At 40.2% G+C, this 144,179-nt stretch overlaps 2 protein-coding genes across 4 annotated transcripts in view; one reads left to right on the forward strand and one right to left on the reverse strand.

Annotated features, from left to right (window-relative positions):
* Positions 1–56,996: 56,996 nt before the first annotated feature.
* Positions 56,997–109,537, reverse strand: EPSTI1 (epithelial stromal interaction 1). Of its 2 annotated transcripts, XR_010612371.1 has the most exons (12): positions 109,255–109,537; positions 98,343–98,401; positions 96,310–96,393; positions 91,121–91,194; positions 90,404–90,487; positions 84,898–84,971; positions 75,029–75,122; positions 71,704–71,787; positions 67,882–67,955; positions 66,249–66,354; positions 61,343–61,376; positions 56,997–59,861 (listed from the first exon to the last, which is right to left on the reverse strand). XR_010612371.1 is itself a non-coding variant. In XM_065678190.1 (11 exons), the coding sequence occupies exons 1-10, from the start codon at positions 109,449–109,451 to the stop codon at positions 66,267–66,269; spliced, it is 912 nt and encodes a 303-aa protein (XP_065534262.1). In that variant the 5' UTR covers positions 109,452–109,537; the 3' UTR covers positions 56,997–59,861; positions 66,249–66,266. The 2 variants fall into 2 exon arrangements, 1 of the variants encoding a protein (XP_065534262.1); XM_065678190.1 differs by lacking the exon at positions 61,343–61,376.
* Positions 109,538–119,302: 9,765 nt separating this feature from the next.
* DNAJC15 (DnaJ heat shock protein family (Hsp40) member C15) overlaps positions 119,303–144,179 on the forward strand; it is a 26,064-nt gene continuing 1,187 nt past the window's right edge. The window contains exons 1-6 of one of the 2 annotated variants that reach the window (XM_065678191.1): positions 119,303–119,507; positions 126,590–126,641; positions 128,556–128,629; positions 135,507–135,583; positions 139,204–139,274; positions 142,381–144,179. The exon at positions 142,381–144,179 is cut by the window's right edge and continues 1,187 nt beyond it. In XM_065678191.1, the coding sequence (XP_065534263.1) occupies positions 119,406–119,507; positions 126,590–126,641; positions 128,556–128,629; positions 135,507–135,583; positions 139,204–139,274; positions 142,381–142,451 (447 nt within the window). In that variant the 5' untranslated portion in view covers positions 119,303–119,405 and the 3' untranslated portion in view covers positions 142,452–144,179. The remainder of the gene's footprint in view (positions 119,508–126,589; positions 126,642–128,555; positions 128,630–135,506; positions 135,584–139,203; positions 139,275–142,380) is intronic. The other variant, XM_065678192.1, reaches the window with a different exon arrangement.

Consider the following 144,179-nt stretch of genomic DNA (forward strand, 5'->3'; position numbering starts at 1 on the left):
TTCTAGATATAACGTGCACTTATGTGTGTGTACGCTCACATGCACCTATGCATAATAGCTATGAAGAAGTATTAAAAATAGGCAAAGTATACTAAAATCCACCACTTTAAAACTGAGAGGAATATAAGAAAAGGTATGGTAAAAAAGAAATAGGTACCAGTTTTATGGACATGTGCTCTTCTTCCCTTTTATTCTTTGTTCTGGAAAATTAAACCACTTCCACCTGAAAGCTTTTGTTGTACAAGTGCTTTGCCTCAAACAGAGGTGGGTGAGATTTGGTCTTCCCGATACCTTTATGTGCATTGCTTTAAGTGTCTATGTATCAGGCCCTTAATCTGAACAATTCATTGAGAAACCATGTGGGTCTGGAGGGCAAATTCCTGTCTCAGAATGGGAAGCAGTATGGGACACAACAGTCACTCCAATATTTCCCCCAGCACTGTGAAGTTTTTTCTAAGGCTGGAGGGGTGTGAATATGGAGATTTCATGGATGGAATCTTGTGTGTGTGCTGTGGTGTGGACAGGTGACCGCTCACCCCTGTGTTAGCTGGAGGGCAGCACCTAACACTCTGCATAAACTGTCTCTTTGGGAGAGGATTTTCACATAATGCCAGTACTGAGTAACTAATACTAGTTACCAGTTAAACAATGTACTACTAAAACAACGTTATGTTTTACTGGTAAATATGTTTTACTAGCAAAACTAGTAAAACGGTATTATGGGACAGAGCTGGGAAGCTTTTCAAGCTCTATTAAATGTACATAGGCTCACACCTGTTTTAAAAATAGTGTCCAAACTTCCTCGTGTACAACAAATAACTTCATTTGTCCCTTAAAAAAGCACTGACACAGTGCACACTTGCAGAGATGCACTTATTTAAAATCCAAATATTTAGTAAAGGGGCTGAAGTTACTTCTATTCTCCCTCTATACAAATAGAGGCTACAAACACACCACTAGGCCTAGAGGAATCTTTTCCTTAAAATTCCTCTTGGCTCTTAATTGGGGATGGGATGTATTTCATTGAGGACACACTTTTTACGGACATCACAGACTGGAATCCAGGTTTTCCCTTAGGTGGGCAGTGTGGGTGGTTTTCAAAAGCTTGCTCAACTGTCGCTGAGATCTAAGTGTCCAGAAGCCTTTTTGGATCACTCTCTTGGAAGTCTCCTCTGGGCACGTCCCAGACGTGGCAGATAACTCTCATAGCCAGCACAGGAGGCTGATATCTAAATTCACACCAGGAAACTCCTTTTTGATGAGCTTCTTGATGTACTGCCTGCAAAACTGCACTTGACCAGAAAGCTGCTTTATCTTCCGATTAATACAATAAAAGACGCATTCTGTCTTTTGCGCTGAGCAGCAGTGGATGAGAATTATTGTGCTAATTCTGCAGAACAAGGGAAAATAAGTGACGGGAGTTTGCTACCCGCTATTTAGTCTCACCACAAGATTTTTGTAAAAGACATCATTTCCTAGTGCTTGCCACTTGCAAAACAGCAGTTGCGCCACTGCATCTAGATGCACAATTCCTACGGGTGCTGATGCATTTCATCACCTCTTTCTGTTCTGTTCTTGAATAATCTGTGAATTAATTGTGCTAATCCTAAAGGCTTCCATTACTTGGCACTGTTTGCTGCACACTTTTGACAAATAATCCTCGGCTTGTTAGCTCTTTGTGATCAGCTGTATTCCAAATATTCATGCACATGCATAAGCCATGTTTGTATCCATCTTTCTCCTGACTCGATGGAATAAATTCTTCTCAGTAGGGTTTCAAATTGTGAATTAAGAATTTGATTTCTATGTATATTTTGCAACACTTATTGTAAAGTTACAGTCTCACTCATTTGCTAATATGTTTGGGGCAAATTGGTACAGAAAGTTACAGGGGTTTTGGGATCATATCTAAAAATGGGATTTTTAGGTTTTCCAGATTTTCAACCAACTTCACAGCCCACAACCCCCTGATGAAAGTCAGTGGGACACTGTAACTCCATTTCATTAGGATTTAAATGAACTGTTCCACCTCTGCCTCATTATCACAGCTGAAGCTGACTTGTTTGAATCACAAAACATTTTCAGCATGTTTTGCTGGGTCTGTTCTTTCTGCCTTCATGAAGATGTCTGTTTGCTGTCTGGTCCTCGTATCATGGCCATGTCCTGCTTCCCAAAACCTCTGCATGGTGTTAGTACGCATGATGCTACTCATCTGCACTCCAGCTTTCAGCAGCCCTATGCATCCGTGTTTTCTAGGCAGTGGATTCACAGGGAGATTCAGAGCAGTCAGATGAATAGTGAAATAGCAAAGACGTGGTCATCTGAAAGAAACAGCAGTGGAATGGCTGAGATTGTGCAGAACATTTAAAGCAGCTCCCAGAGCTCTCTGTCACACTTTCTGTCTCTTCTTCTACCACTGAGTTGTTAGGGTATTTGTCAACAGTGGAAATGATACTGTTCCCAGGGAGAAATAGAATTTAATATTAATACTACCTCCTGTGGAAAAGCGAGAGTGAGTCAGAGCTGAATAGAGTCTGTTTTATATATGAAGTCTTTCATTCTGCAAGGTAACTCGAAGCATGGTGCTGTGAATTTAATGCTACCAAGTCAGGTGGCTGTGTAGGCAAACACAGCAGGCTTTCTGCATTAAGCAGCAACGTGCACTGCTGTAGCCATTAGGAGCAGTTTCACTAACCAAGAAATAGGGGAGAAATGCTCATCAGAGTCTTTCTCAGTGGGCAGTATTTGATAAGTGCCACAAGAAACTTTGAATACACACTGAGCTGAAATCAGGTAGGATCACCTTGCTTTAAATGGACCCTGCTTTTTCTCTGTGCTTCCAGCCTTCTTCAGCTTCCCCTTTATTTATATTCCTCCCCAAAATGAAGCTGTTCTGATCTCCTCAGCAGAGGCTACTATGATCATGCTGCCCTTATTTCCAAACAAAATAATATAATGCAATTTAAAATGTCAGAATTTGATGATACAAAGCTCAAGATGAGAAACTTTGTCCAGTTTGGATTTTTTTTAAGAACTCCTTTCAGTGACCTTTCTGTCAAGTCTCATCATATTGGTCCTATTTCCTCTCATGTCCTGACAATACTTCCCAGCAGATGCTATTATAGGTAGCTGATACTACTACACTTTCATTCTCTGTGCGGAAGGATGTTGCCTCTGAAGTAACCCTGCACAGTTCTGTGTGCTGGTGAATGGATATCACTGCCTGGGCAAATAACCCCAGCAAGCGAGAGGCCACAGTTACTTCTGTTCTGCTCTGAGATGATGTTTTTCCTGTTTGTGGCTAAGCACGGAGAGATATGAGAAGAAGGAGGAGAGAAAGAATAGCAGAGCAGGGGAAAAATATGGTGTTTTGTTGATGTTTGCAGGATCCAAGGCAGATGGGCAGTCACAGATGGATGCTTTGGGCTAGCAGGTCAGCCACAACAGCTATCACTTTGGTTGCTGGCTCCCTTCTGCAGTTAACTGTGTGGCCTGGTCAGCTCTGTCTTTTTTTTACAGACCTTTCCCAGTCTGGGCAGCTCTGAAAGGCTCATAACAGCCCACTGGATGCAGTACAGTCAGTCTCAAGATGGCTGAAAATCTGAGCAAGATGGAGAGAAGTACAGATGATGGAAGAGGAGCTTTGAGGGAAGAGGAGGCAAGATGACTGCACATCTCTCTGTCATTGCCCATGCAGTGGATGTGATTGGGAAGGGCTCCAGTCAGTGGGGATCTCATGGAGCTACTGTGATACTTCAGGTCCAGACAGGCTTTGTTACTGGAGTGTAGCAGATGTTGGTTGGCCCCTGCCTTTTCTACAAGTCCTCTTTCCCTTCCCCATCTAGTTTTTTTCTAAGGAGACAAACTCAACCCTTCGCTATCTTATCTCATTACTTCTGGTGCATCTTTTAATGAGCTCATTTCTGACTCCAAACAATCTTTACACATTCCTTGGGCTTTTCCAGCTGGAGGGTTTTATTGGTGTAATTCAATATCCTTCTCTTGCATCTTTCCTATTTATGCTCAGTGTTCAAGACTAACAGAATATCTATAAATCTGGTGTACACTTCCCAAGATTCTAATTGCAGCTAGTGTGAGCCAGCAAACACTCAGTCATTACTGTGCTTGCCCGTAGGAGTCAACAACTGAATTTAAGGAACCCTCAGCTTTACTAACATTAATGAAAATTAGAAAGAAATGTTTTACTGCATCTTTCTTCCTGGCTTCATCCTTGGGCTTTTAGTCCCCAGCAGGTGAAGAGCGGCACTGGCATGACTCTACATGTTGCAGCTTTGAGCTCCCATTTTTCAAGCTGCTGTCATCTGCCTCCCAAAAGTACCAGTTCTTTCGCAGGTAACAATGGGGAACTTTAACAAGTGTTGCATCATGGAGATATGTTCTTTATGGTTTTAAATGGTTGAAATGTTCCAATATAACCCTCACCCTCTAGTCTTCTTCTTGTTTTTATTCCCTGCTTTGTTTAATAAAATCCTTCTGCAAGAGAACAGTGGAAGAACAAGCCCTTTCAAAGCCATGTGAAATTACTTTTGAACCAGATGTTAATCCAGTCCTATTGTTCACAAGTTGCTATATGCAGCCTTTCTCTGACTGGATAAAACACAAGTTCTATCTCTATAGCACCATGAAGGTTTATGACAGCGAATCTATGAGGGAAGCACTGTACCACCAATACGAGCTTAAATTCCTCTGGCAGAGTTCACTGGATAAGTGCCTGCTGGCATTGTTATGCATATCAGTAACCTAAAGCAACTAAACCCTGGAGGATAAAGCTGCGGTTGGAGGTGGTTATGAGGAGAGGCTTACATGCTGTGCAGTCTCCATGCACATACACATATACAGAAGTGAGAAGGACCTCAGGAAGCTTATGACTACTGAACTGTGTCCTTCTCAGCAGCTTTTATGACCTCATCAACAGGTAGAATCGCAGAATGGTTTGGGTTGGAAGGGACCTTAAAGCTCATCTGGTTCCAACCCCCTGCCATGGGCAAGGACACCTTCCACTAGACCAGGTTGCTCAAAGCCCCATCCAGCCTTCCTTGGACACTTTCAGGGATGAAGCAGGCAATATGCTTCCTGCTTTTTACATGGATTTCCTCACTGAGGAAACACCTGTCCCTTTCTGCAGGCAGACAGAGAGTAAGTGTACCAATAGGCAATTGGTCCCATCCATCAACTTCCTTGGTAGCCATGGCCTTTAGTGAGCTATTATGTCTTTTGCCTCTAAACTCTACAGCTCCTTGAAATCTGGAATTCTTGGCTTTGCAGTACATTAAGAGACAGTGTCAGCCGCTCCCTGAAAGAGCACAACCAGCAGCACCTCCTAGAGATATGCAATGACATTCCCAAGCATAGCATGAGTTTAGTGAATACCAAAGGCTTTAGTATCAGCCAGGGCTGAAGGTTATTTTAGGACAAAACTAACATCAGTCACACCATTTAGATTTCTAGCATGAGACTTTTGTCTACAAAGCACTGAAAGAAAGCGAGAGATGCTGAACATAGTCAATTTCCTTCTCCTGGCTGAGCCTGTAACCTTGATATATCAGACAGGGCTGCTGCTGTTCTCACTGATCTCACCAGGAGAAGCTGACTGCCAACAGAAGGCTCAACAGCTCCGGAGTTTAATTGTGAACGGTACCTTCAGACTTCAGCATTCAGACTTGGCAAAGGCCAGCCAGCTTTACAGCCTTCTGCTGCTTTGACCAGTGCCCCTGCGTCTATGGTTAAGCTAGCTTTTATGTGCTGCAGGAGGCTTCTCCTGCACCAGCTCTTCAGTGTTTTTTTGGGGTATGTGGCCTCGCGACCCACTGAGGCAGCAGCAACGGACTGCACGTTTATTGAACTCACAACAGATTTGTTTCCATCTCCCTCACCATTCATCCAGGTCATATTACCCAAGAAGTCAGGTTTTTACCTCTCTCCTTCCTGTACCATGCTTGTGAGAGATCCCCCAGGACAGTCTCAGCTAGAAAATGCACCTCTGCTGAAAAGGTTCAGCTGAATGTGAATCAAATGGATTGTACAGATATAAAGATCCCAGGAGAGGAAAACTGCTGGCTTATCTCTGACCATCTCTTTATTGGAGTCTTACTAGGACTCTGGTGGATACAATACTAAACTGGTATTAATCTTCTTTCCCTTTGTCTTATCCACATCCAGGAATTCATGTAGATTACGTCCTACCAAATGCACAAGTGTGCATGGTGTATTCTTATCCTCTACACCCATGTTAAAGCATTAAAAAAGGAAAAACATAAAAGAATCCAGGTTGCTTTTTCTGAACTGTGTGATGATGTGAGTGATAGGGGAAAAACTGGATCTGTGATAGGAACAGTCCAGAAATGGCTTACAAAAGACAGCATAAAACTGTTCCCATCTGTCCATGGCAGTGATTCAGGCTGGGATTTTTAAAGGCACCTGTTGTAGTGATGTGTCCAAAGCCAGAATCCTTTGCCAGATTCTCAGACTTTAATGTGGGATGAAGAGCATTACTGCATAGCCCACATCTGAAATACTCCACCCTGAGAACTTCCTGGGGTTTTTTGCCGATTGGATTTACTTTTATTTTGAAGAAAAATGACTTGAATGAGACCACTGTTTTTGCTCTGCTCTCCCAATCAGCTGTAGCTGCAGAAGTAGTACTTCAGTGTACTTCCTCTCATTTCAGAGTCTTCAGTGTGTGTCAATATGTCTAGTTAGGATTGACAGATAGATAGATGTGCTAACTGACGGTTTGCTCCTCCATTTCCTGGGGAAACTTTATCACTTCAACAACTTCAAAAATGAGTTTGTACCTGAACCAAGCAAGGAACAATTAAGACTCTTCATTCCATTTCTCCAGACTTAGACAGGGCACCAGTGATTTTACCCTGTGCTTGAACCCTTTAAACAACATCAAACTACCCAATGCTCTCAAAAAGTGACAAGGATTGGGATGAAGTAAAAGAACCCTACCCTTTGGTGAGGTTTCAAACCTATTTTCAGGCTTAGTAGGTGCCCTCAATGGGCTATCTCACAGAGGAAAAGATAAAACAGAGGATGGGGTACAGGTGTTACTCGCAGAAGCGTGTTGGGCTCAAGCAGCACAAAGCTAGCGCTGCTGGTGCTTTTTGCTGCTGTTGAACTATGACAGTGACATACTTAAGGGTTTCACTAGCTGGCACTTTTCCTGCAAACTGAACTGGCCCAACTACAATTAGTCATAAAGTTTCTATCTAGGTTGTTTTTCAGAGGAAAAATGGGGTTTTGATTGAGAAAAAGCTCAATTTTCCCAAGGAAAACTTTTGACTTTGGAAGTATAACCTTAGTTTAGAAGGCAGAATAGGATGTCATGGTACAGTCCCCATTTTTCTCAAAAAATGTATACACTTGAATAAAAAAAAAAAAAGGCCCATCTATTTTAAATTGAAAAATACATTCCAAAAAGAAATTCTTACATTTATTATTTTTTTAGTAGCTAAAAACACTTCCCTCCCCCGGATTAAGATAGCAATGAACATGTCCAGGAGCACATTCAGACAGTGTGCTGGCAATGTAATAAAAATATTTACCTGCATTGTCTTTGACTTGATTAGAAATTTATTCTAATTATCCAGTAGAAATTAAATACCTTTCCCTATTAGATGCTAGATAAACTGAATTCAGTTATATTCTACCAACTTGATTAACTCACAGGGAGAAATTGTGTGGGGAGCTGAATATCCTGTTCCGCCTGGTGAGGGGTGCAGCCTTCTCAGCACCTTGCAGGATAAAGCATTCTGAATGCTCCCCTCTCTGCAGGCTTGCTCTGCAACTCCCCAACCCTTTGGAAGGATCACAGATACATGAAGGGATAATGAAATCTGTCTATACAATTATAATGGATTACTTAAAGTATCAGAGTTGCTGTAAATAAATCATTATATCAGGCTCATTTAGCCTGATTCCTTTTCTCAGATGGCTTGTAATACAGTCCCAGCTCTGAAAGTCAGCCATTCCTTTGCAATTAGATTTATCACTAATCAAAAATGGAAGTTATCCTGCCAGCTCTGAATCGCATTTGGAAATACCGTGCTGGGCTTAAGCTTCAAAGCTGTGTTTATTCATGTATTCAAATCTAAAAAAACCCACCCATCTGCAAATATTTAGATGCCTTAACTATTAATTAAAATTTAGAATGACCATCCAGTGAGGTGCAGCACCCACATTAACCCAGCCATCTAATAAATCACAGCAGCAGAAGAGCTCCTTTCACCCTCCCGTCTCCCAGCAACACACCTTCTACCTTCCTCAAAAACTCCATCCTGTAAACGGTTTAAAGTAATCACATCTCTGCAAGCCACAATTTTCGCTTTTCGCAAAACCTGACAGGATGCCCGATCTTGCAGGCACCATGCAGTCAGACCTGCACTGACTGTCACAGAGGTGTCACTAGGCTGCAGTTGGTTTTGAGATCTGGTTTGGTGCTGTCTGTCTGTCCTCCCATATGAGGGGAATTTGCACTCCAAAGCTGCACTCCACTTGCTGCTGGCCCAAAACTGTCTTAAAAGCCATCTCCCTTATCTCCCTCTCCCTACTGTGTGCAGCACCAGACCAGATTTATGGTCACATCTGATGCCCAGCTCCCCGCCAAGCTGTGCTTGCCACTGACTCATTCTATTTCTTCCAACTTTGGGTCCCAAATCACCACATGGAGAGAAAAAGGATTTTGTATCTTGAAGGGTCTGAGGTTATTTCTAATTCAGGACCAAATGCTTATGCAGAGGTGAGTATGATCTCTTTCCCCCACTGCCAAATACACCCACAAAATCACAGCTCAGAAAATTCATCTTCTGCAAATATGTATTGGGCCAGGACACCAAACAACACGCTGTGTGGGTGGATGTAAATAAAATCCATTTGCCATTGCAATCTAGCCATCCCTTGGCAGCCATGGCAACTGAATAACAGTACTCAGATCCTGTCACCAGTGATACAGCAAAGAAGTTTATCTGATATAGTTCAGGGTAGGTTTACATCAGGTTTCACACAAGGAAGTCAAAAGGTAATATGTTGCTTGCCTAGAGCTACAGTAGGAACCAGGTGTGTGTGGGAGGAGACATCTGGATATGACCAGATTATATTTTGTATTTTAATCCCTTTACTATCTTGTAAATGGAATTGGGTATAAAGATCTCTCTTTGAAACTGCTTCTCAGTGAGATTCAGTTCAATGGGCAGGATTCTGTGAGTCCATACACAGTCCCCAAGGCTGCTTTGAAGACATGAAAATATTTTTCAACCACCATGTGACCTCATGAAATACTAATATCAGATATACTTCACATGCATTTCTTGGTCCCTGAGGGAATGATTACAGAGAGGAAGAAACATTTGTCTAGGGACGGGAAATTCTTGGGAATAAGCAGCATGTGGTAGAGAAGTCTGTTCTGCACAAGGCAGTAACACAATCCCAGCCTCCACCCAGATATCCTCTGAGGCCAGCTTTTTAGAAGAGTACCGTCTTAGCTATTAGGTAAAGACTGGTAAGAGGATAATATTAGAGGAAAATAAAAATCTTTCTTTCTTTTTCCCTAGATTTTATTCTGTTGCGCAAAATATAATGTGTTGCACAGAATAGACAAATTTCAACGAACATTCTCTCTTGCTGACTAAAATAGGCATATATAAAAGTGAATATAAACCAGAAACATTAATAGAATCTCAAGTTGAAATTTTTTCAAGCATGGCATAACGTTTTTGCAATTTAGTTTTATTACTTCATTACAAAGTGGTTTCTGGTAGAGTCCAGTTAACCATAACTGTAACTATTAGATATAGAGGACTCATTAATGTAGCAATTGAGTGGCATTGTGCTATAGATTTCAGTAAAGTGGTCAGAGTATGCTAATGTGTACGCTTACCTGTAGTAGTGTGGCCCAAGAAAGCTTCTCTCAGCAAAACCGTGTAGGACTTCATGCCGCAGGGTGGTGTTGTGGTTTAACCCCAGCCGACAGCTAAATGTAATGCGGGCATTTGCTCACCTCTACCTCCTGGTGAGATGGGGACAAGAATCAGTAAAACCTGTGGGTTGAGAGAAGAACAGTTTAATAATTGAAATAAAACAATAATAATCATTAATAATCTTAAACCCCAACTATTGTAACAAAAAGGCAGAAAACAAAAAGGGAAACAAACCCCAGGAATCACAGGTGGTGCACAATACAACTGCTCACCAATGCCAGGCCTGTCCCCGAGCAGTGACAGATGGCTTCTGGCCAACTCCCCCCATTTTATCTGCTGAGCGTGATGTTTTATGATATGGAATACCCCTTTGGCTAGGTGGGGGCAGGTGTCCTGTCTCTGCTGCCGCCTCCCAACTTCTTGTGCCCCTCCTCACTGGCAGAGCATGAGAGACAGAAAAGCCCTTGATCAGAGTAAGCATTACTGAGCAACAACAAAAACACTGGTGTGTTATCAGCATTATTCTCAGTCTAAAGCCCCAAAACCACAGCACTGCACCAGCTGATAGGAAGAAAATTAACTCTATCCCAGCTGAAGCCAGGATAGGTGAAAACATGGCTTAGCCCCTTCTGATACGTCAGCCACAAAACAGAAAACACCATGTATCTGATGAGATTCAATAGTACAGGGCTTCCCAGCTGTGTAAAAGAGAAGTTCCCTAGACACTCAGGAGCATCCTTTTAATTTTCTTCATAGTCCCTTGGTCTCAAGTTTAAAGTCTCGAGTGTAGCCCTCAGGTCATAAAGATGAGATGCAAAGTGATCATTAGGGAAGATGCTGTTTGAAGAAGCTCAGATATAGCACCTGAGCCCACATACAAAACTGGAACAAGTTTTCAGCTCTCCATAGCATGGAGGAGCACTTCACAAACACCTCTCATGAATCCATGCTGCTAGTTTCCAGAACAATTCAGTAAATATCTCATGGTTAAAATGTCTTCTCAGAGCTGATGGCAAAGGTAAGTCTATTGGTTTGTTTCATAAGACCTTACTCCCTCCTCTGTCACAGTAATTTACACCACTCTGGCACCAGTATTATAGTAATAAACCAGATCCACTGTATTCATAAGAAAACCGATAATGTACATTGGAACTAAGCAATTAAATAGAACCGAATGTTTCAACAAAACAACTGTTTCCATCCAGCAGAAGCAGGAGGAAATAATTTTATTTTAGAAATTTTTTTTTAAGAACATTTTAAAAACTCATAAAAAATTGAGTAACTGTGAAGGGAACTCTTTAGTCAGCACTCAGAAAATGAGAAAATGGATGATTTAAGATACATAACCTATAAACTTGGCCTCCTGTAAGTTATCAAAGCTAGCAGAGGATCTGATTATAAAAGGGATAATTTAAAAGAATAAGAAAATGCAATAGAATAAAAAGCAGGGACAAAAGCTACATATATTCAATAAATTATTATTCTACTTGCTGCTGGGTAGCACATTAATACAGCACAAAAGCTATGTGTAGTTTCATGAATTTAGCAAAAATGAGAGGAGGCAATTTTGAAATCTTCAGAACAAATGGATACATCAGGGATTCGGATGTTTGATCTGGGCATCACTTTAAAAGCAGAGCTAGTGCTGTGGTTCCCAGGATAACCTGTAGTTTCAACATCAGGTTTCACAAGAAAGGCTCAATGCAGACCTCATGTCACATGCCCAGCCTGTTCTACAGCAGGTGTTAACATCAGTGATCTACCTCCTGTCTGGCAGATCACGTCTGTACATCATCTTTGTTGATCACAGGTTTGAGACTGCACAGGGTCAAGGCCAGGTGCTGGCCATGCTGTAATGACAGACATGCAGGATATGGGTGTTAAAAGCCATTCAGGCCTTAAAGTTAAGAGTGACTGAGTCTTATTTAGTAACCAGTAACTGTCTATCTGTGTAGTCAAGTGTAGAGCCCACATTCAGACTGTCTACGACAGATACTACCTTGGGGCGTTATGTCTAGATTGCAGCACCCTTACTCGCATCCACGGAGTTCTTACCTCTGCTGGTTGCAAAGGGTCTGGCAATCTTGTCCACTACCCTATGAGTTGTTCATTGCTGTTCTGACAATGAAGGATATCTTAAGGATACCTTAACAGGCATCATCTCAGTCTAGCTTAGGTACCATGGTAGATGGTTTGAATGTGGTCTATCTTGCTAAAACAGAAAAGGGGCACAGACCCATATTCTGAACCTCAGGCTAGGTAGGATGACCGAAGTTTACAGTGTACACAAGACCCTCTAAAGCAGCCTTGTCTTACAGAGAGCTGGGCAAGACAAGCCAGCAAATAAGCCATTCAAATGATCAAAGATACACTGCTTGATCTTGTTCCCTGAAAACACAGAGCTATACAATCTAATCAGGTGTGCAACAAAGCCCACAGGCTGATGTAACATTCCCAGTATAAAAATGGGGAAGAAAAACAAGTCTCCCATTCTAGAACAGTATCTTTGAATATAGCTTACAGTATTTATTAGCACCTCTATAAATATTGAGATAGCAATCCTAATACTATGAAGATATTTCCAGTAGCACTTATATTGTGCCAGACATCTCTCAAGCATTACAGAAAATCATGTCCTTCCCTTGTAGACCTTTTTGCACTAAAAGAGCAATACCTTTTTTATCCCAGCTGCTTCCTTTTACAGGAGGATAAGCTTGCTGTACTGTGAAAGAGCTAATGAATGGATTCTTGAAACTAATTCTGTGCTAAAGGGGATGAACCACATGACTCACAGGTTTTAGTTGCCTCAATTTTGTTAAGCCCATTGGTGGCAACATCTGTTCCTTGAGTGAGTGAAGCTGCAAATGCTTTTTTCCTTTTTTTAGTTATCAGAGTTATTAAAAAAGGAGGGGTAAGGTAGAGAGATCCATGGTGTCACAGCTAAGCTATTACTGGCACTTGGATTACTTCACCTGAAGCTTGTTCTGGCCTTTACAACAGCTTCAGTGCAGATAAGCCTTTACCAGGTCACTGTGGGTATATCTGTGTGTAGGGAAATGTGACAGATCCATCAACACTTTTCACCTGATGAATGCTCATCCAGCATGTGAGTGGTCTATTTCCTAGCTTTGGAGAACAGGAAAATCCTCCTGTAGTTTCAACTATAATTGACACAAAAGGTGCGTCACCTTCTCAAACCATTTCCACTTCTACCTGATTTGGAAGACAGGGGAGAATTCATGTGAGGATGTAGGCCTTGATGATGTCAGACTTGAAAGTAGCACTGCACAGGCTGTCCTTTGGAGACAGCCAGATAGACCTCGTCCCAGTCCTGCCCTGGGTGTCTAACACAGGCAGATACACCAGTCCTCAAATAAGAAGCTGTGATGAGTTGACACTGGTTGGACACCAGGTTTTATCACTCACCTTCCTCGACTGGCCAGGGGAGAGAAAAATACCACAAAAGGCTCGTGGGTTGAGATAAAGGCAGTTTAACAAAGCAGAAGCAAAGGTCATGTGTAGAAGAAAAGATTTTATTCTCTACTTCCCATCAGCAGGTGATGTCCAGCCATTTTCAGGGAAGCAGAGCTTCAGTACGTGTAGTGGTTGCTCCAGAAGACAAACATCATAAATAATAAATGTTCCCCCTTCCTCACCTTTTCTCTTAGCTTTTTCTTGCTGAGGGATATCATATGGTACGGAATATCCCTTTGGTAAGTTTGGCGTCAGCTGCACTGGCTATATGCCCTCTCAAGAGCTTGTCACCCCTGGCCTGCTGGTGAGGGGGGAGTGGTGGAGAGATAGCCTTGATACTGTGTGAGCCATGCTCAGAAGTAGCTGAAACACTGATTACCAACAACTTTCCAGCTACCAATGGAAAGCACAGCACTATGAGGTCTGCTATGAGGAAAATCAACTCAGTCTCTATCACACCCAATACAGTGGCAGATGGTGAACTTCTTTCTTATAACAGAATAAAAATTTTGATACAAACAATTCCAGTGGGACTGCTCAAAGGATAGTTCACCTTTGTGAGAAGGAAATTCCTAATTCAGCCACATACTGAAATCAAACAGGTAATCAGAAGACCTTCACCAAGACATTTCTGCCCTCTCTACCCATGAACTTTTGGATTCATCCAGGCCTCAATAGAGCAGGCAGGATGTTAGTCTACACATAATCCCACTGGAATAAATGGAGTGTAAGGTGTTGTTCCTGGGAACTGTAATTTAAGCCCATGTCCATTAAGTGGTGCTGCACAACACAGCTCACTGTATGGATATCAGTGATATGTTAAGCACCAAGAGAAGGTCCATCAGACTGCTCTTATCTCTTTACAGTAACTGCAGGAACCATAGTGAAAGAAAAGGGGCACTAGAAGCAGGAAGGCTTCTCTGACAGAGGTGAGGAAGAAGAGGCACATAGAAATAATAATAAGAAAAAAATCATCCACTTTGCTGAAGTCTAATCACTGTGTCTGGTGTTGTGTCAACACCAGGGGGAGAATAGATGAGCTGGTATTGGAGGCAAGACTGTAAGAGGCAGGGCTGCAGCAGATATGTAAAATTATTCTGTGCCTAGTCAGGCAGCCCCAGGGTGGATTTTGTCACACATACAGTGGCTGGCTCCCAGATCAGGAGGCACATGTTGGGTTTCTTTATGTTTGCCATCTCCCGCCACCTCTCTATCTATCACCCATACTCCTGAGGCTCAATTTCTATTCCTTGTCCCTTTGAAATCCATCCAGGATCAATCCACACTCTCTCTCCAGTGCCATGAAGGTGTCAGAATCTGCTCCAGGTGGAGGATATTCAGAGTAAAGCTGACAGAATGGACTCTAAACCTTGTTTATCCTTTCCACACCCGTGCTGAAGCAGTACCACACAGTAGGGAGATTAGACACATTCCACCTGATACTGGCTGTAATGAGAAACGAGAAGTAATGAGATGATTTATTATCCCCTGTCCTTCCTGAATACCTCAATACATGCTGGCTCAGTCCTATACTCCTCAGCAATTGATTTCAGAGGGACAGAACTCTATTCACTCTTTTGTTGTGGCAAAATATACTGACTGTTCCCCAACACAAACAAATGAGGAGACCAGGCAAGTCACCAGGTTCTCAGAACTTTCCCTCATAAAAGCAATATATGTCCTTATTGTTCTTCTAGATTACAAAAATTGGAAAGGAGAAGAGAGAACAGTAAATTGTACAATTTATTTTATGGAATGGAAAATGCAGCACAGACCACGACTGCAGTGGAGTCTGTTTAGCCATGAACATGTCAGGGCTTGATGGAGAGCACCACAGTCACGCAGATGAGTCAAGATTCCCCAAGAGGAGTTCAGCACGGTTTACTAAATTCGATGGAGAATGAAGAACTGTGGAATTGCTCCAGCGGCTGAGTATCCCCCAGCTTCAAATAGCCCACCCATTAACTGCTATCAGTCTTCTGCACTCCTTGATGCCCCAAAGTCTCAGAGTCAGACTCCTACTGTGCCAAAAATTGTACAGGTAGAAATGAACAAACAGTCCTTGTCCTGGAGACATTATAAGGCTATCTTTAGAGTTTTCCTATTCTTTAAACATGTCTGAGTGGAATCTAAGGAGGGGATGAGATACTTAATGTAGAATAGTGAGCTTCTAGGTCAGGATAGATTAGATTCTTAAGCTTTCATGCTAGAATGCTTTTGTTCACCCTTGATCCTCTCGGTTTCTTTGAGGTTCCTGGTGAAATAAAGGTGAAATGGAGCCAAGTCATGCTGCTGAAAGGCAGGCACCAATACACCCGGTGATATTACTAGTACCCCTGAGCCAGGCAACAGCAGGGCATCCAGGCTGCTCTGGCTGAACAGGCAGCTCTCCAACAGAGTGGTGTTGATACAGTCATGGTATACTGGAAAATTTAATTAATGTTTATTCAGTCTCATGCTGTGTGAGACAACAGAAGTAGGGTGAGCAGCTCGGATTAATTCCAGTCCACAGCTGTCAGGGTCCTACTTCATAGAATCATAGAATAGTTTGGGTTGGAAGGGACTTCTTATATCACTGATGGAAAAAAGTCACAACCACCCAGTTAGGCAACTCTGTCATTTAACAGCCTGGTCCAGTGGATGCTTGAAGTCACCAAAAAATGCCTTCTGTTTTCACTGTCTTTGTAAGCACTGCTGGGTCTGACAACACTGAAAGTGATCCACAGTACCTCACTTAAATGAGGTAACACTAGTGTTATATCAGATTATAATGACTGCACTGACAGGCCCAGTGGCCTTCTTCATCAGAAATAAAAGCTTTATACTGTGAATCTGGGAATCCAGACAGTAACTGATAAAGTTACAGTGACACGAAGCAGAAGCAAGAGGCTTGAATTGCAAAATAACTCAAGGAAGAAAAAGTCCTTGTCTTAATACAGAGAATTATTCTTCTGAGAGAAAAACGCCTTAAAAATGGAGCTGGCATCCTCTTTGCAGCACTTACAGCGTTTGTCTCATGCTGTTTTGCATCATGCAAGAGCAATATTTACATAAAATCTAGCTCAGGATACAACCGTTAATACTGCAGGCAATTCTTTTGTAGTCTCTCAGGGCTTTGCTCGTTCCTTGGAAACTATCTCAGGACTGTCTGTGGCCAACAGGTCACAGTTGCTTTTTACTCTGCAACAAGATGGTCAAATGGAAACTGCACACCCCCATGTAGTTTCTTCCAGAATCCTGCCACCCAGTTCATCTGGGTTTGTGGTCTACTTTGGCAGATTGGCTATAAGACACACTTGCAATGAACCACAAAGCATTGGGAGGACAATTTTTGCAGCTGTCACTGAGCAGGCTTTGGTCTGACTAGCCAGTCCAGCACAGCGTCAGCACGCACCCCAGCTCGGTCCCAGAAGAGCTGTGGCTGCATTAGGCTGGTGCTGTGCCCAGAGTGATTAGATCCCCCCTCAAGAAGGCTAAGGAGCTTGGGCAGAATGACAGGGCAATGCAATTATACTGCTTCTGGAGCTAATTCAGGGACTACAGCATTAAACTGAATTGTGTAGCCTAGGTATTTCAAAAGTTACTCCAGTTTGGATTATCTTCGATAAGAACTCACAAAGGAGAGATTTAATACTGCAGCTCTAGGTACCCATACATCTCTCCTTCCTACTTCTGTTAGCAGTGCCTCCTGTGGTGTTTTCTCTTCCAGTCCCAAAACCATGGAATATGTGGTGTAGCCATATGAGCATTAGCCCCTGTCCATGCTCCAGCCTCTATCAGGGTCACAGGCCAACATGGCTCTCTGTCAGAAAGGCATCTGACACAGCTTTCCATTCAACCTTGGAAAAGAGCTTACTCCAGCAGTTTTCAGGTTTGCAGAATGGGGAAGCACAATGCAAAGGAATGAAAACTAATGGTGCCAAGCACAAAAGAATCAGGTTAGGTTAATAATATTGGAAGCCCATTATTATTTTTTTCTGGCTTTTCAGAGGTTTGTGTTTTATTTTGTTTTGCTTGGGTTTTTTTAAAGCAGCTAGCGTATTCTACTGTGATAAGCACAGCATAAATGCTCAGCCAGCCAGACACTGTACCTTCACCTTATGACATGTGACTGAAACCACAAACAGCTCAGATCAATCTCAGAGATATTAAATTAGAGCAGAATCTATCTCCCATACAAAGTGAGCCGAGCTAAATCTGAGATAGTGCCCATATCAAGAGACATTACAAACAATATTCTACTTGGTGAAGGTTTATTTTTAGTTTTTCCACAGGATATTTCTGGTTATATGAACAATGGGAAAGAAGAGAAATTTTCAGCATTAGAAATGCATTGAATCTGTACATGCATTAGGTAGCAGCTAGAGGTTCTGTCTTTAAGGTGGGATCGAGTAATGTTTCTTGCATAATGTAACAATATGATAACTAAAAAGAAGGTCTGGGATGAAATGGGTAGCAGAGACTATTACAAAATCACAATAACAGGGATATTTGAAAATGAGGTCAAGTAAGTAACCCAAGGAAATAAAAGTAGATATGATGAACAGAAAGGAAATATTCATTATGGAGTGGGTGACCAAGGAATAAATTACATTCCTAAACTAAATTGGAACATACAGGCAGTTTTCTATCTCTGCATCTGAGAAAAAGCTTCTTCTCCCACTGCCCATACTGTTACTGCAGTTCTTAAGGGGATAAAACGAATCTTGCATCCTAAGCACTGGGCTGAGCATCACTGTGTCATCAGGATGACCAGCATCCTGACAGCAAACTGTCCTGGGTGAGGGACAGTTTGAATGTGCACACTCCTTTCTGATGAGTGAGGGAAAAGCTTGCTGTGTGGAGATGAATTGTGATGTGCCACTTGGCTTCAGGGCCAGAGTGTGATCCTCAGTCTCTTTTATTTGGTAGTACAAAATGAAGCCTTTGAGAATCATGGAGGTCAAATAAGGTACCAGAAGACAGGAAAAATGGCAAGCATAGTCAATATTCTTAAATACAGAAATGATCAGTTGACATCAGTTCCTAGAAAAAATCTAAAACAAATAATTGACTAAATTCTATGTAAGTATCTGAAGGATAACAAGAAGATAAATAACAGCCCTCTGGAATTTATCAAACCCAGATTGCATTAAATGAGTCTAACTTCTGTCTATGAAAAGATTTTACAGATAAAGCAGTTAAATTCACATATTTTGATCTCAACACTGTCTTGTATGACATTCTTATTAAAAATCTACATGTTTATAGCCTTGGTGGAACTTCTACAGTGTGGGATAAAATTGACCAGATAATCATATGCTAGGAGTATATTCTCTAGTTCACTGTTAAGGTAGAAGGAGTTAGTGAGTGGTGTGCCTGAGTGATCTTACTTAGATGTCACTCTATTTGATATTTTTATTCATGACTTGGATGATGGAAGAGAAAATATTAAATATTAAATTTACAGATGGCCTAAAGACAGCAAATGTATTGGAGGACAGATCTAGAATGTAAGGAGTGCCTGAGAAATGAAATGTTGAATAAAATTCAAAGTAGATAAATACAAGATACGACACTAAGGCGAACGTGAGCTATGATACATATGTAGTATACAGTACAACCAGTAAGACACTCTTCTTTAAGACAGATTATGAAGGTTGTGGGCTACTTCTGTGTGCTGCAGAGGTATGCAAGCAGGGCTGTGAAATGGAAGTGAAAGGGAAAGATCTGAAGACCCTGCTCTCTTGGATTCACTTTTAGAGGGTTTACTTCAGTCTAGTTCTAGTCTGGTCTTGTGGACTGACTGTTCATTAGCAGAAAATCATCAGTAAGTGCACTCTTGAGGAGCATCTTTTGGTTTGGTTTCATCCCAAAGGAAAGCAGGTCATGCACTTCAAGTTTGCTCTGCAATGCAAAATAAGACGTTATATGGGAATAGAGTCAACCACTTAAAAGTACTCCTGTAACAACTGAAATGTTAATGTGCATGCATACCATCAGGTATCATAAGCTGAAATTAGTATAAGTTTTCCATTGCAAAAATGGCACACATCAGGTCAGATTTTACATGCAGAAGAACAGCTTGTGAGACATACTGCTTTGTTCCACTTTTCTTAAGAGCTCAGCTGCAGTGCTCTGTTTGGTTTTGAATATCAGAAAGTCAAGCCAGAGTCAGTCTATAAGAAAGTGATTTTGAAAGTATGATCTATTGGGAAAGATTAAAGGACTTGGGATTGTTTAACTTAAAGATTGATTAGGGAGATGATAACAGACCACAAACACTTTTAGAGAGAAAAGAATAATCTGTTTCCTTTTCCCATAGTGGATAGCACAAACAAGAATAATAGGAAAAGTCTCCTAGATCTATGCACAGAGAAGCACTGGCATAGATTTCCTAGGAATGTATAGCAGTCTTTATCCAGGAGGATCAGTACCAATTAGACAAGCGGATGGTATTAATGATCCTTCATTAAGCTAGATGGATGGACTAGACAGACAGATTCTGAAGGTCCCTTCTAATCCAGTTTCTGCATGACTCTGCTCACTCCTCCCAACTCAATGGGACTATGTAATTTTTTTTCAAAGGTCCTTGTTTCTAGCAGTGGAGAGCAAAATGGTTTTTGTCACAGAACAGCCTAGGATGTTTTCCTGGGATACGGTCTGAAGCTGCTAAGGTAGGAAGGTTCTAGGAACCCATCTTCCATATCTGACTCCTATGGAGGTCCCACTCCTCTTGCCACTGAACTACTGAAGGGAAAAGGTGTCTACCTCCTCTTCAGACCACAGTTTCAAATAAATGTGGTTGTGTATAGTTGGGAGAGATCATGGCAGTGCAGATCACATGCAGAAATAGAGTTTTAGGTGACTTATAAAATTTATTGCCTGTTTATTTGAGGAAGTGTTGAGAAGATTATGGTGAAGACCAGAACACAGCCTGTATATTTCACGCTTACTGTCAGGTGGCTTCACCAGAAGAGCATAAGGTCACCAGAGAGTAAAAAGAGGAGAGATAACTGAAATTATCAGTTACAGTGGTATATCAACAGAGCAAATAAAGCAAGCACCTGACCTCTGACTGCAATCTATATGCAGAACAGGATACTACCTAGACTCAGTTAGTAGTAAGTTGCTGTTAAATCACGTAATCGTATGTACAAACCTAGTGTATATGCAAACTCCAAGGGGGAAAAGTGGCTCACTGTTAGTCTGCATGGTTTTACCTTCCTCTCTTGTATGGTAGAAATGGCACTAAAAGGATGCTTTTTCTGAAGGAGCACAAAGTCCACTGTAACAGGATGTGGGGCTGACCAGGTGCTCAGAAGCTCAGAGTACTTTGCCTCTTACCAGGATGAAGGCCAGACTTCTCACACATCAGAGGTAGTTGCTCTTCAGAAACAACATGACATTTAGCACCAAGTCAAGGGAAACACAATGACCTTGCACTGCTGAATTATTCTGTTGATGACCAAATGTGCAGTGACATTTTAAAAATGAACACTAGTTTCTTAGTGCTCTACAAACCACAAACCTGATCCTTTAAAGCCTCCATGCATGGAATTCACTCTGACTTGTGTATATGGAAGACTAGCCAGGTCGAGCCTTGAATATTAAATAATCACTTGTCATTCCTGATGTCACTGCTTAGAACTGGCATCATATTTTGTTTAAGCGGAAAGTGTTCAAAACATTTTCATACTCCTGGCTTAACTGAACTGAGAAGACTAATATTTATAGAGCAATTATCCTAGGAGGGAAGCCTACATTCTTTTTCATCCCTCACAAAAAGCCACCGAATCTGAAATGAGTGTGACATACAGGCAATATCTACCAACAAAGCAATCGCTGAAACAAAGAGTCAATGTTAAAAAGAGTATGAGGCCATCCCAGAACAGTCTCCACCTTATTAGGCAGTCTAGACAGTCTGGCTGCAATAACATGAAGAATTTGGCTTTCTCAAGCTATAACATATTATTTTTAACAGCTAAATGCTCCATAGGCAAGGAAAGCATGCAGCCAAGTTTTATTTTGTCAGTGATATTAATTTTTTATATATGGCAGAACAAATTGTAAATGTGTAATCATTAGAGGAGATGGCTTTAAGGTAAAAGATGGTAGATCTAGAGTAGATATTAGGAAAAAATACACTGTGAGGGTGGTGAAGCACTGGCACAGGTTGCCCAGAAGAGCTGTGGCTGTCCCATCACTGAAAGTGTCCAAGGCCAGGCTGGATGGGGCTTGGAGCAACCTGGTCTAGTGGAAAGTATACCTGCCCATGGCAGGGGTTGGAACTATGCAATCTTTAAGGTCCCATCCAGCCCAAACCATTCTGTGATTAGCCAGTGAGGCCTGAATACAATGAACTACACAGGTGGGGAGACTATGTCTTCTGGTCTCCAGGACTTTGGAGGATGACTATGTCATCCATGCATTGAAACCTGACTGAGATCAGCTCCTGCTGAAGTCAAGATCAGAGTTGTCCCCACAGGAGGTTATCTCTAGAAACTGTAATGGTCTGCAGTTCATTTACTCCCCAGGGAAAATATATTAAGGGCCTGTACCTGTAGCATGATTCTTCTACATACAATGTATGAGGAGCTGCAAATTCCTCCATTTTATGAGAACAGAGCATATCCCTTGAGCATCTGGAAGGCAGCCACGGTGGTTTTCCACTGGGAAAAGTTTTGTTTCTCTAAACCAGCATGAATAAAAGTGGAAATGCAGGGAACATAATAAATGCTGATTTCTAGAAAACTGGGGAACTGCAAATGTAATTGACTGAGAGGTAATACATAGAAGCAGTACGTTTTTATGTAATGGGTGATACAGCTATTAAATTGATCATATTTTTTTTAATTAAGGAAGCTTAACACATGTGTAAACGGAGTCCATAGGGTAAATTCTTCTTAATTGCAAACTTGATAGCTAAAAGATCAACAGTCCCTGAATAGAAGCACTAAAGGACTAACCATAATTACACGAATGGCAGATAGCCTGAGCAGCCTTGCAAACTTTCTTTATGAAAGCTGTTTTCCGTTTAAATGAAAATGAAGAGGAAATGTAATGAAATAAGGTTGCTATTTCACCATCCATGGGTTGGATCCAGCTCTTGCTGAAGTCAGTGATGGGTTTTTTTTTCTGTTTATAGTGGCTACCTGCTGTAGATAGTTAGCTAGATTCCACTTTCAGGTATCTTTTAAGAAAGATTCTGGGGAGAATGTAACTCAAAGCTTGCATTAGAGCAAGACATTCAGGCTCATTTCCCAGCTCCCCACAAAAACCCGTTAATTAATATTTCTAGGGTTTTATTTCCTTCAGGATGATAATATGTCCAGTACTACGTGCTTGTACAACACATTATTACCTTAGCTTGGCTGGTGTGCCTGGGCAGTGAGCTCTGATAGATGGCATTAGTAATGTTAATGAGAAAGAAAGATCACTAATGGAATTTGTCCCCTCTTCTGTGGAGAGTCCAAAGGTCTGCAAAGGTCTGGAAGGTACTGGTTGTCTCTTTCCTCTAGGTCAGGATTAAGACCACTGAGGAGGACAAACCTGTAATACCGCTACGCTTGGAGCACAAGCCCAGGTCATGCCCATCACAAGCACCACATTTATTTGTAGGGTAGTATTAACAGCAGTAGTAGTTGTAGTTGAAGCAGTAGTAGTAGTAATAGTAACAGTTATAATAATACATGTGGAGGCATTAGCTGACTGGCCTTTCTCAAGGGAGTTGCTATCGTTTAGCGTTAGAAGGAAGTCTGTAGGGAGTGCAGGATCTACTACCCTCACCACACTGATTTTCCCTATTACTGTGCTTATTAATCTGTTTGGTTATTTCATTAATCTCTTTAGCTAAATCTACAGTTAATGTGAAGGCAGTTTTCTTGTGGCGTGCTTCCCCTGGCTGGGATTCCTCCAATTTCTGGGACATTACATCAGCTTTTGCAGCCAGCTTTGAGAATACCTCCACCACGATATGCATAATACGTTAATTACTGAGAAATTCCTAAAGAAGGAACTGCCCTTTAAAATAATCTTTTTTAGACCTAAGCAAATAGATTTAGAAACATTAGAGTCAGAGCATTTTCATCTACATGAAAGGATTCTTCTATTTTACCAACTAACAGCTGTGCTTCATGGATAAGCCCCAACAGAGGAAAACGTGTCCATAGCTATTTTAAAGGACTATTGCCAATATCTAGCTTTGCCGCTTTCTTTCAAGTGTTTTGCAACTTTAAAATAAAGTAATTTAGTTTCTAAATATCCTCTGTACTGGAAAACATACCCTTCAAAATTTCCTCTGTGATTTTCTGTATGCAGGCAAGGTGAACAAACATAGGGGTACTCTAAACAGAAGCTTTTTAGTTTGTATGAATGTGGGTCTGACAATCAATGTAGAGCGTGCTTTTATCCAAAACACAAAGACTTTGGTTGTCTGGGTTCTTTCAGTAAACACATTTTCTTTCCTGAAAGGCAGTAAGTAGTTTCACATAGGTTCTGCTCAGGGAAAAGAACAATTGCACTGTAGACACTTAAGCTTTGTATATAGTTTGGAAGATGGTAGCCAGCATATTTATACGTGCTAATTATCACTTAATTCCCTGAGGTCAGCTCCCAAGAAGAGTCTTAAAAGCGTGCCACCAAGGACTAGTCACAGTTTCATTCTCAAAGTCAGGTGAATAAGTTGCAAATACTGGCACCACAATCAGCATTGATTACACTGGTTGGTAGCACTGACGTGAGACAAGTTCAGAACGCATCTGATCAGGGACAAAATACCTTTCAGCCTGGTAATAGAAAAAGCCATTTCAAGTCCTCTTTTGCAGGGCTATTTACAGCTGGATTGTCTTACAGTTGTATATCATGTCATGGGAATGGTACTGCAAACTATCCAGAACATCAGGGAAGAACATATGTGGTCTATGCAACTCTCTTTGCTCCAGCCTCTGTGGTCTCCCATTTAAGCATGCAATCACTCTCTTTCCTTAGAAAGATTTTACCTATCCTGTTTCATTTTGATGCATACATAGCTGACTTTTTGACCAAACTTCACGATAAAAACCTTAAGTATAACTTGAAGTTCTTGTAGTAACATTCTACAAACAGGGCATGTCCAAGGGACATGAAAATATAAATGCTGGTTGTGCTTTAGTTACACACTATGCTGGAAACTGTGCTGATTGAATTATCAATGGTATATTGTGCTTATTTGCGTTTGACTGCCTCATCAATTTTCATTTGGGAACTGAACTGGAATTTGGAGGTGGATATAGTATTAATTAGGAAGGAAACTGGCTGCAATATGGTTGGAGATAAAAATCTTTTCTGGTGGGAATTTGGACTTGTATCATGGCCAAATTGTTAAAGAAACGTTTTACTGGAAAAGACGTTTTTATGCAACACTGTTACCTCTCACAAGAGAAAAAGTGAATTAAACATGAAGATGATTCGATTAATGGGGAAAAAAATACCCCAACAAACCCACAAAGTAAAAAATCTAGGAAAAGATACTTTCTGGCTACAATAGACTCTCAATAATAAACCTCTTATTGGTAATGCCCACTACACAGCTCCCATGTCTGTGTAAGTAGTTAGGCAGTTCTCATCATCATTGGCACTTTACATTATTCAGTTGGCCACTCTGTCAGGAACATAAGATCATTATAAAACATTCACAAAGCCATGCATAGCTACATCATCTGCCCTATAGCTCATAAGTATTATTGAAACACATGCTACATACAAGCAGTACATAATGGTCTGCATTTTTTAAAAGCTAGGTAAGAGTCTGGCAGGGATTTCTGATTTCTGGCATTGATCAACCTCAGTCGCCAAAATAGAGCTTCTTCAAGCTTTGAAGGAGTTCAGACTCCTTCCCAATTGCAGGGCACAGCTTCCTGCAACTGGACTGTCCCTGTGTGGGGTTTCTTTCTCTGTGGGTCCTAAGTGTAAATCAAGGCAATAAGATGACAGCAGCAAGGCAGAAAAGAGAAAAGAAAAAAATAAAATTTGAAGGGCATCCTTTGGTTGCAGTCATATGTAAAGCAATGTGAAACATCACAGGAAAAGAAGCAGGAGAATCAGTGTGGAATGCTATTTGGGAGAGGAAAAGGCAGGCTAAAGAGGAGAATGAAATTCATTAGAGGGCTCATAAGACACAGGAAGAAATGAATATAAGGAAGAAAAGCAAAAAGTGACTGAAGGGAGTGGAAAGACTGAGTGAAAACTGGAGAGAAGAACTCCTGCAATCAATAGAAGAGTTGAAAGCTGACAGCAATCCAAGAATTTAAATTCACGGAGCAGAAGACTAGAGCCAGGCTGACTGTCAACATGAAAACTGAAGTCTGGTCTCCTAAAGAAGAGAGGACTTGAAATAGAGAGAGAAAAAAAAAAAAATCAGGAAAAAGGAAGGAAGCTGAACTCGTTGGCAGATACAAAAAAGTAGCTGGATTTCTGAAGAGAAGAAAGGTAGAAGGAGAATAAGGATTGACCTGACAGGAGAAGGCAGTAAGAATGTGAGTCTGACACCTCTGCAGGGGCTGTGGGAGTCAGACAACAGGTGCCTTGATCTAGGTGGCAGCAAGACCTAGAAATGCAAGAAGCAAGCAAGGAAGAAGGTGTAAAAAAAACCTTAATGGGAAAACTGACAAAAGGCAGAGAAGGGTTAGTGTCAGCCCTACCATCCCTGTGGTACCAGAAAACTGTGAGAAAGAGACCGGCGCTCAGCAAAGGAGCCAATTTGGGATATGCCATTGTGGTTTGATGCCAGGAGTCCAATTGCTTTGTGGGGAGTGCTGTGGAAAGGGCAGTTCTGCATTTCTTAAAGCAAACTGTATACTCCTAAGACTACCATGGGCCTGAAAAACTGTGGCTGCAGCTTGTGCCTGGCGATTTGAGGAGAAAGGGCTGTCTTAAGTGAGAGTTTTAACCTATTATATTAAAGTGTATTCTATTTCTTTGCATGAAACAGACAGTAAATTTAAGAGAGAGGACAAGCAATCAGAAGGAGCAACAATTTCACTGTCATAGTGGAAGACATTGGGCTTTCCTGAAAGTTCAGAGTTGCAACTCTCCTTTAAGACATTCATAAAAAGGAGCTGTCTCTTACCTGGATGTGCTTGGTTGGAGAGATTGCTCTTAGTCACAACATTAAAATTAGATGTCAGAAAACTCAAGGTCAAGCTTTAGTTTTTATCAGAGCTTTAAATTTTCAAAAACTTTAAGGATTTATTTAGTAATGGTCCATGGCTGGAAAGCTCATGGGAACGTTTAGCAGATCTGCAAAGCAGCTCTACTTACTTACACAGAAGACCTCTTCTGCACCAGAGCGATTTCAGCCCATGAAATGCTCAAAGATGCAGTGCCACCTTTTGGACAAACGGATGTCATGTTAGGTCAGGCATGAAGTTAAAAGAGGGAGAAAGAAATAACAGGTGACATTCAGGCCCTGACTGGAATTGGTTTTCCGAGAAATGATCAGTAGCAAATGGGGAAGATAATTGGGAGCAGTACTCATGATGTCTGTCTGCTTTTTCCTTACAAATTTATGGCTTTATTTCCTAATTTATTTGAAAAGCTTTTTAAGGTCAGTGAGGTCTACAAGTGTAAAAAAAAAAAAAAAAAAAAAAAAGAAACCGAAAGCAAAAAATAAAGAAGAGAAAAAATGTGCCATGGTTATATAGAACTGAAGTATGGGTGTTAACGCACAGTGCTGAGCCTCGCCTGCTGGAATTTTAGATAAGCAGTACTGATTTCTCCAGTGACTACAAATCTACAGTGCATGATCTTCGTGATTTAGAGAGGAACATTCAAACAAATATGTATGCCATCATCTAGATCTAAGGGGACCACCTCTGTGGTCTTGAAGATTTAAAGGCTGACAGCACAGAAACTGCATGTAGTTCTTGTCTAGCAGAGGGATACTTTAAATGATATATAACTCATCTTCAGTTAACTGTAAAGTCTATGTATTACTTTGGCTGGCCAAGGCATCAGCAAGCAAGAAGGAAGCTTACCAGAGAGGTGAACTGATTAGTTTAGAAATCACACACCCACTCAGTAGTACCCTCCTGCTGTGCTGTCCACACTGTAGGTAATCTCCACAGATTAACTATTTCCTTGAAAACACTAAAAGAATATCGCACAAATAGAGTGCCCAACACTGTAAGTATCATGAAAAGACTAGGGTCTACATCTTCCTGCAGCATAAAATCTTTGGTTTGGAGCAAGGCCAAATCTGACAACTAGATCACAGACAATTTCCTCCGTTTCTTCTCCCTGTATTGTAACAGCAGCAGCAGCAGTAGCAGACCTTGCTCGGATAGCCTGTTAGTCTGCCAAGAAATAATATCTATCTGCAGATCTATCATTAGGGTACTCCAGCGCTTTTCTACAAATGCTATAATAAGGACTTGCAGTCTGGATCAGGACAATATTCTGCTGTGGGCCTCTGCTACTGCTTAGAGTTGTTACCCCATCAAGGGGACAAAATTTCAGCAGCATCTCTTGAGACTTCTCTATTTTGTCACTGCTGCCACTTCTTGCAGCCTCCATCTTGTCTCCTAGGGACCAGAGTTATTGTTCAGGGATCTGGAGATCCTTCTTATTTCATATGAAACTACTGGCATGTATCTTGGTGGTCCTGGGACCCATGAGGTGTTTAATCTCTCTGCCCTGCGTGCCAGCACAGGGACTTTTATTAGCACAGTGCCTGCTCCCTTTTCTTCTCCCTAACTCGTCTGCTTGCAGCCACAGCTCGGTTTCTTCAGAAGGGGGAATTAAAAAGCATGCACATATTGCTTCCTAGTAGAGAAGAGGTGCTTTCAACAGTGACACAAAGTTCTTGTTCCAAGCAGCATACCTGTCCTAAAGCAGCTGTCCTCTCCCCAGTGTTTCACTTGTCTTTGACATAGGGTATTATAAAGCACCGTTTCTCTACCTCCTAGCCCATTCCAATAATGCTGTGGATTTAATGTCATTTAATCTATAGCCTAGCTATTAACACTACCTCATTTGTTATTTTAGCTTGGCTGTTAAAACAAAAATATAATAGAGAGAATTGCATTTCAACTGACAGAAATCCTTTCCATTCAATCCCAAATGAGATATTTTTATTTTTAGTTTTGTGCATTTTTCTCATACTTTAAAAAATAAAAGTTAGCTGAATAGTCTTGAAATACCACTAGATTAATACTACCTGTGATAAATATAACAACCAATATATATTCCAAAATTTGAAAGTATTTTGATTGTTCCAGTATTAAAAAAGAAATTATTAGACTTGCATCCCTCCACCCCCCAAAAAAGACCATTTTGATTTAATCTGTAAATATTTGTGCATTTTGAAATGAATTAAAATATTGGCAGTCTAAAGCATGCATTTTTTTAGTGAATAAATGATACATATATAAAAATGTCTGACCCTAACCATAACTCTCAGTTCAGGAATGCACTAAAGGAAAAAAAAGTGTTTGCTTTCAATTAGCCATGGATCTGAAAACACAAAGAAACAAAGGCAGACCTCTCACAGAAAATGTTATTAGAAGTTTTTATTATACTTAAACTTAGTACAGATACCTCTGCTTCACCTGTGTGCAGCGGGGGCACGTGCTAGTAATTGGCAATTAACTGTTCATGTTTTTGATGTTCTCTACTTGCCTGTTATTGTGCCACTGCTATACTCAGCTTTATTGCAGTTCTGTCGGTTGGTTTTCTTTAGATGCGTGACATGTTGTGGGGATGCTATACAATATGACATGACATTTAAACCAGAAGAAATGCAATAGTGTGTAATTTGGCACACACAGAGCAGCTGCCGTATCTGTGATTCTGCAAGGAGAAAAAGGGTGAGTGGGGAATGTTGAGTGAAGGGCCTGACTCCAGCTCTTCTCTTACACCAGCTTTATAAAGGCATCATAAAACTCAGATGCAGTAGAAGGGAGAGTTAGGCCATTGTCTCTGTCTTGTCATAGGCAACTAAACCTGTTAACAGGAGCAAGGCTTCCTTTCACTTTCCCCAGATAATTGAGTTTGGTAGAATCTAAAATGCTGTAAAAGGAGGGCATGCACATTAAAAAGGTGGACCAGCAATCTACTGGGTTTAGGAAAAAAATGCCCAAATCTCATTCACATAGCAGTTTCCAATAAATGAGATGAAGGAAATAAGGTGTTAGCCCTATTAAAAATACAGTGTAAAGTAGCTGCCATGCATAAGAATAAGGTGATGGTTTAAACCTGAGGTCAAGCTGCAATAATTTTTCCTGAGGTGCTAAGCATCTCTAAATCATCATCCAATATTCATGCCAATATGCTGCAATTAGAGAGATGACTAAGGAGCAATACACAGTATGTGAGGGAGGAAAAGCTACAGACAGCTAAAAAGGCTTTTCTGCACAACTGCAACAAGATAGTCTTCGAGTGAGTGCATCAATTTCACTTAGGACACTGATTTCAATTTTCAAGTCCACATGCAGAAGCTGCTGTCCCTTAACAGGACTGATATTGTTAAAGCAACACAAACCCTGTCCAGGATGAACACAGCTGCAGTGAGCAGCTTTTGAGGTAATAGGTTTTCCTCTGTACTAGAAGCTGAATCAGTATAATTGTATTTAAAATATCACTCTGTAGTTACTCTGTAAATACAACCTCTTCAGTCACACACGGAAGTGTGTTTGGATCTTCCTCAGATGTTGGCGATACTGTACTCTTCTCTCATTGCTGCTGAGCCACAAATCAACATGCGTCTTCCTGTAATCTCACATGAATGCCATAAAAAAACAACTGATGCCCTCACAGCCGGCATGAAATGAAATGACAGTGTGCGCAAAGCCCATAGACTGCCGCTGCCCCACCTCCTTTTCCCATGAAGATTTTCAGTATTTCAGTATGAACTCTCTGTGTGAAAGCACTGTGGCCTTGTTGTAAGCAAGAGTTGATTGTTCTGAGAAATGCTTATTCTTGTCGTAAAAGGGTGGGATTTCATCCACCTGAAGGGATTTTCACCCATTTATATTATGGCTGAATCAAAGCTGTTTTCTGAGTTCAAATCTAGTAGGAGATTTTCTGTGTTTACTGGTCTGGGTTTTTCGGTTGTGGGTTTTTTTGGGTGGGAGAAGCTTGTTGATTTGGCAATGCAATAGATCTTGCAGATCGTGTTTGCTATGTTCTGGAGATAATAACACCCTGAAACATTATTGAAAGGTTGTTCTAAAACTCTAGGGACCAAGCTCCTCAAGCCTTTTTGCCTTGCCTGTAGCAGTTTAAGTTGTTGCTAGGATCTGCCTGGATGAAGCAGGGGTCACACCACTTGAGCAGAAACCATGGTTCAGTGGACACCAGAAAGTGGTACCTAAGAACAGAGTGCCCATACTTTTAGTTGTACAGTTCCTATGTTATAGTTGTCTGTTTGAAAATACTTGGCATGCAGAAGATTTGAGGCCTGTTTACACTTCGATCAGTCCTGATGCAGAAGACAGGAGAGAGCAATTGGTGCAGCTGGAGCAGTTTTAGCCACTGTAGAAAGAAACAGCAGTTAGATGCTGTGCTGACGGGCTGCTTAGTGCAACTGATGTGTGTCCTTCCCTGGTTCTAATTGTCAGCACTGGAGCATCTATATTAATGGTCTACTGCCAACTATTCCTAAGAAAAGCCATGAGAGTTGCAACACATATTCATGCCTGCTCAATACATGCAGCTGTGGCACTGGAGTAGCGAAAGTCAGCCCTCATTTCTAGCCTCATTTCTGGCCCAATTCTGTAGCCGTTGTGTGCAGTGGACTGTGTCAGTAACCTTCTTATGCAAATGTACTTTCTAGAAGTACAGATTAGTTTATACCTTATTCATCAGCAGAAAGTTAAATACTGGATGGAGGCAGGATTTCCTCATCCGGATCTCTTTCTGATTTTGCAGTGTCTCTATAGGTGGGTTTGGTTTTTTTTTCAGGTAAAAAAATGATAAAAAGTAAACATTCGTGTGTTATCAGGCAGCATTTATGATGCAAAAGAGAGTGTATTTTGGCAATACCAATGTTTCCTATTATTGGTAAGACCACAAAAGTATGTACTTGATTGAACTCCTGAGTAGCAAGAATTTTCTTGCAGTAAACAACAAGATCATCAGAGAGGCATTCACAGGAGAGAGACCAAATCAGTGAGTGAGCAGCAGATGGGGCTTGAGATTCAGAAATGAAGAGCATGGGTGACTTCATCTCCGAAATCTATTATTGATTAAACCATGAGCAGTCAAGACTCTCATTTCACTCACGTTTAGCGCAGCAGCTCTTGGCTGCCAAGCTTAGGGAGTGAGCAACCTAGCAGGAGTTAGAAAAGGGTTGGATAACAGTCTATGTAGATGAAGAGCAATTGTACCATTGTTATTAATAATAATTCATGAACTGCCGAGGTCATTTGCACAGATGCTAAAACCAGAGAAGAAAGAAATCTTTAGCAGTGCTGGTGACAATACAACTGCACAAGTGTTCGCTGGCACAAATTCCTTGTTAGTGAGGAACTGATCTCCTGAGTATCAATCTCTGCAACACCTCCTTTCACCCATTACCCTTGAGACTTAGTCTTTCCCATCTCTATAGTAGCAGACGCACATCTACGGAAGTATGGGCAGCTCTGCCTCTTCAGAGAGCGATGCTTTGATTTTCTCCTTTAGCACCTAGTCCAAAGCAACAGCTCTTCTTTCCTACTGTGTTGGCCTCTTTTTCTTTTTGACACACTTGTGTGTTTGTTTGGGTTTTTTTTTGGGGGGGAGGAGGGTGTCCAAGTTCTGTTTTCTTTTTATCTTCCTGTTGACCCCAGCCTTTTCTTGGGTATGGCACCCGACGTTTTCTTTCTGTACAGGATTGTCTCTTTCTGCAAGCTTCTCTTTAAACAAAATCTGGAGGCTTGTCTTAGGGTCTTAATCCAGTGACCATGTAGCAATCACCTGTTTCTACAAGGCAAATAATGCCTAGGCTGCTAATGGAGTTATTGCTCAGTCTTTCCTACTTCCTATTCTACCTTGTGAACAGGAAAATTTGTTTGGCCCAAGTAAGCCACTGAATAGCCAAAGCCAGCACATAGGGTTTGAATTCATATTCTTCTGTGTTCCTTCTTATTGAACTTGATTGTTAGGGTTCCTGCTGACTTTGAGAGATTTCTCTAAGGGCAGTTTGTTAGCACCAACAGGTTTTTGAATTACAAAATCCTATGTCATGCTAATCCTGAAAATTCGCTGTCCTCTTACTTGCAAATTGTAGCCTGAATTTGAGCTCTTCAGAAACAGCACTTCTGCTCTACTCCTTCACCTAACAATGTGTGTACAGCAGACCTTAGGATAGCAGCTGCAATGTGCCAGCCTCTGTGCCCATTGCTCAAAAAACACCCCTGCCCATCTCCATCTTCTTTATTCCCCCCATCAGGCATTTATCCACATGGATAATATCCTTGTCAGCCTTTTCTTCTCTGGAGGGTGAACAGTCCCATCTCAACCTCTTCTTGTGTCAAAAATGCTGCAGTTGCTTAACCATCTTTGTGGCCCTTCACTAGACTCTCCAGCACGTTCAAGTCTTCTTTGTACTGAAGAGCCCAGGACTGGACACAGCACTCCAGATGCTGATTAGAGAGCAAAGATGACCTTCGTTGACCTGCTGGCAATGAATTTCATCATGCAAGGAACTGTTGGCCTTCTTTCCCATGACAGCGTATTGATGGCTTATAGTTATCTTACTGTCCACAAAGACCTTGAAGCCCTTCTTTGAAGAATTGCTTTCCAGTCACTTGATCACCACTGTGTACTGGTGCCTTGGGTTATTCTTCCCTTGGTGTTCCACCTTGTTGAGCTCAGTGAGGTTCCTGTCAGCCTGTTTCTCCAGCCTGTCAAGATCCCCCTGGGTGGAAGCATGAATCTCTGGTATATCAGCCACTTGACCCAGTTTTGTATCATCTGCGAGTCTGCTGAGGGTGCCTTCTCACCCCTCATCCTGGCCATTAAAGAATATGTTGAACAGTACTGGTCCGTGCATTAACCCCTTGGACACACCACTACTGACTGGTCTCTGGCAGGATTTTGTGCTACCAATCACAGCCCTCTGGGCCTTCAAACTCAGGCAGTTTCCCAACCACCTCACTGTCCACTTTGTCAGCAATATTTATTTTAAGTCCAAGTGGTAAAACCTGGAATTTCCATACGGAGGATCCTGGCTTGAGCTGGAGATTGGGCAACTTAAGCCATTGGCTGTGCTTATAGCACAGGAGAGTTTTTACAATCAACCACCTGAGTGCTTTTGATTCCGTGATAAAGAAGACAGTAAAGACCCTTTTCAGCTTCCAACAGCACTTAATCCAAACAGAGCATGACCTGATCTATCTGCAAACTGCTGTCATCATATTTTGCTCTCTATTTTGTCTCAAGGGGTGGTTACATCTTGATTCCTGCTAGACACACCTGGCCACTTTTGATTCTGCTCCATTTCTTAAGAGGTCAGGTCTTTAGGCAAGCAGTAAGAATTGCCAGTGGTGCTCAGAGATTTACAGGTTTGTTCTATATCCTGTAGGCATCAATCCTTTGCACTTGTTCAGAAACCCCTGGGATGGCTAGCTGAGCCGGTTTGTTTTCTTCACTGGGCTCTTTTTATTTTCCCTTCTAAATTTATTCGCATCATTTTCAATTACTTTTAGAACTCTGATGGTAATTTATTTTTAATTATTTACACTATGTAGCTGTAATTGCTAAATATTCGGGTCATTTAAGGTCTCTCTCTGAAAACGAGTATTATGGTTATGGAAAGTCTCTCAATCTAGTTCTATTATTCTTATTAATTCTAATTAAAATAATACTTAGTACTTATCTAGCAGTTTTATGTCTGGAGCATTTTGTAAACATTTACCAATTAATTTTCACACAATTATTGTAAGGTAGGCAGGCAATAACAGTGGAAAAATCTGTAGTTAGAGTGAAAAGAAGAGATTCACCTATCTACAGTAAAGCGAGCTCGTGAGAGTGTGTTGCACATAGGCTCATTCTCCTGGAAGTCTGTCTAGTTCCCTGCACATGTGTGTGGACCTACTGCACAGTAGCAGAAACCAAGCATCCTGACAACACATAAGCTAATGCACACTCTGTTTCCTCTCAGCAGGGAATAGAGAGCAGAGAAGTCCACATCATCAGGCTCAGCTTAAAAAGAAGAAATTTAACCAACCTAAGGCTGGCATTTAAAGAGATAATAAGTCTCCCTGTCTAGGTTTACAACCATAAAAAGAATTGGATTCTTCAGCATATGGTTAAGTACCAAGGGAAAAGGACTAAATAGACAAGATTGGATTGAAAGTAAGAGAATAGATTTAAATTTCAAATTAGGGAAGCAATGATAAGTCCTTGGCCCTGTTACCAAATCTGACACTGACAGAGATTAGTCTTGGCACCATCAGTAATGAGAGAGTTGGGGTGCTTTTTAAGCTAAATTTGCTGCCAATATCTAAAAGGTTTGCCATCCATGGATGGGCACATCGTGTCAGAAGGCCAAGAGCTATTAATACAGTCACTACATAATGAGTGGAGAAGACCAGCGGAGCAGCTTCTGTAAGATTAAAAGCAGTTCCAAGTAAACACCATTTCTGCAGTGTTACAGTTCTGTGGACCAGCTACAGCTGAAGTCTGAGTCTCCAGTGGAGAACATCAGTTATACAAAGCCATTGACTCAGACACTTGCCAAAAAAAAGCCCAGGGGGCACAAGGATATGACTAGCTCAGAAAAAAAACCCACAAAAAACCAAAACACAACAAACCAAAAACTCCCCAAAAAGTAATTGTTGGCTCTGCTCCTTGGAACAGAGTGATGCCAGTATGATACTTCCAGGCATAAGGTGGATGCACCAGTGATCAGGAACGCTGATGAAGAGCCATTGTCAAGTGTTCCTGAGAACTGCGTCTTTAACATGTCATCGGCTGAAGACTTCCCTGGACTTTTCCCGTAAATGGGACGAGTACCTCAAAGTGCATGTTCCTAGCAAATGGCTCCTTTTTGTATTGTGGGTTCCACACAGTCAAATGGAACATGAAGCAGGATGGAGGCAGAGAAACCACCTTTATCCAGGACTGGCTAATTTTCGAAGATGTAATGGCAGAAGATACCATTCTTATGCAAAAGATAGGCTGGGTATGTGCAAGCAAGTATGTTTTTTAGTACACCCAAGCAGTTATTCCTGCTGTCATGAGATAGACAGGTATTGAGGCAATCCAGAAGCATATGGCAAGAATTACTGGTTGCAAGAGTGCAGTAGATATTGCAATGGTTATACAGAGAGCAGACAGGAAAGTCAGAAGTCAATTGCAGTCAATATATTGCCTTCACCCACATGAAAAATTAGAAAGCCCTGTTTACTTTTACAGGACACGGCAGACAGCTGTTTTCTGTTCTTTTGAGCATACTCAGATACGACCTATGATCAGAAAGGAGCATTTTCAAAAGTAAAACTAAAAAACTACTGATAGCTAAAGCCCTGAAGAGCCCAATTCATTGTATTCTACTCTGGTGGGCAGGTGCAAGGAGACCCTGCCTTGAACACAGTGTAGGTTCCTACCCCAAGGCAACACAAAATATCATCTCAGCATGTTCTTTTTCCCTTTTCCTTTTCTCCTTGAAGAGCTGTGAATACCTGCTTCACTCTGTATGAGTAGTTCAGGAGTCTGGCATTTACAGGCAAGAAATGCAGTTCATTTCACAAACAGAATATGTTCCATACTCACTGGGACCTCTGATAAGAAGCTTTGGTAGCCATGGCAAGGCTTAGGCTGCATAAGCTTCTGGGCTAGCACCCGTGAAGCAAGTATCTGCTGGAGCATACTATTCAAAGCACTGATTCAGCCTTCACTCAAGACATCCCCACTGTGTGCAGTGTGGATTAGAAAGTCCTCTGTGTCCAGTTCCCAGTGCTCTGCTCTGCCTGTTTTCCTTCAGTTTTGTAGTCAAGTCAATGGGGCTGCAATGCCCTACAATAGACCCTGGTGAGGTGTACCGGCCTACGTCTTCATGGGTGGTGGCTATGCCACAACACACAGGCAGTGTTTCCTACGCTTGCTCTATGTGGCTGTTATTAGCACCCTTCCCACTCCTCATGGGTGCTGGGCCAGCACTGGCGATACTGACTCCTACTCTCCTTTCACTTCAGTGCACCCACTGCCAACCTGTAAAAGGAAATTACCTGATTTGTTTAATGTAAGTATATGTATATATTTCTATATATGTTTTCCTGGAAGAAAAAAAAAAAAAAAAGCAAAAAAAAAAAAAGCTATTTTTTCAGATTAATAATGTTTTAGATTTTTTTTTACAAAATTCTGAGAAAAAAAAAAAATGTATCCCCTGTTCCTATCAGCAGGTTTTGCTCTTCAGCAGTTATCAGGAATTCTGTTGATCCCCTCAGGCAGGAACCACCAAAACAGGTCGTGGCCAATGCCTGTTGATGAGCAGAGATGGAGTCCTGGGGTCTACAGGAGTCTTTGGGCTGGACCCATGCAGGAGACTAGCAATGTACCAGCAGTGCAATCATCCCATTAAGGGAGGAAAATTCATACTTAGGAAAAAATTACTGAAGTGTCTGCTAACAATACATATGAGGACGTTTTACCCGACTATGTAGTGCAATGCCATTTTTTCTTAATAGTATTTCTGTTCACCTTTCAAGACCCAGCGTAATATAATTCCTTAATCATGACGATCTGGCATCACATCTAACTTTATGGCTAAATGTAGCTTTCATTGAAGTCATCCCCCTGCTGGCATTCCAGTGGCCATTTAAAGAAAATATTCCCTTTCACTACAGAAAAAGGCAAAGGTATCTGAAAAAGAATGAAGGAACAACTTATCAAACTGCATTTTAAATCTGTACTTTTTAATGTTATCGGGCTTCTTAAGTGACTTATTTTCTTTCTACTCTTTCTTGAAAATTGGTTGTTCTTATATAAGAAAGAAAAAGAAAAAAGAGAAAGAGAAAGAAAAAAAGATAAAGAAAGAAAAAGAAAAAGAAAAAGAAAAAGAAAAAGAAAAAGAAAAAGAAAAAGAAAAAGAAAAAGAAAAAAAAGAAAAAGAAAAAGATAAAGAAAGAAAAAGAAAAAGAAAAAGAAAAAGAAAAAGAAAAAGAAAAAGAAAAAGAAAAAAAAGAAAAAGAAAAAGAAAAAGAAAAAGAAAAAGAAAAAGAAAAAGAAAAAGAAAAAGAAAAAGAAAAAGAAAAAGAAAAAGAAAAAGAAAAAGAAAAAGAAAAAGGAAAAGAAAAGGAAAAGGAAAAGGAAAATTAAGTAAAAGGAAGCATAAGTGCTTATCAGAGAATAGGTTTGATTTCTCACAGCATAGACATGCTTTGGTTAGGCACCTGCTCAGAGACATGCAAGGACTATTCAGGAGCATAGGGGGAATCTTCCAAACCAGTTTCTGTAGGGCAAGTAGTGACAGGACAAGGGGTAATGGCTTTAAAGTGAAAGAGGGTAGATTTAGATTAGATATAAGCAACAAGGTCTTTACTGTGAAGGTAGTGATGCACTGACACAGGTAGCTCAAAGAGGCTGTGGCTGTCCCATTACTGGCAGTGTTCAAGGCCAGGTTGGATGGTGCTTGGAGCAACCTGCTCTAGGGGAAGGTGTCCCTGCCCATGGCAGGGAGTTGGAATTGAATGACCTTTAAGGTCCCTTCCAGCCCAAACCATTCTATGCTCTAAGCAATAGGACACACTGCTGCTCATTTGGTACTGGGTGAAATGATACCATAGCCAGGCAGACTTAGAAACATTAGAGAGATAAAGTAGGGGGCTTTCATCTGTGTACTAAAAACCAGAGTCACACAGAAGCTGTTCAGAGGAACATTGTTTGAGGTTTTGGGTTTCCTTTTAATACTGTGTTTTACTGAAATGTTACAGTGAAATAAGCTGTGGAGGGCTAGTGCAGCTGTATGTGACATTTCATTTCATTTCTGGATACCAAGAGAGATGAATGTATGGGAACCCCCAGCCCACACATTTCCATAGCCATTCCTCCAGAAATGAAACATCGTATATAGCAACTTATTCTTTATGTCTTAATTTCCATCTGCCCAGAAGCCAATCAGAAACATAAATGGACAAAAGCGACTCTGCAATAAAACTGTATATATGTTATATCACAGCCATATTATTCTGAATTTTTGCTCTATCTTTGCCTAAGGATCGATGGGTAACTGGAACATAACAGGAAATATTTTGTTTACTTCTTAAAGAAAAGCAACCACCCAATTGATAATACAAATTGGTATGTACTTTTCTGTGAATGCACTCTAGCGTGGCAATTAAGTATTGAGTAAATAATAAACATCTCACGGCAAACCTTTTACAGCCCAAATAAGACAAGTGAGCTACAAAATGTTCACTTATATAATGGGGAAAAAGTGCTTCATCATCACTGAAAGAAACATAAAACAGCTGATGTTACAATTCAATTCCTGGTGCTTTCTCAGCAGTCCTGTGGAATACTGGCTATCAGTTGGAAGGAATGAATTCCTTCCTTCAATTCACTCCTTCATGTGGAGAGCAACATTTTCAGGACTTCTTGAAATCTGATGTTATTTGAACACAGGAAAACAGGAAATATTCTCTGCATACATTGAAGGGTTTGTTTGTTCTTTTTTTAATCTAATGGCCTTGAGAGCTATTCTACTTTATAAAGCTAGCCAGCGAATGATTTGTTTCAGTAATAGTACCAAAGACATTGGTTGTCCAGCTGGCAGAGTAGCAGTCCTTTAATTAGTCCAATCTGCAAGTTGTATGGTCCTCCATGACATTGTCTGCTGTTGTGTGAAGTATTGCTGCTGCTGAAGTCAATGCTACTGATGGCATCTGCTGAACCAGGTTTCACCGCTACGGACAGCTTGGTTTGGTCGATTTGGTTTGGTTTTTTTCAGAAAAGCACTGGCACCAACCCCTCGGGTTGCCTTGGGAAAAGGTCTTGCTTTAGTTCTGACCAGGGTGAATCCTGAGCCCCACAAACAAGAGATTCCAGCTTCTGGGAACATAAGCTTTCAGGTTTCTGGGGCTCATGCTTCCCTGTGAATGATTTTCTTGGGTTTCTCAGGTTTGCAGTTTGGCTGTGACCTCTTACATGTGGACAGTGTCACAGACACGACATGCTGTCTCCTGGGAACTCTGCTCTCCATTTTTGCTTGGGTGGTCAATTTTCACAGCATATTTTCCTGCATGGGTTCATGTGACTGGGAATGGCTTCCCTGGGTTGTGCTCTGTATCTCTAACCAATAAGACAGACACAGAGACATAATATGGAAATGAATTGATTTCTGTAAGAGAGAAGAATGTGACTAATTACCACTAAGCCGCCTGCTGCTACAGCCAGATTGAAACATCTCCTCTGCTCACTGCTATCTTTAGCAGAAAAATTGCTAGGTGTGAAGGTTTTCTGTCAGCAATGCAAATGCCTGGCACACAGGGGTGCCTTCTTCATAACATAATCACAGAACCACAGAGCAGCTTGGGTTGGAAGCGACCTTAAAGATCATTTAGTTCCAATCCACCTGCCATGGGTAGGGACACCTTCCACCAGACCAAGTTGTTCAAAGCCCCATCCAACCCAGTCTTGAACACTTCCAGGGATGGAGCATCCACAGCTTTTATGGGCAACCTGCTCCAATGTCTTACCACCTTTATAGGGATGAATTTCTTCCTAATACCTCATCTAAGTCTACCTTTTTTTTCAGTTTAAAGCCATTCCAGCTTTTTCTGTCACTACTTGCCCTTGTAAAAGGTCCCTCCAGATTTCTTGTAAGCTGCTTTAGGTACTAGAAAGCTACTAAAGAGTCTCCCTGGAGCCTTCTCCAGGCTGAGCAACCTCACTCTCTCAGTCTTCATAGGAGAGATGCTCCAGCCCTCTGATCATCTTTGTGGCCCTCCTCTGGGCTTGCTCCAATAGCTCCATTTCCTTCCTATATTTGGGGCCCCAGAACTGAATGCAGTACTTAATCCAGATGGGGTCTAATGAGAGTGGAGTAGAGAGGGAGAATCACTTCCTTAACCTGCTGTTCACACTTCTTTTGATGCAGACCAGCATATGGTTGTCTTTCTGGAATGCAAGCTTGCTTATGTTGAGTTTCTCATTAACCAACAGCCCCAAGTCTTTCTCCTTAGGGCTGTTCTTGATCCCTTCGTCCTCCATCCTGTATTTGTACTTGGGATTGCCCCAACCCAGTTGCAGGACCTTACACTTGGCCTTGATGAATTTCATGAGGTTCTCACTGGCCCACCTCTCAAGAGTGTCAGGTGCCTCTGGATGGCATCCCTTCCCTTCAGCATGACCACATCACACACCTTAGTGTCACTGGCAAACCTGCTGAGGGTGCACTCCATCCCACTGTCCATGTTACAAAGATGTTAAAAAGCAGCAGTCCCAATACTGACCCCTGAGGAATGCTACTCCTCACTTGTCTCCAATTGGACATTGAGCTGTCGACTGCAACTCTTTGAATGCCACCATCCAGTTTGACCAACCAAACAAGTGGTCCATCCATCAAGTCCATGTCTCTCCAGTTCAGAAACAAGGATGTTGTTTCGAACAGTGCTAAATGCTTTGCACAAGTCCAGGCAGATGGTGTCCGTCACTCTTTCCTTGTCCACCAGTGCTGTAAGCCTTTTGTAGAAGGTCACCGAATTTGTTCAGGCACAATTTGCCCTTCATGAAGCCATGTTGGCTGTCGCCGATCACCTCCTTAATGTCCATGTGTTTTAGCATAGTTTCCAGGAAGATCTGTTATATAATCTTGCCAGGCACAGAGGTGAGACTGACCAGCCTATAGTTCCCTGTGTTTTCCTTTTTTTTCTTTTTTAAAAATGGGGATTATATTTCCCCTTTCCCAGTCAGTGGGCATAATCCCATGACTTCAGATTTTGCAGACAAACTGCCCTCAAGCTAGCAGCTGAGGTGCTGCTAGCGAAGTAGGAGGTGTACATCTCACCCCATTTGCCTGGATTGTAGGAAGGAGTTTTGAAGGCAGTTTGCTTTGTTGCAGGTAACTCTTTATGAAATAGTGTTTTACCTCGATAGGTCTTGAGATGCTTGACAAAGACTGCCACAATTATCCCCTTTACCAGCTGGGAAGACTGAGGCACGGAGACAGTAGCAATTACTTTTGATCATCAAGAAATCAATGGCCGAGGCTGAAAATTAATCCAGGTCATTTTCAAAATCCCTCCTAGGTGCACTATTTCCTAGTATCGGCTCATGCTTGCTTCTTCAGTTCCCCTGGGAAGTCATTTGCTCTAAGAGAAAAGCAATGATGAATCTCACCTGACCAATTTTCAAGGCTAGTTATGTTGTTTACATCAGTCCTAGACCTATGAAGCTGATCTGGATGCTCAGTGTGGCTACACCAGGTACATTGCATTGCAGCTTTGGTTGGTTTATACTAGGATGTGTGTGATGCTTGTGCCTGTAGCAGATGTATTCATAATGCCTTGATACTATTTGCATTTTCTAGTCGTCATGGTCTTCAGACAAATTGTCCCTTCTTTCTCTGCTCACTGAGAAGTCAAGCTTTTAGCTCTTCTCCCAGAATCAACAAATGTCTGGGATTCCCTGAATGCATTGAATAAATCACGCTGATTTCTCTAGTGTTTTTGAGCACCTGCCTTTTTAATGTGATTGCTATTCTGATGTGTGGAAAAAATTGCTAGCTCAACATTAGTCTCGCAGTTACTGGTTGAGGTTTTTTAAAATGCAGACTGGTTACCTGTCAATCTAAAAAGTATGCTGCTTGCCTGCCACTGTAAATTACTTACTTTGTCAACCTCATTCTCCTCCTCCATCTATTTCCAAATAGGCACACAGAAAGACAGAAGGACCTTCATTTGCTTAAGTGGGAATATCTAGGACTGTACGGGAAGAGAGTTTTACATCTCATATTTCAAATAACTTACATCTTGGATTTCCCTGCTTAAAGTCCCTTTGAAGTTCTTTTTTAATTGGATTGGGCTCCTGAAATTAATTATCATGATTCTCAGCAGTTAGAGAGTGCTCTACCTCCTCTGAGCCTTGCTCAGATGCTAATGAATTAAGGACAGTTTGCATCTAGTTTGGACTAGGTGACTAAACAACTCAGGAAAAAGACAATGTTTCTATATAGAGTGTCTCATTTTGTCGCTGTTGGAGGAAGTACCTGCTGGGGAATGGCTGATGTTTAAGGGCCTGTGCAGTGAGAACACTTCTTTTTGCAGCATGGAGTCACTAGGGTTTGCTCTGAGCAGGTTTTCTTGGCATGATGCTAGAAACATTTGAGCTCTGTCTGCTCCCCCAACACACAGGCAGCTGCACCAAGCCACTTAGAGAAACAGCCAAAAAGCACGGACAGCATGTACCAGGGTAGATATGCATATTAACGTGCTAAATACGTTCAGCCATAATCAATGGTCCATTGCTGGTGGGTTAAACAACCTTATCCCCTGCTGAAGGATTTTATTTGACAGCAAGGTTATAGTGAAACACAGAAATCCAATCTCCCTTCTATAAAATACAGATGGAGAAAAAATTATGTGGACTAAAATTATGACTTAATATCACATTTAGTTTGTCCTTTGCTGGGATTGGTAGGCTGTGTTTCAAAGCTTTATAATTGATATTGCTCATAACACCAGGGAAAAAGAGAAAGAGGGCATGCAATAAACTAAAAGATTGGAGCTGTAAGACAAGCATATTGTAAAGTGACAATAGGGAACAAGGTGGCTAAGAGATCACTAGATGGCAGTCAGCTCTCCAGCAGGAATAATCGAGGAAGGGAGAAGATTGTGGAGACCCAAAGCCAGCACGGAGTAAGGCAGATGTAATGTCATAAAATTATTGAAATTACATCAAATTTGCTTTGCTTTGTGCCAGGAGTCCCAGAGCTGGCAATGTTCTATCAAAAGTGGTCTCCTTGTGTCGGTAGATTTACTGTCAGAAGGAAAGCAGGTGAGAGGGGTCTGCACACACAACACAAGTAAGAGAAAGGAATTAATGAAAAAATAAAAAAGAAAGATTGTCTTACCAAGTCCTTCAGCCTTGTACTGGGATGTGGAAAAGTGGTCGCTCAGACTCAAAGCCTCATGATTTTTTAGATACAGATTGCACACAATGTTATTACTTTTACAACACCAGTGCAGGAGCGCGTGTATTTTAGAAAGGCTGAAAACACTAGAATATCTAACTGCAGAGTTTATTAATGTTGTTTATTATTTCTATTGCTGTTTATGGTGCATGGGTCTCTGCTAACCTCCAGAGAAGGAGGTGTATTCCTAGTTCATAAACCAATACTAGGAAATACATTAAAATACCTGAATTTGGGATCACCTCGCCATTTCTCTTCTATGGTTATGTTAGAGGAAGGCAGTGATTCGGAAAGTGAGGAGCACAGCTCTTTCCCAATTCATATGACTATCTTTTCCACATTAACACTCAACCAGAAACATGGCAAATATGATAGCTCAGATCTCTGTACAGTTTCCTGGAATAGTTCCTAATTTTAAGGGACACCGGATTATGTGTCTTATGTATCAGCAAAGACATTTTCAATTTCGAATTACATTGAAATAGTCCTCTCCCATCAATACTGCACACTTGTAGTTGAACTAGGACTACATTTTTCAACCGGTAGGGTCATAAGTTCAAGTAGACGATAACAATGAGAACTGGGATTTTGTTAGCCATAGCCTAAATTCTCCCAGCTGGCACTGCCACATGTAAGTGCTCTAATGCTGGAATTTGTTAATGTTAATCCTGACACCCTTTTCGTAACTGTTAAGATCACGCTGGCTTCCCTCAGGGAATAAGAAACACATACTTTTAGAAAGTCATCTGGCTTTGCTTAATAACTTGTTATGATGGAGAGGTTTCTGATTTGTCTGGTCGCTTGCTTCTTCAGCATTCTCTGACACAGTGATTTAAAGGCAAAAAGCCTAAAGCCTGCTAGCACCTCGGAGCAAAAGTACACTGAGAAATCACTTTGCTGAGAACACACTGACTCTTGAATGCATAATCTTGGAAATGGGGTAAAAATTCTTGACTTGCAATCTTTGGTGTCTCTCGTTTTTTATTTTTTTTTTCACTTAGATATCCCTTTCTTGGCCCTGACAGTCTTCCAAGTTATTTTATCCAGTTTTCTTAACATTCCATCCTTGGTTCTTTTCTACACTTTACTAGAGCACTCTCCTATACTTTCTCTTTACAATACAGCTTGTTGCATTTGAACAAGTCATCACCTAAGCTTCTCAGCAGACAATGAAGATGGCTCAGCCTGTCATGCTGAAATGCAGTTTTCAGACTTTGTGTCTATTGTGTTTTCTCTCTGAACTCTAAATTTTTTTAAATGTCATTTTCTCAAAAGCACTGACAACAAAATCAGACTAGACATAAATGACATTTTTCCCATTGCTAGAGAAAGGGTAAGAACCACCTTCTTACACCTATATATAAGAAATGTATTAGCATCCCCACAAGCAGCCATACACTCAGGAGTTACGAGTAAACTGCTAGGAGGCAACGGTTAGTTATTTATACAATAAGGATATCTAACAAGATATTCAAGGTCTTCTCAAAGTTATTGCTTTGTAAGACAATCACCTGGACTGTTTGGTCTTTGTTCTTTATTTCTAGAGGGATGAGTTCATATTTCATTGCATTTAAATAAATAATTAAAGAAGTTTCACCACATGTAAAAAAAAAAAAAAGCTGATTCAATAAACTGAAAAGGACATAGTGGGGGACACATATACTGCATGTGATGGAATTTATACCTGAGACTTGTCTAATGTTTTGACCATAGTTTCAAGCAAGCTGCCTTAGGAGTTCCCAAACCAAGGAGTCCTCTGTGCACTGTAAGTAGAGAAGCCTTGCTTTTCTGATCCCATAAATCCAGGGAGCTCATTCATCATTATACGAAAAACAAATTGTTCCCAGAGTTTCTGAAATAAAACACTGTAGAAAGGGGAAATGAAAGGAAATGCTTTGGCTCTTCACTCTGACCTTTGCATGAATATCTTCAAGGTCTTGAGATTTCCAATGAAACTTAAATTTTTGGGTGAGTCTATATCAGGGTTTTAATTGAGGTCAACAGTGTATATTTGAAGCAAATTCCGGTGTAGCACTCACTACACTTGGGCTCACATTTCAGAATAGTCTTGCATCATCTTCTTTCCCGATGAAGCTAGAGTGTAAGAAGAACTCCTGTGGTGCCTCCAGTATGCTCCAGTCAGTAATGGGCCTTTAATCTGTAGTTAGTCCATAGTGAAATCACTGAGTATAAGGATAGTGTGGGCCTGGGTTCCTCAGCAACAACAGTTTTGCTCTACAAATCTGATCTTATTGTGCAAAACGCCTTTTTAATATGATATAGCCATTGTATCCCAGCCAACCCAACAAATGTAAATGCACAAACAACATTTAAATGCACAAAATATCTCACACAGCATCCTTGCTAGTCTTCATTATTATTACCTATGGTATGATTTATTTATTTTTCAAAGCAATTCTGTTATCAGCCCCAGGCAGGATTCTTGGCTTCACAAAGGCAGGTTCCCTGCAGTCTGATCTGAGCTTTGAAGATCTCAATTTAAAGATCTTTGAAACACTATGAACAAAGCAGAGGACTTGACAGGACAAGGAACATCTGGACTTCTAGATGCTACCTACTGATTTATGATGCAGTTTCATCATGCTCCATTGACCCACAAGCCATGATTGACCCAACACCCTCAATTTTCAAGGGATCCAAAATAGCCTGTTGTCACCATCCAGCACTGGACGTCTAAAGCTGAGCTAATTCCAGGAGGCTGCTTCTGCAGCCAATGAAGAGACATTGGCTTCCAAACATCATTTAAAAAAGCATATCTAGAAGTGTTGCTCAGTATCATTACCTTAAGCTGAGCTTCAGGTTATTGGTGTCATGTCAAATCAGTAAATTCTTTTCATTTACCTGTTTCTCTTTCATGGTAAGGATAAGGCATTTGCTACTTGTTTTCCTACCAGTATATTATCTATTTCATGCCTTACAGTTCTCGCTCTTGTTTTCACTGCTGCTTTACTTGGCGGTATCAAAGCAACTCCATCCCCTTCGTATGTATGTATGTCTGTTATGGAGTGAAGAAATTAAGATAATTCATGTCATCAAACTAGGATTTGTGGATGTCATCACAATTCACTAGAACTAGTAAGTCCTGTAGCTTGTTCTTTATTGTTCTACGATACAGTTGGTATATGGAGTGACACACTAGTAAAAGCAGATGAGGACATTAAAGTTTTTTCTCCTTAGAGAAAAATCTCTCTGTTTCATTGTCCCATCTTAGTGATATACTTTCCATACTGTACTTGGGTATCAGTCCTTTGCTACCAATATAAGCGCTGGTTCTATCTCTTCCAGGTATTTTCTTCTTCCTTTATTTTTTGGCTTTTGTCCTCCTGTAAGTCATACAGAAATCAGTAGATTTTGTAAAGCTTTCTGCAGCATTTTAAACCTGTATCACGGCACTTGGTAAATGACTGCACTTTTGCTAGTTGATGCGATGGGTCAGTAAAACAAGATGGATAAACGCCTTCTGAAAGTGTATAGGCTTTTTGACCAACTTCTTTTTAGCACAATCATTTTTACAAGACTTCTTCCAAAGATGCACCTTGGAATGAAGTTTTACCTCCCAGGGACGTGGAAGAAAGACTTGCAATAGCTCTGAGCTGTATATCACACCTCAGCCCTGCTCATAGATCTTGCTATTAAGGGCTTGACTAGCACTTAATTTCCATCTCTGTCTAGCTGTACATGTTGTCTCCTTTCCTTTATCTTACGACTTTCAGTTCTTTGCTTCCTTTCAGGATTTCCTTCATAAACTGAGTAAACTTCTTCCTGATCCCCTTCTCATGCTATCATTAGGTTGAAAATGCATTTGTTTCTTCTAAGAATTTTATTTAAACCATATGAGATATGAATCTTCTTATTTCATCATTTCAGGTGGTTTTACACCCTGGTTATTGTAACTGATCACATGAGCTTTTATGTTTGGTTGGGGTTTTTGTTCCTTTTTTCTGTTTGTTAGGGTTTTTTTTTTTTGGTGGTTTTTTTTTTTTTTGTTTGGTTGGTTTGGGTTTGTTTTTTCGTAGGTTTTTTGGTTTTGTTTTTTCTTTGGGGGTTTGTTTTGTTTTGTTTTTGTGTTCTGGTTTGGTTGGTTGGATATTTTTTAATTATTTGTTATGTGTGTTCTGGTTTTCCTGGCTGGTTGTTTTACCCTAAGACAAAGATGTTTTCAGGCAGGTTTCCTTGGTCATACATCCAGTGCCCCTCTTTCACAGTTTTAAGACAGAATTCTGTATTCTGTTCTGTTTTTGCATTTTTGCACAACCCTGCAACAAAGACAACTAAGCCTTTCTCTCGTGCTGGTGATCGAATTAGGAATTAACAAACACTTAAAGCTAATCCCTGCCCAAAGACTGGATCAGCACTTTTTGCTGTTGTTCCTGGTTTTATTCTTGTTTTTTGTTTGTTTTTTTTTTTTTGTTGTTTTTGGGGTTTTGTTTTGTTTTAGGAGCAGGCAGTAACATACAGTGCTCCCTGACTTGCTCAGTTCCCAGACATATGGATGCCTTCCAGCCACCCCGATGGCAGAAAGGGCTGGCAACAGACTTCACACCAGTGCCATAGGCACACTTGAATGCACAGCCTCTCCTGCACTATGGGGGAAGCCCTGTGGGGCATCCAGGCCTACGCTTCTACCGGAAAGCTGTCTTGAATGCTCCTTCAAAGATCACAGAACTGCATCCAAAGACCTTTTGGATTAAATGTGTGGGATATTTGTCATTGTCATCTTTTGAAGATTGTTGCCCCTTAGCTGAAAGGTTTTGGCAAGCTGTGTGCTTGGTGTTAAACTCTGAGTAGCCAATAACGAACTGTCAGCAGAGATTAATTTATGAGTGTAATAATAGTTATATGCTTACTATTAAATATTTCCAAATGAAACTTGTGCACATATGGAACAAAGTCAGTTTTGTGACATCTCTTACCTCTGGCCCAGTTTCATTAACTTTTATTTTCCTCACCTGTTTCCACTACCATTATTGTCAGCCCGGGGCAGGCATTTTTGAAACATTCATTTTAATTACAGCACAATAAGTATACAGCCCCTTGTGATATTTATCAGCAAAATACTCAAGAAATTTTTAATATATTGAAAATAAATCCTGTTTATAGCATACTGCTTTCCCAACCGTAGAAGATTTTAACAGTTCATATATCGTGCATTTACCACCTTTTTAACATTTAAACAGAGCCTGGAATTTATACCCTTTCATGACTCACCAGTCCCTGCTGCTCAGATGTAATCATCACATAAGAGTAGAAATACTGAGAGAACAGAACTAATGCTGCAGTGCTGACCAGGCTGGCAGAGCTGAGCAAAGTGGATTAATAAATTCCAGCATCATCTGCTCCTGGCAACAGACAGAAGTACCCTGGAACAGGCTGGGTCTGGTCTGTACGTATGCAAGGACAGGTAACAGAGAAAGTGAGACAGCTGGATACTCAGTACAGAAGCTGGTTATGAAATTTATGGCAAACTTTTACTGTCCCCTTAACACTTGAGGAATGCAACATTTGGTGAATGAATGATTAACCATTTGCTGGGATCTTAGAGAAACAGTTGGACAAAATATTTGTGGAACCTCTTTGAATAGGCTTTGGTACAGAGAACCACCTTTGACAGGCTCACTGTACCTTATTGAAGTAGGAAAACACTTCATAGATCCATTAGCAAGGAAAAGACTAACTCGTCACTACTGGGACCTATTAGCACATAACACTACTGGCTTTTTTCCCTGACGTGGAAGGGTTGAACATAACAGCCAAGTCTTCAGCTTCACAGCTCTGCAGTTAATGTACTTTTGCAATTAAACACAGTCAGGCTGGTTCTGCCTTCATCTGTGTGCTTTAGCTGTAATGAAGATCAGGCGGTGGCTTGGCACATCTCTGACCCTGCTGGGTATCTCTGCTGTCTGTCTCCTTTAGTGATGTGCACGGTTGCACTGCTTTGGCACTCGTGGCAGATGCAGTTGGTGTTCTTAGGAGCTGGGTGCAAGGAGGTATGGTAGAAATAGGCTGCATCTTGCTGAAAGGATTCCCAGTGCAATCTGCCATAGTGGGTGTCTGCAATTCCACCCCAGCCTGCCCAGAGCCAGCTATGCAGCTCCTTCACAATGCATGCAACTCAGTTGCTCAAGGCTGTTTGTACTGAGATATGTAATTCATGCGCAATTTAAAGGACCCAGTTTCACTGAGGCTATGCTGATTTATCCCTCTTTATGATCTAAGTATTTCTTTAAAATGCTGTCAGATTCAAGCTATCTTAGATGTCTGTGTGTCCCATATTGCCTTTAGGATGAAATAGTGTATCAAGTGACAAAAACCTCACTACTGCTATTTATGCATGCTGTTGTCCTCTTCAAACAGATGCCTGACAAACAGCAGCACAGTGAAGCAAGGTGGCTCAGGGATGAAAAGTGTTTTTTAGAATCACAGAATAGTTATGGTCGGAAAGGACCTTAAGATCATCAAGTTCCAACCCCCCTGCCACGGGCAGGGACACCTCACACTAAACCATCTCACCCAAGGCTTTGTCCAACCTGGCCTAGAATGGAGCATTCACAACTTCCTTAGGCAACCCATTCCAGTGTCTCACCACCCTTACAGTAAAGAACTTCCTCCTTATATCCAATTCTAAACAATAGGAACAATAAAGTCATAACACATCTTCTCAAGTCTTGACCCTGCCTAGATACTTTCTAGTTGGGATGTGAATGAAACCCCATCAGTGCAAAGGCATCTCTGCAGGCCATAGAAAGGGAAGAAAGAGAAAGATGACAGCTAGGCATAGTCAGAGGTCCCTCCTAGTAATCACAGTCCGGAGCTACTGAGTAGTGCCTCTCCAACTCTAACACAATCAGGATTCACTAAGCCATTTCTCTCAATGTATTTTGTGCTCAGAGTAATTTCTTTCTACCCTTTAAGCAATGTGGACTTTGTGGAAAGCAGTTCTAGGGAGATGCCACCTTCCTGGACCACAAAACCAGCCAAAAGGCTGGTTGCTCACATACTGTCTCCAAAGTCCTTTCACTTCAGCTACAGGCTCCTCTGCTCTCTTCTGCCCCCCAATAATCATGTTTCTTATACCCCGGGTGCCTCTTCACTTTCCTTTATTTCCTTTGTTTAGTTAATCCTCTCTAATGAACTCCCAAAGAATTAAATAATTAAAAAATATGTCTGAGAACTCATTTGTTGTTTGCCAGCTATTGCTCTGTTCACATATTGTATTCCCCTTTCCCCTTCTATCTGCCTTGTCTGTTTACACAAAGCCTTTTTGTGTCAGGTACTCTCAGTGAACAGCAACACACAGCACTGTGTGCTCACACAATGGGCTTCTAATCTCAGTTGACCCTTTAACAACCCTTAAACTTAGACTGCCACAAATATCAGCATATAATTTCAGCTAATAGATATCAATGAGTACCAAGGCTTCCATTTTAATCTGTGATCCCTATATTTGCGTTAAGGGCTGATTTGTGATAACTGACAGACTGAGGAGTGGAGTACTGTAACCTCGTAGAAAATCTTTGTGTTTATTTGTGAAAGTAATTTTCTAAGAAGGTCCTAGGGCTACATATAGAGTTGAAACTATGCGATTATGCTGCAAGTAAATAACTTTTCTAGGTGGTTTGGCTGTTATAGCTGGGATTCACATCACCCCAAAATTAGAAACATAGTCTGTGGTGATCATTTGTGTTCTTTTCATAGACAGCAAAAAGAGAGATCCTCAGAGACTGATTCATCTTAGATGTCAAAGATTCCCTGCCAGATGGCTCCACAGATCTGCTCTCCAGATAGTTCAGAAAACTGAATCCTTCCCTCAGTAAATACACTCCTTGGAACAGAAAATAACCTGTTCCTGCAGGACCAAATTGTGTTTATTTCTCCTCTTCTCATGAAAACTACAAACCTAATAAGAGGTCCATTTGTATTACCGCTATATTTGGATTTCACCTACCTTTTCAGTTTATCCTGTCTCACATTAAAAGGCTGCTATGAAGATTACCATTGCCTATATTAAATAGAAAATAGACACAGTAAGAAAGATATCATCTATGAATCATAGACTTTGCAAAATGCTAATATGGTAGGAGTTGTTTTCAGTACTTGTTCATGAGCCCATATACCCAAGTCCATACAAGCTGCCCATTTTGTATATCTGCTTTGTGATACCAGAGAGTTAAACTGCAAAAGACGCAAGCGCTGGCTTATCCCACTTGAATCAAAAGCAGCTGCATCTTCTAAGGCAATAATTACATTGAATCTGTTTATTAAATTATTTTATCTTTATGGTTGGGTTTCTTATCAGTTTAACATATTTCAGTTCCAGTATCTTCAATTTCTTTCTGCTGGAGACAATTGGCAGGGTACAAAGAGCAAGCAATGCATTTTCGCAGATTAAACAGAGAAAGCACAATGAATCACTGCTTTCTACAGTCTTTTTTTTTTTTTTAAGGAGAGACAAGAGAGACATTGATTTAAAGAGTAAAGCAATTGGCACTTCAATTTTGATCTCACATATGGAAACATAAAAGCTCAAGAGAACAGAAAATTCACCAGAACTGATCTAGTGTGACAAGGAACTGCAAAACTTCTGAGAAGTCTTGTAAAATAAAAAGTAAGCCCCTCAAAATTCCAGCCTATCAAATTTAATAATGTCTTCTTTTTTTTTTTTTTTTGGGGGGGGGGGTGGTGGTAAATGAAGAAGAAAGTGAAAAAGAAAAAAAAGAGGTTTGATTTTTGTTTTTGTTTTTTTTTTTTTTTTGTGACTTGTTTGTTTGTTATTTTATTAAGGTAAAAAAGAAATTGGGCAAAAAAGATTAAATTTACCTAAGAAACTTCCTCAGGTATTACAGCTTTGCAGTTGCAATTCACTTACCTTGACCTCCAGTAAAAGGTCCAGATTAGTTTAAATCTTTTTGCTTTTTAAAATGGGGTTGTATCAGGTACGTGAATAAGGAGAAGTAGTCCAGTTTCTACAATAGAATGCCTTAGTCTCTGCTTTGCTGTGCTAGCAATTGCTGACCTTCAGGATGTCCTACAACAGCACAATATCTGTTTCCCACACTCTTCATGAAGAAGAAGGAAGCAATTCAGTTGTGTAGATCAACAAAACAATTACAAATCAAGACATGAGCTTTCCAACAAGCTTTCTGTGCCCTTAAAAAAAAAAAAAAAAAAAAAGAAAAAAAAGAGGAAAAAAAAAAAGAGAGAGAATCAATAATAACAAAGTCTCCACAAAAGCAAAGCAAAAATGAAATAGCATAGGGTACTCGGCATTAAGGAGGAAATTGTAGATTCTCAGGGTGAGAAATGCTTTTTCTCTGGTTTTGTATTGAACAAATGCAGCTGAACAAACCAGAACACTTTTGGCTGTAACTGACAGGATGGTATTGAAGAGTAGACCTGGCTGTTTTCCTCTTGGCTGCTGGGCCAAACACTTCAAATACTTCAAAGTATTGAAGTGACAGTTAGATGAGAGCATTGCTATCAGGGATACACCAAGATTGTATTTGTTATGTTCCTGTTTTTATAACTTTGTTTTCACTTTTGAAATCCAAGACTTTACCTTTCCTTGGTGGAGTAAATATGGAGGGTGGTTATTAAAGTCTGATACGCTGTGAGGATCAGATTTTATGAAAATGAGATGCTCTGCTTGCCAGGGTCACTAGCCATGGCTTGTGAAAACAGAGCCTCTGGGACACATTTGTAACCTAAGATTAGTTGGGGAATCACTGGTCGTCAGCAGAGGGAAGACATGAAGCTATTGAGGGGCTCCAGAGGAGGATGACAAAAGTGGTCAGAGGAATAGAATACCTCTCCTATGAGAAAAGGCTGAGAGAGTTGGGGTTGTTCACCTGGGAGAAGAGAAGGCTCTGGAGAGACATTATTGCTGCTTTTCAGTTCAAGGGGCCTATGAGAAGGACAGAGAGAGATGCTTTAGCAGGGTCTATTGTAGTAGGATGAGGAGTGATGGTTTTAAAATAAGAGGGAGATTCAGGCCTCATGTGAGAAAAAAATTCTTTACAATGAGGGGGTTAAAACACTGGCACAGGTTGCTCAGAGAGGTGGTGGATGCGCCATCCCTGGAGACATACAAGGCCAGGCTGGATGTGCTTTGGGCAACCTGATCTAGTTGAAGATGCCCCTGCCCATTGCAGAGGGGTTGGACAGAATGACCTTTGAAGGTCTCTTCCAACCCAAACTATTCTATGATTCTATGATTCTATGATTCTATGATTTTGGGCACTACTGCTACTACGTGTGTGCTTCTGGGGAAACATCCCACTCCAGGCAGAGACTAAAGTATCCAAGACAAGGAGCACCAGCAAAAACACTGCCACCCTCACAGATTAGGTCAGTAACAAACACTGTGCCAAAGAGGAGGCAGAAGTGCAAAATGGTTCTGGCAATGAAATTGATTCTTATTCGTCTGAGAAACAGACCGGTTACTCTTACCAGATTAGAATAGGAAAACATGTATTTTTTATTCTTTAAGTAGTGCAGTGGGATACTAAATGTCGAAAAAGCAGAAAACTTGGACCACTGTCTGTAGACTATTGACGGATGAGGTTGTTAAACTGATGTTTTCAATGTAGGATTCTGGGTAAGTCCTTTGAGATATGGTGAATGTCTGAAAGATTGAACAGAGAAGACAGTAAACAATTTTTTCAATATTTACAAGGGATAATGTGCTGAAAATGTAACTATAGGTCTGTCAATTTAATGCTTACCCAGGGCAAAATCTCAAAAATAGGATGCGCTCAATAAAGAATTAAGGATGAACAGCCTAATTAGTACCAGACCTCATGGTCTACCGAAAGATAAAACTTTAAAGACAAATAAGTTGTATTTTTGATGGGATTACTAGCCTGACAAAATGTGCTTTTGTTAAAATAGTAGAGTTATATGAGGCCATATATCTTTCTCATTAAAAAATAAAATAAAAAAAAAGAACTATTCAAACTTCAAAGTCAAGGTAAGCAAATAAAAAAAATTAGTAGAGAAATTTAAAAAAATACTAAATGGGAATGATCTTTCAAAAATAACATTTCTGGTAGGCTTTTCTTATCCAAATATAATTCAAGGGAGTTCATGGGTGGGGAGGAAAGGCAAGTTTGTGGTTGGCACTGACTGAATGAGAGATAAAGATAGCTTCTAGAGAGAGGCTTAGACAGCAGGAAAATCTGGGCTTTCCTTCTTTTAATTAAAGAGCTAGGTGCAAAGATCAAACAGCTAGGAACAGGGAATGTAGCCTGTAAGTGAAATAAAAACTGAATTAATGTTGGTAAGAAAAAAAAACCACCCTTTTTTAATGAGAGCAGACTGGAGAGAGTTCAGATGGGATCCCTAGAATAGTTTGAAATTTAGAAAGCCTTTAATGAGAGACTGGAGAAGCCCAAGTGAATTTTCTCTCATCTTCAAGTTTGCATTTCTACCCAGTCACAGCAAATGCTCACCCTTCTACTAACAGTATCAGCATCTGTTGAGTGCCTGCCCATGGTCACTGGGACTGAGGTGACTCCTTTAAGGCCAGGACAAGAGAAGGCATTTATTTCAGATAACATGAGACACTTACAGGTTCCTCCTCCACAGCTGAGGGGGGAAAATGAGCAGTTCAGACCTCAGATGCACTTAAGATAGCATTAAGGGTCCTGCAGAGCTATCTGTAGTTGCCTAGGGGAGCAAGTAGAGAGGACAGCCACCATCGGCAGACCTCAAGAGGGCCAAGACTGGCTGTTGCTAACAAGAAAGGAGGGTGAAGACAAAGGATCAACTCTAAGATTTGGACAAAAAGAAATAATTTCAGATATAAACAATTTCTTAAAAAAATATTTGAGTGTAGAACTATAGTAAAAAAGCTGCAAAAAAAAAAAAAAAAAAGAGGATGGGAAGCAGTTAATTAGAGCACAAAAATTTTGGTTTATGTCTGCAGGATGAAGCAACAACTCTTTCTTTGGCTGTGAGCTGAGAGTGGAAAATGCAGGCTGGAGATAGCAGAAGATGAAAATAGCTATGGACATTGGGAGACCATGGCAGGACAGGTGAGGTTCACAAGCATCTCTGTAGGTCATCTAGTTCAATCTCCCTGCTCAGAGCAGGGTCACCGACAGCAGGTTGCTCACTACTGTCCAGTTTGGTTTTGAATATCTTCAAGGATGGGACTCAGCAGCCTTTCTGAGCAGTCTGTGCCAGTGTCTCATCACCCTCACAGTACAAAAAAAGGGGGGTTGTGTGTTTAGACAGAATTTTCTGCATTGTAACTTCTGTCCATTGCCTCTTGTCCTCTCAGTGGGCACCAAGAAGAGACTGGCTCCATCTCCTTTACTCCTTCTCTTCCAATATTTATCCACATGGAGAAGATTCTTTTGAGTCATATTCTCCAGGTTCAACAGGCACAGCTCTCTCAGTCTGTCCTCCTACCAAAGATGATCCAGTCCCTTCATCTTCTTGCCCTTTTGCTGAACTCTCTCCAACATGTCCTCATCTCCTCATACCGGGGAACCCAGCACTGGATACAACAATCCAGATATGTTTCACCAGTGCTAAGTAGAGGGGAAGGATCACCTCTCACCTCACCATTGGCAATGCTCTTCCCAATGCCGACCCATACCAAGATGGGAAAGAATAGGACAAGTAGGGGAGTAGGGGACATAGAAATGAGTCAGGAAAACACATCTGCCTTCCAGACAGGAGAGAGAAATGACTGCAAAAGAAAAAAGTTAAGGTGAAGCAGCAAGCAGCAATAGGATTTTTTCCATTCTTTCTTTGATAAGATAAGCAGAGAGTTTGTTGATGAAGGAGGAAAGAGTGCCAAAGAAAAATCCATGGATTACAAGCACCCAATTCAATTCAGCTGGTGAAGTAGAGCAATTTAATAAGACAGAGGGCATGACTGAAGGGAAAGGAGGAGGAATGCTTAACAGAGGGAACAAAAGTTATTTCTGCCAGGAGCAGGACTAGAGAAAACAAATATATGGAAGTGTAAGGGAGTGAGTGGAGTATATGAGGAAGCTGTTAGGAAAGACTACAAAGGGAATAAGAGTCATGGCATGGGCCACAATAGGAACATTCAGCTCTTGGGCTAGAAAAAAACACATGCCTTCTCACTTCACATGAGTTTCTATTCTTTTGCATAAAACAGAAGGCCATAACAGCCTAGATGCTGAGAGCTAACCTAAAGAGCCCAGTAGTTAAGGTATTCTCCAACACAGGAGACTGGGATTTGGATTTCTTGAACCACAGGTGTGAACTGAACTTAGATGAGTACCATAAAATGTAGGTTATATATTTGGGTCACTTTCTAGACCTTCTAGCTAGTAATATTCTGCCTCAGTGTCTGAGTAGTGCAGCACATACCAAAAAGAAGATACACTTATACCAAATACTATCATATATAAGGTTTTTTGTAAATCTGAGATATTTTTAAGAATAAAAGCTGACACGACTGCAAATTGAATGAAGTTGTCCAAATATACAAATATTGAAACAAAATAAAGAGATCCAAGTGCATAAAACTTTTTAATTTACCAGGTAAGTGGTTAAGAAAATTCAGTAAAAGCTACCTGAAAACTATCAAGTTTGAACTAGGAGTCAGGCAGCTATTTTTAAAAGCAGGGATAGTTAAGCCATTGGAACTTTTAGATACACAATAGAGAATCAATCTTGTAAGTCCCTACATGAATATTGCATTTCTTCATAGGAAGGTAGTTTCTGATTTAGGCAGACTATAAAATCTAAACGTAGGTATCTTGCTGTCAAGTTATATTGGAATCCAGAATAGCTGATTATAACGCTTTAGTCAGTTTGCTAAAACAATTTTGTCTCAGCAATGGAAAAGCAAAGGGGTTTCATTTCGTAACTTTCAGCCCCATACCACTCTGTTGGAAGGTTTGTTTCTGAAATAGCAAGGAGATCATCAGTGCAGATTATATTGAGCAAACAACAATTTTCAAAACAATAAAAACAACCTCCATTTACTGTTATATAGTAAGAACATCTGGTTTTATGCCACTGCATACTAGGTAATTATTTTGGTTTGTGTGAATTGTAACTAGAGGAACCCATTTTATTTGAAAACCTTTGTCAAAGTTTTACTCTAACAGGTAGATAGCAAACATACTGAAATATTAGTTCCTAAGTTTTGATAGCCATGAAGCCATTTTCCCAGTCTATCACCAATTCATTTCACTATAGCCCCTTTAAAGAGATGTCAAGTCTTCAAGCTTCAAGTTTTGCAGGATGTGTGTGTGGGGAAGTGGTAATTCTGAGATACTGGAAGCTTTCCAACAGGATAAGAACAGCATTTCCCAGACACCCTGCTAACATCAATTTGTGGATGCTATAACTGCTTATCGTCTCTATTGCAGGCCATGGCTCTCAAACACACTTCCTGGGCCACTGTTCATACAGATTTGTTTGTTCTGTTCAGAAAGATAGGAAACAAAAAAATCAGATACTTTGCCATTAAAAAGGGCTGGAATAGTTAATATCTGAAACAGTTTGTAGAGAGCATTTCAAATAACAGATTGAAATGCTGGATAAGTGGAAGCACTTTGAAGATTATGATCAAGCTTCATCTTTGAAGACAACTAGATGAAAGTAGACAAGCTTAATAGAAGAGGTTACTCAGGGTGGCTTGCCATTACTGTTCCTGAATGTGGAAGTAGCAGATTAACAAAAAGTTGGGTTTTGGTTTTTAGTTGGGTTTTGGTTTTTTTGTTTTTTTTTTTTTTTTTGGATATAGAAACAGCAACATGATCACACTGAATTTTAACTTGTGAGCGACCATTGTGACTTCCCCTCCCACTCAGCCTTTGTCAGCAGGGTCTAGGGTTATTGTACATCAAGTGCAGACAGGCTGCAGGTTCTCTACCTCAAAAAGACCACCTACAAGTCTCAGTCTCATTAGAATACAACACAAGGATCTGATTAAAGCAAAGAAATTTCCTTTAAAATATATGTGCGTGCATGTACATATATCACACTCTGCAGATGTTTAGCCCAGCCCTGATAACTACTGAAGGAGGCTGGATGAGGGAGTCCTTGGAGGGAGATGTGAATTTCATTTCCAAAGCAGCAGTCTGCTAGCACAGTCAAGTACCACCTGCAATACAGTGCCATTGCGTAGGTATGTAAAAGTCTTCCCACAGATTTTTCCCAGTGTCAGATACTCTAAAAATGGGTAAACCACAGAGGATTACCAAGATATCCAGTATTTAATATTAACATCAGCTAGCTAGTAGAATAAATGATTTGAGCAATTCTTTGAGGGGAAAAGAGCTCAGGGCAACTGCAGAAAGTTCCAGAGTCAAAAGGAAACATAGCAACAATCATGGTTCAAAAGAAAATTTCAGGTGATCAATTATAAATTTTCCATATTGCAAGTGCTATGGAAAAATATCGTGTCATGCCTGCACACTGAAAAAAACTGCTCAAGAAACCTTCAACTTCACCTAAGATATACTTCTAAATGCTGCAGCTAATCTTGTCTGTGTGGTTTATGTAACATGCTGTGTGAATCCTTCATTTCCATTAGAAATATCTTGGTCATGCATCTGACTTTTGGAAATCATTAAAGTGTTGTCTCCTGCAGAAACAGGCAGATATAAATTAAATTCCATTAGACTAGAGGGACAAAGAAAAGTAAGAAACTAAAGCTAACCTTGGAGTAGCTTTCTCGACTCTTGTAACAGAAGTTACGAAGGTAAAACAGGCAAAGTGAAAAACTGGTATATCGTATCACAGAAGATGTGGGAGAAGTCAAATAAATTTCAGTGTTATTTCAAGTTTTATTTCTTTCATGTGTTGTACTTTTTTAAGAACATATTTAAAAGATCCTGCCTACAATACACACATTTTCTCTTGAGTATCTGTTGTTGAATACAATGGTAAAACAATTCTACAAAATCTCCAACAACACAAAACAAAAAAACACTTCTTCCTCCTATCCCAAAAGAAAACCTTCTACCTGCTTCTTTAGTTTGAGTCTCTGAGACAGTTTTGGCTGGATATAAAGCAGTAAGTAAACACAGATATTACTGTAGCTTCTGCAGTGACTAATGTTTGCTTTTTCTAAGATCCCAAAGGCTGGGATAATTACATTCTGCAAGAGGCAAAACAATTTATATAAACCCCCACTCACACATTCTCTTATTAAAAATTAAATAGGACTTCCATAATTAGCCGCGTCAAATATGCGCAAAGAATGACAGCTAGAAAGCAGTCTCTGCAGATTGCTCGTGAAGTGGGTGCGAAGCTGAAGTCAGGGTAAGAAAAAAAATCACAGTGATAAAAGAGCGCTTTCTTGGAGCTTTTACAAGGTCGTTTGGTCCAGGCCAGATAAAAGTGAGCATTTCTCCAATACCCTGTAACAAGAGGGAGAAAATAGAATTAAAAATTATCTTTTGCAGCAAAACCAAAAATCAAAGTCAGCTTCTCTAGGATGAAGTCCACTGGAAAATAAAGTCTTCCTTTTCTCCTGACAGGTTTTAGCTTTTAATTATGTAAAGCCTTCATGAGGGGATTTCTATTTTTTGTGAATTTAATTCACAAAATGTCCTAATTGTCTGCAGACACACTAATAACTTTGAAAAACGTATTTGTAGCAAGCTGAAATGTGTTTTCAAAACAACAGTTACACGACACTTAAAAAAGTACACACATCCATAATTCTCGTAGAGTTCGTATGTAAATATATTATTGGCATTGTATATATTGTGAAAACCAACAAAGAATGCCTGATTTGAATTCCTCCAGCTGCCCAGTTTACAAAACCTAATAGTATTGTGGGCTGAAAAAGATGGCCATTTCTTCCCCTGTGGGGAACTGCCACTATTTGTTCATTGTCATATCTTTAGTGAATTTAAATTAATTTTTAATAACAATTTTACTCCTCATAAAACTGAAAAGACAAATCATGAGAGGCCAACAATATTATTTAGATACCATCTTCAGAATACAACCCTGCTGCAAAAATACTAAAATAACTGTTGAAGCAGAAAATGAGGAAGAAAGTCGCAGAATATCTACATTTGTGGGAGAAGGGTTGAAAACAAAGGGCTTTTTTAGGTTTGATTTTTTATAATTCCTCTTTATAAAATCCTAACTCTCAAACGAAAAAAAAAAAAAAAAAGAGTTATGTCAAAGCCATCTCCTAAGGCAAGAATAGTATGTGTCAGTGCCTGAACTTGCTTTCAAAGTCTCCAAGCCTAGAAGCAAAGGCTCTGCAAAAATCTTTATATCAGAACTGGGAATCAGGGTAGGGAATCCCTTTCAGAAAAGAACAAAGGTGCAGCGAACCTTAAGAAAAGATAATTTGAAAACAGAGGTCCTGATTTCTGTGATTCAATAGTGGTGTTCTACCAACAACATTCACTGATACGAATAGTCTTTTTGCCAACGGGAAATAGAATGAAGAATGCAGCACACAAGAGAGTCACACTTTCACTTAAGAAAGTCCACTGAAAGCTTGCAGAATTGCCTCCTGCATTTCCAGCCACATTCCTCAGCTGCCCAGGTTTATCCACTCACAGTCCACAATACAGAGAACATGGCTGTGTTTTAGCATAAATATCAAAGCATCCCTAACACATGATTTCCATGCCACAAGCACTTCCTCTGACTTGAAATACATGTTTTACAGTTCTGTATGAAAGAAGGTGTTTCAAAATAGGTATGTGCCATTGCATAGCCCCAAACACAGAGGTGGAAAGCATTTATTTTAAGACCCCTTCTCTTGTTACTTGAAAATTAAACCATGTAATCTGTCATAATGATATGCCAAATATGAAGCTAAATTAGCACCAGCATTGGTACTAAAAACAATGAACACATTCATTACTCTTACATTTCTCCTCTTTTATTCCAAGTAGTTTGGGTTCCTGGATAAAGAAAAACAAATGCATTAATGCAGTACAACGTACAGTACAATCATGTATTTATGCAAGGAATTATGGTTATCCAGTGGTGTGGAGCTTTTTTGATTATTTCATGCCCTTTCCTGTCTTTTGAAACTCCACTTAAAATAACAGGTAAACCCTTCTGCAAGATTCCAGTTCTAGTAATAACTATTTCTTTGATTTGAACTCAATATGAATAGCATGATGTATCAATTCAGGACATAAACATATCTTGCTTTTGCTGGTAAAAAAAATCATTCTAGAAATGTTCCAAATATCTTCACATGACTCAATCCTTTCTTCTTATCACAAAATTTGAAAGAGTGAAAAGTTTTTACTGTTCCTCTCTGGACTCCTACTAATCTCTTTCAGGATAGGATTTTCAAAAGAAAGAGTGATTGAACTCAAAGTCAAGCCAGGCAGTACATATCTGCATATGCTGTTTGAGTGCTTTGTCAGAGAGAAGTCATTAAACTTAGCTATGGCATGCTTGCACCTACTTCTCTGAGGTCCCTATATTGATGCTGATACTTCTGTGAGTAGTGTATTTACTGCCATCCTTCTGCCAGGAAAGACAAGCACATTACTCTCAGTTGAAAGCCCCAAACCAACAAGTTTTAGGAAAAAAAAGTGCTAATCATTTCAACTCAGATTGTACATAGACTAACCAGGTTACAGCTAAGTTAGCAAACCATATTCTTTGTTAAAACAAACATGACCATTGTGGATTGCACTCTGGAACTTTTTCATATAAATATTCTATTCTCAATATGCCCATGTAAAGTAAAAGATTTTTCTTTGTGTTGGGAAACCAGCATTTTCAGCGCTACTTTATCCATCTAAAAGTTCATTAATGTCTGCATTAAGGACTGGTTGTGTATGGAAAACTGTGGCGTGCATCCTGTCCTTGTAATTTCAGGGATCTTTGAGCTATGGCTCTTTGCTGCGCAATAGCTGACTTCATGACATGCTCTCTCTCAAAATGGTAGCAAACAGCATAAATCAAGTGCTGGCTGAGGCTCCAAGGAAACATTCCCATGGATCATGCTACAAGAACTAAACCAAGTGTAACCCACAAACCATGTTTATTTTAAATAGTTTTATCCATGAATCATGTTTCCTCAAAAGAGATTTATCCAGCATCCACTGAGTTCCTATTCTGCACATGAGAAAGGAAAAGAATAGGGTTTTCTGTCACACTGCGCCCATGTATTCAGAGCACAGTTGCTTCACTCAACAAATATCTAGAATTATGCATCCACTGAAAGAGTAGAGTCAGCATCCAAAAGAGCATTTCTCATTCTTATGCATCACACCAGGTGTAATAGAGACATGAAAGAAGAAGGTGTAATATGTCATGTTGCCGCCTAGATTCTGGGTTTACTATAAGTCAGAGTTTCAACAAGACAACTAGTATTTCATTAAAGAAGAATAGGCAAATAAATTGCATATGTTCACCATGTGACCTCTTCTCATTAATAGAATAATCAAAAGCGTCCCTGACAGTGCTCCATTTTCACACAAAAAATAAGCAAGGGCTCTGTTACAGGCCTGCCATGTGTCAGCACTGAGTCTTTACAAGTCTCTTCGTTCCTGAACATGGGCAAATCTCTTGAGGGAGTTAATACAGAAATGTGCAACTGTTTTAAAGTTATTATTTTGTAAAAATTGAAGTGGTTTAACATTTAAATAAAACTGGTAATTTGTGCTGCTACAGTGAACAGATACTGCTCCAGTCACAGGTCCCAGTTGAGCAAGGGTTAAATCTTACTGATTAAACTTTGACGTCAAAATGACAACTGTTACTTTATTACCCTCATATCCCCTCCTAACCTAAAAGGTTTATCCTTATGTTAGAGACAATGGCACTGCAAAAGACATCAAAACTTTCTTGACAGCACACAACAAGACTCAATGTTCCCTCAAGGGTGCAATATCTTACAGATGGAAGTGGAGATTTATTAATTTGGCTTCCCATTAAAAAAGGAAACCACACAAACCACCCAGACAGTGCCCTGGCATTTATAATCAAAAAAGGAGAAAAGATTACTTTCACAAAGATCCTTCTGGAAATAACAGCTTACAAATTTTCCTAATAAAACACAAGATGTCTGGAGGGCAGATGAATTAATGAATTTCCTATTGATCAGGGGACAACTGGGCGATGCAACTCCTCTCCTCCACCCCGCCCAGACACACACAATATATTTTTCTTCCCCTGTCCTCTCCATGTCCCCTTCTGTGTCCCCTAGCCCCCAGGAAAACAGAACAGAGCTGCAGCTGCTTTGAAGCTGCGCCCATGCCAATAGACCAGAGGGCTGCAGCTGAACAATGCACAGAGCGCCCAGGTCCTTTCACCACCCTTCAGAGTAGGGCACTGATTTGGAGCTTCTCCACTGCCAGCACTGAAACTTAATCACTTTTGAGACTTATACTCCCTTTCAAATTTGACTCAGGTTGGCCAGCAGGTTGAAAACCTTATTACATGCAGGCAGACAGTGTGATCACACAAACTTAATTTACTGAGGAAATTAGTCTAATAGATATAATAGTGAAAAATACAGCAGGTATATTGATGACATGGTGCCATGTTTCTGTTCTGTGTGAAGCTGTTGTGACTGTGAAGAGCTCAAAGAGGAAAAAAGAAAAAGAGAGGCAGGAAAGAAAACAAATATTTCCTTTTCAGTGCCACTGCACAGACAGAGCAGGCTCAAAAAATAACTTTGGAAACATTTTTAATTTCTTTTAATCTTTGTTTGTAGTCTGACCTGCTACAGTTAGCTCCCTTGTAATGTAAATGCCACGCTGCAGACTACAGGACTTGCAAGCCCCACCTGTAGTTCAGTTCTTTTTGCTTAAAATCCCAAGAGAAGGGAGGAGAATCTTCGTATAATCAAAGACAGTGAGGTTGCAGCCTCTAGCCTATCTTTTGAGAATCACTTTTCTTTCTTGCTTTTGTTACAAATACCCTTTTTTAATTCCTTTCCATGATGACATATTCTTTCATGGCTTATTCTTTCCCTGCTTTGTTTAGTCTTCAAATCTCACATCACAGCATAAAGGAAAAATGGATAATCAAGCATTACCCAACAGAAGGCAGGCTCCTTGGGAGCCATTAAGTAAACATCAGAGTAGGACATTTATCATTTCTACACACTGGGTTTTACTACATTTATATTGACGCAGTCCTTGACAATATATATTTAAAAAAACCCCACAAAACGCATAAATTGGCTGCGTATGTCACAGAGTTGTCTTGTTAAAACTGCACTGGGCTGAATGCACTTGTTTGGTGGTACTAACACCGACTCTGTGGAAGATGACATATGGCATCTGGCTAAAGGCAAACCTCCTCTCTTTCTGCAGACAATGGCAAGGGTTTTTAGTGGTGACAACAGGCATTCTGATGGAGATGGTAGAGTTTACATATTGGGAATCTCAGCTGTGTCACACATTTTCTTTTGAGTTTATCAGGTAACAGTTTACAAATTCAAACAAAGGACACAAAGTGAAATAAAAAAACTAATTTCTGCCCTTGCTGCCTTTGTTAACCCTTCAGCAGACTTTACCTTTTGCTGCTTACAAGGCATCACTTAGCTCCTTCCTACCCTGAAGCCTAATTCTGCTATCCGCACATGTGCTATCCTTCAGAAGATGCTTCAGGCCTGCTGTACAGAGTGCTCTCTTACTCACACTCTTTTACTAGCCTGGATATTTGTAGTCTGGCTTCCAGCAACTCCTGGATTTCCTGGCATGTGATACAGTCTTTACCAGTAAAGACTCTGATCAACTGGCTCTCCAAGCAGCTGCCTGCAGACCTTGTGGGAGGTTGAGCTGGCAGATCCTGACTCATCTTAGCAAGACCAAGAGAACCAGTCCAAGATGCCTGAGCCCTCTGCCATGGCCCAGGACTTCCCCAAATCTTGTAATGATGAAGACACTTCTTTTTGACTTCTAGTATATGGAAATCTCCAGCAGCAAGAATATTTGCTTCTTAATCATCCCTTGACTTCATAGATTCTTGAACCCAAGTCTTCCTGACATTCATCTACCAATATACAGTCCTACTAATCCAATTCAAACTTTTCTGGTTTATCAGCTAAACATCTTCACACTGGAACTAAATTTTCTTAGACTCTCATCCTTTTGCTGCTTAGTCTTTGTAAATCTTTCATTTCTGCACTAGGATCCTCCCTGCAATTGAATTTCAATCTAATGGAAATTTCCATAATGCAAATACTACATAATATTGGTTTTAACACTGAAAAGTGCAATTCTAAATAAAAGTCACATTAATGCTTCATTAGGACAGCTGAAAAAATGATGGATGTTTAATAGGCTACAGTCAAGATATCTTTTCTTCAAAGAATCTTTACATATACTATGTACTTTAAATTGATGCAGTTGGGTCTTCTATGTCACAATTTTGTATAGGTAAAAAAAATGAACAGCTTTACCTTTTTTGTGACATTTTCCTCTTCAATTTCAATATCACAGTAAAATGTTTACAGCATTTCCAAACATGTTTCATTTTAAAACTTTTCAAAAATCCCTTACCATTTCAGTACCCTTGTTCTGAACTTACGGAAGTACCTTAGATGTGGTTCCTTGCAGAAAGTACCTTGCATGCAAAACATGTGCAAGTGAGTTCTGCTGCAAGAGAATCTCCCTCCTTCTATTTGAACAGCTTGTATTTAAGACAGAATTTCTTCTTAAAAGCCATTGTAGACTGACAGCCAGGACGGTGAGTTCTGTCAGATAGGCTAAGGGCACACAGACATGTAATAGTATCTGGGGAAAAATTCAACTTTTAAACAATTTCATTGTTTTCATGTTCTGCACCCAAAATCTTACCCAGCCACTGTTACTGCATTAGTCCAGGCTCCCAGAATGTTCAGGTTGGTGGATGTTAGTAGGTTGTGTTTTGCTCTGGAGTCGGTCCAGGAAAGCATTATTTACCCTTAAAATACAACAAAAAATGAATAATGATTGAAAGCATCTGAGGAGTTCACAAACTTGAAATTCAGTGGCTTTCCCTATTCTCAGTTCAATACCTATCTTTCTATGTTTTTCAAGCCTGTGCTGCAAAACCATGGACAGGCATGAGATAGGGTGGATTTCATTTTCAGTTCACTGGATGCTTCCTTATCCTGCAATCAGTCCTTTGTGATTAAAAGGCATGCCTTGGCTGCTGTGAGAAATGCATCAAAATTCTCCATAGAAAGACAACTTGCATACCACCACCCACCTCATTAGGAAGATTAGCTCTTTCGACAATTCACCCTAGGTAGACTTTCAGTGTTCAGTACAGGAGAAGAGTTTCTAGAAACACTGCTTTCCTAATGCAAATGAAAAAACCCACTTCAGCTTGTTCTAACAGACACAATTCACATAGCTGACAACTTTTCCTACCATCCAGCTTTGAAAATCACTCTAGCATTTTCTTGTACTGCTCTATCAGTCCAGAAAGCATGCACCAATGCAAATACACTTTTCCTCAATCTGTTCTAAATATTTTCAAACCTTCTGAAAACTATGCCTTTTTTTCCTCCTCTATTAATGCTTAGGACTGACACACATGCTTAGACATAACTGTTGTTTCAATGTTTTACAATGCTATTGGTAAGGATGATGTAAAATGCAAGATACTGGATTATTTCTATCTAGGGACATGAGATGGACTGAATCGAAAATCCTTCATTAACTTCTACAGTAATTATCTCAATATCTTTGCCAGAGAAAAAAAAAAAAAAAAAAAAGAAAATGGAATGAAGAGTGGTTGCCTACAAAAGTAATTTATTTTTTTTCATATTTCCCTAATGACATAAAAAAGGAAACAAATGGCGATTTTATTTTTGAGCCTGGGCATTGTTTCTTTGTGCCAGCCAAAAACAAAGCAGAGAATACATCTGTGTTTCAAGATAATGGAAAGTCAGGTAAGTGACAGACGTGCAAGATTAGAACCATTGAGCACAGACAGGTCATGGCAGTGGGCATAGCTTGGGGCACAAAGCAGTACAGTTGCAGAAGGCCTTGAGGCACTGCAGCTTCCATCTGTATCAACATCAAATCCCACACTTAGCTCTGCCTGTTAAACTCGTTGACAGCCACAAAATGTGGCATGGAGAATGCAGCCCATTCTAAACCAAGGTAAAAATAAATAAACAAACACATAGATAAATAAATACTTCCCCAGCTGAAGCCACTGTACTAGTAGTTACCCATGAAACTACTGATAGTTTCTACTCTATGCAATATTCGACAGTGATAGGGTAAATAAAGTCAAAATGGCACTATGGGTCATACTGCATTACAGTGAGCAGTTTCAATGATGGATATTAGTGGCTCATTTGAAGGCAAAGTTAAGCCAGAGCTGGGGTCTGGGATCCTTATTGTAATTGTCTTCTAACACACGAATGCTTGCAATTTTGAGACACTTTCCAGATAGGAATTCAATTAAAGTGTACTCTGCATTTTTGCATCATACCTCCTTTGTTCATCCTGACGTGCTCTCATCCTGTCTTCCTCTTCCTGCTTTTGTTTAAATTCCATTAATTCAGCCTGGGAATGATAAAAGTGAAAAAAAAAAAAAAAAAAAACCAAACAACAAACTTACTTTTAATTAACATACCTATGTTGCAAACCCAATTAATTCCACACGGTGCTAACTTCAGCTAGAGCCACTTGTCATTCCCCGCACTTTTCTCAACAGCATTTTATTTAAGTGACAGCGCTATGTTAAAAACCTAGCTAACTTTTCTGTTCTGTATGGCACAGCATGAGTTTTATTTGTGTGTTAAAAACAGGGAATTAACAGGATTTTACAGTCCTACATTTAAAATTTAAAAGGGGTAAGAGAGACACAAGCCTGCTTCCTTTGCCCCAGCCCACATATTTGCATTTCCCTGTGGGTCCAAGGGGGAAGACAGCCAACATCATCTAGCAGGAGCAGACACAGCTGTCTTCCTGTAGGGTATGAAGGAGACATGCCTTTCACCTCCTGCCTCCATGGAACACAAGGAGAAGATGGGAACAGGGGTGTGTCACCTCCAGCTCTCTGGGGCTCCCCAAAGAGTGAGGAAAGGGAATGGGTTGCCCAGGGAGGTTGTGAATGCTCCATCCCTGGCAGTGTTCAAGGCCAGGTTGGACGAACCCTTGGGTGAAATGGTTTAGTGTGAGGTGTTCCTGCCCATGGCAGCGGGGGTTGGAACTAGATGATCTTAAGGTCCCTTCCAACCCTAACTATTCTACGATTCTATGATAAATAGTACCTGGGCTGTGACAACAGTATGAGATTCAACAAGGCTCAGTGCCGGGTCCTGCTCTTGAGCCACAACACCCCCATTCTTTGGGGAAGAATGGCTGGAAAGCTGCTCACTGGAAAAGGACCTGGGGGTGCTGAGGGACGGCTGAACATGATCCAGCTTGTGCCCAGGCAGCTAAAAAGGGCAACAGCATCCTGACTTGTATCAGCAATAGTGTGGCCAGCAGGGCCAGGGCAGTGATCATCCCCCTGTACTTGGCACTGGTGAGGCTGCACCTTGAATCTTGTGTTCAGTTCTAGGCCACTCACTATGAGAGAGACATTGAGGTGCTGGAGAGGGTCCAGAAAAGGGCAATGGAGCTGGTGAACATTCTGGAGAACAAGTTTTATGAGGAATGGCTGAGGGAAATGGGGTTGTTTAGTCTGGATAAAAGGAGGCTCAGGGGGACCTTATTGCTCTCTACAACTACCTGAAAGTAGGATGGAGTGAGGCAGGGGTTGGTCTCTTCTCCCAGGTAACAAGTGATAGGACAAGAGGTAACAGCCTCCAGCTGTGCCATGGGAGGTTCAGATTGAAATTAGTAAAAATTTCTTCACTGAGAAGGTGCCCAGGCATTGGAACAGGCTGCCAGGGTAGTGGTGGAGTCACTGTCCCTGGAAGTGTTCAAAAACCGTGTAGATTAGGCCCTCATTGACATGGTTTAGGGGTGGACTTGGCAGTTCTGGGGTAATGGTTGGACTTGATGGTCTTTAAACGAATTTCCAAACTAGTGGATTCTATGATTCTATGATTCTGTTGGGTTGGTGAAACAGCGTGCAAGCTCCCAGCATTGCAACAGCCTACCATTCTTACTTTACCTAATATGAAGGTATACAAACAACGTCAAAGGTAATTCTTTTCAGAGGAGAGTTTCCTTACGCAATTTTAGTCAGAAGTGCAAAGTAAAGTCATACTGCTTTGAATGTGTTGCTTGTTTGTCTGGCTCTTGCTCTCTGCAGTGCACCCAAGAATTGAAGTTGCAGATTTTTCTGCAAAGAAAATTTGGCTTGCAGGGTGAGAGGGAAGGGATAGGAACAGACCCATCTTTCATATTTTCCATAGCAACTGAGCAGCAGTAGGAATAGAAACTAAAATAAAATTATGCGGTTAGAGAAAATCTTCAATAACTGAATGGAATCACAAAAGTTAAAAAAAAAATCAATTCAAGTTCCATTAAATAAAAACTGTGCAATAGATGTATGAAGAAAAATCAATATCTGTGAATGTGTTGTGTATCAATATTTGTCTAGCCCCCTAAAAGAAGAAACAGGATTAAGAAATAAAAAAGCCAACCTTAATTTTCACTGTTTTAAATAACTATTCAACCTGAAAATTAAAACCCAGTATCTGACTTTCCAGTATGCTGAGTCCTCTCTTGGAGTAATGTTCTGAAATATATGGTGTGTATATGATGCGGTGTTCAAAGCATACCAAAAATTTCTAAATCAAGCAATACATACTAAAACCTGCTCTGAGAAAAAAAAGGCAAGGGGAGAACTTACAATACCTATACATTTTATAGCTATACTGTGCTAGGAGGTACACACAAGACACAATTCACAATTACTTTAACAAATATTAGTTTGAAGTGGAAATGAGCCAACGTATACCTGAGAGACAATTATTGGAGCTGTTAAAATACATATTATTTACAGTAGGTTTGTAAGTAGTGCATTACTCTGCTCAATAGGCAGAAGCAACTATGAAGGCAAGGAGCACTTGGAACCATGTGCCAAGCAAGAGCAGCCTTAGAAACAGCCAACACCTTCTTAGCAATGTGTCAAAATTGGTAAAGACTCTAAAGCTCTGTAAATCCTTTAAACCAAACCTTCATAAAGAAGGGGCATGCTAATTCACATCTGTAGTTTTTTTCTCTATGGAAGAATCAATGTAAAGAATACAACAGCTACCAGCCTTACACCCATCAGGACTAGCTTTCAAAAATACCTCCTCTGTACAGGTCCAGATGGTAAGCATGCATCTGATGGGAAAACCTCATTTTCCCCCCACCTTTTGTTTCCAGAATCCTTGTTCCTAGAATACTATGAAATGAGGACACTTGTCCCAAACATTTAAAGAAAGATACATCCATGGGAGGGGTTTGTCCAGCTCTAGTAGAAGCTCACTGTGTGGAATTTGTTGTGTTTGTTTGCTGCTACTGGGGAAGCAGTTTAACATTAATTTGGATGTTAGTAACAGCAGAGGCACATCAAGAGGCTTAGTATTTGCTAATATGTTTTCAAATTATTTGTTAATATGATTTTCAAATGCTGCCTTCAATGTACTTGCACAGTCACACCTACAGCAAGGCAGATAGCAGCACAGTGCCATTGCTTTCTGTAGTGAACTTTATGTGGACATGGTATTCAAATCTATGCCAGAGGGGCTACAGTGGTACAGACACATTTCAGGCAATATGTGCTACATATGCAGAAGGTGGAGTTCAGACTTGCAGTTACAGCATGCCTGCTTTTTAGACAACTCAAAACTCTTCATTTAGGTGGTTAGCAAGGAAGCAGAGAAGAGCACAGACTTAAAAGCAAAACTGAGAGCTTCCACATCCCCTTTTGGGAAGGCAGAGCACGTGGGCTTCAATTCTTTAGAAAAAAAAAAGAGATTATTCAGAGTCTGAGATCATCATGAATATCATGAATGATATTCAGAATCTCATAAGATTACTTCTGCCTGAAAGAGAGGAAATTGGTTTCTTTAGCCTATGAAATCAGGTGCCATGGTCAAAAAACTTCTCTGCACAATTGTTCAGATGGAGAGGTGAACAAAGCCAGTCATCCAGATGTAAATAGCCTTGAACCTAGAAGGCAATTGTCCTGTCCCTGTCCAAATTTTACAGCTTGACTCATCTCTCTCACAATATTTGAAAACAGTGACTGAATCACTTTTGCTAAAGAGAAGCTCTGTGCGTAGGCTACAAGTAATCAATGTATTTAATTGGTTTCACAGCATGCAAAAATGATACAATATGCAAACTGTTAATGTATAATTACCTTCCTCCGTTGTTCTTGCTTCATTTCCTCTAATCTTCTGGTTTCATCCTCTCGAAGAGCTTGCTTATATGTATGGCTTCTCATCTATTGTTCAGCAAACAATATAAACATATTGGTGTGGGGAGAAGGGGGACAAATTCCCAAATCTTATTCCCAAATTGTTGTACAGGTATTTAAGAAAAGAGAACCAGTTGAATGATTACAGTTACTTAAAAAATAGATTAGTCTCAAGACTAGAATTTAAACAAGAAGTGGTCTAAAGTCTCTTGGTCATTTGGTTTGGCTCAATGTCCACTTGCACATCACATCCAGGTAGCCAGAGCACATAACTACTTGGTGTCTCAGTGGCAGGCATAAACGTGCCCTGAGCAGTCAGAAAGCACAATCAGGAAATTTGATAGTGAGATGGGGTATTCTGGGAAGAAAGAAAATATTACCAAGCTAACAAAGCAGAATGGAGGCCTGGTAACAGAGAGGAATTATTTGTTGCTTGTTATTTGTGGGTTATTTGTGGAAAGGCATTTGTGGAGGCAGGGCAACAGACACTGAGAAATCAAAACTGCTGTATTATTTGTGGGGCAGCCAAGAGAGCTGAAAATCTGAACTACACATCACAAATAATGCATTCAACTGTGTAGTAGGTTTTCAGTACAATAACTAACCCTGGTCTTTTACAAGTTACAGTTAGCAAAGAGCCAGCCTACCATTAAGATCTTATAGGAACCTTAGGATCTTTTACATAGGCACTTATACTGTAAAGTCTTTGATCAGGGACATAATGTAGCACACTAAATAGTGAGACAGTATAATTCAATACAAGAAGTGTGCAGGTTTGACTTTGGTGAGGAATTTCTTTCAGGTCCACACAATGTTCTCGAAATTTGATATACGCATGCAGACTACACCACTAAAACAACAGGCACATAATTTGCTAAAAAGACTGAAAAGAGAAACTAATTATTAATAGCTCAATTTTGAGCTGAGAGAAGTTGTTACATGTGTCCAGGGAGACTCATTCTAGGTCCAGTACTATTCATTACTCTGTAATGGCTTGGAGAATTGTGTGAAGTGTGTGTTAATCAAGTTAGAAGACGGTAAAAATCTACACAGGATTGGTAACACTTTGAAAGACAGGATTAAAATTAATTAGGGGCTTGATTAAATAAGCAGGCCAGAGAAGTCACCAATGACAGAGTCACTCCAAAGAAGTTAAATTTGTTCACGTACTTCAATTAATATTTAACACTAATATTTGAATTAAGTGTGCTAAATGAATACAACTACCAAAGAAATTATGTGAATGAAAAAAAAATCAATCAACTTTCCATTGTCCCAAACTTTTTTCTAACATAAATTTTAAATTTAAAAAGTCATGTATTTATCCACCACCAACCTTTTAGCATGCATGTCAGGCACTTCCTAAGTGTTATCACATTTCACTATTTCAAATACGTTGTTCCTGAATCTTTTAATTACTCTAGACAAAGGACTGGTCCATGATAACATCAAAATTAGGGTTCAGGTTTTCCTCTGGTTTAGCATTTTGGTAGTACACCAAGTCTATTTAGATAACAACTCATTGGTTATGTGCTTCAGGCTCCTCACACAGAGCACAGAGGCTGTGTGTAAGCCTACAGACCATACCTCATCCAAGCTGGTTGGGAAGACAGTTTGCTAACTGCATTGCTGCATTATAAGCAAGTAACATATTGATCCATAAAGCTATAGAAATGCTGCCATTAAAAAGACATGTATAATATAATCTACTATTAAAGAACATTACGGATAAAAGATGTATATTATTTGCTTTGATACTAGTAAATCCAAAGATGGAATATGGTATGTAATTTGGCATAACTTATTAAGAAACCTTTCAAAAACTGATATGACAAGGGCACATACAGGTAAGCGAAGTAGAAGGCAAAGACTGCAAGTAGGATGTGTACACCTGAAAGAATTCAGCGTTCTCTCAGGCATTCACCCCCTTCTGTATAGATATGAAGACATCAGAATACTGAAGTCCAAGTCAGTCCTGAGGACATGAGCTTGGTTGTCTTTGTGGTTCAATGTTCACACCATATGAAAGGCTGCAGGTCTGGATCTTCCCTACCAAAGAACAAGCTCCCCACTGTTCAATGTTGGATGTTTCAAGAGGTAAGTAGAAATGATTTCAAGACATATTTTCTCCCTTTCCATAATCCTTCATCTTACTTGTACACCCAGGAGTACAAAGGCAGTGTGAAAGCCATTCTCTTTGCAACTGACATTCTGCCAAACAATGCTGGGCAGAGATTGGCTCCTTCAAACTGTATATCTGCCCACACATGCTAAAATTTCTTTAGGGTTCTTAGAGACATAAAATGACCTGAGAAATCAAAGTGGAAAAGAATAATTTTTCTATCACCTTCCCTTTTCATGCAATGAAAAGCAGGAAGAAATACTAGAGGCAAGACAGAGCTGTCATATATACTGCCTGCAGCCATCTCTCTAACAGAAGGATCTTGCGCATTTCCAAAGCTTCTTACGAAATATGGAGGTAAAGCTTTCTTTCTCTTTACTCTGCTGTTAGTTCTGTTCAAACCTGCTCAAGGTTGTATGCAACCGAGGGCTATTCAGATTGGATAATTCCAAGTTTCTGCTGACGAAGGACTATTGCTTGTAACAACAATTTCTGTCCACTTGGCTGCCTGCTCTTTGTCTTTCCCCCAGTTATGAACCTCCTTAAAGGAGAAATACTTCTGTCTCAGGCTTAATATCCATCACTGGAAGTTTTTACATTAGGAGGAAAATGGTTTAGACATGAAGAGACTAATCATATGTGGAAAAGCCTTTCTGAGGCAATTAGAATAATGAAACTTAAGCAGTACTTTATCTCTTTCCTAGTTACACTGATACTTAGCAGGCTCATTCAAACTGGGACAAAGTCCCCAAGCAGTCTATGGAATCATTTTTAGGATGCAGTGAGGAATAAGCTTCTTTTCTGCCTAGAAGTTAAGCATCTGCTGACATGAACTAGTTGAGATTTCATAAAAGCTTGCCCGCAATGAATGGGTACAGAGCACATTTAAGATTCTGATTGGACCTTACAATATAAATCTGGTTCCCATTTACCAAAGAGAGGTCTGTGAATAATAAAGGCAGTCCCCTACTATACTGTCAGTGTGTAAGAAACAATGTAGGCAACCTCATTCACCCAGAAAGAGTCCTTGGCACTCGCTGAGTGCTGTCTAGGCAATTAAGCTCAATTAGAATATTCTAATATTACACTATTGACAGCACCTGGAAAGCTGATAGAAAATATAGCACATGCCACAATTTTGCTTACCCATGCTGTAGATTCTGAGCCATGATTAGCAATCTGACAGGAATCACTCTTTGGCAAACCCAAGTCCAATCTGTTCAATAATCCATTGGTTTTGCTATGAAGAAATCCAATCCAAATAGAATTGTTAGTGTTTCCATAAAAATAAATACAGTTTTTTATTCCACCCTTGGAATCTAGCCTAGACATTTTATCATGTGCCGGCTTAAAAACACCACAGGTGGAACAGAAGGTTACAGAGACAGAGAGAAAGAAATGGGACAGAGGATCAGAGCCTAAATTATGGATAAGACATTTGCTGGGAGGACTTTTAAAGCAAACAATTCTTGCTATTTGCATATTTATGGTTTACAGTGGCTATGCTTTCTTTCCTCATTGTAAAGCATCTAAAACACAGAGCTTCACTGAATTGTTGCAAACCCTTCTACCAGATCTGTAAATATCAGATAAGTTATTTGAAAGATTAAGGATATTTCCTTCATGCTTGATACAATGCAAACTTACAACAGATTTCTTAATTAAGCAGAAAGACTGAAGCATTTTGTAGCACTGAAAAAAAAATGTTTGCCTTTAGTTGAAGCAGAATGGCACAACTGAACAGGATTTTCAAAGTAGCATTGCTTTGTTCACAGTTTTAATCAAGTACAGCTAAAAAAAGTCACTAGCAGCAACAAAACCAAATGTCAAGGAGTTTCAGTGCCGTGATCAGGAACCAGTTTACAAACCTGCAGTCCCAGGCATATCTATTCAAGTCTTCACTCAAAGCAATAGAATTAGAGGAAAGAAGAAACTTTATTTCTATATACAGCTTTGGAATGCAAGAAGGTACTGAACTGAGAGTAGAAAGAGTGCTTCAAAAGGCGTTCAACACAAAGATTTACTCTGCTAACAGCACAACCAGCTAGCTCTGCCAGGGGGAGAAGATGTTGCTACCAAAGACAGCTACTTAACCCTGGAGAAAAAGCCTTGGCCTATGAGTGATGAGTAACTGCTGAAACAGACTACCTGGTGCATTTTTTTCTTTCACTCCCTGATCTCAGTGGTGAGTGGATGCATTTTTGGAAAATGTCCTGCTGGTCAGTGGGTGACTTTTCACTTGAGAAGATGGGAAAAAGAACAGGAACCCACAAGTTCTCCTCTACTCTACACAACACAAAACCATGTTACAGTTCAGGTACAGTACTTGATCAGGCTGTAGCAAGGCATGCTTTTAAAGTCTCAGCATTCCCAGTTCACTCCCTTTTCTCCATTACCTGGACCTCAGCCAACTCACAATACAGAAAGAATCAAGTGAAGCATAAGATTCCCTTATATACAAAGCATATCAAAGCTAAATAAATTAATAGTCTTCTTAACCAAGCATAAAGTTCATATATTTTTTACATGAAAGATGAGTAGTTAAGTAGTGAGACTGCAAAGAACAATTTTGGGAACTTGGGGTTTTACATTGCAGAATTTGTGTTGCTCTACCTATGCTAAAATAATTTATTTCTACACCAGAAAGAGTAAGAACTCCTACAGAAAGTCTGGAATATATTTGAGAAGGTTGAAGCTCTGCAAAGAAATATCTGGCAACTTGGAGGTATACCTGGATGTTCTAACTCCTTACGGATGGCAAAAGAATGACAAGGGGTATGTGGGAGTTCTCATTATTTGTGTAAAAAGAGGTGGAAGCTTAAGACACTGCATTTTCCAGATCAGCACATGGATAGATGAAAAACTAACTCAGTTTCAGTCTTAGAAAAGATGATTACAATAGTGGAAGCAAATAAAATTTCTCTGCAAGACTGTGCACTGCCTTTGAATACAGAAAACACCCTAACTACGCCAATTAAGTAACACATTAGTAATGTGTCCCTGTCACAAGAAAGGGACTCAGGTTTCTGAACCTGACTAAAGGCAAACTCAGTCAAGTCAGTCATATATGTTAATTCCTTGTGTAGCATCTCTATAGAAACCTAGCAATGCATCCGGAGTTGTCAGACTATCAAAATATTGTCCGAATGGTGTTTTTCATATTAAATCTATAATCGTAACAATGCAGAGCATAGCATAAACCACACTGCAGGGAAAGGGGAAGTCAGAGATGACAGTCCAATTAATGTTCCAGAGAGGAAAGCATTATCTCCAGAAGGAAATCAGCATTTCAAAGTGTCCATAGGTGTTCTGCATTCAGAGAGTTGGAGCAACATCTTGCTCAATTGCTAAAACTTCAAGGGCTAATCAAAGATGTAAATTAAATATGTTACTCTAAACTAATTAATATTAAGGAAAGAAAAGCATGAGCTGGAGAAATTAATTTGAAAACAGCAGAATCCTGATACCCTTCAAAACTAGCTAGGCAAAAGGAGACCCAAAATATAGACAAAGAAGATGGCAGCATCCTAACAGGCTGCTAACCTGAGCTCTGACTACACTTAAGCACCAGGCTGAAAGGAAGAGAGCCATTTAGAAACACTGGTTAAGCTGGAGCAATCTTATGGTAGTCTTCTGGTAGTCCTGTTTCCCATCACAACATTGGGAACAAGCCTTTTGCTCTGCTAATTAAAATAGGCTACTCCCATACTGATACATTTAATAGCACCCAGCAATGTTTTAAGCATGGGAACTCAGCCATCTATATTGTGGCAACAGTTCCTGGAATAGTTTTGACCTATTTCAAACAGCACTTTCCCAAATAACTCCTGGCTGATGTTCAGGAATGAGGATCAACCACAATTAATTCCCAACAGGCACTTTAGATGCAACTGCCCCAGTTTAGGGGTGGATTCATCCTTAGGGACAAGAGTAAGGACATAGGCTCAAGCTCCAGCATCTTCTTCCACCAAAATGTTGCACAACACTGCTTGCTAAGCAATGCATACAATTTGAGATTTTAATCCTCTCAGTACAAAGATGTAAAGAAAATCTTTTTTTCTGCCTACACATAAAGTTCTTGGGTTTAAGGCTGTTTTACAGACTAACATTAAAAATGCATCAATTAAAAGGGCTTCTTGTAATCTTCATTATTCCTTCCCAATGATACCAGTGGCAGTTAATTCTTCTGCTTAAATTGATGGATATTGAAATGCCAGGATACAGAAAAAATATACTGGCTTTTATGCCAGTGCTTTTGAAAACAAAAGCAGCACAGTACCGTTGCATATATCATAAACCTATTTATTTCTCTTGACAATTTTTTAAAGATAATGGCCACACTTATTACTACTGAACACAAGACAGCTCCTTGTTTTCTCAAGCTGCAGGATCTCCAGCAATTCTACTCTAATGAATGTCCACAAGCATGATAAGAGCAATTAGGAAACAATAATAAAAAGTAGAAATAAAGAATCCCAAGCCAGGTAAATCATTATAGCAGTTTCAGAGAGAAGACAACATGAGCAGCTGCTAAAACAATAGAAGTGGTATCTAGTGCTGAATAACACGGACACATCAGCTTCCAAATTCATTGTCAGGAAGCAATACTAAAGTGATATTTCATCATTTTCTTCCAATTCAACTGAAACACTAAGAACCACACATAATGCATACATAATGTTAGTTTCACATATCTGCTCAGAAGTTTCATGATGGCTTTGAAACAATAGCAGGCCTCCCAACCCTCATCCCCCCCCCCCACCCCAAGCCCCCCAAACAAAAAAAAAAACCCACAACAAAAAAAAAAAAAAAAAAGAAAAAAACCCCAAACTGAATTTCATTCAAGACGCGTCTTTTTGCAGCACCAGCAAATGTATCTATGCTTCTCTCCACTTCAACGTATTTAATTGGCCAAACATAACGACTTCCTCAAGTTTTGCAGTAATTTAGCTCAGCTGCTTAACACTACTAAAGCCTACCCAAAAGAAAAGCTACTCTTAATTTCAGTAAGGTCCATGGTGATTGTGTTCTTACTGATGCCCTTGTTCCTTCCTCAGCAAAGTTTCTGCCTCGTGAATTGCCATACACATCCTGATCAGGCATTTGCTATGTACTACAGCCAGCCTGGCTAGTACTAGGGCCATTGGTGCTCCTCAGCCTAACAAAATCAAATGTTAAAATACAAGAAATTCCTGAAGTCAATGCAAAGATCGATGAGATTGTGATCCATTTATGCAGTTTTCCCACAGATTCTGATTTGGGAGATGGAGAAAGAGACTTCAGAGGCAGGTATACTTGGGATTTTCACTAATGAATATCGTTTGTTAAAGTGGGAAATGAAGCTGGGGAGTCCATGATACTATTTGCAGAAATACTCCCGCAAAAGGTACGTATTTCAAAATTAAGCCATTAAGCAAGTTGCAAGTAGCCTGATTGGGGACACCGATGCTTTTTGACAGCATAGTTATACATTCCTCCTATCACATCCCAGGTTTGCAGAGATTTATCACAGCAAGAAGTTTGCAAGGGTTATATAAGTTAGAAGGCTACAAGCAACTGCCATGTTTCCCATAGCTAGGCCATGACAAGGGGCAAGGTTGTAAAGATATCTCTGTCTTCCAGCAAGAAACATGCCTTCAACTCTTCATGGATTCTGGTTTACTTGTGCCTTAACTTGAAACCATGCCTGCAGGACAGAGTCCAGTTTTTGATAAGAATTTAAAAACAAACATCAGCCATGTGCAAAGTTGCCAGTGTGAACTAATGTCCATTCTTTGGTGTGCGTGTGAGCAGGAGATTCATCTTTTGCTGGAAGCTATAAGGTGAAGAATTACAATATGACATAATTAATCCATTAAATTCCTGTAGGATGTTGCTGGCTTTTCTGCAATGCCCTTGACTGGGAAGAAAGGACATCCTCTGGGTATTTAGTTCACTTGCTTTCCAATACAAACCCTTCCAATAGCCACATATCAAGTTTAATGCAGCATTCACGGACTTCAGTGGGAGTAAAGCACAAGCATAGTCAGGAGGACTTGGATATATCTAATTATAGAGATCAAAACTGTGCTGTCTTTAGCTGGTAGGTTTTCTTGTCTGAGTTCTTGAGCATGTGTTCCTGTTCTTGGGGATAAGAACAAAAAAATGTGGCACTAGTTCATTTTAGGTATAAAGCTTCAAAAAAGTATAAAAATAGGTTAAAAAAAAATTCTCAGCAGAATTATTTTCGTCACTTCTTACCCACACCCAAAACTAACCTTTCCTGTCAACCCACTTGCTTTTTCTTTTTTTCCCCTGGCTGAATGAAATAATACAGCTAGGCTATTCTTTCCTCCCACCAACTCATCCAATATTCTTCAATGTTATTTTAGACTTAAGTTTAATTTATTATCTGAAGTAATAAGCATAAATTCAGTTTTAAGGAAAATACAGTTTTGTGTAAGTCTGTTGCATAGATCTTCCATTCTGTGTGCTCCATCTGCATGTGCAATCTGCTTCTATATTTTCAGCCAGCTTGCATGGGCAAAATAATGCATACAATTAGAAAGCAACCTCACAGGCATTCAATAAACTGCCTTCATTATTACACTCAAGAGAGTCCCTTTGGACGTCTATAAAAGCCTAGTTTTCTGCCTGTTAGCTAAATAATTGACAATGCTTAAAATAATAAGGAGCAAATGAACAAAATGAAGACCATTGTGGTGAAAAGAAGCAAACAAAAGATTCTCAAGGCTGCAAACCCTTTTTGTGCAAGCTCTCTTTCATTCTCTCTAGCAATCTATATTAAAAGTCTGGTCAGGTTTCCATTTGCACTTCTGTGGGGAAAATTTGTTACCAGCCTGTTGTTTGAACCACACATCATAGGGACTGAAAACTGGCAAGGACACCAGTATTTATCCTGTGAAAATAGATAAAAAAAAAAAAAAAAAAAAAATCTGATCTGATTCAGGTTTTATTTTCTTGCATTTTATGACTTTTGAGAAAAACCGCTTTGGCAGGCAATTGTATATCAGCTTGGTTTGGTGAACCTTCGGCATTGTGCTCAGAGTATGCACTTTCAGGCACTCTGGCAAGTTCTGTTTCCAGCTTCAGGTTCTGAGCAGAACATATTGAGTGCACACGTGTACCTGAGTGCAGCAGTGCCAGGAATTTTTACAGGAGTACAACCTTCACAAAAACAGAGGCATGAACATGTAACAAAGGGAAGGATGAAGTGGTATAACAGCCATGCTGTACTATTAAAAAGTAACCCTATGTTCTAGACTGCTTTTCTCATTATGTAAATAGGTAGATGGCTATTACGAAAGCAGTGAACCCCTTCCAACACTACAGTTACTGGGAAGTCAAATCCAAATTAAATAAAAGCACCTTACTAAAGAGCTGGGCTCAAACCACATGGTGAGACATGCTGCAGTTCAGGCACAGATTCACACAGCCTGCACAGCAAGCCACAGAGAAAAGTAAGGCATGAGTTAGCCGTCTCTCATTACTGTTTAAATGACTATTTTTGTGTCCCATCTAAAGAAGGCTGTCCTGAAATGTCCTGGGCCAGCCATCTAACCTCTTCTTTGTTCCCACTTGGAAAGATGGACAGTTAGTCCTTTCCTCACCAGGATTAGCAATTGCAAAGTAAGGATTACACTGTCATTTATCACCTTTTAATGCGTTCTGACAGAAATGCAGTCTCTGTCAGAGGCCATCAATGTAAAATACATCTAAGACACCATTATTCAGAAGCAAGGGCTCCATTTCATGTGCAAGCAGTTTCTGGCAGACAAAGGGGCAAATACTCATTTTCTAGATCTGGCATCTGCAAAGGCAGAACTACAGCAATAAAAAGACAAATCTCTGAAGTGCTTCTCCTCTGGTAGTAGAAACCAGTCATGCAGCAGTTCCCCCAGCCCAAAGTCTGTTCCTGTGTGCTCTTCAGGCTGTTTATACACAGCTGCTTTAAGAGGTACCTTGTAAGTTTTGTCCATTTTTGTCACCTAAGAGAGTCTGAGTCCACCTGGGTCAGAGGAGCTAAAGGAGCTGCTGATCCCAAAAGAGAGAGGCTTGCAAACTTTTCCACAGCATTCTGTATGCATACCTAGACCTCATTCTCACGAGACATAAACACATATCCAAGTAACTGTGACAACAGATACAGTTGACTTCCAAGGGCTAGTTGTACACAAAGAAGCTAACAAAGCTCCCAAAAGATAGGAAGTGACTGTATTCTGAAGACAGTGGACAACATTGCAGACAATTTTCCCTTTTGGCATTTACTTACTTCATGTTACGCCCTTTGAAAGGTGATTTCAGTGAGATGTTCTTGGTTTTAACAGTGACAGGAATTTAATCAGAACAACAAACTCCCGGGCAGCATCATACTTTATTGCCAGAGTATGTTAAAGGCATGAGAATCTTAATTGCCTTTCCTTATCAAACAGAAGTGGCATTTCATAAAGGAGAGGTACTGATTGGGCTGTACCCCGTGGAGACTGATACAGCTAGAGGTGGTGATCAATTTTAAAAGGTTTCCCAGCTAATGAGACTGCTGGTAGGCATTGATCTCCTCAGGAAAATTGTGATGTTGCAGCTGCAGATGCTTACAGAGGACAAGCTAACAAGGCAGCTTATCTTTTGAAAGGGCTCCGCAGGACATGACTTTGCAGGGGTCACTGATTTATATGCAGCACATGACCTTCCTTTACCTCCCTCCCAGCAAGCATGGGAGGAGATCAAAATACTCTAGCAGAGACAGCAAGGAAAGGGGCATAACCTCATATTTGTTCTTCTTGCCTCTAGACGTAGAGTCCTAAATGATGGAAGTAATGAGTTATTCATTTTTGCATAGTAGGCAAAAGCACATCTTTAAATATCAAAGCACTTCTATGTGAACATGTCTAACAACTGTCAATACTTCAGTGGAGTTACTTTACAAGATCTGAGATGTCACACAGTATCTTCCCATTACTTCTGGATGTTGTGCTCTATAAAGCCAGTATCTTTCAGCAATACAATCTCAACAACGTCCAGTGGTAAAGACTCCTCTTCCTGGGCCCACCAGAGGCCATCCTTCAGACCAGGGAAGGCACTAGTGTCACTGTACAGCATGGGAAGTTTTTGCTTAACCAAAATTGCATTCGCTGTAGGTAGATTTTCAGCTCACTGACTCCAGGCACAGTATCTGCAGGGCCCTCAGTGTGTGTGTTCAATACATGATATGTACAAATAATCTTCTGATAGTTGAACATAATCTTGAGCAAAGGAGCTCAACAATACATCTTTGCCTTCAGTCCCATCAGTCAGTTTGGTTTCCTAAGATGAAACTAACTGAATGCTCACTAATTCCTAAATAAGGGGACAGAACAGCTGTCAAGCAGTCTCCTTCTCAGTGTCCAGGTAGCTTCTGTATCAGCTGGGGACCAACCCACTCCCCACAAGAAGTTGTTTCAGATGGTTTGGGCCTGCTTTTGGCAGAACCAAGCTTACTTTAAATTGAAAAAGTGCTGATCAGCACAATTCATGTCATCCTAAGAAAAAAAATGTACCAAGTGAAGGTGAGGGACAGCAAGAGATATGTCTCTGTGCATAACTGCATAAGATTTAAAACAAAAATCAGCTTAAAGGAGAAACTGACAATCCCTTCAGGAAAAAGCAAGTCCCATAACTGAGGACCCTGCAAAGAAAAGATCTGATGAATTCGTTATCGAGGTAGGCTCAAAGAGCATGAAGGTGTCTGGTCTGTCAGTAACAGGCAGAGATCTAAAGTTGTGCAGGGTCTTCAGAAATCCTGAGAAATCCAGGTGTGTGGGAAATCCACACTGGGACAAACAGAGGACACACAGCAGGCAAAATACCAGCATCTACAGGCAAACTTTGGCAATGCATTTAAAGAAAGAGCTGTACCTAAAGCCAAATGGGAGGAAATAAGGAAAAAGTCAAGAAGGCAGAGATCAGTGAGAAAGCACTAAAATGTCTGTACATCAGAGAACAGTCTGGGCAAATGATGAAAGAACTGGAGCTACTAGCATGGGACAAAACTGACTCCTTTAAAGGTCGCAGAGGAGGAAAGAGCAATCAATCATGCTAAGAACACAGGTGAGCAGTTTCAGGAGCCAAAGATAAAAAAAGGTAAAGGTGACTAAACAGCATTGTGTGTTAATTATGTGATAGAATTGGTCTGGATCAATTAAAACTAAATAAATAGAGTGAACTGGCCGGGCAGGAATTTCACTGCTAATGGAATTAATTATGCTAGAAGTTAAACTGCATCTAAATCTGACATTAAGGAGGTATTCTTAGGAAGTAGGTCTTCACAGCAGATCTTTACATTTAAGCTGTAGGACCACGCTAAATATAGGAAGTCCTCATTATTTTCATGTGAGTTGGATTTCTTTACTAGTCACTAAAATAAATGAGTAATTTAGATCCCATTTTGATGATTAGTCTTGGATTGAAAGATCATATATTGATTTAGTTAGAGAAAGAAAGCACAAAGTCATTCTATAATTCACAGTTTTCATTTCAAAGTGTATGTTTTGAGAAGCTAAGGGAAATCTACTGAATCAAATTTGTCAGAGTAAGGTATGGAAAAGGCTTGGAATATTTCACAGAATCAGTGATTGAGGTTGGAAGGGACCTCTGGAAGTCATCTTGTCCAACCTCCTGCTCAAGCAGGGCTACCTAGAACCAGTTGTCCAGAACTTTTTAATATCCCCAGGGACAGAGACTCCACAACCTCCCTGGGCAACCTTTTCCCATGCTTAGTCATCCTCATGGTGAAAAAAGTGTTTCCTGATGCTTAGGAGGAACCTCCTGTGGTTCTGCCTGTGCCCATTGCCTCTTCCCCTAAAGTCAAAAGTTTCAAGTCAAAAGGTGAAAAAACAGCAACAGAAGCCAAACCCTCTTTGAGCCCCAAACTGGACAAAAGCAAACAAATAGTAAATAAAATAAAATACAAACCCCACCCAACCCAGAAGGACAAGCAGACGAAGAATTCTAGGTAATAAATTTCAGATTTTACTTACTAATATTGATCTTCAAGGAACATCTCTCTTCTTTGCATTTCTTGCTGCCTTTTCTTAACTTCAAGTCTCTCTGCCTATAGCATTAAAACCAGGAAAACGTAACTGAGATTTTAGTAAGCCAGAAACAAACGTTGATTATTTCAATTTAAGAATTTCAATATTATGGTTTTGTTTGGGTTTTTTTTTTTTGTTTGTTTGTTTTTTCAAACAGCTATAGCAGCAGGTGGGTACAGAAGTGACCCCATCTCAAATTTATAAGTATTCAGATATGACCAAACAGCTCCTAGTCAAGAGACCAGTCTGAAATACAAAAGCACAAGGTCCAGCGGGAAGAGCAGTCAAAAGGCAGCTCAGCGTATTAAAAGCACAAATCAGAAGTGCCAAACTGGGATTTCAGCCCTGCTGTATTTTGAGCAGAAGCTCCCCCACTGCAGTTGGTGGGGGAGATGCTCCAACAGGAGCTCCTACCCAAGGTTCACAACAAGTAGCACATTGAGCAAACTGCAACCTTGGACTGCCACTGCTCATCACCCACCCTGAGAATGAAAAAAGGTAATTGTTGGGTATCCCAGCAACCAGGCATTGCTCTAAAGAAAGTGCCCTGGAAATTTCAGACAATGACTTGCAGAGAAGAGAAAGGAGGTATAAGTGGGTATGGCCCCTTTGCTCAGAGCCCCATATCAGGGACAGGACATTGTACCTGGGTGGAGGTTTTGTGCAGGGCCAAGTAGAATGGGGTGTGTGGTTGTGAAAAGGGGAAAGTGGCGTTAGAAATTGGGCTATAACCCTCACCCCCATCATTTTCTTCTTGTTGTGCAGTCAATAACATTTCAGTGAAATTACAGTTCTACTGGCAGTTACTCAATTACTTTGCCTTCAGTGATTTCAGGGTGAGCATTTTTTAATTGGATAAAGAATGACTGTCTGGAAGAGATTTGCAAAACAAGTGCAAATTCCTCCTTGGCATGTATTGAATTAAGATCAAAAAAAATCCTCTCAGATGTCTGCTGATGGGAAAAGAGCCACTGTGCTATGCAACAATACAAAATGTTGGAAGGCAAAGGACTTATTTAGAAAAAAGCACTGGGAAAATAAACAAAAGGAGAAATATGAATCTCTGAATAAGATGTCCCATTGCTCAGTCATTTGTCATGCTGAGACAGTGGTAGTACTGATGCAATTAAAAAAACAAAAAAAAATCAAACTAAAGTAAGGGATTTCACCCCACAATATAGGTAAATTTTGACAGTGTTCAATGAACATCTTATATGCTCCTGCTCGAAGACAGATGATTTTTTAGGCAAAAGGCTCCTACCCATCTGTGCATCTTAACAATTTACAAAGAAAAAAAGGACAGAGGAAGAAAGGAAATCTGACAGCATCTATTACTGTCAAAATTGATGTTGCTACCCTCAGACATCAGTACTAGCTCCCAGGCTTTTCCCCAACATGGCTCAACATAGCAAGCTGATACCTTCACCTCTGAAAACAACACTTGATGGGGGATCCACCATCATATTGCAAGGCTGCTGAAAGTTCAAACCCAAAGTTCACCGGAGATGCTGTGGTCTAGCTCCTAGCTAGAACACGACAGTGATGTTAACTTTGAACAGTTCTTCAACATCACCTCCATCTCACAGCAGATAAAAATGAAGGAAATACCCTACAGCTATTCAGAATGGTGCCTGAAGAAAGTTCCAGCATATTGAAATCATTTACTTGTGGCTGGTGTGATTGTTTTTTCCTCTAGAGGTTTACTCTGGGACCCCCTGCTTAGGACAGACAATGATAATAGGACATTCTCTAACTAATGATAATCTATCAATAGACGTTGCCAAAGTACTCCACATTTGGCATAGTCTTCAAAAACAAAGCCAAGAGCAGAACAGCTGTGATATTGAAGGTAAACATGTTGAAAAGCATTAGCAGAAGGTCTGTAAAGTGCCTGGTTTTAGCAAATTCCCAAAAAAGGCCTTTCATGCTGATTAACACAGTCAAAGAGCACATGATCTGATAAAGAATAAAATGAAATTACAGCTTATTCTAAATACAACAGTTTCCATCTAAAGATGGCAGGACTGTTACTATGTAATGTAAGAGCAAAAGAAATTTGAACACAGTAGAATTACATTACGCTTTTTAACATCTTTTGAATCTTTAAATATTTTATCAAGATTTAGACTATACAAGGAAAGACTAAAAGTAAGGTAATAGGCACAGAGATTGAATGGCAGGAAACAAATATCCAGTGCACTAAGTTATGTTATTTTCTGTACAGCACAAATGCGGAAAGTTTAAAAAACAGGAAGCCAAATATCACCCACTTCTTTATTTTTCTGGGAACTTTGACAATCCTTCCACCCAAAATCACAGAATCATAGAATCACAGAATCAACTATGTTGGAAAAGAGCTTTAAGACCATCAAGTCCAACCATTACCCCAGGACTGCCGAGTTCACCACTAAACCATGTCACTGGGAGCCTCATCTACATGGTTTTTAGAACACTTCCAGGGACGGTGACTCCATCACTTCCCTGGGCAGCCTGTTCCAATGCCTGAGCACCCTTTTGGTGAAAACTTTTTCCTAATATCCAGTCTAAAGACACAAAGAAAGCGTGATTGGGTCTGATCAAAATCTGTGATGTGAAGGGCTACACAAAAGATACCTAACAGCAGATGCCTGCTACTAATGGGTAACTAATAACAGTGCTACTTCCCATGTACTCCCACACTTTCTGCAGAACAGACACACATCTCAGCATTAGGGACAAATGCAGAAGTAGGGACTTCCCTACTAGTGTTGCAAAGTCTTTCCAAAATTATTTCAGTGAGCACTGAAAGATCACTAGCTTAGAATGATATTTAAACTCATGCAGCCCAGAGTTATCCCATGAAAAAATCAAAGCAGTCCCAGGACAAGCTCCCTGACGTGGAGTGCAGGGGATCCCAAATCCCATTCACTGCTCCACGCAGACACTTGAGTGCCAATTCACACAAAGCGGGCCTGTGGGGGGACATCACAGAATGAGAGGGAAGCCAGAGCTACTCTATGGGAGCTGGAGAAGGACAAGGTAGATGCCAAGAGCATTGGCAGTCCAGCACCAAACCTCGTGGTTAATGAAAATATGACAGAGGCGAGCAGGTGGACTTGCACAGATGGTAAGGCAGACCTTCCACATTTGGGTACTGCTTTGGCAGGCACCCAGTTTTCTCTTGGTCACAAAGGTAATGGAAGAGTAGATACTGCTTTTCTCTGCAAAACCAGCATTAAAGCAGTAACATAAACAGATCCTGTGTTTATAAGCAGCACTGGCTTACAGTACATCATCTTTACAATCAAGGAAGAACTGAGCTGGGTACCATCACCCATTCTAGTCATTGCACATTAGTCCATAGGGCTTCACCATTCATATTTGTTGGCAAAGCAGCTTTCCAGCTGTGAAAGTTTCAGAGGCCCTGCTGATAAAGCTGGCTAGCCATTATCTCCTTTCAGACTGTTTGACAATTTGGGTTTTATTGAATCATAGAATCATAGGATCATAGAATGGTTAGGGCTGGAAAGGACCTCAAGATCATCTAGTTCCAAACTCCTACCACAGGCAGGGAAGCCTCACACCATGAATAATAACCTCCAGCAAAAGGACTTGCCAGCAAGAAAAGAAAGCTTGTGCATTTGTAGAAAGGCATGCTCTCCACTGAGTTCCAGCAGGTGCAATTATCTACAGATCTGTCACTTCAAAAATAAAGTTCTCCTGCACTAACCAGGGCCTAATGTTGCTTGTACAGTACCAGTTCTTTAGGATCCCTTTCCTGTCATACTCAGCTCTTGGGAGCCTTTCATCTGCAGGCAGGGTGAGGCAGCCAAATTGACACTAAAAAGAGGCTTTTCAGCATGCTTTCCTTACACACAGAGCTAAATTTTTTATATATAAAATATCTTCCAAACAGAAATCATCGTCAGCTCAATCACTATTGTGGAGGACAGACCAAATAAAGGAATTCAAATTAAAAGTTCCCTTTCATGCTCCTCTGTTTTGTTTGTTTGCTTTGTGGGTATATGTTTGCTTATTCAAATTAAACCGTCTGTTTGGCAAAGACGTTTTGCCATGATGTAGCATTCTCCTTTATAAGAAACTGATAGTTACAGTTTTACTATCTACAACATCTATAAAGATTTTATATTCTGTGGGAGTGAAGGGAAAGAAATTAAAGAGCATGAAAAGAAAACTGATACATCAATATATTTTTCAGGTGTAACTTGAAATTATAGCAGTCTTGCAACATCTTTCATGTCAAAAGCCCATGGGGAAACAATATATGTAATAGGTAAATAAAGTATAATTAATCCCCTTTCTACAATTGCTATCATCACTGCTTCTGGAGCTATACATGAGCTGGTAACTGTTAATGACATTTTCACATGACAGTATTTATTGCCCCCATGAGCTATTTGGTATGGGCAAATATTTATTGCTCAAAGAGCCATGCTAACCACTGAAAGATTGGGAACAGACTAACCATTACCTAGAGGCAGTTAATGCTATTTTTGTTTGTGGGTGCCATCGTAAGCTGTCCAGGAGTGATGATTTTTTAAATTAACTCTCAGCATTCAGCTTCTGCATAGAAGATTATTTTTACTGTTGTGAAGACAGAACCTGCAAACCTGAAATCTCCCTTTCTGTCATCATTACTGCATGCATCAGTATCATGCTCCTCCTCTTGTCTTTTTTAATCTAAGTTCCACATTACAATCTCAATAGATTGTTACTTGGTTGCCACCAAGGAGGCATGAGTTGACTTTTGCAAAGGTTTATGCAACACACAGTATAAGATCCTTTGTGAGAGTAACTAGGAAAAAACCCCCAAAGAAACACAAAATAAAACATAGCATTTGAACTACCATTGGTGTCAATGTATGGTGAATATTAGAAGGAAAAGTGACCTTATATATTAGTAATACACCTGGGTGTGCAAGCCCCAGGGCTGGAGGGTCATTTGAATTTCAGGGTGAGCACAGCACAATGCAGATAGACTACACTGACCTCTTCATGATTTGGATTCCTTTTCCACCAGGACAGGCTGTATTTTCTTGTATTCTTCCCATGTGTACAGCAGGCAACTATGAATTTCTATAAGGTCTTTGTGTGATCTGCTACAATCTGATTTTACAGAGAAAGCTCATGCCAAAGTGAACTATATAATCTGTATGCACAACAGTGTGTGACCTGTGTTCCTCTGACCCTAGTGTACTCCCTTTCTGCTAACTCTTCAGGATGGGTGCAATTGAGATACTGGAGTTTCTGAAGAGCCAGAGGAAGGCTCAAGCCCCAAAGAACACCAAGTAAGGCATCCTTTAGTCAGAGACAAAGGAAAACTGGATTTCCTAACTCCTTGATACAATCAAGGGCTACTATTTAATTTGTCTATTCCATGTAGTTCAGCTAAATCAAGTATGAAGACATGTCCTTTGTTTTATAGCTCCAATTCTGCAGCAACCATACTTACCTTTTCTCTCTGCAGTGCTTTCTTTTTCAGGATTTCAGTTTCTTCAGCTTCCTTTTTTGCTTTTATATGTTCTTGTCTCTTGTGCTGTATTGACATAAACATAGAAAATAATTTTACATACATATGCATTCAAAGAACACATAAGGTGACTTGACTTCACTCCTGTAATGCATGTCTTTCAAATTTAAAGTGTGTTTGAGGAAAGTTTCCAGAATTTTTTCTTATGATGAGACACTGAATAAAGCAGGCCGTGCACCAGCTACTCTGCTATCAGCTTTAAAATGGCTGAGAAATCTAGCACTGATAAATGGGTATTCATGCAAGGAATCACACAGCTGATTGATAACTTAATAGCATTTAAACCCTTTATAATAGGAACAACATCTCTATATAAGCACTGGATGGGGTGGTATATTGGTCAATTAGTTGAAGTGTAGGCAGCGTGCCAGATGATACAGGGAGGCATATAAGTAGCTTTACAACTGTAGGGGTTATCACTTTACATATGATCTGTGATACTGCTTGCTACATATTTATAGCCAGATTTCTCATTTTCTTTGGTGCAGAACATTTGTTTCTAGTTTTCAGCTGCTTCCTTCAGGTTTCATGGCTTTCTTTTGTCAAGCAGCTGTGAGTTCATTTTATAGCCATATGAAACACTTCATGAAAAGCAAGGGGTTTTGAGTTCTTATAATAAACAAATTTATTCTTCCTGACCTTTTGCTGGTATTTGGATTGCATGAGCATCATTTGCTGGTTTTGCCTTACTTGAGCTTCTGATTGCTTTCCACCTTAGAAGGAAAAAAAGGAAAAAAAAAAAGGACAAATTGCATTTAGCATGAGCATTATAAGTTCAAATACCAGCCATTGCAGAACAGAGCAATATAACAGATTGGATGTATGCATATACAGGAATTTTTTTATAATTACAGTAGCTGCCTGACATTAAAGAGAACAGATAGGAGACCTTTTTGATCATTTTATCCATCCATCAAAATCACTAGCTTGTTATTTACAGCGCATCCACTGTATCATCCATTCTACCAGCAAATAAGTCCTAAGGTAGATGATCAGTTTACTGAGGAACTACTCCATTCTCAGAAAATCAGTTACGCTTTGCGGGTGAGTCTTCATTTTCAGATCTAGCTCTTGACACCTTTGCTCAGTTTGTCACACATACACATATAGATTCAGAAATTTTATTACCAAAAAGTTTCTTTTTTTATCAAGTTTAGGAGCTTGGTGTCTGCCAGCTAATGGGATGCTATCATTTCAATATCTTCTAAGTAATATCTTGGAGCTTCAGTAAGAATCACTTTTCTGAGATGGAAATCAAAGCCTTTTCCCACAGGCCTCTTACTCATATTCAGGTAGCAGAAAGTGCCCTTTCCAAAGGCATAAGCTCTCCTTTGAAAACATTTAAACCTTTGTCCATAATGTTCAGCCTTCATTTAAACAATAACAACAACGACAAAAACCCCACCACAAACAAACCCAAATGAAAAACCAACCATACAGAGAAAGTGATAATAAGTCTTACAGGATGGAGAGAGTGGGTTTGATTCTATTATTTTGTCTACTTTTTTCCAAAGTATTTTCTTGCTTTAGGAAAACCAAAAATTGGTGCCTGGTGAGGTGCCTGACATCCTGGGCTGCATCCAATGAAGTGTGAGTACGTGGAGGGAGGTGATTCATAGAATCATAGAATAGTTAGGTTTGGAAAGGACCTCAAGATCATCTAGTTCCAACCCCCCTGCCATGGACAGGGACACCTCACACTAAACCATCCCACCCAAGGCTTCATCCAACCTGGCCTTGAACACCGCCAGGGATGGAGCACTCCCCTTCTGCTCTGGTGCGACCCCACCTGCAGTGCTGCATTCTGCTCTGGGGCCCTCAACATAAGAACATGGATCTGTCAGAGCAAGTCCAGAGGAGGCTATGAAGATGCTCAGAGGGCTGGAGCACCTCTCCTGTGAAGACAGCCTGAGGGGGTTGGACTTGTTCAGCCTGGAGAAGAGAAAGCTCTGGGAGACCCTGGAGCAGTTTCCAGTGCCTAAAGAGGGCCTGCAAAAAATCTGGAGAGGGATTTTTTACAAGGGCATGTAGTGACAGGACAAGGGGGAACAGTTTAAGCTGAAAGAGGGTAGATTTAGATTAGATTTTGGTAAGAAATTCTTTACTGTGAGGGTGGTGAGACACTGGAAGGGGTTGTCCAGAGAAGTTGTGGATGCCCCATCCCTGGCAATGTTCAAGGCCAGGCTGGACAGGGCTTTGAGCAACTTGGTCTAGTGGAAGGTGTCCCATGGCAGAGGGGTTGGAGCTAGATGATCTTTAAGCTCCTTTCCAACTAAAACCACTATGAAACATAAGACAACTATATTACATTAGATCTTTCAGGAGAGATCAATCTTCATTAGCTTTCTCCAATTAGTAATGAAAAGTAACTAATTTTTAGATACTTTTGTGAGGTTCAGTGAATAAGGGATCAATTCCCTAAGTGTGGCAACTTTTCTATGCACCCAAATAACTCAGTTAAGATTAAACTCTCAAGAAAGACTGGCCATACAGTATACAATCAACAAGATTACAGCAGCAATAAGCATACAACTCGTATTGTAGAGTGTCTCTTCCCCAAGTCTAGAAAACAGGATTGCTACTGACCAAGTTTTAAATCTTTTTGGATGTGTGATCTTTCTTTCTAGTCTTTTATTGGCAACATTTAGAACTCTTGTGTTCACTGCATTTTTCTGCATGTTTTGCTGGACATAAGCTCTCAACAGTTTTCTCATCATTATTAGCCACTGCCTATAGCCTTTCAGCCGGGTTTAATTCATTCAGTTTGGCTTGCATGTAATGTGTCAAATGTTCAAATGAAGTCAGAGTATGTTGTGACTGGTTTTATCTAGTATGATCAAAATAAGAGACTATGGCATTTATCAAGCATGATTTTTTGCTCCACTTATTGGTCATGGAGAACAGTGGAACATGCATCTTTCATTGCTCTCAACCCTCCATGGTACCTGAAAATTTGCCAGTCAAATATTAGAGAGTTGAAATCCAGAATATTTATTTCCCTATGGAACACATGAGTGTTAGAAACTTCAACTTTAAGAATTCTCTGGTGACTTGGGCTAGATGTGTAGTCTCTTAAAATCACCCTGAGGAAATAATATGAGATACTCTTTTACCTTAATGAATACCTACATTTGTGAAACTAGAGATGCCACTTGTATTTTTTTTTCTCCTTCCTTGAACTCTCTTCTGTTTCAAATTTGTTCCTGTGGGAATGACAAGATCTAATAATCTTTGCAACTTACCTCTTTTAAGAGGCACTGAGCATAGTGCATATGTCTCAGCCTCCAGCGGTCTTTCGATGTGGCAGCTAGACACTGACTGAAGAGCTCATATAAACTCCTTGAGTTCTTTCCCTCTCTTAATTTGCTTCTTTCGAAAGAAATTCAGTGGGACCAGAAGAAGACTTCCTACACCCAGTCACTGCAGGTTTGCTACCACATCCCCAGTCACACAGCCAGCCTGCACACATTCTGCATAGACAACACACACAAACTTCTGGTTTTAGATTTCTCTTTGTGTTCCTCTTGGGACAGAAGCATGTGTACTAGGAACTGCTCACAGGCAAGAAGCAGCAGTTTGAATTCACAAAGAGTGTGTCCGGCTACATGACTGCACATGAACGGTTGGGAATACAGGGCGTTACACCGAATTTCAAGGTTAGTCCCATCACTGCAAACAACTGGAACTCAGGCTGCTGGGCAAAAGAAACATGTGGGACCAGTATCACCTTGACCACAAACACAAATCTTCATTGGAGTCAGTTTGAATTCCTCCATCTCCCGCCTGGTACAATTTTTTATACGCAGTGCACCACACCAAACTTATATTGTGCAGCATGGCAAAGAAGGAACTTAGTTCCCAGGTCAAGGCAGATGAGAACCTGCACTGTTTACCCCAAATTCTCCTATGACAGCAAAGCAAAGGAAGAGCAGTTCCAGATCTACAAAATTGATAGAGGAATCATTTTAATCCTCCACTTTGTCAGAATTAATTTTGCCCCATTTCTATTAGTGCAGTTCCTGAAGGTCATCCTATTTTTGCTGTGCAGTATCCTCATCATGTCCTATGTGGATGATGCTTTGAAGTTTTGTCTGGCTAGCAAGTTTCATCAGCTCTTTCCTACCTTTTATGCCAAAGACATCAAAGAAAGATAGTAAAGCAAGATAGGTCTGAAGACTGGTACTTCAAAAGCACTTCTAAAAGCTTTCCTCCTGCTTCAGCACAATCTGCAGTCTTAATTTCCATACAAGATTGGAGGTAGGTTCATTAGCTTTTTAACTTTCCATCTTTTTTTTTTTTTTGCTAACACCCAAATAGCACTAAATTAAATTATTTATAGTGCTTACAATTGAAGAGATCTCCTGTCTAGAAAAAGATTGGCTACCTTATCAAACACATCAGTTCAGAGTGACTTAAGTTCCTGCAGCTTTTTATCCCGTTTTCCATTTACTGCATCTGTTGTTATTTTTTATAAAATTTGTAATACAGAGCCTCACATATTTAGCCTGCAAATGGCTGAAGCTGAAGGGATCACTTTTGCCTTTTCAAGAGCCAGCAGTCAGGAAAGCACACATACTGGCCCCTAACACAGAGGAGTTTTCTTGTAGGAGGGAAGGGATGCCATCCAGAGGGACCTTGACACGCTTGTGAGGTGGGCTGATGCCAGCCTCATGAAGTTCAACCATGACAAGTGCAAGGTCCTACACCTGGGTCAGAGCAATCCCAGGCACAGCTACAGACTGGGCAAAGAAGAGATTCAGAGTGGCCTTGCAGAGAAGGACTTGGGGGTGCTGGTTGATGAGAAAATGAACATGAGTCGGCAGTGTGCGCTCGCAACCCAGAAAGCCAACCGTATCCTGGGCTGCATCAAAAGGAGCGTGACCAGCAGGTCAAAGGAGGTGATCCTGCCCCTCTACTCTGCTCTTGTGAGACCTCACCTGGAGTATTGTGTGCAGTTCTGGTGTCCTCAACATAAAAAGGACATGGAACTGCTGGAACAAGTCCAGAGGAGGGCCACGAGGATGATCAGGGGACTGGAGGACCTCCCGTATGAAGACAGGCTGAGAAAGTTGGGGCTGTTCAGCCTGGAGAAGAGAAGGCTGCATGGGGACCTCATAGCAGCCTTCCAGTACCTGAAGGGGGCCTATAGGGATGCTGGGGAGGGACTTTTCGTCAGGGACTGTAGTGACAGGACAAGGGGTAACGGGTTCAAACTTAAACAGGGAAAGTTTAGATTGGATATAAGGAGGAAATTCTTTCCTGTTAGGGTGGTGAGGCACTGGAATCGGTTGCCCAGGGAGGTTGTGAGTGCTCCACCCCTGGCGGTGTTCAAGGCCAGGCTGGACGAAGCCTTGGGTTGTATGGTTTAGTGTGAGGTGTCCCTGCCCATGGCAGGGGGGTTGGAACTAGATGATCTTGAGGTCCTTTCCAACCCTAACTATTCTATGATTCTATGATTCTAACTGGAGAGTCTCTGACACATGCTGTCCATCTGCACACTAATGCCAAATGTGCACCCCAACAGAGATACCAACCACAGACAATGTCACCAGCAGGAGGGATAATCCACCTGCTTTTCCCAGATATTAGTATATATTTTCTACACTGATCTTGACAGATTTCTTGGGTGACAATCTATGCTGTTTTGTTTCAGAAACATGTTTGTTGCCATGACCATCAAAAAACACAGAGTACACACAGTAGGCTCATGTTAGCCCTAATGGACATTGAATCTCTTCAATAAGTAGTATGTGAGAAAAAGTGAAAACTGTCTCATGACCGGGAAAATAAATTTTTGTAACTCATAATAGTTGATTTGCATGTCTTACCCAGTCTCTGTGGAACCAAGTTAATAGGCCTTTGCCTGTGCTCTTCCTTCCACCGCTGCAGGTCATCCAGTTCTTTCTTAGCAACTGAGCAGGTACAAATAGAAACAAATATATGAAAGTTAGAGGCAACACTAAAAAGGAGGCATTGTTGCTAATTTTATATAACCCTAAAGACCATCTAAGAACAGACAAACTTGTTTTCAAGTGGTGCAGACACCCCCCCAGGAGGTTACATAATCACAGCAATGATCGGCTAACAAAACAAACATTTTGCCTAACTTCAGACTGTATGGTGAAAAAATCCTAGGACTTAACCCCAAAAAGCAAAACAAAAAAAGAGCAAAGGGACAGATAATAGACTGCTTTTTAACCCCTAGGAGCCTGTAGGTAAATGCCACCGTGTTTACTCTTCTAGATAAAGCAGAAGTTGTTACATTTAAGATGTTATTGCTTCATGGAGGGAAATGCTTGTAGTGTAACGCTCCCCAGCAGGGAAATAAAGAAAAGTGATCTTCCCTCCCAACCACATGCTTCCTACATAACAACAGGAGGAATGCATAATTCAGGGTACGACACTTCAACATCTCATCCATGCGTGGTGGGTGGCATGTTCCCAGTGTAGTCAGGTGAAGTCTAGTCAATACAGCCAGAGGCACCAGCCGCATGCTCAAGGATGGCTGGTTGGTTAAACTGCACTTTCAAATTGACTGACAAAGCGAAAAAAACCCAACAATTCCTTTCAACAGCAAGGCTGACAAAGCCTATGGAAAGAGGAGCTGTGTTTTACAGCAGTACATAATTCCTCTAGGCACTCATTTCACTCTTACTAAAACTAATATGAATCATATTTTCTAGTGGCAGTCTATGGCTATCAGATGATAACACCAGCTCTCCTCTAACAAGACAAAGCTAGTTCCTGGGCAAGTCCCTAAAGAGGCTCAAGAGAGAATCCAGCTTGTTATTTCACCTTTAAAACAAGCATTTATGTAGAGACTGGATTCGTTGAGGGCATATTTCTGCCTGTATCCAAGGCAGAAATACTTGGCATGCTTCAAACTTGAACACTGGTGTTACAGAGTGAAAACAGATCTTTATTAGAGCAGAAGCATCTTTGCTGTTAACATCAGAGCTAGCTCTAAGATCATGTTTTTATTTCTCCTTCCAGAAGATTATAGTTTGATTCAGGAAAAATCCATTTTCTTTCTTGCAGCCAAAGGAAACCCAGCCCTACACCAATCTGATGGTGAAGCATTTGAGCTGAACTCATTATGTTTGAGAAGAAATGATTTAATTGCACTGTTTTCTTGAGGGCTCAAAATGTGAGTGACACTCCTTCAGATTTTCATAACTCACACAAATAAACAGCCAGGAATGTAGGGTTGCAGTGCTTGGTCACCTCTGCATACAGAATTTCTTTTACAACCGGCTCTTGTTGTAACTCCACCAAATCTTTCTGGTAGAAGTTATCCTGCTTGGCTACTTTCAAAGGCAAGACTTAAAGCCAAGCAAAAGTGAATTTATATCTACGGATATTTTCCATCTAAAATGATCTTTACGAGCTTCGTTAAAGAGCCATCTACAGTCCTTACATGGAGATTCAAGAACCAACAGTGGTTCTAGTTGCTTTAATCTCAACATTTCTTACTTGCTTTTCCTTCTTCCTCCCCCTAACCCAGAGAGTGTTTGAAGTTGTGTTCTGCCATTTGACCTCAATCCCGTAAAAGTGGGACAGAGCTAATTCCAGATGAGTCTTGTAGAATCCAACTTGAACAGCTCCGGCACTGAAATTACCAAAACGTTTTTCCTGAACAAGGCTTATTCTTCATGAAGTTTAGCCAGATGAGAAGTTAACCCTATAAAATGCCTACATTATGATGAAGAATGCTCATAGCACTGACTTCACTGTTACCACTGCACACAGAAAAACATTGTGAAAATGAGGATGAAAGTTGCAAAGGCAATAAAGTGCATAAACCCATACATTTATTCAAACAGAAATAAGGTTATTACCATACTAGACAAACCCAACTTACTTTGCTGCAGCTGGTTTCTTCTGGTTTTGTTTGGAGTTATCAAGACATAAGGGCCGACACTAAAAAGAAAGAAAACACTCAGTTTCCGGTCTGCAGAAAACCAGGACTAGATGGGGGCTCCTTCATCAGCTTTCCGCTGTTGTACCACCTAACTTTGTATCAAACCTGGTATTTAATTTGATTCAGGTCTTCAGGAATTTTTTGTAAATACTCTAGGAATACTTGTTATTGTTGGAGTTGGCTGCAAATACCAAGGATAACATTTGAGCATAGCCTTCACTTTTCGTATTCAAGCCTCATGCGAGATTGCTGACCTCAAAACTCATGCATTTCAAACCAAATTACTTCCTTGAATCAGAATGTTCCATGCAGTAGACAACTACTTCCACAGCTTGCTCAAGCACAAAGAACAGTCTACTGGGAAGAGCTGGGAAGTCCCACCCCATACGTCAAGGGCACCTCACGGGCACCGCCTTGTAGGTTTAGGCAGTCTGCCCAAAACCAGTAGAAGAAACATGCAAAATCATACTGTTTGTGATGGACCCAGGTGACTTGCTCTCTTCCCAAGCCTTAGCTTCTTTGTCAGCCTTGTGTTTGTCAGGCAGGAGGAATTCCTTGGGTGTATTTATCTTGCTGTCATACCTAAGGTGCGACTCACTGAATCAGGACAAAGGCTGTGTTTGTTAGACTCAATTCAAAATGCAGTTGCTGTCCCAGGGAGCTATCAATCTAACGTGACAGCAAAGAGGCAGGACAGGGTTCAGAGTGTATTAGAGACTCCAGGTGATCAAAAGAGTGATGAAAACATGTCAGTTCCACTTGGAGAAAACAAAGGGGTTTATCAGACAGTGTATTGTGTAGGTAGGAATTTATACTGCTCCTGCTCAGCAGAGGCTGAGCCACAGGGGTGCAGGTTTACCAGAAAAGCATTAAGAGCAGTTGGCTCCACGTATCAGAGTAAGCTCAGTCTCTCTGCAGCATTCAGCAAGGTTTTAGCTGAATGCATGGTCACAAGTATTTCATCTGACTTCATTATGAAGAAGGCCCAAGGAGAAGAGCAGACAACAAAGAATAATAAGGGGTGAAGGCCGAGCCTCTTAAAAGAAAAAAGGGCCACAGAGGCTGAGTAGAGGACAAAATAGAAAGCAGAGAGACCACTGTTGGCTGTGGAAAAGTAATGAGAGAATGAGGCCTGAGACTAAAGCTGAAGAGGGAATAAAAATCTTGCAAGGAGATCAAAGTGCAAAAAGCTGCCTGCTGCTGTATCACTGTAATTCCGGGTTTGGGAAGGAAAGTATTTATATCCAATTACCTCTTTCTCTTTGAAGACTTATTCCAGGAGGCTGTGGATTAATTTATGAGATTAAACTAGTAAAGATAGAGCTGTGAACTTTAATGGTGCCATTCAGTATGATCCTTTCCCTTCCTGCCAGCATAGCCTGGTACCAATGAGACTGCGCTTCACTTCACCAAATCCCAGGCCCTCAAAGGCAGGAGCTAAGACAGCAGCAACACCCCTCTGGCATTCGCTTCACCAGTACAAAAGTTACTTAAAAGAAGTTTTGACAGCCCTCTTGTATGGCATAACATTCCCCATCAGTGATGTTTCGTCAGAGTTTCCTTTATTTGACTGAGTAGTAGCATTTACCTTATCCCAAACTGCCTTGACAAGCTGCTGTGCAGTTATCAGTGCCATGATTTTTTTTAGTAGTTTTTCTTGGCTGTTCCAGATATTAAGATCATACTTCTCTCAAGTTCCTGCATAAAAAATAAGGGTCTTACAGCCCCCTCTCTTTGTCACTGAAAAAAAAAAAAATGGCTGGGTTGCAAGGCTACCTATTTCCACCCTCCAAAAAAGCCATCAGTGCATCTCAGACGTCGCACTGCTTCACAGCACTAGAGGACAATAGAGTTTTTACATCATCAGATGCACTTTGATGATTTCCAACAGTGTTTGATTGGTTGCTTTTTTAAAATATTGGGAATCATTTTCAAAAGAAAATGTCTGTCTGCATATGCATGAGAAATCACGGTATCAGTTCTAGCCCTTATGCCATGAATCATTTCCTTTATCTGCTTCTGCTTTTTGGCTGGAAGGCTAGGAGTCTGGGAGGCCAAGTGGGGGCCACTCTTCTGACATATGACCATGGTCATTATCTCTGAGCTCAGAAGGACAGCACATTCAATACAGGAAAGGTCAATCAGTTTATGAAAGGCTTAGAGGTGAAAATACACATCACCAGGGAAAGCTCTGCTCTGTCTTCCAAAGAGAGGTTTAAAGTCATTGTGATTAAAAGAGGGTTTAATTAAAGGCCAGTATGGTTTCCATGTTCTTCAAATAAAGGCAAAGTTAAAATAAAATTAGGATGTCAAGTCACCAGTGGGAGAGGGTAAGGAAGAACAGGATACCACCTTTTGGTTGTCTATTACCTAGTGCTTATACTACATGTTTTGTTTTACTGCATAAAATAGAAGAAAAAACATTAGTAAGTTTATCTAATTTTATACTGTTCACCTTTGTCTCCAGAGAGATAGATACGTAAGGTATGGGTACTGGGATCAGCAGAAAGGAAGAGCATGCACATGGTAAACTTCTTGTGGAGTAGGTGAAAGTCTACAAGCCTACAGCAGGAGGGGAGACAGACAGGCTGTTGCTTTAGAGACTTCACCTGCCCTACCAGTTTTAATGATAAAATTAAAATCCATACCGAGTGTCCCTTGTTTTCTTGAGATTATTTTGAAGGAAAGCAGGTTAATGCAAAACACCCCACTACCAGCTTTCACCTGTTTTTTTAGCGAATTTGCAGGATATTGCATGTTATTTCTTTGTTCAGACAAAACCTCTGATCCAGTAAAGCCCATAAAACCCGCTACAGCCTGTCAATTTAATATTCCAGTCAGTTTCTGAGTTGTCACAGTAGCCATAAGTCTGGAGCATATTATCCTACTTACCTGGGCAGCAATTAAGGAAATGTGAAAATTTGAAGCTATCAGTGGTATACAGACTTTTTATACTTTATACCAGTATATGAAGTGCTTTAAAATTCACAACCAAATAAGACAATAAAGAATTTAACTTTACAGGTTCTCTAACAGTGATTCTTATTGTTATATGACTTAAGACTATCTTTGAAGTAGGGTTGTTTTATAAATAAAAATACAGAAGTCACTGGAGGAGGTGGGGAGAACATCTTACCCACTTTATAACTCTTCAAAAAGGAGAAGCAAATTGTCTTCTACCTTTATAGATCATACTAAGCTTGATAAGACTTTTTTAGTTTACTTTGTCCACAGAACATGGCAATGTATTGACTAATTAGAGAGACTGAACAGATATTAATGAAAATAAGAAAGTTGTAACCCAATAAGAGAATGTATCTATATTGAATTAAAACTAAAATGCAACCTCATATGATTTTTCAGATAGATGTCAAATACCACAGTAGTGGGAAGTTAAGTACCTAGATAACAATATATATATAAATAGATATATAGGGAGAAACATTTCGACCTGGAGAAACATGCAACAGAGTCACAGAAAATTGCCAAAGCGAGTTTATAGTTTGAGTGATCAGCAACACAGAGAACACCATGTTTGCTATCTCAAATTCTGCATCCTGTGTATAAGTCTATTCATCTAACTAGCACTACTCAAGAGCACCTTTTCAATGTTTTAAGGGTATAGACCACAGAAACCTTTGTTCTACTTTCTTTCAGATTTGTATAAAATAGCTTATTTCTAACATTGAAAAAACATGAGAAGTGCCATTCACCAATAATGTTTTTTGTAGAGCTGTGTCCTTGAGCTTTTCCTCAAGCCTACTCCAGTCACCCACCACTGGAGAGCTTTCCCAATGATGTGTGAAGTAATTTAAAGAGTTACAAAAGTAATGGCTATTGTAAAATATTTCCAGTTCTACTGTGTTTTATGCTGTGGTGCACAGGTACATGAACGCCACAAAGCTAAAAGCTAAATATTTTGCTCTGCTGGGCAATGGGCTCTATGTAAGAGACTGAATCTGAGTGTAGCTGGAGAGCAACACAGATGATTAAAGCTTGGGAAGAAGATCTGGGCAGGTTCAGTTTGGAGAAAGGACAGAAGGGAAGATACAGATGAAATACTGCATTAAATAATATGTTAAGACTGAATTTAAAAGAGAAAAGGGACCAAAGTGCCAAACACAATTGTTAAATCTCATTCAAAGATGCACCAAGCTAAACGTTGCAGTCAATTATCAGGAACAGCTTTAAGAGCATCCATGACACCACAAAGTATTGTTTTCACCAATGCTCCCATGCCTGATGAAACAGCCATATGCTGCTAAGCACCATGGAAGCTGCCAAGTCAGAGGGCTACCAGATGCCAAATCCCAGTGAGTAGGCAACTGCCCTGTAGGTATTCCTATTTTGCGATGCCCACCAGGCCAGATGCTAGCAATAACTGACAGCCACAGCTCAATATGCTCTATGCCATGGCACTGCCATAAGCAGAGCTTCAGGAGGGTATACAAACCTTGTATACAGGCTTGAGTCTCTCCCTTTCCATCTTTATCCAAAGCAGCATCTTACCAGTTTGCAGCTCAGAGACAAAAGTGAATTACTGGGCCTAAACACTATACACTGTCTGATTCATCCTAGCTGCATGTGTACTCTTTACATGAGAGGCAGAAAATAAACTGCATTAGCAGAAAATGTTTATCATCAAAAGTCTACATTCATGGATTTTGTCCTTTTTTTGCCACAGGCTAACTGTGAACTTAATTACCACAGTTCATCTGATGCCTGGAAGCTTATTAAGCCAGGGTAACTCACTTCTCTATCTGGTCCGTCTGGTTAGCTAAAGCTTTCATTAAAACAGACAACGTTTTTGCCATACTGAGTTAAATCCTGCAGAAGTGAACTTATGCGGGGAAAAAGCAGGAGGAAAACAGCAGCAGAGAGAGGCTCAGGAGAAGGTAGGAGTCAGAAACAAGCAGGAAAGCAACAGAACTGTGGTTCTGCTGTTGGCAATCAAATCTCAGTCCTGTTACCCACAAGCTTGTAGAGAAATTCCTGAAGTTATAATTTGGTCCAAAGAGTAAATCTCAGAACTGAATTTCCAGGAGTTAAGATGGGGCTCAGATTCAGCAGCTTGGTCAGGGCTCGGCATGTGACAGCACAGTAGAAAGAACAGCAGGTGCTTCAGCCAGCATTCCATTTTGGATGATCTCAACCACCTTCTAAAGCTCTAAGGAAATTGTCACAGTGATGGACCAAACCAGTGAGCCAAGGGTATCTCTCAGGCCAAACTTGGCTCACAGAGAAGCTTTCTCTCTTCTCTGGAAATGCTAACATGCCATTAGACAGCATACACTCTCGGGCACCAGTGTGAGTTCGCTGTGCCAGTGTGATAGGCTAATATCAGACCCAACAAAGTCTGATGAAATCAAATACAGCTGTGTTTATGCTGTCCCCAGGTCCCAAAGCAGCTCAGCTATCTCAGCACAGCACAGTGCCAGGGATGCAGCGAGTGTGCCAGAGCCAGCTGGAGCACATGGCAGTCACCAGCCATGAGGAGCACAAAGTATCCATAAGTGGGCAGGCTGGGCAATGGGCTCGGCAATACCAGTGCTGAGCAGAGCTACCTCCTGCAGAGGTATCCATGTGTTGTGAGTCAGGCTTGCCAGCATGCCTGGAGAGCTGAGCAGGTCAGATGCAGTATCCCATTGAGATTAAGGCACACACTAGTGGCTTGTACACCTCTGCTTCCCCCACTTCTTTTCAACAATGTATTTTATCCACTTCTGCCTCACAGTATTTGTTTGTCCGTTCATTTCCCCTGCCCAAACACAGTTACCCTCCCATATGTGTTCAAGGCCAGGTTGGATGAAGCTTTGGGTGGGATGGTTTAGTGTGAGGTGTCCCTGCCCATGGCAGGGGGGTTGGAACTAGATGATCTTGAGGTCCTTTCCAACCCTAACTATTCTATGATTCTATGATTCTATGTTCTTTATCCACCATCTCACCACAGCTCCTCATCAAGCTATGCACCAAGGGAACATGCCAGGTCTTGTGAACATCATGGTCTTCTGAGAAAACCTTCTAATACAGGAATTAGGAGGGCTTACTCCCACCTCTATAAGGAACACAGCAGCCACCAGAATCCAGACTAACAGAAATCTTACTTCAGTTACCCTTTTATGCAGACCTGCCACCAGACAATTGGCTGCAGACAAGGCTGGCTACTGACCACTGTGAAGCCAGGCATCTCTAGGCTGTAAAGATTAGTACATCAGCCTGAAAGACAGAAAGTTGGGAGATTTCTCCTGTGCAGCAGAACCCAGCTGTAAACAGATTGTCCATAATTCAAATTACCCTTCTAGGACTCCCACCACTGACAGGGCAGTGGGTAAAAGAAGCATTTTGCTAAGCATCTGCCTGCCATTTCATAGGCTAATTTGGTGCTTTTAAAAGGAAATTTCAGACTGTGAAACAAAATAAAATTTTCAGAAGAACTGCTAAATATACTCTGTCAGAAAAAGATTGAGAAGTCTGACAATACTATGGATATTTTTCTTTTTAATTTAGGATGAAGAATGGAAAAGGAAGGAAAGAAAAACCCTGATGGATTTGGCTCCAGCAGTCAAAGAATACAATTTTACGAGTCAAGCATTCTCTGCTCTCGTTTCATACAAAATGATGAGGGATTGTTACCAGCTGTGTGACAATGTATCTTCACATTTTATTACCTGAATTTGATTTTTTTAATGAATTTTACCAGAACCAATATTATTCTTGCCAGCTTTAAAGGTGCCAAGGGCAGAATGCTGAATGAGAGCAGCATTTTCTTTTTCAGGCAGTAGCTATAGTTCAGCCTCTAATTTCCCCAATTTCCTCCACTTTTTCTTCATACAGGCTTTTGTTTCTGAATAGACATGAACAGGGGCAATTTGTGAATTCACTTTCTACAAGTTAATTTCATGGCACTTAGCAGACAAAGTGAAGTAACTTACATTCAAGCTTATTATTATATGCAGTTTCAAGCACTTGTCATCCTGGTGATTTTTTCTCCATGGCCTGAAATCATATACTATATATAACTATAAGGGGATGTGCAAAGTTTGATCTGAATTTTACATTTGAAAAAGTATTTTTCTTAATTAGGACCATTTTATTATAACTTCTCAGCCTTGACAGATATAAGGGCTTTTCCAAAGAGAAAAATTACCCTCTAATATCAGTTGCTCATCTTGTACTTTTTAATAGTCAAGTTTAAATACTGACTAGTGGATAAGACCACAACATGCCACATCCCATATGTATTTCATGTGTCCAGTCTACATGAAATGTCACCAGGTATCACTGACATGCTGCAAAGGTGTTTTCCCATTCCCAATTGCTCTGAAGCACAGCTTCAGACTGAGGGTTTGCATGGAAACAATTCATACAGAGACTTCAAAAGAGACTCCAACTTCTGCTTTGCTGGCAGCAAAACCACATCCTGCCTGTTTTCAAAAAATAGGAAGCAGCAGACAAGCTGGAATAGAGGCACTCATTGGCATGGGGGTATCCAGCTTGGGCCCCTCATGCTCCCTCTGTAAATCTTCCAGTTTAATGCTAGTCTATGCATTTTTATTTCTACTGATACATTATGACTTCAGCTCTCCAACTGCTCTGTTCAACCCCTGCTTATCCCAGAGTCTGAAAACCTGGACTACTTTGAGGGTGTCTTAGCATTTTAGTTTTAAAGATCATGTTCAACAGGTGTGTTGGCTAAAAGGCTGAGTCAGCTTTATCACTGTTAAAATTACATTTTAATCTGAGATCTTGCTTGAAACATAACTTGAGAGAGCTGAAGATAACAATGAATGAAATAGCTATTTTATTTTTCAAGAATAAAGAGCAGCCTTTGCCTCCTTCAGCATTTCAGACACCATCTACCATTTCAGCCTGGGTTAGTTAAAGGAAATCATAGTTTAAGCAGTTTCATCCCATCCAGACTGACTGCTAGCATCCCCCTCCTTGAAAGAAGTAAACACCAGTCTTGTTCACTTTTTGAGTATGTTTCCCACTCGTACTACACGGTTTCTGTTTGAATCTGCCTTTCCCTCACCTCTCCTCACCAGCTACATAGTAATGCTGACTTTAATTTGTACACTCCATGTTTAAGATTTAATTCTTTGTTGCAACTTTATGAAAACGCAGAATCATATCACATAGCAGAAAAACAATCAGCAGTCCCTGCAGTGGAGGCACAACAACTTTCTGTAAGCATCATATAAAGACAAAAAAGGGAACAGGGTTTTAAATTATTCTTCCCCCAAAGCTTATTTAGCTTTGAGGAGGATTCCATCATAGGGGTTGGAATTAGATGCTCTTTCTTCTTAAGGAACTGGCTGGATGGCCGCATGCATTGTGGTCAATGACTCAATGTCTGACTGGAGATCAGTAAGAGTGATGTCCCTCAGGGATTGGTGTTCAGACCGGTCTTGTTTAACATCTTCATCGGTGACACGGACAGTGGGATTGAGTGCGCCCTCAGCAAGTTTGCCGATGACACCAAGCTGTGTGGTCCGGTTGATATGCTTGGAGGGAAGGGATGCCATCCAGAGGGAACTTGACAGGCTTGTGAGGTTGGCTGATGCCAACCTCATGAAGTTTAACCATGCCAAGTGCAAGGTCCTACACCTGGGTCGGAGCAATCCCAGGCACAGCTACAGGTTGGGCAAAGAAGAGATTCAGAGCAGCCCTGCGGAGAAAGACTTGGGGGTGCTGGTCAATGAGAAAATGAACATGAGCCAGCTTCAGTGTGTGCTCGCAGCCCAGAAAGCCAACCGTATCCTGGGCTGCGTCAAAAGGAGCGTGACCAGCAGGTCAAAGGAGGTGATCCTGCCCCTCTACTCTGCTCTTGTGAGACCTCACCTGGAGTATTGTGTGCAGTTCTGGTGTCCTCAACATAAAAAGGACATGGAACTCTTGGAACAAGTCCAGAGGAGGGCCACGAGGATGATCAGGGGACTGGAGCACCTCCCGTATGAAGATAGGCTGAGGAAGTTGGGGCTGTTCAGCCTGGAGAAGAGAAGGCTGCGTGAGACCTCACAGCAGCCTTCCAGTACCTGAAGGGGGCCTATAAGGATCCTGGGGATGGACTTTTCATCAGGGACTGTAGTGACAGGACAAGGGTTAACAGGTTAAAACTTAAACCGGGGAAGTTTAGATTGGATATAAGGAAGAAGTTCTTTATTATTAGGGTGGTGAGGCACTAGAATGGGTTGCCCAGAGAGGTTGTGAATGCTCCATCCCTGGCGGTGTTCAAGGCCAGGCTGGACGAAGCCTTGGGTTGTATGGTTTAGTGTGAGATGCCCCTGCCCATGGCAGGAGAGTTGGAACTAGATGATCTTGGGGTCCTTTCCAACCCTAACTATTCTATGATTCTAAGGTCCTTTCGAACCCTAACTATTCAATGATTCTATGATTCTAAGGTCCTTTCCAACCCTAACCATTCTATGATTCTGTGATCATCTGGTCAGAATCTGGGTGAATATATTTGCTCTAGCCTTCAATTCTATGGGGATCTCAGGCTAACCAATTGGTTAAGCATTTACATAACCTGTACCATGGGGTTTGTATCCCAGACCAAGTCTTGGCAAAGACAGTTATACCAATGGGAAAACTCTTGCTATCCACCCCGTGGCCTCCGTGCCCCTCTAAAACACAACAAAAAAGTACACATAGCACAAATACACAAGCAAACTTAGGGCTGTCTGCACTCCACTGTGGATATATGCCAGTGTTAGGGCAGGCAAGAAGGAGGGTCTTTCATGTTTGGAAGTGGCAGGAAATAAACAAAGATTGTAACTCAGGAATGGCTGTTTGCTCTCCTGAAAGTCAGCCATTAAAGTGCTGAGAGATTTCAAAGCTACCCAGCTCTTAATAGTCCCTGTATCATTACTGCCTAGTAGGCAAGCATTTGTGGGTTATAATGGAAAGCTGCTATAATGGAAAGCTGCTGATGGCCGCTTGCAGTCTGCAGCCTGCCACCTCTTTCACAGCGCGGCTTCACATTCTTCATCCAAAAGAAAGGAAAGGAAACTGAAACAGTCTTCAGTTTCCATCAGCTGCACTTTGAAAGAAGGGGGGAGGAGAGAAAAACTAAGCGAAGTCAGCACATACAATAGCATGCAGTGTTACATGCACTGTTACTAATAGCTCAGAAAAAGCACATTTGGGGAAAAAGACTGTAAAGAATTAGATTTGGTCAGGTAAGCATATTTGTAGTAAGCACACACACATAAAATACACACACACACATGCTACTTTCAGTTTCTATTCTGCATTACATGTGCAAGTTAGAGCTTATACAAGCCATCTGAGAACTGTCACTAGAACATCAGAGATGGGCTGAGCATAGATGCCAATAAAGCCTAAAATGAAATTGAGGGCTGAAGCTTTGGTTTTACTCTTGTCAGCATAAGTTGTTTGAAGCTGTTCTGTGTCCTGGATTGCATTCAGATCAGTGCTGAAATATAGCCTTTATCCTTTATCTGTTATGCCAAAGGAAGTATTTTTAGACTTTGCAGGATGAATATTAGGAGACAGAAAACAGGGAGCTAGAATCACATTTGAAATTTCACTTTGAAAAAGGACACCAAGAAACAGACACCACATACACCAATATCCAGATCTACAGAACTGGCCACTGCTACCACACAAGGTGTAAGACATGCTATCAGGAAGCCTGCCAGAGCAACTCAGGTCCCATGTAGGAAACAGGTGGCTGCAGGAGGATGAAGACATTCTGCTTCTGTGCCCAGTCCTATTTACAGGATCTCTATAAAGTATTTCCACCTTTGAAGATGCACACTTCGAGTGAAGTGGAGAACAGGCACCAGATACATGAAACATCATCTTAGTCAGGCTCCTTATTACTTACCGCTGCTCTTGCTGTTGTTGGTAGCTTGATGATTGGCCACTTTGCTCCTCTTTAGATGTTGTTGGCTTCTGGGGGTTTTCAGCCTCCTCTCTTTTGTTGTTGCTATCCCAGAGGTAATCCTGAGAGGATCCTGGGGTACCAGAAGTAGCAGCCATCCTGTACCTGCTGCCATCCCTCCATCCTCGAATTCCAGACATTGCTTCAGGAGTACCGTGTCTTGTCAGAAAGGAGTATCACTGCTAAGGATAGAGAAAGACTCAAAACTTCCGACTTCTCACAAGTTAGTTTCAACTCCTTTTAAGACCCGCCCCTGCCTGGACTCTCAGCTGTAACACATGCAAAATCATGCACTGGATTCTGAGTCACTCCCTAGCTGAAGCTCAGATTGATCATCTTAACCACAGCACCCAGGCAGACTGGAGTCATGGGGTGACAGCAGAGCTAATAGAACAATCAACAGCAGTTTGTGCTGTCTTGGAATAAACTGCTTCATCCTAAAATGTTCTTAGTAGTCAACTTGGCAGTGCTAGATTAGTGTTTGGACTTGATCTTGAAGGTCTTTTCCAACCTAAACGATCCTACGATTCTATGATAAGCACAGTGAGGTCTGGCTGAAAGCCATATTTCTGACAATTTTTTACCCCAGCATTTCAAATTTCCCTGTGACAGAGGGGAATAACTCCAGAGGGTTTGCTGGTTTCTATTTTTCAGGAGTGTACAAAGTAAAATGAAAGCGAAACTCAGAATTAACCCTCAGATAAATCCTAAGGTAATGGTCCTGCACAGCTTTGATTCTGCATTTCAATTCTGCTCAACCAGAAAACCTTTTACTTTGACTTTCCTAACTCTACCTGATGAATAGAGGACAAATACATGATCCTCTTAAGTGAAAACACAGATCCCTTCAGTGAACGCATCTAACCACTGTTACTGTTAACTATGGGGTCTGCAGGGCTGGGGAAAACCAGCAACCTGCTCAATATCACTAGTAAAATAAAGATGTTTGGCAGTTCCTAACCAAAGAAAAAAGAACTAGTAATGCTACTCAAGCTTTATGCAGCAGAGCAAGGGAAATCCAGCTCTACACACACAGACCTTATCGTTTTTGGTTCTCAGCTGCTCAAGCTGCACAAACTCCACATTGCTAAAGGGATTGTTTTGTGGCCAGGTGTCCTGACTGTCACTGTGTAGGTCTTACAGCACACACTACACATGCTGGGAAAGTAGCAAAATAAAATGCCACATGGAGATCCACAGGCTGCTTGGTGTTCATGCTGCTCCTTGGGGTGCCATATGAGACCCCATCACCAGCAGCACACCTCCAAGAGGTGCCACATCCAGCAGGACATATGTCCTAGGGCTTCCCAGTGATGATAGCATCAGTAGTCTTTCCCTCCCACCATCTCTTCTAACACACTCTGCAGCTGGGATGATCCTCATTTGCGCACAAATCATTCTGCAGAGGCTCTGCATGCAATGGCAGTGTGTTGCAAAGGGATGGACTGGTGCCTAGACCTTTGTACCTCTTCCAGAACTGTCTCACTTTTGGGCCATGATTGGTCTAGCCTACGAACACACAGAAACATGGTGGGAGAATCCAGTATGCTCACTTCCTGGAGACAGACAGCAGAAATCACCCAAAGGCCCTCTGCCTATCTTCTACCAAGCTCTGCTCTTTCTAATCCCAGTGCAGCATCAGATTGCTTGCTCACACAGCCACTGTTTCAGTTTGAAACTGCCCATGAGGCCAGAGCAGAAAATAAACATGGACTGTAACAGCCTTCTTTGCCTTATATGATTTAAAGCTGTAAGTTGTGAGCAAAGGAGTACGTCTTGTCTGTAAGACATTGCTGGGTCATAGCTCCAAGGCAACTCTAGACACTGCCAACAGCCAACATAGGCAGGTTTCTTGTTTAAGCATGTTTCAGGTTGGTCTGGGTGTCTCCTCTGCCAGATGTCTTGTCCTGGGTTCAGCAGCAGCAGTCATTTTTCTCCTTCTTAGGAGCTAGAACAGTGCTGATAATGCCGATGTTTTCAGTTGCTGCTAGAATGTTTGGTCTGGCCAAGGACTTTGTGAGCCTCATGCTCTGCCAGGGACGAAGGGAGGCCGGGAGGAAGCAGAGACAGGACACCTGACCCAAACTAGCCAAAGAGGTATTCCATACCACAGCACATCATGCCCAGGATGTAACTGGGAGTTACCCGGAAGGGCTGGGACTGCAGGGCTGGACGAGGTATCGGTGGGTGCTCGGCTGGGGGGAGTGGGGCGAGTTATTGGTCGGCTGGTGTTGAGGTGTTGTATTCTTTCCTCTTGTTATTTCCTTTAGCATTATTATTATTGGTGGTAGCAGTAGTGATTTGTGTTATACCTCAGATACTAAACTGTTCTTATCTCAGCCCGTGGGAGTTGCATTCTTTTCAATTCTCCTCTCCATCCCTCCAGGAGCAGGGGGAGGGCAAGAAGGGGGGGAGGGAGTGAACCAGCTTTTGTGGTTGGGTTTAAACTACGACATGTCTTCAGAAACTACTAAAATACAAAATGCATTACAGTCTTGGACTAGATGTGTGGAGTTATTCTTTACCTCTCTGTGGCAAACACAGACATTCTGTCCTGCTCTTAACAGAAACCAAATGAATGGCACTTCACAGTCTGAGCAGAGCACTGGAACAGGTTGCCCAGGGGGGTTGTGGAGTCTCCTACACTGGAGATATTCAAGGCCCGCCTGGACAAGTTCCTGTGTGATGTACTGTAGGTTACCCTGCTCTTGCAGGGGGGTTGGAATAGATGATCTTTTTAGGTCCCTTCCAACCCTTGGGATTCTGTGATTCTGTGAGCCATCTCCTAAGTTGACTGAGGTGTTCAGGTAGGTCAGAAGGCTCAAAGGCTTGCTGTCCTCCTTCATGAGCTGCCTGGCACAGATAAGGCAGGCCCTGGGGATGATCTCTTCACACAGGTTCCCCCTCCTTTTCATATACATATACATATACATATACATATACATATACATATACATATACATATACATATACATATACATATACATGTGCAAGGTGCTGGCAAATTAAAGCACGCACAAAGGTTAGTCCCTTATGCAGGAGTGTGGGGTAAATACTTCAGTGTAGAGAGATTAGAAGCAGTACAAAATTTTAGCAAAGCCATGTCTGAAGACTGCAAAGATTTGGGATAACAGCTGTGCCTACAGCTACACCCTATTTGGTAAAATATCCATCTTTGACATCCGGTTTCTTTTTAAGTGATGCAGATTGATGTCTTAATAACCAAAATTTAATGACACAAATTGATTATAATTAATGTGGCCACTGCTGCTGCATCTTCAATCCCACATGGTTATGTAAAATTCAGATCTAACATCTGTTTCTTGTTGAAATTTAGAAAGTTTTGGCTGCAAACAGTAACTGTAGAATCTAAAGAGTTTACATCTATATTGATCAAAAAAGAGGGATGTAAAATGAACCCAAGCACTAGAAGCTCAACCACTTACATCACTTCAATGCTCTATTATTTCTCAGCTTTGTTGTGGACAAGCCAGACTAATTCTCTCTGGGACAATGTCCAGTCCTGGCTCTAAGGATGGTTCATGCCAGATATGACCCCCAGAAAAATCAGTATGAATATGACTACACCAGATTTATCTTCCTACACACCAAAATACCTCTCCAACAATGTTCCAGCAATCTCTGCATCTCAAATTCATCCAAAGTACCTCTGTGTGGTGCTCCACAGTATGTCATTCAGCAGCCCAGTTTCACACTACTAAACCACAATGTTCAATGGGCTGCAACCCATCCCTCGTATTGCTTCAGACACATCGAGCTGAAATACCCCCCAAAATAATAACAAAGTTTTGGGGTCATAGCAGTACCATCTAGGCCTCTCAAGACACTTGGAGCTTACTTAAGTGCTGTGCAGTTAAGACATGCCTATTGCCTCCACTAGGCTACTCCTAGCCTCTTAGGCTCCTCCTAGCCTCTTAGGCTCCTCCTAGCCTAGTGGAGTCTAGCCTTAGGCAGCATGTATATGAACAAGCCTGTGCTAGCTGGTTTCAGGACAAAGGATCACTCTTCAGCCCTATTTCATTTAGCGTTGCAGGTGCTAAATAGATGCTAAAGCATCTGTGCTTCCTAAGTATCAGAACGCCAATGTATTCAGACTCCTGAAACATGCAACCGCTCAAATCTCAACCTTTCCCAAATCCTCTGTAACAATTTACCGGTACTTACTTTTTTTCTAGACCCACCAAATATTTCCTGCCTATTCTATATGATGGTTTATGTTTATAGTATTCTTACATCCCTAACTGGGTCTGATGCTGTGGTACATTGGCCCTTGCTAACAGGCAAGCTGGCGGCTTGCTCCTTCCATCCCCTCCTGCCAGTGGGACAGGAGAGAAAACAGGAAAAGGAGTGAGAAAATTAATCTGACAAAATGAAGCTTCTTTGTCTGTAAAGCTCTGTTGCCTCCAGCTATTACCGATTTTTCCATATATATACATATATATATATTTTATGTGAGATCAGAAGACAGAAAACGGTCTTTCTTTTGCTTTGAGAAAATCCCTCAGTGGACATATGAAATATCAAGAATCACTACATTCCCTCCCTCACACATGTTTTTCATGAGATTACAATATTAAAACAAAATAACTTACATAGAGGAATATTATGTATTGAATCTTTATTTCCAACTCAGCAGTACCATGAACTATACAAAAAATGAGAGATGTCAGAAATCCTTTCTCACTAGAAAGGATACTGAGAAACTCAGCCAGCCGCTTTAACCTTTCTTTGGAAATGTCAGATGGGATAAAACTCTCTTCTAGGAAAGAAATAGTACTAAAAAAAAATAAAAAAAATAAAAAAAAAGAAGTATTTTAAACAGTGCAATACTCCCCACCTTTCCTTCCCTGAAAACACCTGTCCATTCTTCATTATTTCCCTGTTGGTTTACAAATTTTAAGGTTTTGCATTTTTAAGGATTTTTTCCACAACCACAGACATGTTTCATTAAAAGCTAAGATGTTCATTTAATCCAAGGAGACGAGAAGATCACAGCCTGAAGAAAAGTGTAAAACTGCAGGGGACGTTTGAGAAAGAGAGCCAGGACAGGCTAGCTTTCCTACAGCCATTCTCTTTTTCCCAGGAGCCAGCAAATGGTATCAGAAGGCTTTGACTGCTAGAAAATTGCTTTTTCCTTTGCTGTCAGCTAAAATACGTAGTCTTGCAGCTGAGTATGATGCTCAAGGTAGTTTTTTCCCTGGATATTTTGGCTAAGTATGCCAGACACCCAGCTAAATACACTACAGAGCATACATGTACAATTTATCATTGGGAATATCTCCCTGCATTTTATGGCAGTGACAAGGAATAGCAAATATACCTAGAAGCATATCTGTAACTAGCACTGCATATAGTGTTTTTATACCATGATGGCAAATTGAAAATTCAGTTTTTAAAGATGCCTTTCATTTTACCAAAATTTTACTGGCTTTATACCCTAGTTTGCTGCACAATTAGTTGTGAACAGAAAACCTTAAACTGGACAACAAGTAATATTCAGCTTGAGTTTGAAAAGACATACTTATGGTAAGGAAAATATCCGAGCTCACCGTAGACAAAACCCACAAAACATGAATATGAATGAAAGCTATAGCATCACTTTTGGTTTTGTGCACTTCACAGAAAATGTGTTAGGAGCAAGACTGTCCTCTTTTGTGAGGACAGTGTACTCTGCAGGGCCTACAGCACTAATTGTTCCAACTCAGGATGCTGGAGAAGAGAAATTTCTTTGCTCCCTGGAGAGGTAGTCCCAGAAGGAGGGTGAAGTGTCAACATTCGGCCAAGATTTATGCTTGTTTAGATTTAGGACTGGAATTTGTCAGGCTCAGCAGAAAGAATTCCATTAGCTCTGACAAGTGCATGTGTGTGTCTGTGTTGGGTAATCTATTTAGGAGATGTAAAATGCTGCACACACTTCCCATTTTGTTGCAAAAAGCTGAAATTGATGGTCCCTGTCAAAAACTATCATCTCCTAGTCTCTAAAAGAAAATTGACCCTTGGTTTCTCTGCAGTACCCTTCAGCATTAGAGGAGGTCCACCTCCCCTTTAGCTAATACTACTTCAGTAAAAGGAAGTGTAATTGAAAATATAATTGACCTGCTGTCCAGAACTTGCTATACTGAGGTCCTGAAGTAGTGCCTGAAAATTATTGCTATATTTTAGTAGTATTCTTATGCCTGGAGAGTGCTATGCGTATCTACATTGCTACATAAATAATAATAAGTAATAGAACAGGGCAATTTTAAAGGTCTGATGTTACAAAACCAATCAGGGCTACAAATGAATATTTCATGCCATTAAAAATGCCCATCACAAACCTATTGGAAAAGGTAAAATTAACTGGTAAACTACACAAATGCTGTCAGAAACAAAAAACTCTTACAGCTATAGCTGCAGTATTGTGACCAGAAGGAAAAAGTCCCTGAGAAGTCTGACAATATTAAAATAGGATTTGTAAAATTCCTGCATACATCTCTTTCTTAACAGTTTTTAAAGCAGAGGAGATCTGTTTTTAAAGCAGAGGAGATCACTGGTGCATAAATTACTTTAACACGCTTATTCACAAAAGATACCTGAGCCTTTTGCTGTATATACCATCTTCTTCAAGAAATAATTGTACTCTTGTAATTCCTGAAGGCCATGATTAGTTCCATTTTAAGATTTTGCATAATATACTACCCTGTGGTACCTAGTCAACCAAAGGTGTCATACAGACAATTATTACAGTATCTGTAAAGAACATTACATTTTTTATTGTTAAATGTTTCAGGATATGTTACTTAAAGAAATTAGTAGACGTCCACAGCTCATGCTTCTTTTTGCTTTTATAGTATATTGCAGTAATGAAAGAACTGTACAAATGCCTGTAGGAGCAATGAACTCTTCCAACCTCTAATCCTGGTGCAGTGGCTGGGAAGATTTATTCTTTATTCATTTGTATGCACATGACAATTCAGCAAGGCTCAAGTACTGACTTTACCAGTTTTATATGATACGCCTTATGATTTCCTTGATAACTCTCAATTATGCTCTCTTCTCTGCCTGACCTCAGAAACTTTAATCTTCGGCATGAAACTTTAGTCCCTACCATTTTAATGTCACTGGGCACGTGCCACACTTACAGGTACTTTGGAAATTCTCAGTGGTAAAGAGTAAACCCAAAAGGCCTCCCCTTTTTGTTTTCAATTTAACAAACTTTAATCTGGTTTCTGTTTCCAGATTCTCCTTCATTCCTGAGAGATTCTTGCCAGCATTGATCCCAACTGCATCATGGAATACTGTAGCACCAGACTGTTTAGGAAAGTAATTTACAGGAAAAGTATGCAGACAATTAACTTAAATGACATAACAAATCTGGACAACATTGCTACACATTAATAGTGACAATATGCTGGAACATACCAGTGTTTAGCATTAAATTGAAATAGTATGGACAGATTGTCTCTACCAGCACCATCCTGTGCATAGTGTAGCACACAGCTGTGCCATGCTGAGAGGAGCTCTGGGAGGGAACCATAACCAAAGACCCAGCTGCTTTCATTCCCCATCTCCTTGCTTCCAGGGGAAACAAACTACGGTCTCCTAGCAAAAGATGTATTTTGCTTGTGTTGATTATCTGGTTTGCTCTGTTTAATCAATATGCTTCCTGAATCTTACTTTCCAGAGATACAGTAGTAGTAGCATAGCTAGTGATAAAAGGCACTGTTTCCTATTTTAGAGCTTGCCTAGGTGTATTTGGGTTGACCATAGTTTGACTCAGTGTTTTTAAAGCCCAAATTTTCCTACTCTTACAATGACATAAGGTGTTTGTCAAGCGTGCTGATAACTTCCTTGCAAAGGTTATCAAGTAGTTGACAAAGGAAAGTGCTTTTCTGGATCTGATATTTACAGATGGGGAAGAACTTGGCTACAGTGACCATGAAACAGTAGAATCAGGGCAAAATAACAGAATCACAGTCCCAGACTTAATGAGAGCAGACTTTGACCTTTTCAGGGCTTGGAAGGATCCCATAAGATACAGTACTGAAGAGAAATCCAGGAGAGTTGTTTTTATTTTCAAGGTTCCCTACCTTAAAGCTTAAGAACAGTCCATCCTGACAATAGGAAATCAAACAAGAGTGGTGGGAAGCCTGTGTGGATGAACAAGCTGCTCTTGACTAAGCTCTCAAGAACAGTACAAGAGATAGGAGCTGGGGCAAGCATCCAGTGCCTGAATGTACAAAAATGAGAATGAAGGTAGTGAAGCAAATAATTCCTGGTGGGCAAGCTGACAGTAAGACAGCAAAACATTTGGGATTCCTCACCCTCCTGTATTTCACATAGATTTTATGTGGTACCACTTAGGCAGATTTTGTAAATTATGGTTGTATACTTGGATATTAGAGAAACTCTTCTGGACTACTTTGGGTTTTGGTTGTCCAGAATTGCAAAGCATTGTTAAAATTCATTGATGTTGATGTTCTGCTGATTTTTGTCCACTGAGTCTTTTGAGTTTTTCAAAGCAATGCAGCTCTTCTTGTTTAGAACCACCCATGTGTATTTCCTAATTGCCTGGCCAAACACTGGTGGCTAAAAAGGGAAACTCTCACTTTGCTGTCCCATCCGACTCAAAGGTGCTACTTCTATGTATAGGTACTTTTCTATAGGTCTTTTAACAAAGACCATTATATCATCAGGAGAGGCCTGGATTTTTTCAAACAACTTGCAATAAAATGCAGAATAGGAAAATTAAGGGAAAAAATAAATTCCAATACTTGCAATTTATTATTTTTTAAACTGAGCTTGCTAATCTAAAAAGTGGTAACTTGACATGCATTATTTCTATGCAAATCAATGAACAAAAAATGATTACTCAGGGACATTTTTATTGATTTTAAAATGGGTTTCAGGATTACAAGAAATTCAATTTTTCTGAAGGTTTAAAAAATTAATCATATATGATTGTATGTTATATGTTGAATGAGAGAGTATAAAGGAATGCATTTCTTCCCAAATGAATCATTATACAACTTCCAATGACTTCTGTCCTATAGAAAGTTAAATTTATGCATATGTCTAAGATGGATGAAATGCTCTATATGGTCAACTCACCTTTACGGTTAATAGCAGCTGTACTTTAAAAAGATACTTATGAGCTAAAGCAGCTGCCTTTTGGTGTTGTAGGACTGATGAGTATCAATCAGATATATAATATGTGCTCAGAAAGATGCCTCAGCAGAGCAATTAATGTTTGAAATAGGAGATGAGGAGAGTAATTCTCTTTGTTGAGTCGCACCACTTAGCAATCTGCAATTCCATTGCCAGCACTAGCAGGTAGGACAGAAGAAAAAGCCAGCATAAGGGCAAGAGATGAGCTGCTACACTGCTGTACAGAAATGAGATTCAGCATTTTACATTTGTGATACAGGACTAATGGTGACTGACAGCTTCTGAGTTACTGCTTGAAGATCTTCCGAAGGGTAAACTATGATCCTAAGTGTCAGCATTTGCTGGAAATCACAGAGTTACAGAATTGTTCGGGTTGGGAGGGACCTTCAATGTTCATCTAGTTCCAACCCCCCTTCAAAGAGCAGGGACATCTTCAGCTTGCCCAGAACCACATCCAGCCTGGCCTTGAATGTCTCCAGGGATGGTACATCCATCCACAACCTCTCTGGGCAACCTGTGCCAGTGTTTTACCATCCTCGTTGTAAAGAGTATTTTTCCTCACATCCAGCCTGAATCTCTCCTCTTTCAGTTTAAAACCATTTCCCCTCGTCCTATCACAACAGGCCCTACCACAAAGTCTGTCCCCATCTTTCAAACCGCTCGGGAGGGCAAACGAAGGAGACACCGGCCCCAGTCCCTCAAAGCCTCCCTAAGACACCAACCTCTTCCCCGACAGGCCCACTCCGACCCCCGCGCACCCCACCCCCGCCCCCGGGCGGCGGGGCGGGGCCTATCGGCCGTACAGCCCTGGCCCCGGCCCTCGCGCGGAAGATTAGCAAGGGGCGGAGGGAGCTTCGCAGTCCGCGCTTCTAACTGGTTTGTCCCTCCAGCCGACCTGTAGCGCGTTCTCGTGTTCCCCCTCCATCATGGAAGGAGCCACGGCCTCCTCTGAGGGTCTGCGCTATGCCGAGTACGCCAGAGTCCCTACGGGCGCCGGTAAGGGACAAGCCGAGCTGGACCGAGGGCTGGTGAGTGCAGCGGGGATTGGGAAGGGGGCACACCATCCCGCGAGCGGCGGCTGAGGAGAGGGCAGGGCAACAGCTCTGCCCTTCCTCCCCCTTCTCTTCTCCTCATGGCCCACCCCCGCTGCCGGTAGAGCCAGGGCGGAGGTCGCTCCTCCCTTCGGTTCCCCCCGCAGGCCCAGGCTTCCACCCTCCCCAACACTGCTTCTCAGCCCAGGGCCTTCACACCCAACGTGTGTGGGCACCGGGGCTGCGGCGTGCAGGCGGTCCGAGGCCCCGGCGTGGGCAGGAAGGTCGGGGGGTGGTGACCACTTGCTCGGGCTTGAGCACGCAAGGCCTGAAGTTGAGTTCCCTTGCCGCAAAGCGATGATACCCGTGGTGTTTTTCACATACTGTGCAAGTTTTGTTATGGCTGGTTCAAGCGTTAATGGTTTTGTAGAGCTCTGTTTCAGAAAAGTAATTCCCACCTTGATGTTTTGTAGCATGGGAGAGGGTGGATGGGTCTGGAGCGGAGGCAAAAATGCTTTCTAGGTTTCCTGTGCAGTAGTGTGCTGTAGAGGAAAGGGTGCTGGAACTTTACCCCACTGCTTCCTTCTGGTCTTCTTTCAGCTAGTGCATGCGACAGGGAGTTCTCTTTGGAAGAGGATTGGGTATTTGTAAAATATGTATGGAACACTGCTTAATATACTGGATAGTGAAGTCTTCACATTTTTAAAAAGGCATTAAAAATGAATTTGTCTTCATTGTGTGCCTGTTGTTGTCTCTGTAATACTTTCATTTTTAACACAGTTTTTTAAATCATAGTTGTCTCTAAGTTGTTAATCTATTGTTACTACAGTCTAGGACTTCTTTTCCTCTAGCTCAGTCTTTCCGTGTATTTAACAGCAACCTATGTAATCTGAAGAAGCTGACTCCCAGGCTCGTTATTGTTACATCCATATGTTTTCTCTCTGTGGAATGCTAGAGGGGAAGTTTCTGATGAATTTTGTGGAGTCTTTGGGCCTTCTTACCTGTCTGGGATAAAAATTGCATCTGGGATTTAGTGTGGCTTTGTTGGTATGAGTTTTTTGTCAGGTTCTTACTAAGGTCCAGAGACTCAGGTTGGTCTTTAGAGACTAGAATCTGGATTGCTGCAGTTTTCTATTGTAATATATTGTTTAGCCAGACGTTTCAGTGGAGAACGCGGTGTTTTTCAGGCATATATATATTGTAGACTATTAGCATACAGTTGGTAGTAGAAGCTCTTTGTATAACATTAGATAGATAGTGGAAAAAAGGACAGTATTTGTACTTAGTGCTTTCTCAGCTAAGGAATCCTGGAGATCAAGTTGTGTATAATAAAATTCTAAATTTTAGCCAGAGAGAAATAGTAAGATCAACTGTAGTGCGGTGCATCTGTTCCTCTGTTCTGCAGGGTTAAGTAGAGGGAAAGAGTAGTAAGAGATAACAGCAGCATTCATCTCTTGGAAGTAAAAGAGCTCTGTTCAATACTATGCTCTGAATCTTGGTTGTGAGTTGTCCAGGATGTTAGCTGAAGACACTTAATCACTTCTACCTTTGTAGTTGTTTCACAAAAGCATTTTGAGTGATGGAAGAAAACAGTAGGAACACAAGGAGTGTTCACAATGACAGGCCATTGTTAATACGTACTCAAAAATATTGGTTTGAACGCTGTATGGTAATGCTTTCATTAGTGCATCTGTTGCTTTGGTACCATTTCGTATGAAAAACTGTCAGAAACTGTAGGCATAGCTTTATATACAAACCAAAAAAGTCGCAACTTGACATGAGAATTGGGTGAGTATGGAGAACAGCATCTAACTGAAATTACTTTTAGTTCACTATTGAAAAACAAATTAAGTTTCAGAGGAAGGTAAGACTGGAAGGAAAACATTAAATTATGCAATCAAATCTGTTGCAGATAGCTTATAATATAGACCCACTTCAAAACGTATCTGGCTCCACATAGAGTTAACTAGGTGATTTGCTCTGAAGTAGTCTTCGAATAAGCTGTAGGTACACTTATGAGGAATAGGAACCTTATTCTAGCTTCTGTACCAATCATGTATTTCAAGTCAAGAATTTTTACATAAGGGAAAATGTAGTTTCAGAAATATCTTTTACACTGGGTTACTAAAATTGTGTATCTTGCTGCTTAGTGGAATACAGCACTGGGGGGGGTGAATAAATAAACCCAGCCAAACCTTCTTAAAATGAAGGTTTTGGTTAAGCAATTTACACTTGTGTACTTATTTGAATGTAAGTACATACTTCCTAGTTTGTTGATCCACGACTGGGCATGGACCAATTACAAAATGCCATCCAGTCCATCAGAGCAAGTTGTTATTTTCACTATGCTTTTTATTCTATTGCACTGTAGGTTCAGAGGCAAAAGACTGTAGAGCTCTTGCTGAGTGTCTAAAAGCTAGTTGTGAGAAGAGCAAAATATTTTTCATTTGACCAAGAAGGGTGTTTTCACTGGTTGTGGTACAAGAGCTGGTGTGTAAAATCCAAATCCTGTGCAAGCAGGTACGTTTTAAAATTTCTAAAGGTTGTTCTTTTACTTAGTCAGATGTAAAAGTGTTGTGCTGAAATTTAAGCATTATGCATTTGCAGTTCTCCTTTTATTTATAAGTTTAACTTTTTTTCTGCTTTGTAGAAGGAGAAGCTGCAGTGTTAAGAATTACAGAAGTCTTATTTTTGAGTATGGTTAAGTTAGCAGAACAGTGTGGTTTAAGAATGCGCAAAAAAAATATCTTACTCTTGCCTGTTTCTTCTCCTATAAAATTAAGGTTACTGGCAAATCAGATATTAAAGGATTAGACCACAGATGTCTGTATGCTAACAGTATATGAAATATATGTTAATTAGTATGCTTTATCCTCTTTTGTTTGCCAAATACTTTGGTAAGTCAGGTCTTGCAACTGCCTCTCTAATGTCTGTGTTTTCATATACATGTTTCTGAAAGGAATTTTTTTTAAAAATCAGGTTTTGCAGACTTGGCAAAAGCTTATTTGTTTTCTGTAACTAAGAGGGTTTGTAACTGAAAACTGAACTGCGTCGTAAAATTAAAATACTGAGATCAGCAGAATAACATAGGGTTGATGACTAACCTTTGGGAGCTGATTCGTTGAATAAAGAAAGGGACAGATGTTACTTTTTAATCTCTTATTTCTTTATTTTTCCCTCTTGGGTCTTAACAGAATACTTTCATTTAAAACTTGTATCTGAGAAATTTTGTAATGGCATTTTTTACAGTGGGGGGGAAATCAACTCTGTCATAATTGAAAGCCAGTAAGTATATTTATTTATTGTGTGTGTGTATATATATATATATATATATATTTAGCTTTTATGAGTCTGAAATAAGAGGCATTTTTAAACAATGGGACCCAAAAATGGTTCTGGTAGTAGTTGTATTAGCATGCCATAAATGAGCTGATCCCTTCCACAGTGATAGTTACTTTTATTTAATATTGATGTGAAGAGAGTGCATGTAATTAAAGTTTTTCACTTTATAGTCTACATTTCAAAGCCCCATTCTTCTCTACTTACTCTTCTAAATAATCAGCTGAGTTAAGTGAGCATAGGAAACGAGTCAAGCTGGACTTAAAGGACTTCTTGGTTAGTACTTAAAGTTGCCACTAATTTTAAGAGACTGGCTTGGTCAGTAAGAGACAAACTGCAGTCTTTCTTACCTTGATTGAAATTCAGTTTTTATCTCATGTATATAGTTTGAATATGTTCACACTATAACATTGAGGGTGCTTTGGTATGACAAGTTATCACTTCTTGCCTACTTTGTAGCAGGTAACTCTTCTCTAACCTGCTCATAATGCAAACGAGGTGAGTTACTGTCAACCAGTATTTCTTAGCTTTCTTGATGGTTGTACCTCTCTTCAAAATGTGGACAGTCATTCGTGCCTCTCTGGTTTTTACTTTCCGTCACTTTTACCTAGTTTTCTGGCTTGTTGTCATATTCCTGTGATCCTACATCCTGCTCCTATTCTAGAGCTGTTGCCATGCTTTTTTTGCCTGCTGTTTTTCAGGCAGCCCTAGCTTTCCACTAACTGCTAGTACTTTCCACTGAGATTGAAGTAATGCATTCCAGTGGACATGGCTGACTCTGTAGAGACCCCTGAGGGCCTTTGATACTGTGTTCCCAGACTACTGTGCAAAAACACTTAAGCTGTTTTCTGCACTGAACTGACAAGAGTCCAGGGATTATTTATTAGCCTGGTCTCAGTGCTTGGCTTTACCTGTGATAAAGTGTCTGCTGCTAATGCCCAGTTGCAACCAGCATACCTTGTTGTAGACTGTTAACCCACCTCTTTGGTGGCAAAGCAAGTATAACTTAAGTTGGACAAGTACAAGCTAGTATGTATTTATTTTTTTTTTTTGCCAGCGTGATCTGTTTAACACATCGAGTTCTTAATTGACTGTAACAACATAGATTCTCACTGTCACTGTGAACAAGTCAAGGAGTCTCTTGAATATAAATCCACAGTCACAAACCACAGAACAGAATGATACAGAATTTCTGTAGGGTTATGATATTTTCAGGAATGTTGTGGCTGATATTGGTTGGTTTTTCAAACAAGAATTAGAGACTTTTAGAAGGTTTGAATATTGAGAGCCTGGGAAAAAACAATTTGTGAGAAGAAATGACAAGAGTTCTAGTTTAGTGTGGAGATGAATAGTATGCTTCACTATTTTTTATCTTCTACCGTTTAAGGTAACATATTTTTTCATGGTCTAAAGACAAGGGGAAATTTTGTGGAACTCAAAAGAACAACAGACATAAAACTACTGTGTTATTTTTGCATTCGGAAAAGAGTGCTAGTATCGAGACTGAAGACTACACTGAAATGGTAGAGTTAAATTACTGAAATGAGTAGATTTTTAAGGCCAAAATTCTCCCAGTCTTAGCTTTGGAGCTTCACTTTCAGTATGTTTAGTAAGTCTCTTCTATTCTATGAGAAACCTCTAGGCAATTGCAGCATTGTGTTATGTGAATAGCTAGAGTAGCCCCAACTGGGTAAGTAGGAGGTAAGTAGTTAAAATGCTTAGGGTCCAGAAACTAGATATAGAGGAATACATCCTATTCTAGGTGAGCTCAGAGCAGACTATCACCTTCTGTGTTCTGATCTCAATACTACAAGCAGCAATAACAACCACTTGCTTTCGCAACCAAAGCTGTAGGAGCTACTGAGTGTGATGGCAGTGCCTCCATCTTGTACAGGTGCCCTTATGCTGGGAAAATTGTTGACCTGTATTCTAGATTATAGTTAAGACAGTTCTAGGAGGCTTTAAAACTGGTATTTCCAAGCTCTTTCCCCTACTCCCTGTGTTAACAGTGCTTCTCTACCCTAGGTATCCTGTAGCAGAATCTTAGGCTCTAAATATAATCATTTATTTGAGTGGTGCAGTGGTAAAAGCAGCTCAAGCTGGTTACCTCCAGAGAGGGCCCTCAAACAAAGAAATCCCTGAGCAGTTGTACCCTTCCAATTTAAGCTTCCCACCCCTCATGCAACAGTTTGTTATGATAATAATATTAGGGTCTGGGGTCGACTTGTTCTCAGTTAGGTCCCTTCACTGTCTCTAGGCAGGCTGTTTCTCCTATCTCTTAAGTTTGCAGGTTCTGCTGACAAGGGGTAGTGTTCTTCCTTGCTTCCTTGTCATACACTGGCTCTGGGGTCTCCTTTTACTTAAGTAGGTAAAAAGCTCAGCGTATCTGTGAGAAAGTTCACAGCTTGTGGCCTGAGGCTTCAGCACATCTAGCTACTAATGCTAAGTAAGTTACGCTAAGTGACTAATTTCCTTTATTCCTTTACCATCTAGAATAGAGATTGGGTATTATCAAAGGCAGAATTTTAGCCCCAGGAGGCTTAGCAAAGGCAGCTTGGCTCCAAATCCAGTTATTAGGGGACTCGTGTTGAAATTTTGGCTTTAAAGTCTTGCTGTCAGGCTTGTTTGTAGAAAAGGTGTAAACCAGTTATTGGATAAATACAGAAGTAAGTCACATTTAGAAGAGACAGTCTGGTGATAAAAGCATTTTCATTGTTATGTTTTGAATTCAAGCTAAACAGGCTGAATTTGATTCCTTATGTTTCCTGGGGGAAAGTTCAAGGCATTATTGAATTATTATATGATAAGACAGGTAGTGCCACAGATGACTATTTAATCTGTTTTGGAGATTACATCTTGCCCTTTTGGAAGTGGAGAGATGCCCCCAACACTTGCAGTATTCATTATCCTTCTTGATTTCTGCAGGTGTGTGAACAGTCAGTACATTCTTCAAGGTTTACTACATAGCTTTCAGCAGCTTCTTGTTTGACATGGAGATGATACTTACTGTCCTTCTTGAGATGCCTGACTTTCTTCAAGCACTGTGTGGGTGACTGTTGTCTGCATCAGATGTTCTTTTTTTCTTTTTTTTTTCTCTCCTTCCCTTTTTTTTTTTTTTTTTTTTTGTGTCTGTCTGGGTTTGTTTCCAAAACCCAAGTTAGACTAAAAGTGAATCTATAAGGTAGAGTCCAGTGATTGATGTGAAGTAATGAAAAGAGGCTTCTGGGCTTCATTTCTTTACTGGGGCTTCCACAAGTCAAAGCATGAACAATGGAAGATGCTAATGTATGTTTGTGAACATAGAGGTTAATGTTCCAGTATCATTTTCAAGCAATATCATGATGAGATTCCCAGTGAAGGAGTTTGCGAAACAATATATATTTTTCAAGCTCTTCATATTTGTGTAATAAACTGATATTTTTTTGTGTTGAATCATTTGACACGACTAATTTCAGGTGATCCTGAACAGTTGTTTGCCTTTTGTTTTTATCAATACATACTGTGAGTTGCTTCGTCAGTGTTTTACAGATTTGCTGATGGGTAGTTCCTGTTTAAACCTGATGTGCTGGCAGGGGCTAATGGGGCTGAACTCTAAAAATCTAATGTAGCCTGTGGAATACAGAACTTACTTCTATCTTTCTTGTAAATGTCAGACATCAGAAGTACTTGCTGATAAAATAAAAGGTGCATGTATATCAAATTAGAATTTGCATATTCTGATTCCTGTTTCTCTGCTTTAGGCCAGAGCAATGATAGCTGTTGGACTTGGTGTTGCAACTGTTGCATTTGCAGGTAAGTTAAATTACCAGCTGAGCATGGAACTGTCACATGTGAGCTGCTATTTCCAAAAGGTTAATGAAGCTTTTATAAATACAAACATTGGAAAATAGAAAGATTGTTTGAGAGTGCTATGGAGAACTATCTCCAGGTGTAGTTCCCATCCCTTCAAAATCCTGGACATGCTATCCAAAATTCTTTTTGAAAAGTCACAGTTTGAAACTAATTTTATGGACAGCAGCTAAAAGGTTCCATCTGCTTTTTGCCTGCAAGATGTAATGTGAAAAGTTTGCTTTGTTTATTTAATAACATATTGCAAGGTGGATGCTCTGTAGTATAGAGTGAAGCAGGATCTTGTGATGTAAACGTAACACCTAACAAATTCAGAAAGAGAAAAATACAAGGTTTAGGTGGCTGCAGTGATTTATCACATTAAACTGTTCCCATAGTACATTGCTTGTTACCTGAACTCTTTGCATCTGGACTGTATGTTCTGAAAAATAGGTTCTAGTCTGAACACAGCGGATGAGCTTAACATGAGTAATACTTTGGGTTACTTAGTCTGGATGACTGTGGTCTATTTTGGTTTTCAAATACACAAATTGGTTTCCATAATTTTCAGTATATAAAAGCAGCCAAGGTCAGCTGTGTCCAAACGCATACACCAAGAACTTACTCAAAAGATGAACAAGTTGCACCGAAGTTCAGTGGCTGTTTGCTGGGTACAGTGATTAGGGGAGTGAAAGCCAAGATCTTTGGTAATGTACGCCTTTGAGCAGTTGGTTTATATATGTGTTTGTGTAGAAGCAAAAGAGGAATGCTTTTTAGAATTTCTGCTAGTTGAGCTGAAAAATTAATGGCAGCTAGCAGAAAAGTGGTAGCAGAAAGCATGAAGAAGATGAGATCACAAGTAGATCACAAATAAATCACAACATTTCAGCAGTGATGCTCTAATAGTGGCTTTAGCTTCTGTGTTAACATAAGCATGGGTTTAGATAGCTTATTCTTAAAAATTTATGGTATTTTAAGAAAGCAAGGTGCTATCTGAATGAAACAGCCACATTTTTATAAAAAGTTTTTCCATTGTGTATAAGTTACATTGCTAATGAACAGTTAATCAAAACAATAATTGGGAAGAGGGAGTGTAGTGAGAAAATTCTCAAGTAACATGGCAAAAATCTTGATTCTGAAATTGATAAACCTGCTTTGTACTTCTGAGAACACAGTCTAATACAGTTTACTCTACCCTTTCCTAGCTGTAGATATTCACTACCAGTGGGGAGTTGAATGGCTCTGAATCCCAGAAGATCCTCTTTGTAGCAAAATAAAAAATGCAGTACTTACAAAGTGTGTTATTAAGCATGCACCATCACAGCAAGAAAGATGTAGTACATAGATTTCTTTTCTTGAAGACATAACCTTTGAACAGTATTTAATAAATAATGTACATCTAAAGCTAATGTTTCATACTCCCCTTTTTCTTGAAGTTCACAAGGCGTATCTCTTCATTTATCATATTGAAATGCATTTAAATCTATCTGTTTTGTGAGCAAACACAATGGATCTTTGCAATCCCTGACTAGTTTTTTAGATGAAGTATACTGAGCTTCTTCCCTTCCCTCCCCAAAGAGTACAAAGATTGAAAAATGTAAACCATAGCAAGTTTACTGTGGGATGACTTCTGGGCAGGATCCAGAAATGGCTGTTGAGGGAACATCTTGAAAAGCAGTAAAGTGCAGTGGTGCTGTACAACAAATAAATGAGACAAAAAGATTAAAAAGGAAGGGGTTTGATTTTTTTTATTTTTATTTTTATTTTTTTTTAGAAACAAAATTCTTTCTGCTTTACGCTGCTGAACATAAGTTGGAGACTTTTTCCTCCTTTTAGTGAATGTCGGTTATAATTTCATTAAACTTCAATCTTTTTCAGGTCGTTATGCTTTCCACCTTTGGAAACCGTTGGAACAGGCAATTACAGAGACAGCAAAGAGGATTTCAACTTCTGTAAGTTTAGAGGTTACTTTATGCTGAATTAATAATTTTGTTTCAAGTATTTAGAGAGGAGACATTTTATGTTACATACTGCAAGTGCCACTTTGATTATCCTGTTTCCAGGATAGTGGTGCTCCTTGCTGTGCATGTTCTGGCATATTATCTGGTATGTTTTTAAATTCATGTGGATGAAGCTACATCAAAAGATGTTTGTGAGCTTGATAAACAGAATTTCCTGGTCATGCTCCATATTTCAGAACTGTTTGCTAATAAATGTATGATAAATGGTTAAAGGCTGCTGTGAGAAAATAGCAAATTCCTAGAGATTACGAAATGATGACATGCAGTTTCATTTCAAGAAGCTAAAAATGTAAGAAGTTAGTCTTTTTTTCCTTTTTTTTTTTTTTTTTTCCCCAGATACAGTGTTAAAATCAAGAAGGCAAATTGATAAACTTCTAAGAAAGGTTGCCATAGAGATGGGGGAGCTTGTTTTCTTGTTCACATATAAGTTGTCTTTTTTAATTCCCCATCTGATTTGAACTTTTAACCAATTGTTTGCTCTTTGTTTTGCCCTATATATTTAAAAATGTAATAATGAGGTAAAAAATAATCAAGAGATGGGGTGTTGTGAGAGAAGCATATGCAGGGAATATTCAGGAGCATTTACTTTTTGCTTCAGTGGCTATACTGTCCTCCGGTAAATAAATAAATGCGTTCAATTCCTGTTTGCTTAAAGTAATTCCTAGTGAGGTAGATGTTTGATTGTAGAAGTGTATTCCTTCAGAGTTCATACTGTGTGAGCACTTTTCCACAGTGGAAGGAATACAATTCCTCTCTGTATGAAGGTGTTGAGGGGGAGTAGTTGTTGTAGATTATTATTTCCTGAAAAATATATTAAAGGTAGTTAGTTAGTTTGTTTGTTTGTTTGTAATCATTTGCATTATACCTGTTAACACAAGGCCAGTTGCAACACAGTCTGTCTACATTATATAGACAGATGCTAGAGTCCAAATACATTTGCCATCTGTACTTTGTGTGCTGAAGATGCAGGCTTGATCAATGCAAGCTTCCTGGGGAGGGAGAAGACTAAACATGGGCTGTCCTCTTGGGGCTGGTCCACGCTTGTTCTTGGAGTGTGTATCAGTCAGAAATGGCGCTCCTCAATCAGTTTTCGCTCTGTCCCTCTGTTGCATTGCTGTTGTGAGGCCAACTGTTTTTTTTTCCTTTTCAAAGTAATTTTTTGAGAGATTCCCAAGTTGCCTGCCAAAACAGCAGAGGGGATTTTAGATACTGTGAATTAAATTGCTTTCCCATGATATGGATACGGTCTGACTTGCAGGCTTGCTGGTGGTAGCTCGCAGTAAGGACATGTGGTTTCAGAGTAGGGAGTGCTTCAATCTTCACCCTCCCACCCCAGCAGTTTTACTCCAGCGTTTCTTCTATACATTTGTAGATACAGGCTAGAGAATCTAAAATCAGACATCTTCATAAGAAAGCAGGCAGTGACTCTTTAACACATTGAAATATGACATGCTACTGCACAGAGAGGTATCTGTTCCTAGGAAACTGTACCCCTCAGTACTGGTATACTGGCTGAGCCAAGCTCATTACAGGCCTATCTCATTTTTACCGCAGTGACTTTCAGAGTCTTGCAGAATTCATGAACAACCATAAAGAGCAAGCCAGGTGCTTTTGCATTCACAGTATTCCTAGTCCCTGGAGCTGCATCCTCTGTCTGCCTTTACATCCTGCCTCACAGCCCAGAATTGTGTGTTGATTTCCAGTAGAGTATCTCTCGTCTGCTATTCTGTTCTGAACTTGAAAATACAAGTTTTTAGTGCAAGATGAGATCGGCTGAATAAAGTAAAAGCCCTCTCTTCCTGGTTGCCATTAACTGTATGTGTTTGTCAGTTTCACATTTGTAAGGGTAATAGTATTTTCTTCTACAATCATGCAAAGTGAAGACTCTTGTATAATTCTTAGCCAGGTTTATTTGTTCTTTACTACTGTACAGCTGCTACTTTTTTTGATTTTTTTTTTTCCTGCCTTTTTTGCTCCCCTTAACAATCAGTTATTTCCTATTTATAACTTTTTCTCTAAAACAGTAAAAACATTAGGTACAAAGATCCTGTGTAAGTGCTTACTGTGAAAACTTGTTTTAGCTGCCTTACGTGGTTTTGTTTGGGGAATTTGAAGCTGCTGAATGTAATCTGTGGATTAGCACTTTCATCACGTTTCTTTACAGCATATTGCCCTCTAAACTCTACTGACAAAGGAAATCAAGCATCTACCTATGCTTACTGGATAAAGTGTCTCATGTGACATTTGGTGTCTAGGCTTAGTGTTACTTTGCTGGTTTTCTATGGTGTTTGGAAATGCCTAACTTAGTAATTGTGGTAATTTTCAGTTGTTACTCTAGCTTTCTAGAATCAAACCCTGTCCCTCATCACCACTTTCTTTTGAGAGGCTGTGAAGCAGCTGCCTGTTTAAAAGCTGGCTTGTTCTCTCTGTAAGCCACCACTCCTCCTCACCCCATTCTCATCTTCCATTTGCAATAGAAATCACAGTTCATGTTGGTTGCAGTCACCATGCAAGGTAATCCAAATGCTGTTTATCCTTCTTGCTCACTAAGAAATTACTTGGGTAAGGTCAAGTTGAGCAATTATGAAGCCATCATTTAAAATGCCTGTTTGTTATATTGTGAGTATTTTACACTTTGTATTTACTTACTTAAATAAATAATGTGTACATTCAGCAACCGCACTCATCTTTTATTCAGAAATAGTAAGTAAAATCAACTAGAAGTGTTATGTTTTGTTCAGAATTTCTACCTCTAATTTAAGGCAGTTAAAAATATATATTCGAAATATGAAATGTAAATGCTACTGTGATTTAGTCCCTAATTTTTCACTATCTTCTTTTCAGTGGAGGAAGATATAGGAGGAAACATTGTCAGTTCACCTCTATGACAAATCATAATGCTTATTTCCAGAGAAATACTTTTTTTGTTTGTTTGTTTTCTTTCTAGTTTTAGCCTAGTTTTGTTACTGGTGTCACAAATGCCAGTGACATTGTTGTGTGTCTGTGTGTAGTGACAAGAGTCTGTTGCCAGTAGAAGGTGTGTAGCAATAAGCAGTCATTTAGCTTTTCTTCCTCAGACCTTAATGCTGTTAGTTAAACGTATTTCCTTAAAATATGAAATTAAAAAAATAGCATTCATGACATTTCCTTGTTGAATCACTGATATTGTATGTTGAGAGATAGAAGATACTGAAGGTAGAAGTAGTAGTTCTAGGCAAAAATACACAAACCCCACAATCCTGAAAATTCTATGTTCCAGAAGAAAAGGGTATCTTCTATAGTACATTAGAGATTTTTTGCACTGTTTCCCTTGTTGGGATCCGATTCTGCTCAAACTCATAGAATTCTGCATTGAGAGGTAAAGGTAACAACCATCCCCCTTGTCCTTCATGGAGAGTGAAGTTTTGAGAGAATAATGCAATTGCAGTTGTTTTCATATATTTTATTTTCTAACTGAAGTTAAGGACATTAAAGTTGATCTTGGCAGATTGTAGATTATATCTTAATGCAGCTTATAAATAGTTTGTAGTTTGGGTTTTGGTTGGGATTGTTTTGTTGTGTGGTTTTTGTTTGTTTGTTTGTGGTTTTTTTTGTTAGGTTTTTTTTTCCCCTTCCCAGTGTTTGTTACTTTTCCAGTAGAGAACTGTATTGGGTAGTGGAACAAAACAGAGTTTTTGGAAAAAATGTACCACTTCATGGACTGTGATGGGTGGTCTGAATTACGGAATTTTGCATCTCTTGCTTGGCATGGAAACAGTGATTATGCTTTCCCTGCACTATGCCAGAAAAAGTGTCTTGAAGATGTCACAGTCCAAATGGATTCTTAGCTGACTGCTTTTGTGAAAATTTGCAAGAGTGAATAGTTATTTGCAGAGCAAGTCCATCTGTTTTGTGTCATGTCTTGCCATGTCCATCTCCCCCCTACCAACAGCATTTGCTTAGAAATCAGAACTTGCTTATATAAGTGGCTGAACAGCATGCAAAGAAATGAAATAAATTAAATTATAGCCCCTCACCTCAAATAGTATGAAGAAATAGAGCTTATTTCAATGATTTTTCCAGTACAGAGTTTGTTTGCAATAGCTGGGGTTAATAAATAATCAAGTGTCTAGAACTGCCTGCTCATTGAGGAGTTCTCATAACAGAAAAATACCTTGAGTATTGTTTCATTTCATTGCAGCCATTACTCAGAATTTACAATTGGGAGAGCAGGGGAGAAAAGCTTTAATTTCAGGAGCATGCAAAAGTTGTTTCATTAGGGAACTAGAAATTTGCTGAGACATTTCCTAAAATGAAGACTCGATTTCTTCCCTTTATTCTAAGCAGCGGGAAAAATGGCTTTTGTATCTCATTTCCTTTTGCTTTAAATTCTGTTTAGGAACAAGATCTTAATTTAAGAATTAATTATTCTTGCTACATGCATCACTTCTGAGAAGAAAATGCTTTTTCGTGATGACCAATTCAATGAACTGGTTTTGCTGATGTGCCAAAGGACACAGACAGCAGAATTTCCTTTTTCTTTTTTTTTTTTTCCTCATTCCTCTGGATGTGAGCTGCATCAAGGCTCCCCAGGGTTAGAACAGTGTCAACGAGGTAGGTTTAAAAACATGAAGTATTTCTGAATGTAAGCCTATAGTCAGCTCTCCCTATTTTCTTATTTCGAATAGTGTTTTAGATGAAATCTACCAAGAACAGGGATGAGCTTTATTAGATATAATTCAAGTACTGGTCTTTACATGAGTACAGAACCAGTATCCTTGAGTATAAGAGTTGTATGCCAAAGGTGACGGGCAAAGAATTAACCTTTCCAGAAATCCATCTGCACCTAAGCTGCTTTGGGAGAAGTCCTGGAAAATCTTTCAGAGGCCATTAAAGTGTGTTTTTCTCTCCTGGCTATAGTAACTGTTCAGCATCACTGCAAATTTCTGTGCAGTTCAGCCTCCTCAAGGGTGTTATCTGGTGACCATTAAATTATTAGCATCATTTCCTCTTGGAGGACTGGAGAAGCCCTGTGTATTACTTTAGTGTTATATGCTCTAACCTACGAAGTCGATGTGCACTAACTATTGCAGACCTCCTTTGTGTTACGCTGTAGCTATAGAAGTGGTTTCTCAACAGGTTTTTGTTGTAGGCGTGACACATCCACAGTTGCTTCAGCTTTGATACCTGTAGTGTTATGGTAGTGCTTATTTCATGTAAGGTTTGGGGTGGGAAGAAGGAAGATAAAGTTGTTTTTCAAATCTGCAGCACAACAGAAAATCGATATGTGTGACTGCTCTGTATGACATCATGGTAGCAACAGGTGAAGTATTTCTGGACCATGCTTTTGGTGAATGTTGCTTCAAGCTTAATGAGAGCCTTTGCTTGCGTATCGTAGACAAAGCCCTTTAAATGCTTTAGAAATTATGTAAAAAAAGAGTTTGAGTAAACATAAGGCAAAATTCTCACTGAATATGAATGACTATATTGGGTGAGAAAGGTGTTTATTAAGGGCCAGGCACATTTTTACTTGTGGGTAAAAGGAACACTTAAAAATAATCTCAGCAAAAGGCCAGAGTTCCCTTTGATAGCAACAAAAGAAGCATATTTTTCCCCAGTTGCTAGATTTTGCACTGAGGAAAAACCTCCAGTCTGTTGAGTGATTTCTGTGTGCCAGTTCCAAAAGGCAGGCTGGCTTGGAGCTACATCTGCTGCCTCTGGGATTTGTGCAGCTTAGACTATTGTTTGTGTAGCAATGGGCTAGTTCTTAATTCTACTTATAGAAACCTTTACATTGAAGACATCACATCTTTTACATGAAGACATCAGTGGTGGTTCAGTAACTCTTACATTTTAAATGAAAGAAAAAAAAAAAAAATAGGCAAATATACTTCCAAACCATTCCCTGTAACATTTACATACTGTAATTTACTCTTACCTCCATCTCCTCGTTTTTAATGTTCTTTTCCCACTTGTGTCTTTTCTGTCCCCTTCTTAAAACAGTGGCTAAAGTATCACATGCCAATGAGTTAAAAAAAAAAAAAACCTCTCTCCAGATCCTGTATCTAACTGTCATCAGTCAGCGGTGTCCAGGGAAGGATGTAAAGGCAAAAGTTGTTAGGATTTCTCCATGTATTCTGATACTTTCCACTGTTCTCCGGCTTTCCTGAAATAGACGTTGTAACTTTATGCTAAGCCCTTTTTCTTTTTTTTTTTTTTTCTTTTTTCTCTTTCTTTTTGCTTTTTGTATATTTTTCACGGTTCCTTCAAAGAACTCGCAATAGATATTTTTTTGAAGTAACATTCTTTCCCATGAAAAGTGATCTGTACTTATCCTTTTATTGATTTTTACCTACTTCGTAGAAATATCTGGACTTCAGAGTGATTGTCCGTAGGTCCTTGGATGCCTAAGTATTTTGACTTTTGTGATTTTCTACTGTAGTGGTACCAAAGCTGTTCCAAATAAGTTTCCCCCTTTCCCTGTCTTGCCCTCTCCAAGACATACACTGTACCACTCTGTGCCAGTTTGTATTTTGAATCTGGACTCTTTTGCTGAGTGGCAGGATTGTTAACAGTTGTATCTATTAATATCTCTTATTAGCAGTAGAAGATTGTAAAAACACAGATAGTTATTTTTAAGTCGGTTTTTCGTATGTGTTAACACTCATGAGAAGTCCTTTCATATTACCTGGTTTGTAGTCATTCCATGCCTTCAAAATAAATTATAGATGAATGCAATTTTCTGAATGAGGTCATATAAATATGATTTAGGTCCTAGCACCTTGTACATGAAGCTAATTATTGCTTGTTTTCCCTTTCTTCTTTTTAGAGTCTTTCATCATACTATAAAGGAGGATTTGAACAGAAAATGAGTAGGCGAGAAGCTAGTCTTATTTTAGGTGTCAGGTAGGTGTGTTGCATTAAGATGTTTTTGTCTGGTATGTATTGAATGAAAAAAATGCATGTTGTGAGAAGGTGCAGTGCTCTTGCCAAAATCTTAACTTTTTAAAAAAGACATCTAGTGGCTTATAAACCATTCTAATATTCTGCTTAAGCTAAAAAGCAAACAATAAAATGCTAATAAAACATACAACTTATGCTTGGCTTGAAGGCATGGTAACATATTGCAGTGGAGAATTGGTGCTCTAGAAATAATCAGAATAGCACATACTGTGCTAATTAGTGTAATCACGTGGCCTGGTCTCCAGAAAAACCCGCGAGACAAGGAATATTGAAGATTATATTAATAAATGAGAATAAATCAATTTTGCTTGTTTTTCTCATAAGTCAGTAACATTATTTTTTTCTTTCTCCACTCTGATTTGTTTGGATTTAAAAGGTTGAGGCATGTTCCACACACAAAAAAAAAAAACCAAACAAAACAACCCACCAGAAACCAAAATCCCCAACTTGGTGAGACTTGTCATTTAAAGTAGGTATGGTAAATAATTTCCATTTTATGTGGAAATAATTTCCGAGTATTCAATGAATTTTTCAGTGGATTTTTAAAAAACATTTGGGTAGCAAATGGTAGCACATGTCTTGGTGTTTTCTGTAAAGCAGGCGGTGTGGTGGGTTTGAGGACTTTCCAGATGAGGGAGCAGATCTAACCTTAAGTAGCAGATTTCTCATTTATGGTCTAGATCAGTGAGTTCTGAATAAAACTGAAAAAAAGATGGTTTTAATTATCCCCTGAAGAAATTATTTCAGATGGGGAAAACTGGGACTTAAAATCCTGTTCAGTGTGTGATTTGTGTTCACTTCTAACATAATGGAAATTATACAGATTTAGCATTCACTTTAGAAAATAAATTGCATCTATTTGAAATATTTCATGCTTGCACACTGAAGAAGAGATTTATGGGAATGCTCTTCAGGAATATTTCATTTGGCCTTTAAGTTCGATAATGTATTAACACTTCCACTTTGTAAGGGCACATTCAATGATACTCCAGAGTAGCACATGGCAGCTTATTAAAGTGTGTTTACAATGGCAATGCATAGCCTGAACACTGCTCATGGGTATGTCTAAAGTTTCATCACAAGTGAAATCTGTCTCCTTTTAATTTTTATTTTTAATAGCTTGCATCTTCACTAGGAGCACTGACGCTGCTTGTTTTGTTTAGACTGAGTCTTACATGTGTTAAGACTTAATCAGATTTGAGGAAAGGTCTTAATATTTAAAGGTTTGAGCCTTGAAATGTGTAGAAGCACAGCTAACATTTTTATAGGAAATTTTGACATTGTTTAAACACACTTTTCTAGACCAGATTTAACTCGCTGCTTACTGTATGATATATATTATATGTATATAAATACCACCCCCCCAAAAAAAAGGCAAGTGAGTTTTGAAAGGTTTATGGAAAATGCCAGGGTATGCACAAACTGGATCTGTTCAGGCCCTGATCTTATTGCAACACTTGTCCTCTCTGTCACCACTTCCAAATCATACTAAATTTTGAGGTAAAGACTTTCTTCAATATTTCAAGTGCTGAGTATGCATGGGTAGTATAAATGCTAAATACAAGCCATGATAAAGGTGAGCATTTGATGGTAGCTTTTGGATTTTCAACATACTGGCCCATTACACATTCCTTCCTGTTGATGCTGAGGAGACTGTTGTGAGGTCCCCCAGCAGCCCTCTCTTGTCCAGGCTGAAAAAGCCCTGCTCTCTCGACCTCTCCTTGAAGGGTGAGTGCTCCTGTCCCCAGCCATTGTGGTGGCCTTTGCTTGGACCTGCTGTGGTTGGCCGATGTCTTTCCTGTACAGAGGCTCCAAACCTGGAGGCAGCAGCTAGATGTGTCTGGCTGAATAGAGGACAGCTGCTGCTGTTGACCTAGTGACCATGTGCCCCTTCACACAGCTCAGGGGGCCATTGTCGTTCTCTGCAGCCAGGGTAAGCTGCTGAGGCTTTTTGTTTTGCTGTATTCTGGGTCCCTTCCAGCAGAGCTACTCCCCAGCCTGTAGCACTGCAAGGGGCTCTTCCTTCCCAGACACTGGGCTCTGCATCTGTCCTTTTTGAAGGGTTCCTGTCACCCCATTCTAGCAGCCTGTCCAGGTCCTCCTGAATGTCAGCCATGCTCTCCAATGTACTGATTATTCCCACCAAGGTGATGGACTTCTCAGCCAGTTAGTGATGTTAGAAGGCGCCATGATATGGCTGGTTGGTGAGACTCAGGTTGTCAGGCTGTACCAGTTCAACAAAAACGCGATTTCCACATTTTTTGATAGTGATGAAGAATCTTTAGAACCCAGTCTGACTGTGATAAACAGTATCTCAGAAACTAAACAAATTTGATGTAAACTACCTAATTTTGTAGTTGAAGCAGAGCTGCATGTTTTTCCATGGTATGCAACTGCAACATTTCCACAGTTACTCTTTGGCCATCTGAGTTTCTAAATGTGGTATATTGACTTTCCCTTTTATTACTAAACAACAGCTTTACAAATCAAAATATAGATGATTGTTATTTCTAGCTGTCCAATAATGTTTCATTCTTGTATTTATATAGTGCAAGGCCTTCCACCCTCTGTTTAAATCTTACTTTCTAGGTTACTTTCTGTTCCATTGAAGTACTCTTCTCTTACGCAGTTCTGTGAACTATTTTTGCAACATACCCTAATTTCCCTGTGATGGAATAATAATTAAAGGTTGTTTACCTCAGGAACTTAGTTAGACTGGTACCTCTCATTCAGACTGTACCTACAAAAAGATTAATTAATTGATTCATCACTGATTAAGGAGTCACCTCAAGTGGAAAACACAGCTTCATTTCTTCATGCTAACAAATTACGAAAAACTAAACCATTCAAACTGTCTTTTTGCATATGATAGCCATACTGTGGTGTTCTACTGCATCCATAAGTGATTGTTTGTCTGGTAAGGTACATATTTCATTTAAGCCAAGTACATATTTTATGTATCTGGTATTGAAGAAAACAACATCCTGTAGCACTTGTAAATCAGCATGTCCCTGAACATAACACACTGAACAGCTTTGCAAAAATAACATACAGCTTTGGTTTTGGTTTGGGTCTTGGTTTTTGTTTTTGTTTTTGTTTTTTTTCCCAGGCTCCTGCATTAAGAAGAATTATTTCTAGCAGCTATAAAAATATTTACAGTAGAACAAAATGTGCTAATACTAAATATTTGTTGTCTCTGGTCGTAAAAATACGTATTTTCTACAAGGAAGAAAAATGTGTTTTCTGTGTTTAATGATGAGAATAATTAGCTAGATACACCCTAGAGCTGTTGGATTTTTCCCTTTTTTAAAATCATTTATTTTAAATGATTTTCTTAAAAAACCTGGAAGATACTTGTGTGTCAAGTACGCAGGCTTTTGAAAAATGTCCTTCTTGGTGTGTTTTACATGCCTTTGTTTACTTCTTTAGAGGTGCAGTTTTATGTTTTGTCCACAAGATGGTGAAAATCTCAAGTTTTAATTATTTTTCAGCCAGTATAAACTGTTAATTTATAGCCTGAGCTCAGTGACATTTATGGTAAGCACTTCAATTTATTTTTGCAGTCCATCTGCTGACAAGGCCAAAATCAGAACAGCCCATAGAAGAATCATGATTTTGAATCATCCTGATAAAGGTAAACAATGATTATTTTTCTTAACCAGGATTGGAAAGGAAGAAGCTTGAACGAGATCCTTTAAGTTTATTGAGTGTGTAAATAACCACTGAGTGCAAATGTATCTTGTTTATTTATAGACTTGAGCTTCTGTGTGTCTGCTTGCAGATAAACTAGGCTTTATGAGCCACAGTTTTGCCCATTTTTCTTTAATGTTATTTTCTATACTTCAGTTAAAGCTATGAGCTCAGGGACCAGTCTTCTACACTTAAAAAAAAAAAAACAAAACAACACCACAAAAAAATTAGTTATAACATTTTTATATTAAACTGACATTCCTATTTTGAGCTGAGAGGGACCAGTCACACATAAGAAAGTAACTTTCTGGGAGCAAATGTTCTGCAGTCACTAAGTACATCATTGATGAATTTCAGACTTCCTGGAATTCACTTGGAAGAAATGTAAGGCTGGGCAATGTTGCCTTAGTGGCCAGTTTTTTAATGTAAATTTATCTTACAGAAAGGCTATTATTATAACTTTAACTACACTACAGCTGGTTGAGAAAGAAAGCCCATATGTTCATTGCTGTTTCTACTTTAAAATAACAGATGGTGAAGAATTGCACTGTATTTCAGAAGTCAAAAGGGGAAATTGGAGGGGTTTTATATCTTCTTGACAGAATTACAGGGCTCCTTGCCAGCACCCTGTTTTAAGAAAATGAAAAAAAAAAAATACTGGCCCTGGAAAGGTTTTAGGTGTTGCTTTTCTTTTATGTCTTCACCCCTTGCTTTAATTCTAAAGTTGTCTTGCTTATTCAATTCCACGCTTTCATTTTTTACACTTTTTATAATGCATAAACTGCACAGGCATAGAAGAGAAATCTTCTGCTACATTTCTAATGTATTATGATGGGCAAAGGCCTCTTAACCACCAGGGTACCAATTAGGTCAAAATTTTTTATAATGAACTTCTAAGCTTATTGTAGCAGTACTTAAGAGACGTGAGCCAGCACTGTGAATCTCTGTGTGGAATGTTGAGCAGACCTAAAGAGGCAGTTTCCATTACAAAGATCATACATTTTAATGACCTGCTCTTACAGCTGTAATGCACCTGCAGTTGGGCACAGTGTAGGTTTGGATGGATGCAGTGAGCCCTCCTGTGTGCTATTAAGTTGGAGCATTTTCTCAGTAGGAACACCAGTTGAAGGGATTTGTGCCTCTTTGCTGGCCCTGCAGCTCTTCTGGCATGGTCATAGAGAAAAAAAGCTTGTGTAATGTCTTCAGCTGCAGAGAGAGGGCCTGGAGTCATCTTGAACATGTGGCATCACAGAGAGGCTTCTTTGCTTATGTATATCTTGATTTCTTCTGGCTGTGGGTAGCACAGATGTGCTTTTAAAAATAATATTTGACATTAGAAAGTTATTTTAAATTGCTATTTTACCAGCTGGAGTTGACAGAGGAAAGGGCAATAATTACAGATTTTAAAAGTTGCATATGTTATGAGATCAAAAATGTTGGAGAGAGTTACTAAATAAAGAAGAAATATACGGAAGTTTGCATTAAAACTTTCCCCAGTGAGCACTGCTAAAATGGTTGCTTATTAACCTTTACAGTTCAGTTTTAAAGAGTTTTAATTGATAAATTGTATGTTAATTTGTCAGTAATTTTGTGAAAGAGTATTTGCTCACGAAAAAAGAGTGAGAGAGAAGCCTTTTGGACTTGCCCTAATTATAAACAAACACTTAGGCAATCATGAGATTGAATTTTCTCTCATTGGAGGGCTACAAAATTAATATGGCACTCAAGGATGTAAATGTAGTGAAAACACTTCCAGCAGATTTGAATTTACTTTAAGATCCTGCACTCTAGACATGTAGAAAATCAGTGCACATTTAGAAATTACTTGGGATACATTGTTTATTGCAGTTTTTAGTCTTTACTGTTTGATCCTCCTGGCTACTCTGTGAATGAAGCAATACCAGATGTAGTAAATCCTATTCCTGTATAAAAGTCCAGTTGTTTTTTAAAAAATAAGAAGTAAATTTTCCAGTAACCAGTTTTCTACGCTTCCCCTGCCCTGCCTTGCTTCCTTCCAGTGTGTCTTCTATTAGGACTACATTCAAACAAAGCCAAAACATGAAGGAGAGAACTCTATTACCTTTCCCAGTTGTTTTATTACACCATGAAATGACTTTATAATGATTTGGATTCCTGCAGGAATGTCGTAAAGAAGTCTTTAAGCCAGCCTTACATTTTGGGTTTTTTTTTTTTTGTGTGTGTGTGTCTACAACTAGTTCTGTGTGTTTCTTCTATCATTATCTTTTCTGATTAATAGAATGAATGAAAAAATATGATTGAATAGATGCCTTGGAAAATGCTATTCAATGCACAGTTTTGTTAGAATCAGACTTTCATGTAAATATACACGTGTCTTATAATAAACGGTAAGTTATTGAGACAGACTTTGTCAGGTTGGCTTCGGTGACTGTAGGCAGATGGTTGGCACTCAAGGGGAGAGTGAAAAAAAATCCCAAACACAAAAAGACCACTGAACTGTAATCGGATTGTTAGATGGAGCTTAAAGCAATGACAGTGTTCAGGACTAGAAGTTAGAAGGCGTACCATGTTTAAATAGCTTTAATGTGATAGTTTCTGGCTGGTGATTTGGGGCATCTAGCACACAAGAGGCTCGGGGGATGTACAAATGTGCACACGTGTAATGATTCTTTGTCAAAATTGCTTATAAAATTTTACCTCTTAGTTTTTTGGGGTGAGTGAAAATAATAGCTGTTAGCTCTAGTTAAATGTTCAAGACAGCTGACCTTGTGTACATTTGCAGCAGCATTGCACTGTGAGTCTAAATCACAGTGATGTAAAGTGATTTCAGTCTTTTCTCTGAGATAAATTGTTCAGTGTTACTCTTTAGTGACTTCAGTTTTGGTTACGTTTCTCATATTTATCAATTAGTTTGCTTCATATCAATGTCATTTTTTAAGCAGTTGTATGAAAAGGGCTAATTTAGGAAGGAAGAGCTAATAAAACTGAGTAATAAAGAGGTGTTGCAAGTGAAGAGTTTGGTACTTAATACTGATGTGTAAATGGTATTCCTGTCCCCTTTTTCTTCTCAGGTGGATCACCTTACTTAGCAACAAAAATAAATGAAGCGAAAGACTTGTTGGAATCCAGTGCCAAAAACTGAAATCCAGAGCGTTGTGTCGTAGGAGATTCAGCAGATACATTGTGCAACAGCTTCGTTTCTGCTTGCTTGGCACAGTTTCCTAATGCTGCATTGATTTTTCCTATTTATTTTCATAATTAACATTTAAGGTTATTTAAAAGAAAACTGAAATATTTTACAGTTGTGTAAAGTTATATACAATTATGCTCCTGCGAGGAGCAGGCAGTTGGATTTGATGATCCTTATGAGTCCCTTCCAACCCAATATATTCTGTGATTCTATGTCTCAATTTTAGTGTATTTTTACTGAATAATGATCCATTACAAGCTCTGAAAATATTCTCTTACTGTCAGTGTTTTTCTTCAGAAGTAGTAGCTTCTTTCATTAAAATTGTGGAATTCTTTAAAATCTAAGAAATAGTCTTAAATACAGGGATTTTTCTTCATTGAGGAAGACTTGACTATTGCCAGAAATTCTGTGACAATGTTTTGAGTCACAGTAAGTGTGGCAGACTTGATGGCAAGTTTTCAGCGTCACCTTACACTTGAATCTCGTTCACTGGTCAAATAGCAGGGTTTATTTATGAGTGCAGTTTGAGAGGTACAACTTTGAACAAAATTACTAGCAATACTACAGATGGCATTTTCCATTAACTGTATATATGGGGTTTGAAGATACGAAGGAAGAATCTTGGTTTTGGTTAATGTTGTGCAACCTGTAAGATCTCTGAAATTGTCAAAGAATTATTTGGACATGCTTTTACTTTGGGTCACAGAACACATTTACTCTGTAGCAGCTGGGGTGGTGCAGGAGTTTTCATGATGGTGGAACTGAAGAAGGTAGGTCCATGTAGCATGGAGTTCAGATGGAGCCAACTGTATCCTGGACTTGCAGGTGGTTCTCCACCTGTACTCTCTCGTGAGGCCCCATCTGCAGGGGGCCTCTGTGTTCAGTTCTGGGGGCCCCAACACAAGGGGGAGCTGTACCTGCTCAAGGGAGTCCACAGGAGGCCATGAAGATGCTCAGAGGACTGGAGCACCTCTCCTTTGGAGACAGGCTGAGAGAGTTGAGCTTGTTCAGCCTGGAGAAGAGAAGGCTCTGGGGAAACCTTATGACAATCTTCCAATACCTAATGGAGGCTTGCAGGAAATCTGGAGAGGAATTTTTACAAGGGCATGTAGTGAAAGGACAAGGGGAAATGACTTTAAACTGATAGACAGTAGAGTTAGATTAGACATTAGGAAGAAATTCTTCACTATGAAGGTCGTGAGAGACTGGAACAGGTTGCCCAGAGAAGCTGTGGCTGCCCCATCCTGGGTAGTGTTCAGGTCCAGGCTGGGCAGGGTTTTGAGCAACCTGGTGTAGTGGAAGGTGGCCCTGCCTGTGGCAAGGGGGCTGGAAGTAGGTGGTCTTTAAAGTCCCTTCCAACCCAAACTACTCTATGATTGTATGGTTTTACAGGCTGTGGTTGTCTCAGTCCAGTCACATCAGCCTTATGTAGGACTGATATAGCAGGGAACAAGCAGGACTGTGCTAGTTACAGTTGCTTTGCCTATGGCTCTAGCTGGGTTAGTTCTCCATTAATTCTTACATCTCTGCATTATACTTCATTATGTGAAGTATTGTACATACCTCCTTATGTAGCACCCTAGCAGCTTCAGGGAATATTGTAGTAATGGGTCTCTGCCTTTAAAGAGAAGAAGGTTTAATTGACAGCTGAGACTAGGTGCTGTTTGGGGTGGCTGCTGC

The sequence above is a fragment of the Lathamus discolor genome, chromosome 4, assembly GCF_037157495.1.
Source record: "Lathamus discolor isolate bLatDis1 chromosome 4, bLatDis1.hap1, whole genome shotgun sequence".
NCBI lineage: Eukaryota > Metazoa > Chordata > Aves > Psittaciformes > Psittacidae > Lathamus > Lathamus discolor.

Bases quoted from the DNA above. Each gene is read 5' to 3' on its own strand.
- EPSTI1 (XM_065678190.1), bottom strand. From the start codon at position 109,451: ATGTCTGGAATTCGAGGATGGAGGGATGGCAGCAGGTACAGGATGGCT. The intron at 91,195-96,309 runs GTAAGACATGCA...TTTCCTTCTAAG, and splicing joins CTTGGTTCCACAGAGACTGG to GTGGAAAGCAATCAGAAGCT. The intron at 90,488-91,120 runs GTCAGGAAGAAT...ATGTCAATACAG, and splicing joins AATCCAAATACCAGCAAAAG to CACAAGAGACAAGAACATAT.